A 144,179-nucleotide genomic window follows, 5' to 3' on the forward strand; every position below is an offset into this window, starting at 1 on the left:
GAAAACAGAAAAATTCTGTAAAGCAATTATCCTTCAATTGAAAAAAAAAAAAAAGAATACTAGAGTGGGTTGCCATTCCCTCCTCCAGGGGATCTTCCCAACCCAGGGACTGAACCCATGTCTCTTATATCTTCTGCACTGGCAGACAGATTCTTTCCTATTAGCACCACCTGGGAAGCCCCCTTCACAGAGTATGTTGCACCCATATCTATCAGAAACTCAATCAACTTTTCCCTCACTATCAGAGTTATCTGGGGCTTCTGTTGGGGCCCCATCAGAGGGTTCCTCTCTTTCTACCATATGAGAGGCTCCTGTCTTCCTTTTATTGTTTTCTTTCTTATTCCTTCAGTTCAGTTCAGTTCAGTGACTCAGTCATGTCCTACTCTTTGCGACCCTGTGGACTGCAGCATGCCAGCCCCCCACCCATCACCAACTCCTGGAGTTTATCCAAACTCATGTCCATTGAGTTGGTGATGCCATCCAACCATCTCATCCTCTGTCATCCCCTTCCCCTCCTGCCTTCAATCTTTCCCAGCATCAGGGTCTTTTCAAATGAGTCAGTTCTTCGCATCAGGTGGCCAAAGTATTGGAGTTTCAGCTTCAACATCAGTCCTTCCAATGAACACTCAGGATTGATCTCCTTTAAAATGGACTGGTGGGATCTCCTTGCAGTCCAAGGGACTCTTCAAGAGTCTTCTCCAACACCACAGTTCAAAAGCATCAATTATTCGGCACTCAGCTTTCTTTATAGTCCAACTGTCACATACATACATGACTACTGGAAAAGCCATAGCCGTGACTAGACAGACCTTTGTTGGCAGAGTAATGTCTCTGTTTTCTAATATGCTGTCTAGGTTGGTCATAACTTTTCTTCCAAGGAGTAAGGGTCTTTTAATTTCACAGCAGCAGTTACCATCTGCAGTGATTTTTGAGCCCCCCAAAATAAAATCAGCCACTGTTTCCACTGTTTCCCAATCTATTTGCCATGAAGTGATGGGACCAGATGCCATGATCTTAGTTTTCTGAATGTTGAGCTTTAAGCCCACTTTTTCACTCTCCTCTTTCACTTTCATCAAGAGGCTCTTTAGTTCTTCTTCCCTTTCTGCCATAAGGGTGGTGTCATCTGCATATCTGAGGTTATTGATATCCCTCCCAGGAATCTTGATTCCAGCTTGTGCTTCATCCAGCCCAGCGTTTCTCATGATGCACTCTGCATATAAGTTCAATAAGCAAGGTGACAATATATAGCCTTGACGTATTCCTTTTCCTATTTGGAACTAGTCTGTTGTTCCATGTCCAGTTCTACCTGTTGCTTCCTGACCTGCATACAGGTTTCTCAAGAGGCAGGTCAGTTGGTCTGGTAGTCCCATCTTTTTCAGAATTTTCTACAGTTTATCGAGATCCACACAGAGCCTAGGGCAATATCTTTTCCAAAGCCCTTCCTCCTCGCAGTAAGCACATTGCTCCTCCCCCAGTGGTATGGCTAACCTCTCTTCAGGTTACTCACCTTCTGGGAATTCAATGCTGCTGCCAGGAAAGTGGTGTTACTTCTTGATCATCTTGGTTCTGTCTTTGTTCCCCGCTGTTCAACACCTTAAAGGCAATGTCTACCAATTGAGAAGGGTTCATTCCAAATACAACATTTAACTTTTGTAATTTGCTTCTTATATCTGGGGTGCTTTCGCCAATGAAGGTCATATTTACCATCCTTATATTTTGAGGCGCCTCAGAGTCTGCATCCATGTAGTGCCTATAAGCTTGGTAAATTCTTTCTAGAAACCCTAAACATTTGTTTTTTTTTTTTTTTTTACTCTTTGGCCTACGTAATGCCAAAGAATGCTCAAACCACCTCACAATTGCATGCATCTCACATGCTAGTAAAGTAACGCTCAAAATTCTCCAAGCCAGGTTTCAGCAATTCGTGAACTGTGAACTTCCAGATGTTCAAGCTGGTTTTAGAAAGGGCAGAGGAACCAGAGATCAAATTGCCAACATCTGCTGGATCATCAAAAAAGCAAGAGAGTTCCAGAAAAATATCTATTTTTGCTTTATTGACTATGCCAAAGGCTTTGACTCTGTGGATCACAACAAACTGTGGAAAATTCTGAAAGAGATAGGAATACCAGACCACCTGACCTGCCTCTTGAGAAACCTATATGCAGGTCAGGAAGCAACAGTTATAACTGGGCATAGAACAGCAGACTGGTTCCAAATAGGAAAAGGAGTACGTCAAGGCTGTATATTGTCACCCTGCTTATTGAACTTATATGCAGAGTGCATCATGAGAAACGCTGGGCTGGATGAAGCACAAGCTGGAATCAAGATTCCTGGGAGGGATATCAATAACCTCAGATATGCAGATGACACCACCCTTATGGCAGAAAGGGAAGAAGAACTAAAGAGCCTCTTGATGAAAGTGAAAGAGGAGAGTGAAAAAGTGGGCTTAAAGCTCAACATTCAGAAAACTAAGATCATGGCATCTGGTCCCATCACTTCATGGCAAATAGATTGGGAAACAGTGGAAACAGTGGCTGATTTTATTTTGGGGGGCTCAAAAATCACTGCAGATGGTGACTGCAGCCATGAAGCTAAAAGACTCTTGCTCCTTGGAAGAAATGTTACGACCAACCTAGACAGCATATTAAAAAGCAGAGACATTACTTTGCCAACAAAGGTCCATCTAGTTAAGAATTGGTTTTTCCAGTAGTCATGTATGGATATGAAAGTTGGACTATAAAGAAAGCTGAAAATTGATGCTTTTGAACTGTGGTGTTGGAGAAGACTCTTGAGAGTCCCTTGGATTGCAAAGAGATCCAACCAGTCCATCCTAAAAGAGATCAGTCCTGGGTGTTCATTGGAAGGACTGATGTTGAAGCTGAAACTCCAATACTCTGGCCACCTGATGCAAAGTGCTGACTTGTTTGAAAAACCTCTGATGTTGGGGAAGATTGAGAGCCGAGGAGAAGGTTGAGATGGTTGGATGGCATCACCAACTCAATGGACATGAGTTTGGGTAAACTCCGGTAGTTGGTGATGGACAGGGAGGCCTGGCGTGCTGCAGTTCATGGGGTCGCAAAGAGTCGGACACGACTGAGTGACTGAACTGAGCTGAACTGAACTCCCTTCCAAAGACCTACTAAGATACACTTCCTATAATGCTTTAGGAGTGGCATATCTCCATTATTAGAATCCCAGCCAGGATCAGCAAGGGATTTGGGTTTTTTTTTAAAGTTTTTATTTATTTATTGACTGTGCTGAGTGTTCGTTGCTGTACATGGTTGTTATTACTGTTCTCTACTAGCAGTGAGTTAGGTTTACTCTCTAGTTGTGGTGTGCAGGCTTCTCATTGCATTGACTTCTCTTGTGGTGGAGCATGGGCTCTTAGGGCACGTGAGCTTCAGTAGTTGCAGCACATGGGCTCAGTAGCTGTGGCACACAGGCTTAGTTGCCCCACAGCATGAGGAATCTTCCTGGACCAGTGATTGAACCCGTGTCCTCTGCACTGGCAAGTGGATTCTTAACCACTAGACCACCAGGGAAGCCCAGAACTTCCAGATTTGCTTCTGGAGTTCCATCTGGATCTGCTAGATGAAGCTGGTGCTCTTTCTCTCTAGCCTTGTCAATGTCCACCCTCCTTTCAGTAAACATTATGCTCGTGAGAGTGTGAATGTCTGCCCAAGAGGGATGGTGAGTAACAAAGACAGAAGTGAAAAGTTAAGGCATGTAGAGGGGGTCCTCTCAATAAGCACAGTTTTTCCAATAAGCAAATGTTGAAGTTGAGAATGGGCTTCCCAGGTGGTGCTAGTGGTAAAGAACCTGTCTGTCAATGGAGGAGATAGAAGAGACACAGGTTTGATCCTTGGGTTGGGAAAATCCCCTGGAGAACATCATGGCAACCTGCTCCAGTATTCTTTCCTGGAAAATTCCATGGACAGAGGAGCCTAGCAGGCTATAGTCCATAGGATCGCAAAGAGTCAGACATGACTGAAGCAATTTAGCATGCACACACAAAGTTAAGAATGGCTTGTGCATCCATAGAAACTCAGCTGGTTGGCCATATGTATTAATTTAAGGCCTCCTATGAGATATCAGCACAAGGGAAATTGCCCTGCTCAGTGAGCCATTCAAAGGCCATTGCTCTTCTGATCCTAACATATATTGGGACAACACACTATTACAATAGAATATCATCTCTTTCTTAGTCACAAGCCCACAGCTATATTTTGCTCTTTTATTTAAGATATGCTCCCAAGGACTTTCCTTATGGACAGATGGAGCATTTTCCATATTTAAATTCAAAAGCAACAAAACACAAAAATCATAAGCATATACCAATATCAAAAGCACAGACAGATTCCATCATGAATAAACACAAAACGAAAGCAATGAAACAGTTCACAAATCAGGCAGAGTCCAGCAACAATTCCCCTCTCCAACAGGGTACCCCCAAACAAATGCAAAGCAAATTGGCTTTTCCCCCTAAGGAAAAGCCCAAACACCCTACTATATAGAGCCTGTCAACTCCCAAATGTCAATTCTTTTTTCCAACTGCCAAGTGCTGAGGCAGCTAGTTACACTTCAGGAAATTTTGAAGAGAAGATCCTCAGGAAAAGTGGTCTTAGCAGTTGTTAGGGCCTGACCCCAAAATTCCCCAATCAGAGGAGTAGGCCACAAGCAGCAAGGCTCCTGACTGACTTTGTTACAATTGTTACCAAGTCCAAGCTTGCTCTACTCACCACATAACAGGCAAATAAGTCAAGAGACAAGCTGTTGAGGCAAGAAATAGTGACTTTAACCTGAAAATTAGCAGGCTGAAAAGACGGTAGACTAGTGTCTCAAAAAATATCTGAAATGGGGTGGGGCAGGCATGACTTACATAGCAGGCCTGCTCAGCAGCCATTGGTCAGTGCTGACATGTGCTCCACCCATTCCCCCACCTCTGTATAAAAAAGCCTGAATTTGAACTGGGAGAAGATGGTTTGGGGGACAAGAACAAGCTTGGGCTTGGTAACACATCTTCACTCAGTCTGAATTCAGGCTTCTTTTAGACAGAGGATTGGGAGGAGTAGGAAGCCCACTGGTGATTCCAACCAATGGCTGAATGCGACTGCTCATGGTTGCTTGATAACAGCGTCTCCCTAACAGTTGCTCACTAACGGTCGCTCATTTGAGGGAGGGGCCCACTTCAGTGCCAACCAATGGCCAAGCAGGACTGCTACTGTTTGCTCACTAACAGCTGTGTGCCTGCTCTGCCCCTATTACATCATTGAAGACCATGCAGACTTCAAAAGATAATCATGGCATACTGCAAACAGCTCTATAAACAGATTTAGCAACAACTACAGTAAGTCCCCTACACGCAAACAAGTTCCATTCCGAGAGCATGTTTGTAAGTCCAATGTGTTAATAAGCCCAACAAATTTCGCCTATGTAACCTAACACAATAGGCTATATAGTACTCTACTGTAATAGGTTTATAATCCTTTTCATACAGGTAATATATAAACAACAAACACAAAAAATAAACATTTTTAATCTTACTATATAATCTTATTGTACCCTGAAAAGTACAGTAGTACAATACAACAGCTCGGACTTCTTAGCAGTGCCAGTTTCATCACCGTTGCTTTTACACTTGCTTCTGGACATCCTGGGCTTGGAATAAAGATGTTGTACTACTGTATTCTGTACACCACTGTACAATAAAGTACACAAAAGCCCAATTCCTTGTAGAGGATGTGTGTAGGTGATAATGTACACCAGACACATGAACTAACTTACATGTTTGGACATGCAAATACACATTTGCATCTTTGAAAGCTCACAACTTGAAGGTTCATATGTAGGGGACTCACTGTACTATAAAAGTACAAACTTACCACAACTCACACAATTGAAGTAGATAATCTGAATAGCCAAATAGCTATTAAGGAATATGAATTTATAATTAACCCTCAGACAGTTTCACTGGAGAATTCTAGCAAACATTTAAAAAATAATTAAAATCGATTCTACAAAATTTTTTCCAAAATGGAATAAGAGGAATGAATACTTCCCAACTAGTGAACTAGGAAACTAGTATTACCCTTGTACCAAAACCAGTTAAAGAGAGTACAAAAAAAGAAAGAAAACTATGGACCAATATTTCTCATGAATATAGATGCAAAAATTCTTAACAAAACAATGATAAATAGAATTCAGCAATATGTAGGAAGAACTATATATCATAAACAAGTAGGGCTAGTTCCAGAAATGCAAGGCTGATTCAATATTCAAAAACCAATTAAACTACATAATATACAAATTAACAGGCTATTGGGGAAAAAGTCACATAAATATATCAGAAATTTCCTAACAAAATAAATAGGTCCTCTTTGTGGATGACATGATCTTCTACTTAGAAAATCTCAAATAATATTAAAAAGCAATAATAACCCCCCCCTAGAACTAATAAGTTCAGCATACAAAATCAACCTACACTATCAACAAATACATGGACACTAAATTTGAAAATACAAAACCGTTTACAGTTACTTAAAAAGATATGCTTACATGCAAATGTAACATAACTCATACAAAACTTATATGCTGAAAACTACAAAACACAGATCAAAGAAATCTAAAGAGATCTTAAAAATGGAGGGACATACTATGTTCATGGATTGAAAACCCAATATGGAAAAGAAGTCAATTATTCCCAAATTGGAATACAAGTTCAGCAAATCATTGCAAAGTATCAGCAGGACTTTTTTGTAGGTTTAGAAAATATTGTTACAAAATGTATAAGGAAAGGCAAAGGAATTATGACAGTTAAAACAATGAAAAATAAGAATAAAGGGGGGAGGAATCAGTCTGATTATAGGGCTTATTATATAGCTATCATTAAGACTGTGTGGTTTTGGCAGAGAGATAAAGATACAGATCAAAGGAACAGAATAGAAAACCCAGAAATCACCCAAGTATAATGAAAGTGTTTTTTACAAAGGTGCAAAAGCAATTTAATATTGGAAGGATAGCCTTCTCAAGAAATGGTGATGCAGCAATTGGGCATTTATAGGCAAAGAATGAACCCTGACCCAATTCTCACACTTTATAATCAACTTGAAATGGATCATGAACTTTAATGTAAAATGCAAAACAATAAACCTTTCAAGAACAAACATACATGAGAAAATGTTTATGTTCTAGGGCTAGAAAAGAGTTGCTAAATTTTATGCCAAAATCCTGATAAATAAAAGGCAAAAATAATAAATTTATTTTCATCATAACCAAAAACTTTTTCAGTGTAAGAGATCTTTTAAAGAGGATGAGCATCTCTAGACAGGGAGAAAATATTTGCAAACTACATATCTGAAAAAAAAAATGATATAACCAGAGTATATAAAGAATACTTAAATCTCAATAGCTTGAAAAAAACCAAATCAGTTACAAAATGGGCAGAAGAGACTTTTGCTGAAGGGGATATATGGATAGCAAATTGACACATGAGAAGTTCAACATGATGAAACATTAGGGAAATGAAAATTAAGACCACAGTGAGATATCACTATATAACTATGATGATAGTGATTAAAACAAATATAGCAGCAGGAAGAGACCACGATGATGCAGTAGGGGGAAACTGCACTCACCTCCCCATGACCATATAAAGAATATCTCTACAATTCTCACTGAAAACAAACTAGAGACTCTCAGAAAGAGTCTCCTACAACCGAGGCTTCCACATGGAGTTGTGCAGGAAGGATCAGGTTGGGACTTGAGCTCCAAGCAGCAGACACGAAGAGGAGGGGGATTACATGGGCTTGGGGATCCTCCATGCGGAGTCAGTAGTTAGAACCACATATTGGGAACCTCAGGCCTGAGGGACAACACCCAGAAGATAATTCCCCTTCAGTTCAGTCAGTTCAGTTCAGTTGCTCAGTCGTGTCTGACTCTTTGCGACCCCATGAATCGCAGCACGCCAGGCCTCCCTGTCTGTCACAAACTCCCAGAGTTTACTCAAACTCATGCCCGTTGAGTCAGTGATGCCATCCAACCGTCTCATCCTCTGTCGTCCCCTTCTCCTCCTGCCCTCAATCTTTCCCAGCATCAGGGGCTTTTCAAATGAGTCAGCTCTTCACATCAGGTGGCCAAAGTATTGGAGTTTCAGCTTCAACATCAGTCCTTCCAATGAACACCCAGGACTGATTTCCTTTAGGATGGACTGGTTGGATCTCCTTGCAGTCCAAGGGACTCTCAAGAGTCTTCTCCAATACCACAGTTCAAAAGCATCAATTCTTCTGCGCTCAGCTTTCTTTATAGTCTAACTCTTACATCCATACATGACTACTGGAAAAACTATAGCCTTGACTAGATGGATCTTTGTTGACAAAGTGATGTCTCTGCTTTTTAATATGCTGTCTAGCTTGGCCATAACTTCCCTTCCCAGGAGTAAGTGTCTTTTAATTTCATGGCTGCAATCACCATCTGCAGTGTAACCCTGCTTGATTACTCCCAGGTAAAAGATTGAAACTACCCAGGGAATTAGAAAATACAAAAAGAATCAGTCAGAGCTGAAGAATACAATGACTAAGATGAAAAACAATAAAAGAATTAATAGTAGACTAGGTGATATAGAAAATGCATAAGAGACCTGGAATACAGGATAGTGGAAAACATCCAATCAGAACAGCAAGGTAAAAAAGAAATGTTTAAAATGAAAATAGGGTTTCCCCGATGGTCCAGTGATTAAGACTCTGCCTTGCAATACAGGGGACACTGGCTCGATTCCTGGTCTGAGAAGATTCCACTTGCCATGGGGCAACTAATTTGTTGCACTGCAACTACTGAGCCAGCATTCCAGAGACTTCTAGCCACAACTATTGAACCCACACCCTGCAACCACTGAAGCCCAGGCACCCCAGAGCCTGTGTTCTGCAACAAGAGAAGCCACCACAATGAGAAGCCCTTGCACTGCAGCTGGAGAATAGCCTCCACTCACCACAACTAGACAAAGAGCAACAAATAATTTTTTTTAATGAGAACAGCTTAAGAGGCTTCTAGGACATTACAGAGGTCCCAGAGGAGATTAGAGAAAGGGGTCAAACATTTATTTGATGAAATTATGGCTGAAAATTAACTGAACCTGGAAAAAAACACAAAACAGATACCCAGGTTTATGAAGCACAGAGAATCACAAACAAGATGTAATCAAGATAAAATATAATTAAAACAGCAAAAGTTAAAGATAGACAATTCTTAAGGCAACAAGAGAAAAACAATGAGTCACATACAAGGGAACTCCCATAAGCTTATCAGCTGATTTTTCTGCAGAAAATTTGCAGCAAGAAGGGAGTGGTAATTTTAAGTGCTGAAAGGGAAAAATCTACAGCCTAGAATACTCTACTGAGAAAGATTATAATTCAGAATTGAAGAGGAGGCAAAGAATTCCTCAGACAAGCAAAAACTAAAATAGTTTGTCAATATTAAACTGACCCTGGACTTTCCTGGTGGTTCAATGGTTAAGAATCCACCTTCCAATGCAGGGAACATGGATTTGAGCCCTGGCATAGGAAGATTCCACATGCCACTGGGCAACTAAGTCCAAGCGCCCTTGCTCTAGAGCCTGTGAGCTGCAACTGCTGGGCCCGTGTGCCACAAACTACTGAAGCCCACACGCCCTAGAGCTTGTGCTCTGCAACAAGAGAAGCCACCATGAGAAGCCTACACACCACAGTTAGAGAAAGTCTACACACAGCAGCCAAAATATATAAATAAATAATATTTTAAAAAAATTTTTAAATACTAAACTGACCCTAAAGGAAGTGTCAAAAAGGCTCTCTAAATGGAAATGAAAAGGCTACAAGATATACAATTTATAGGAAATGAAAAATTCCACTAGTAAAAGCAACTATATGATAAAGGCCATCACCCATTTAAACAAGTTAGTACAAAGATTAAAAAATAAAAATTGTAAAATCAACTATAACTGCAATAAACAGTCAAAGAATAAACATGAAGAAGTAAAATAAGACATTTAAAACACAAAATATTAGGAAGGGGATTTAAAAATGTAGATCTTTTAGAATGTGTTTGAATTTAAATGATTATCAGTTTAAAACAAGCAGATGTAGCCAACAAATATATACTCCATGGTAACTATGCATCAAAAATCTACAATAGATGCACAAAAACTAGAGATAGGAACACAAACATACCACTAAACAAAGTCATCAAACTACATAGAATAAATGAAAAGGAGAAGAAAAGAATGAAGAACTACAAAAACAGCTGGAAAACAAATAATAAAATGGCAATAAGTACACACTTATCAATAATCCCTTTAAATGTCAATTGACTAAATGCCCCAAGTAAAAGATGTAGCATGGCTGATCTAATTTAAGAAAAGAAGACCCAGTACTGGCACAAAAATAGACACAGAGATCGATGGAACAGAACAGAACCCAGAAATAAACCCACACACTTGTAGACAATTAATCTACAACAAAGGAGACAAGAATACACAATGGAGAAAAAGCAATCTCTTTGATAAGTGGTGCTGGGAAAACTGGACAGCTACATATAAAAAAAGGAAACCAGAACATTCTCTAACACCACATACAAAAATAAACTCAAATAAACTAAAGACCTAAATATAAGATTCAAAGCCACAAAATTCCTAGAAGAAAACATAGGCAGAAAACTCTTTGACATAAATAATAGCAATATATTTTTGGATCTATCTTCTAAAACAAAGGAAACAAAAGCAAAAATAAGTGGGATCTATTTCAAGTTAAAAAGCTTTTGCACAACAAAAGAAACCAGTGACAAAACAAAAAGACAACCTACAAAATGGAAGAAAATATTTCTTAATGATAGGACCAATAAGGGGTTAATATACAAAAGACATAAACAGCTCATACAATATACAATTCAACATCAAGAAAACAAACAACACAATTAAAAAATGGCCAGAAGACCTGAATATACATTTTTCCAAAGAAGACATACATACAGCCAACAGGCACATGAAAAGATGTTCAACATCACTAATCAGTAGAAAAATGCAAATCAAAACTGCAATGAGATATCATTTCACACCTGTCACAATGGTTACCATCAAAAAGAACACAACAAATGTTGTGGAGGATGTGGAGGAAAAAACGGGAACCCTCACATACTGCTGGTGGGAATGTTCATTGGTGCAGCCACTGTGGAAAATAGTATAGAGGTTCCTCAAGATATTAAAAAGAACTACAATATGACCCAGCAGTTCCACTCCTGGGTAAGTATTTTAAAAAGCAAAAATACTAAGATACATGCACCCCAACATTCATAGCAGCATATTTACAATTGCCAAGATATGAAAACAATTTAAATATCCATCAAGAAATTTTGTGCACATAAACACACACACAAAATGGATTATTAATAAAAAAAAGTAATGACATTTTCTGGGCTTCCCTGGTGATCCAGTGGTTAAGAACCCTTCTGCCAATGCCTAGGACACAGGTTTAATCCCTTATCTGGGAAGATTCCACAGGCTGTGGGACAACCAATCCTGTGCCTCACAGCTACTGAAGCCCACACACTCTAGAGCTCATGTGCCACAACTACTGAAGCCCACACACTCTAGAGCCTGTGCTCCACAACAAGAGAAGCCACCACAATAAGGAGCCTGTGGACCACAACTAGAGAGTAGCCTGCTCACCACAGCTAGAGAAAGGCTGCATGCAGCAATAAAGACCCAGGACAACCAAAAATAAATAAACAATTTTTTTAGAATTAAAAAAAAAAAAAATCTTGCCATTTGTAACAATATGGAAGGACTACAAGATAGGGGAAGGGAATTAAAAGGTACAAACTATTATGTATCAAATAAGCTACAAGGATATATTGTACAATGTAGGAAATATGTTGTTCAGTCGCTAAGTCATATCTGACTCTTTGTGACCCCATGGACTGCTGCATGTCAGGTTTCCCTGTCCTTAACTGTCTCCCAGAGTTTGCTCTAACTCATGTCCATTGAGTCAGTGATGCCATCCAACCATTTCATCCTCTGTCACCCCCTTCTCCTGCTACATTCAATCTTTTCCCAGCATCAGGGTCTTTTCCAATGAGTAGGAAATACAGCCAATATTTTATAACTATAAATGGAGTATAACTTTTAAAATTGTGAACTACTATGTTGTATACTTGTAACTTATATAATATTATGTATCAACTGTATCTCAGTTGAAAAGATCCATCTATATGCTGCTTACAAGATACTCACTTTAGAGGTAAAGACACATATATACTGCAGGTGAGGGAGATGGAAAAGATATTTCATGCAAATGAAAATGGCAAGAAAGCTAAGGTAGCAATACTCATATCAGACAAAGGAGACTTTAAAATACAACAAAAGACAAAGAAGGGCATTATATAATGATTGAAAGATCAATTTATATTATAAGAAGAGGACATAACATTCATTAACATATGTGCATCTAATCTAGGAGTACCTAAATATATAAAGCAAACATTAATAGACATGAAGGAAGAAATTGACAATAATTGAAATCCCCAATAATAATAGGGGACTTTAACACCCACTTAAATCAACGGACAGATCATCCAGACAGAAATCAATAAGGAAAAGGTGGTCTTAAATAACACATCAGATCAGTTGAACTTAATTGATATCTATAGAACATTCCATCCAAAACAGCAGAATACACATTCTTTTAAAATATACATGGAATATTCTCCAGGATAGATCATGTGCTAGGTCACAAAACAAGTCTTAATAAACTTAAAGGGATAAAGATTACTTTATGCAGCTTTTCCAACCACAAGGGAAACTGGATATCAATTACAGAAAGAAAAATGGGGAAAACACAAATATGTGGAGACTAAACAACATGTTACTTGAAAAAAAAAAGGATCAACAAGTAAATCAGAAAATACTTTGAGAAAAATGAAAATAAATCTTTCCAAAGTTTGCAGGAAGAAGCAAAAGCAGTTCTAAAGGGAAGTTTATAGTTATACACACTTATCTCAAAAAAACGTGTAAAATCTCAAATAACCTAACCTATCATCCAAAGAAATTAGAAAAAGAAGAAAAAACAAAGTCCCAAATCAGTAAAAGGGAGGAAATAATAAAATATCAGAGCATAAAAAATAATATAGAGGCCAAAAAATAATAGATAAGATCAACAAAACAAAGGGCTAGTCTTTTGAAAAGATAAACATAATCTTAGGCTCATTAAGGAAAAAAAGAAGACACGCCAGTCAGGATGGCTGCTATCCAAAAGTCTACAAGCAATAAATGCTGGAGAGGGTGTGGAGAAAAGGAAACCCTCTTATACTATTGGTGGGAATGCAAACTAGTACAGCCACTATGGAAAACAGTGTGGAGATTTCTTAAAAAACTGGAAATAGAACTGCCATATGACCCAGCAATCCCACTTCTGGGCATACACACTGAGGAAACCAGATCTGAAAGAGACACGTGCACCCCAATGTTCATCGCAGCACTGTTTATAATAGCCAGGACATGGAAGCAACCTAGATGCCCATCAGCGGACGAATGGATAAGGAAGCTGTGGTACATATACACCATGGAATATTACTCAGCCGTTAAAAAGAATTCATTTGAATCAGTTCTAATGAGATGGATGAAACTGGAGCCCATTATACAGAGTGAAGTAAGCCAGAAAGATAAAGAACATTACAGCATACTAACACATATATATAGAATTTAGAAAGATGGTTAACGATAACCCTATATGCAAAACAGAAAAAGAGACACAGAAGCACAGAACAGACTTTTGAACTCTGTGGGAGAAGGTGAGGGTGGGATGTTTCGAAAGAACAGCATGTATATTATCTATGGTGAAACAGATCACCAGCCCAGGTGGGATGCATGAGACAAGTGCTCGGGCCTGGTGCACTGGGAAGACTCAGAGGAATTGGGTGGAGAGGGAAGTGGGAGGGGGGATCGGGATGGGGAATACGTGTAACTCTACGGCTGATTCATATCAATGTATGACAAAACCCCCCCAAAAAAAATAAAAAAGAAAAAGGAAAAAAAGAAGAGAGTGCTGGCTTCAGCAGCACATATACTAAAACTGGAATGATATGGAGAAGATTAGCATGGCCCCTGTGCAAAATGATATACACATTTGGATGCATTCCAAACTTTAAAAAAGAGAAAGACAAGAAAAAAAAGGGAAGGGGACCCAAATAAACAAATAAAAAATGAAAGAGGAGAAATTATAATCAACATTACAGGGAATGAAAAAATGATAAATAGTCCAATGGTTAAGAATCCACCTTGCAATGCAGGAGAAATGGGTTCAACCCCTGGTCAAGGAACAAAGATCCCACATGCTACAGAGCAACTAAACCCATGTACCACAATTACTGAGTCCACATGCTCCAGAGCCCATGTGCTGCAACTAGAGAGCCTGCATGCTGCAACTACTGAAGCTCACGTACCATTACTAGAAAGTCCACAAACCACAGGGAAAGACCCTGCATGATGAAATAAAGACCCTGTGTGCTGCAACCAAGACCCAATGCAGCCAAACAGATTAAATAAATAAAAAGGATACTATAAACAATTATATGCCAACAAATTCAACAGCCTAGAAGAAATGGATAAATTTCCAGAAACATATGGTCTTCCAAAACTGAATTGGGAGAAATAGACAATCTGAACAGATCAAGCATTAGTAGTGAAACTGAATTAGCAAAAAACAAAAAGTTTAGTCACTCAGTTGTGTCTGACTTTTTGTGACCCCATGAGCTGGAGCCCACCAGGCTCCTCCATCCATGGGATTTTCCAGGCAAGAGTACTGTAGTGGGTTGCCATTTCCTTCTCCAAACAAAGCAAAATAAAACAAAAAAATTCCCAGCAAACAAAAATCCAGGACCAAAAGCCTTCACAGAATAAGTCTAACAAACATAATAAAAGCTAAAGCTTATCCTTCTCAAACTATTTAAAAAAAAAAAACTGAAGAGAAAGGAACACTCCCAAATGTATTCTATGATGCCACCATTACCCTGATACCAAAACCAGAAAAAGATACTACCAAAAAGAAAGAAAGGGAAATTACAGGCCAATACCTCTGATGTCTATAGACACAAGAATTCTCACTAAAATATTAATGAACCAAATTCAATAATATATTAAAAGGATCATATACCACAATCAGTGAAATTTATTCCAGGGATGCAAGACTAGTTTGATATCTGCAAATCAATCAAAGTGATCCATCACACTAATAAAAGGAGAGATTAAATCACATGATCATCTCAACAGATTTAAAGAGCATTTCAAAAACTTTGACATTCATTCATGATTTTAAAATAACCTCCCATCAAAGAGGGAGATTATATATGACAAAACCATAGCTAACATCATAGTTGATGTGAAAAGCTGAAAGCTTTTCCTTCAAAATTGGGAACAAGACAAAGAAACCCATTCTTGCCACTTCTATTTGACACAGTGTTAAAATTCCTAGCCAGCAATTAGACAAGAAAAGTAAATAAAAGGCATCCAGGTTGGAAGAGAAGTGACAGTAAAACTGTCACTATTTGCAGTAACATACTATATATAGAAAACCCTCAAGTCTGTAAGCCAAAAAACTATTAGAACTAATAAATGAATTCAGTAAAGTCTTGGGATAAAGGATTAATATATGGAAATGTTTTTCTATACACTAGTAATGAACTATCAAAAAGAGAAGGCAAGAAAACAATTTAAAATTGTATCACAAAGAATAAAATACCTAGAAATAAACTTAACCAGGAAGGTGAAATACCTATACTCTAAAAATTGTAAAACATTGATGAAGAAAATTGAAAATTATACCGAAAAAAAGGTAAAGATATCCTGTGTTCATGGGTTGGAAGAATTAATATTGTTAAAATAACCATACTACCCAAAGAAATCTGCATATTTAATGTAATACCTATCAAAATATCCATGATATTTTTCACAAAACTAAAATAATCTTAAAATTTCTATGGAACCAAAAAAGAGATCGAATAGCCAAAGCAATCGTGAGACAAAAGAACAAAGCAGGAGGTATCAAGCTTGCTGACTTCAGGATTTACTACAAAGCTATGGCCCCAAAAGAAATGAGAACTCATATTTACACAAAAACCTGTACACAGATGTTGATAGTAGCCTTATTCATAATAGCTCCAACCTAGGACAGAGGAGCCTGGTAGGCTGCAGTCCATCGGGTCACTACGAGTCAGACATGACTGAGCAACTTCACTTTCACTTTCACACATTGGAGAAGGAAATGGCAACCCACTCATGTGTTCTTGCCTTGAGAATCCCAGGGACGGGGGATCCTGGTGGGCTGCTGTCTATGGGGTCGCACAGGGTCAGACACGACTGAAGTGACTTAGCAGCAGGAGCAGCAGGCACAATTTAGATGCCCTTCAGTGGGTGAATGTTCACAGAAATTTGAGGACAGATGCTGCAGTTTAGACTCAGACTATTTGTGACTTTCCAGAGAATGAATATATGATTAGGGCAGAGTCAGGATGTATGCTGAGAGGCTCGGAAAGAAAAATGATGACACACTAGCAGAACAGAATAATTCAGTCTATAATTGGTAAATATTGAACTGCATCTATAAGGCCTTAAGGTTTCCAGATCTGCTTCAGTCCAAAACACTTAGGAAATACAGATTCAGTAGGGCAACCTCCTAGGCTTACCGAGCAGCATGCGTTTTTCCTTCTTTGGCAGAGATGAGCCTTGTCATCTGTTCCCCTACATTTAGAACAACCTGTGAATAATTTCGGAGAAGGAAATGGCAACCCACTCCAGTGTTCTTGCCTGGAGAATCCCAGGGACAGCAGAGCCTGGTGGGCTGCTGTCTATGGGGTCGCACAGAGTCGGACACAACTGAAGCGACTTGGCGGCGGCGGCGGTGAATAATTTCATGCGCAAAGTGACCCACTTTGTGGAACACAAGTTTTGTGTGTGGATTTATGGGTGTTTGTGTAAGATGTATGTGTATGTAATATGCCGTTTGCAATCCTCAGAAAGGTTGTTGTTGTTAAGTCACTAAGTTATGTTAAACTCTTTGAAACCCCATGGACAGCAGCACGTCAGGCTTCCCTGTCCTTCACTGTCTCCCAGAGTTTGTTTAAATTCATGTCATTGAGTCAATGATGCTATCTAACCATCTTATCCTCTGCTGCCCTCTTCTCCTCTTGCCTTCAGTCTTCCCCAGCAGTAGTGGCCACAGGACTGGAAAAGGTCAGTTTTCATTCCAATCCAAAGAAAGGCAATACCAACGAATGCTCAAACTACCACACAATTGCACTTACCTCACATGCTAGTAACATAATGCTCAAAATTCTCCAAGCCAGGCTTCAACAGTACGTGAACCTTGAACTTCCAACTGTTCAAGCTGGATTTAGAAAAGGCAGAGGAACCAGAGATCAAATTGCCAACATCCGCTGGATCATCAAAAAAGCAAGAGAGTTCCAGAAAAACATCTACTTCTGCTTTATTGACTATGCCAAAGCCTTTGACTGTGTAGACCACAACAAATACAGGAAAATTCTTAAAGAGATGGGAATACCAGACCACCTGACCTGCCTCTTGAGAAATCTGTATACAGGTCAGGAAGCAACAGTTAGAACTGGACATGGAACAACAGACTGGTTCCAAATAGGAAAAGGAGTATGTCAAGGCTGTCTATTGTCACCCTGCTTGTTTAACTTATATGCAGAGCACGTCGTGAGAAATGCTGGGCTGGATGAAGCACAAGCTGGAATCAAGACTGCCGGGAGAAATATCAGTAACCTCAGATATGCAGATGACACCACCCTTATGGCAGAAAGGGAAGAGCAACTAAAAAGCCTGTTGATGAAAGTGAAAGAGGAGAGTGAAAAAGTTGGCTTAAAGCTCAACATTCAGAAAACTAAGATCATGGCATCTGGTCCCATCACTTCATGGCAAATAGATGGGGAAACAGCAGAAACAGTGGCTGACTTTATTTTTGGGTGCTCCCAAATCACTGCAGATGGTAACTGAAGCCATGAAATTAAAAGACGCTTGATCCTTGGAAGAAAAGTTATGCTAGACAGCATAATAAAACACAGAGACATTACTTTGCCAACAAAGGTCCGTCTCGTCAAGGCTGTGGTTTTCCCAGTAGTCATGTATGGATGTGAGAGTTGGACTATAAAGAAAGTTGAGTGCCAAAGAATTGATGCTTTTGAACTGTGGTGTTGGAGAAGACTCTTGAGAGTCCCTTGGACTGCAAGGAGATCCAACCAGTCAATCCTAAAAGAAATAAATTATCCCTGAATATTCATTAGAAGGACAGATGTTGAAGCTGAAACGCCACTACTTTGGCCACCTGATGTGAAAAACTGACTCATTGGAAAAGACCCTGATGCTGGAAAAGATTGAAGGTGGGAGGAGAAGGGGAAGACAGAAGATGAGATGGCTGGATGGCATCACCGACTCAATGGACATACTCCAGGAGTTGGTATTGGACAGGGAGGCCTGGTGTGCTGCAGTCCATGGGGTCGCAGAGTCAGACATGACTGAGTGACTGAACTGAACTGAACTTCCCTAGCCTTAGGGTCTTTTCCAGTGAGTCGGCTCTTCGCATTAGGTGGCTAAATATTGGAGCTTCAGCTTCAGCATCAGTTCTTCCAATGAATAGTAAGGACCTCACCAAGTGAGCAAACAGCACCAGACTACATCAGAGACATGTTCCTCAAAATACCACAAGATGGCAGCACATGCACACAACATTTGAACTGCCTTCATCCAGAAAAGTGTAAATAAAAGTTTAGTCAGTCAAGTCTGACTCTGTGATCCCATTGGACTGTAGCCCACCAGGCTCCTCTGTCCACGGGATTTTCTAGGCAAGAGTACTGGAGTGGGTTGCCATTTCCTTCTCCAGAGGATCTTCCCAACCCATGGATCGAACCCAGGTCTCCCACATTGTAGGCAGATGCTTTACTGTCTGAGGCACCAGGGAAGTCATCCAGAGAACAGTGTAATTAAACTGTCCCCTGTTAATACCCCTGCCATCCTGGAAAACTCTACACTAAAGGTTTATGATGAACCTTTATGACATCCTTTATGGTATCCTTTTATGACAATGTGTTGCAAACACGAAGAAATTTAGGTAAATACATAGATCCAAGAGATGGCCAGAGGCACTTCCTTAGTGGTCCAGTGGTCAAGAATCTGCTTTCCAATGCAGGGAATGAGGGTTCAAGCCCTGGTCTGGAAACTAAGATCCCACATGCCATGGGGCAACTAAGCCCACATGGGTTTATGAGGGTGTCGATACTGGACAGGACATCTTTGAGATGTGACTGTGGGAACACACCACTGAGGAGACAAGATCAGTGATGGAGAGCTGGGAGGCCAGTGTGCTGGAAATGTTAATATTATCTACCAAGATATTGATCTTATCAAGGAATATGACTAGGCAGTGTCAGAGAAAGTTTCAGCGATTCAGGAAGTGAAACTTCAAGGAATAAACTCATCTACCCAGACTTTCCCTGGAAAAGGAAATGACAACCTACTCCAGTATTCTTGCCTGGAAAATTCCATGAGCAGAGGAGTCTGGCGGGGTCCTTGGGGTTGCAAAGAGTCAAACACAACTGAGTACACACACACACACCCAGAATTTGGTAGATCACTGTCACCGCAATGATGGTAGGAGAAACAATTCCTGGCGAGAAGGAGGGAGCATGTTCCAGGAAAGCAACAGTGAGTGGGGGAGGAAACAGCCCCTTCTCCCCACCTTCAGGTCCACAGAGGTACAAAAAGTTCAGAAAACATCCACAACTGAGAGAGCAGAGGGGAAAGGTGATCTAGCATGCCAGCTGCCAGGCACGTGTGGCCATGAGCACCTGAAATGTGACTGGTTGGCTGAGGAACTGGATCTTTACTTGAATTTAATTCCAATCAGGTTAAAAGCTGAAGCTATATAAAAATTTTTTCTGTTAATCACAGATCTATTGTTTTGGTAGGACGACATGTCACTTTAACTGTTGAAAATCCAAACTGAAATATGCTCTAAGTGCAAAATACACAGCATATTTCAAAGACAGTATTTAAGATAAGTTTAAATATATCAATATTTAAAATATTTTAAGTTTATTAATATTTTTATACTTTTGCATGATAAGTATATTACTAACAGGTAACATATATATGTTTTTGCATGTTGGATTTGTTTTGTTTGAGAAAATAAATTATCAAAATTAGTTTTGTCTGCTTCTTTCTACTTATTTTTTTTTTTAATTTTGTTTATTTGGCTGCACCAGGTTTTAGTTGCAGCATACAGGATCTTTGATCTTCACTGTGGCCTGTAGGATCTTGTTCCCTGACCAGGGATCAAACCCAGGCCCCCTGAGTTGGGAGTGCAAAGTCTTAGCCACTGGACAACCAGGGAAGCCCCTTTACTTATTTTAATGTGAATACTAAAAAACTTAGAATTACATGTATGGCTTACTTTACATTCCTATTGGGCAATGCCAGCTTAGGGAAAGATGATGAAAGAAGCTCCTAGAAAAGAAATAGGCACTTAGCTGACAACTGACCAAATGTTTCGAAAGGCACAGTAGAAAGGCCAGAAAGGGTCAGAGAGGCGGAAGCACGCTCATGATTGTGGGTGTCTTGGAACTGAGGGACCTCCAGAAAGTCCTGGGCCTCTTGTGGTGCCTGGAGAAAACACAGACAAATATAAAGAGCTGTCGTGATTTTCTCAAAGCAAGAACCAGTGGTGAAGCCATGACTGGAGGTAAGAAGATGAGCCATGTCTAGTTGGGAACCCTAACTCACTCTGCCAAAGGAGGCAGGGAAAACAACTCTTTTGAAGGAAACCTATTCTTCAAGGTATGAAAGTAAAGGAGGAGTCAGGGGTGACTCGAAGATTTGGCAACTGGAAGGATGGAGTTGCTTTTTATCAAAAAGGGAAGACTGGAAATCAAAGTTGGGGTGGTGGTGATGAACAGCATGGAATCACACCGGGACACACTAGGTTCAAAGATTCTCTTAGACTTCCAAGGAGAGATCCTGAAGAGGCGATTAGTTGTAGGAGTCTGCAGTTCACAGAAAAGTTGAGGCTAGAGATAATCTGAGAGTCTTCAACATCTAGATTGTATTTAAAGCTATGGAACATGAATTCTGAGACTTCCGTAGTGACGCAGCAGTAAAGAATCCACCTGCCAGTACAGGAGATGCAGGTTCGATCTCTGGGTTGGGAAGATCCCCTGGTGAAGGAAATGCTAACCCACTCCCGTTGGATTTCCAGCTGGGAAATCTCATGGACAGAGGAGCTTGGTGGACTACAGTCAATGGGGCCTCAAAGAGTCAGACATGACTTAGTAATTAAACAATGACAAAAACAACAATGTGAATTCTGAGGTCAAAAAATTCTAGATCATTACAGCTATTTCCCATTAGTTTGCTGAATAACTATGAAATAAATAACCCCTAATTCATTTTTTAGCTTATTTTTTCCCCTGATGTATCTTCCTATTGGTCTTTAACTCAATCATATATTACACTGAACACCTGCTGATAGGGGGTACAAGGGTCCAGAAGCCAGACTGGTGTTTCTACATTTCCTAACAAAGAGGACCTATTACCACTGACTCATTGAGAGCTTCCTAACTGCTGCTCACCACGCTTACAAGTTGCTCCTGCCTCATTGCAAATGTTTCCCTACATGCCTGAAATTTGTTAACAAAAAATTAAATGTTTGGTGAGAGTCTTTTGAACTGAACTAGCTATATCACCTCAACTGACGAAAAGTCATTCTCTTTGCATTAGGCCAACTGGTGAATAAGCAGTTCTCCTGTCCAGATCCTTAGAATAGAACTTTCTGCACAGTAGTTAAACAAGAGCATATAGTAGCGAAAGAGAGAGGGAGGAAGGAAGAGAAAAAAGTGGGGCAGGGGGAAGAGAAGGAAATTGCATCAGATAAATCTGTCTTTCCTTTTGTGGCTCCTTAGTTAGCTGAAACAAAACAAAAACTCTTAACTGTCACCATTTAACCCTGATTTGGTTTTGCACTCTACTTCCTTCTGGAAGCACCCCACCACCACCTGGCATCCCATCCCTCTTCCCACACAACTTGTACTACAGATGCCGCCCCTCATGGACATAACTGGGAAGGTATTTTAAAAGTGGCTTCCAAGTTGAAGAGAGAATTTAAAAAACCACAGAGGTCAGACTGCAAGCTTATCATTTCAATTACCAATTTGCTGAGGAACTGAAGCTTAAAATTAGTGGTGACAGAATCAGAACCAGAGCCCTTACTCCCTTTTCTGCCTTCTCTTTTAGCTTATTACAGACAATTAAAAACACATACAAAAGTATACAGAATTGTATAATGATTCCATACATACCCATCAAATTCCCTGGAGGCTCAGATGGTTAATAATCCACCTGCAATGTGGGAGATTCAGGTTTGATCTCTGAGTTGGGAAGATCCCCTGGAGAAGGGAATGGCCACGCACTCCAGTATTCTTACCTGGAGAATTCCATGGACAGAGGAGCCTCATCCATGGGGTCGCAAAGAGTCAGACATGACTGAGCAACTAACACTTTCACTTTCTTTCATCAACATTTTGCCAGTATATTGCTTTATTCATCCCCTCTTCTATTTGTACTGAATTGTCATAAATAAAATCCAAAATACAATGTCATTTCTCTTGTAACTACTCTAGCATGCCTCTCTAACTGATAAAAATAGTTTAAAAAAGAAAAACACATGCCATTAAACATTCAGTAAAGCTAACAATAGCTCCTTTAGTATCATCTAATACCTGTCCATATTCATTTCCCTGATTATTAAAGGTGTCTTTGTAGTTCAGTCATTGGAATCAGGATTTTGAAAATGCATACATTGCATTTGGTTGTATGTCTCTTAAGTCCCTTGAAGGATGTGGCAATCTTACTGCTCTTTGCGATTTAACGCCATTGATTTCTTCAGGAGAGTGGACCAATTAGCGTCCAGGATGTTCCTTGCTCTGAGTTTGGCTTTTGGCTTCCTGCGGGGTTGCCTGTGTTGCATGGTGCTCTCCTGTTACTTGTAGCCCCTGTACACGAGAAGTCAGGCCTAGAGCCTTACTCATGTTCAGATTCAACTTTCTAGGCATGAAAAATAGATAGGAGAGATTGTTCATTTGCTATGACTATCCATCAGAGGCATATCATACAGAGCTCCTGGCTGTTTCTGGTGATGCTGAAGCTGTTTACCAGGTCCAGGGGGTACTGGCCTGAACCCTCCATCATGAAGTTTCCTATCAGGGCTTCTCTGATGGCTCAGTGGTGAAGAATCCACCTGCCAATGTGCATTCCATCCCCAGTCCATGAGGATCTCGCATGCGGTGGAGCAAATAAGCCTGTGCAACACAACTATTGAACCTGTGCTCTAGAGCCCGGGAACCTCAACTGATGAAGCTCAGGCACTCTGGGGTTTGTACTCAGCAACAAGAGAAGCCACAGCAATGAGAAGTCCATGTACAGCAACTAGAGAGTAGCAAACACAGCAACAAAGACCCAGCACGGCCAAAATAACAAACAAATAAAATAAACCTTCCTATCAACTTTCACACTGTGGTTCTAGCATCACTCTGAAGATACATTCATTATTTCATTAATGCTTGTTGCTGTTGTTTGTTATTGCTGCTGCTGCTAAGTCACTTCAGTTATCTCCGACTCTGTGCAACCCCATAGACGGCAGCCCACCAGGCTCCCCTGTCCCTGGGATTCTCCAGGCAAGAACACTGGAGTGGGTTGCCATTTCCTTCTCCAATGGATGAAAGTGAAAAGTTAAAGTGAAGTCGCTCAGTCGTGTCCGACTCTTAGTGACCCCATGGACTGCAGCCTACCAGGCTCCTCTGTCCATGGGATTTTCTAGGCAAGAGTACTGGAGTGGGCTGCCATTGCCTTCTCCGGTTGTTTGTTATTGTTTGGGCGGCGCCCGAGAGGAGCTACCCCAAGCCCGAGGTCAGGGGTGGCGGCCGAGAGGAGCTACCCCACGTCCAAGGAGCAGCGGCTGCATGGGCGCAGGAGGGCCAAGAGGAGCTACTCCACGTTCAAGGTCAGGAGGAGCGGCCATGAGGAGATCCCCCTCGTCCAACGTAAGGAGCAGCGGCTGTGCTTTGCTGGAGCAGCAGTAAAGAGATACCCGACGTCCAAGGTAAGAGAAGCCTAAGTAAGACGGTAGGTGTTGCCAGAGGGCACCAAAGGGCAGGCACACTGAAACCATAATCACGGAAAACTAGCCAATCTGATCACACGGACCACAGCCTTGTCTAACTCAATGAAACCAAGCCTTGCCATGTGGGGCCACCCAAAACGGCCAGGTCATGGTGGAGAGGTCTGACAGAATGTGGTCCACTGGAGAAAGGAATGGCAAACCACTTCAGTATTCTTGCCTTGAGAATCCCATGAAGAGTATGAAAAGGCAAAAAGATAGGACACTGAAAGATGAACTCCCCAGGTCGGTAGGTGCCCAATATGCTACTGGAGATCAGTGGAGAAATAACTCCAGAAAGAATGAAAGGATGGAGCCAAAGCAAAAACAATACCCAGTTGTGGATGGGACTGGTGATAGAAGCAAGGTCCCATGCTGTAAAGAGCAATATTGCATAGGAACCTGGAATGTTAGGTCCATGAATCAAGGCAAATTGCAAGTGGTCAAACAGGAGATGGCAAGAATGGACATCGACATTCTAGGAATCAGCGAACTAAAATGGACTGGAATGGGTGAATTTAACTCAGATGACCATTATGTCTACTACTATGGGCAGGAATCCTTTAGAAGAAATGGAGTAGCCATGATGGTCAAAAAAAGAGTCCAAAATGCAGTACTTGGATGCAATCTCAAAAACGACAGAATGATCTCTGTTTGTTCCCAAGGCAAACCATTCAGTATCACAGTAATCCAAGCCTATGCCCCAACCAGTAACACTGAAGAAGCCGAAGTTGAACGATTCTATGAAGACCTACAAGACCTTTTAGAACTAACACCCAAAGAAGATGTCCTTTTCATTATAGGGGACTGGAATGCAAAAGTAGGAAGTCAAGAAACACCTGGAGTAACAGGCAAATTTGGCCTGAGAGTACGGAATGAAGCAGGGCAAAGGCTAATAGAGTTCTGCCAAGAGAACACGCTGGTCATAGCAAACACCCTCTTCCCATAACACAAGAGAAGACTCTACACATGGACATCACCAGATGGTCAACACTGAAATCAGATTGATTATATTCTTTGCAGCCAAAGATGGAGGAGCTCTATACAGTCAGCAAAAACAAGACCAGGAGCTGACTATGGCTCAGATCATGAACTCCTTATTGCAAAATTCAGACTTAAATTGAAGAGAGTAGGGAAAACCACTAGACCATTCAGTATGACCGAAATCAGATCCCTTATGATTATACAGTGGAAGTGAGAAAAGATTTAAGGGACTAGATCTGATAGACAGAGTGCCTGATGAACTATGGATGGAGGTTCGTGACATTGTACAGGAGACAGACATCAAGACCATCCCCATGGAAAAGAAATGCAAAAAAGCAAAATGGCTGTCTGAGGAGGCCTTACAAATAGCTGTGAAGAGAAGAGAAGTGAGAAGCAAAGGAGAAAAGGAAAGATATACCCATTTGAATGCAGAGTTCCAAAAAATAGCAAGGAGAGATAAGAAAGCCTTCCTCAGTGATCAATGCAGAGAAATAGAGGAAAACAACAGAATGGGAAAGACCAGAGATCTCTTCAAGAAAATTGGAGATACCAAGGGAACATTTCATGCAAAGATGGGCATAATAAAGGACAAAAATGGTATGGACCTAACAGAAGCAGAAGATATTAAGAAGAGGTGGCAAGAATACACAGAAGAACTGTACAAAAAAGATCTTCATGACCCAGATAATCACAATGGTGTGAGCACTCACCTAGAACCAGACATCCTAGAATGTGAAGTCAAGTAGGCCTTAGAAAGCATCACTATGAAAAAAGCTAGTGGAGGTGATAGATTTCCAGTTGAGCTATTTCAAATCCTGAAAGATGATGCTGTGAAAGTGCTGCACTCAATATGCCAGCGAATTTGGAAAACTCAGCAGTGCCACAGGACTGGAAAAGGTCAGTTTTCATTCCAATCCCAAAGAAAGCCCATGCCAAAGAATGTTCAAACTACCACACAATTGCACTCACCTCACATTCTAGTAAAGCAATGCTCAAAATTCTCCAAGCCAGGTTTCAGCAATATGTGAACCGTGAACTTCCAGATGTTCAAGCTGGTTTTAGAAAAGGCAAAGGAGCCAGAGATCAAATTGCCAGCATCTGCTGGATCATCGAAAAAGCAAGAGAGTTCCAGAAAAAACATCTATTACTGCTTTATTGACTATGCCAAAGCCTTTGACTCTGTGGATCACAAAAAACTGGAAAATTCTGAAAGAGATGGGAATACCAGATCACCTGACCTGCCTCTTGAGAAACCTATATGCAGGTCAGGAAGCAACAGTTAGAACTGGACATGGAACAACAGACTGGTTCCAAATAGGAAAAGGAGTACGTCAAGGCTGTATATTGTCACCCTGCTTGTTTAACTTATATGCAGAGTACATCATGAGAAACACTGGGCTGGAAGAAGCACAAGCTGGAATCAAGATTGCTGGGAGAAATATCAATAACCTCAGATATGCAGATGACACCACCCTTATGGCAGAAAGGGAAGAGGAACTAAAAAGCCTCTTGATGAAAGTGAAAGAGGAGAGTGAAAAAGTTGGCTTAAAGCTCAACATTCAGAAAACTAAGATCATGGCATCCAGTCCCATCACTTCATGGGAAATTGATGGGGAAACAATGGAAACAGTGGCTGACTTTATTTTTTTGGGCTCCAAAGTCACTGCAGATGGTGATTGCAGCCAAGAAATTAAAAGATGCTTACTCCTTGGAAGGAAAGTTATGACCAATGTAGATAGCATATTAAAAAGCAGAGACATTACTTTGCCAACAAAGGTCCATCTCGTCAAGGCTATGGTTTTTCCAGTGGTCATGTATGGATGTGAGAGTTGGACTGTGAAGAAAGTTGAGCGCCAAAAAATTGATGCTTTTGAACTGTGGTGTTGGAGAAGACTCTTGAGAGTCCCTTGGACTGCAAGGAGATCCAAACAGTCCATCCTAAAGGAGATCAGTCCTGGATGTTCACTGGAAGGACTGATAGTGAAGCTGAAACTCCAACACTTTGGCCACCTCATGCAAAGAGTTGACTCATTGGAAAAGACCCTGATGCTGGCAGGGGTTGGGGGCAGGAGGAGAAGGGGATGACGGAGGATGAGATGGCTGGATGACATCACTGACTTGATGGACATGAGTTTTGGTGAACTCCGGGAGTTGGTGATGGACAGGGAGGCCTGGCGTGCTGCAATTCATGGGGTCGCAAAGAGTCGGACATAACTGAGCGACTGAACTGAACTGAAGAGAGTCGCTAAGTCATGTCTGATTTTGTGACCCTATGGACTCTAGCGGATTGCCATTTCCTTTCCATCATTAATGCTTGCAAGATGGCAATTTTTCTAATTCTATCATTCCTTTTGCTTCTATTAGCTGAAATTCGTCTATAAAGGGAAATTTTTCTTTATTAACTACTTGGTTTTCCTGCTATGGGACTTCCCAGGTGGCACAGTGATAAAGAACCCACCTGGCAAGGCAGATGATGCAGGAAATGTAGGCTCCATCCCTGGGTTAGGAAGATCCCTTGGAATAGGAAATAGCAACCACTCCAGTAATCTTGCCTGGAAAATTCCATGGACAGAGGAAACTGGTGAACTATATAGTCCATGAGGTGGTAAAAAGTCAGACACAACTGTGCACATACCACTTTTCCTGCTATGTAGTTGATCTTATCAAGGATAAATGTTTGATTCTGTCCATTTATTTACCAATTGTCAAAGAACTACATTTTTCCCTGGTAAATTCTAGTGGTGACAAATGCAGGGCTTTTGTTCTTTCAGTTTTTTCTTGTATCATTATAATGTGTTTCAGTCTATTATCTGTTTTGGTGCTAAACTGTTCAATCTTAGGTGAGTGAAAGTCCCTTCAGGTTGGCTTTTGCGCTCTTTTACTTCTCTGATACCTTCCCTTTTTTAGGCATAATAAGATATCCCGTGCTCCTGTCCTTTAAGCCCTGCCCTACACCTGTTGAAATCTATTTTCTGCTGGTCCAATGGCAATCCACAGGCTTTCTTGATACTGCCTGTTTCTTAGGGCCTATCTGGGCCTTTCCTTTAGCTAACAGTTGTGGTCATGAGAATCTGCTTTTCACTTGGCAAGATACCTTGGAAAGTTTACTCTGTGGGTTTATATAACCTTTTCTTTATAAGGCCCCTGAAGCTCTTTGCATGCCCAGATCTCATGCTTTGCTTTTTGTTTTGTTTTTCCTCTTAACATCACTGCTTCATAGCCACATAGGCAGATACAGAGGAAAAGCAGGAGAAAGAAGAACATTCTGGAGGGCCAGGTTGGCCCTTGAAAGAATCCAGTTTTAATTCAAGCACTGCCTACCTCCTTCCTCTCCAATCACTGCTTCCCTTGGCCAGAGTGGATGGCTTGGCTGAGGCAACTTCTGGAATGGGCATTTGACATCCAACATCCAAAGAACAAATTCCCACTTGCTATTATCCACTTCTGATTCTTCCTCCATCTGTGAGGTCAGAGATAAAGTGGGACAGTTAGCAGTGAGTGGAGCTGCAGAAGCAGGGATAGACTGGAGCTCCAGGTGAGAGCAGGGGCCCAGAGCTCACTGCTGGGTGTGGTTTAGGGATATGGGGCATCAAGGAAGCTGGGGAAGAGGAGGGGAGGTAAAGTGGGGCAGAGTGAGACTCAAGGGTGGAGTGAAATTACCTGCTGTCCATACACCAGCTGGAAGTTCTGTTGAACACACGTTTTGTTGCTGTTGTTGTTGTTGTTCAGTGCTTTGTTTATTCAGCATGATGAAGTGGTTGTGAAACCATTTTGTTCTGAGATCGCTCAGGACTCAGATTACATCCATTCTCATTTGCATATCAAAATATCCACATCTCCAAATGGCACCAGCCCTCATGATCTCAGTTCAGTATAAGCAAGGGAGCCATGACGTGCCCACTAAAGGAAGGATGACAGGCTCAGCTTGAGAAGATGAGTAGGATGTAGACTTAGGCAGAGGCTGTAGGGCTGTGGCCCATGAGAGGGCAGCAGCCAGGACTGGGATATTCCAGTGGTGATTCACCACAGGGCTGGGTGACGCCACCAGACCATCTAGGAAGTCACTGGCCCCAGACTGATAAATTCTCTCCTCACTCCCTCTCACTGCTCACCCAGCTGTGGAAAGAAGCCCAGAGTTTGTCATGACACTATGGAAGAAGTTGGCTAGTTTATGAGGTCAGAACAGCACCAGTGGGTGTTTACAGCACTCATTAAATTTCAATGTTAGCTTTGAAGGTCATCTTGTTCAAAAGGGCAGCTGGGGGCTTTCCCTGAATGCCCAGTGGTTAAGAATCCTTCTTTCAATGCAGGGGACACGGGTTCGATCCCTGGTCAGGGAAATAAGATACCCTAAACTGTAGGGCAATTAAGCCCACGAGCCTAAACTAAGACCTGATGCAGCCAAATAAATAACTGTTAGGAAAAAAAAAAAAGGCAGTTGGTGAAGCATCCCATCTCATGAAGGGAAAAAGGCTCTCACTATCCCTGAGGCATCTCAACTTTACACTGTGATGATGGTCAAGGACCCTTAAAATATAGATGAGATGTGTTTAGTTTGTGTCACCTCCACCATACTAGGAACTCAGTAAAGGTTTGTGGAACAAATGAATGAATGCCTAAACAATGTATTCCTGGCAGAAGCAGGAGCTGAAGACAGTCCTCTGAGTATAAGCAGAAAGTGTCTAGACCTTTAAGTTTGTCCTCACTATCCCACCTCCCCTTCTTGTTTAAGGAGAATCCAAACGGAAGTGTTTCCCTCACCCACACGGTTTCTAACTGGCTACAGGTTAGACATAGGCCCTCAGGGAGTTCGGATAAAGTATCCATAGATGAAGAGACGCGCTCTGTCAGTTGCCTGATTCCCCAGGCTGCCTCCCCAGAGCTTGCCTAGTTTCTCACCAAGTGAGAAACACAGCCAGTGCTGGCAGGGGAATGGAGGGAGAGCTGCAACCTTCATACACTGAGGCAACATCCCAGCTCTCCTTGAGCAACAAAGACCAAGTACCAAGTGGCCCTTTTAAATGATGCTGAAAAGTCTACTGGAGCAGTGCAGTTATTCCTGAAATGTGAAATTCAGTGGAAATAGGCAGATTACAAGCAATACATACTATGTGAGCATACATATACATGCTTCTGTTCAGAGAAAGGCCTGAAATAGCCTAACCAGATCAGTGTCACCTCTCAGGGATTATTATGGCCTTTACTTTTATTTTGTACATTTTTGTTTATCTATATTCTAAATTTCCTTAATGAAGTTTCAGATTAAAAGACATTTTTAAAATTCATTTATTTTTTAATTGAAGGATAATTCCTTTACAGAATGTTGTTGTTTTCCGTCATTTTGAAGATAAGAAACAAAATGAGATTGTATCTCATAATATATCATTCATTCAACACTAACGGGTAGTTTTCTGAGAAGCCTGAGAGCCCTCACTCCATCACGCAGCCTTGCCAAGTTCTCTGGGGCCCACTCCAGGCATTCAGGCGCATGTGGGCCCTGACCTGACCCCTCTGACAGGGAACGGACATGAGGAGTTATACTTCGGTCATTTTTATTTATTTGTCCATGTATCACTTGGGGCCTAATGAGTGCTAGGCTCTGAATCAAGTGTTAGGGTTAAATTCTGTCTTGGTGAAGAGAAAGGTGTTAGGTACTGAATTGTGGCCCCCAAAACCACATGTTGAAGCCCTAGCCCTCAGTGTGATAGTATTTGGAGATGGGACCTTTGGGAAGTAATTAAGTTTGGATGAGGTCATGAGGGTGAGATGCCCACCATGATCGGATTGGTGCCCTTATAAGAAAAGCAGCTCATTCTGTCTCCAAGAGCACACATCCAGAAAAGGCTGAGGACCCAGAGAGAAGGTGGCCATCTGCAAGCCAGGAAGAGAGTCTTCACCAGGAACTGAGCATGCTGGCACTCTGATCTTGAATCTCCAGCCTCCAGAATTGTGCAAAATCAATTTTTATTATTTATGCCACCTCTGTTTGTGGTGTTTTGTCATGGCAGCCTGAACAGACTAAGACAAAGGGCACATAAATCAGAAGTATAAAGCAATGTCTTAAGTACTGTAGGTAGGGTGATGGACAGAAAGTTCTAGCCTGCTCTTCTGCTAGCTACTCAGTGCCCTGGAGCAGAGACATAGCTGGCCTGAAAGATCACGCCACATAGTACAGAGAAATCTGCCCAGAAGTTGGGTGGGTTTACAGATGGAAGGGGAGGGAACTTTGTGCTCAGGATCCCAGGCTAACCCAACAGACATGCATGCTTCTGGACTGTGGGCCATACTCAATCTGGGTTTCCTGTCACAGAGGGAAGAGAGGAGAGGAAGTCAAGAAACTTGTCCTTCCCTGGTATGGGGCCAAAGCTAGGCAAAGTGTTATTTGTTTCTCTTCTCTTTGGCATCATCTCAACCCTCCTCTAAATCCTGTATCCTGTATCTAAATGCTGTATAGAGGGCAGGATAAGACCCATGCATCCTGTATTCCAAAATTATCTGCCTGTACTCCTAGCCAATCAGAGCATCCACTCCCTCAACACTTGAATCAGAAATTAATCCACACTGAGATGTAAGTCACTGATTGGATCAAAATCTTACTAGAGCATTTCCCAGAATGAGTGTGTAGACAAGAAATTTTTTTTTAAGTTAGACATATTCCTTTATTACTAATTCTCCAGAGCTTTCAATATGCTCTTGGTCAGAATTTCTGACCTAACATGTCCCTAACTTTACCTAGAAAATCCTTTTTTTGTGTAACACCTCTTACATCTTCCTTTTGGTCCAGAATTCCATAGTAGGCACTATTGAAATTTTGTCCTGAAGATTTTGCATTTTAAAAATAGGCCTATGACACTAATTAACTGCTACTGAAATGTCTGACTGTGTAACAATGAGTTAAAGAACTTTCCTGGCTTGTGTGTAAGCAGGCAGGTCTATGTGATGATGACTCTGAATTCTCCACCTGACATCTTGCTCAGGCCCAGACCAATATATCCAGACGCTCATGGGACTTTCCTGTTGGGTGTTGCTCAGACACTTCAAACCAGACAGTCCCAAAGGGAAAATCAGTATATGCCCTCATGTCAGCACATGGCAGGATTATTCACCCAGTTACTCAAGACAGAAACCTAGGAGTCATGATGGACACCTCCCTTTCTGTCACACCATGCAGTCAAGGCCTTCAGCTTCCTCTGCTCACTGTCTTCCAGATCTGAAGCTCTCCTCTACCCACGTCACTCCCGCTAATGCTGGTGTTGAGAACTTCATTACTTCTCTCCTGATTGACCAGCAGTCTCTCCTCTGGACAATTGGAGTAATGATGGTACCTGCCTCACTGGGTGGCTATGAAGAATAAAACACTTAATAAACATAAAGCAAAAACAGGGCAGGCTTGTGTGGCAGCCAGGAGCTCGCTACATCCTCAGCAGTCAGCATAGCCCAGGTTGTCTAATGAAGCCCCTGCTTTCACCAAGTTCCCTGCTGCCCCTGCCTCAATCAAACAGTGTATGTGCAGTGATGGAGCCACTAATGTTCCACAGTCGTCCCTGCTTATCAGGAGTCTTGTTTAGCAGCCCTCCCAACTCTGCCTCAAGGGAAGGAAATGGGATTCCAAGAACTCTGGAATCTCACCTGCTCACTCCTCCTCTCTCTTTTTTCCCACATGTGGCTGGCTTGGAAGTGCTTCCTCTAACTTTTCTTTCTTGTTGGGATGGGATGTCCACTGCTGCTTCTTTTCCAGTGTCCCTGACTTGCCCCCTTGCCTAAGGCCATGTGGCAGAACAGTTGTCAGGGAATATCATTTATGAAGCAGAGAAAAATATCTGGTATTACAATTCCAAACTGCTGTCTAACAGACAAAATTTATATGTTTGAATTTTCTGTCACATGTGAACATCGTTTAAAAAAAAAAAAAAAACCTCAGAAGAAAAAAGAAAATCCAGGTAAACAAGCTTCTGAATTCATTGTGAAGTAATCATCTATAGAAAATTCTGTATTTTAAGCCTGCTTATTTGATGCTAGGGAATTAATGCATGCTTACTTCTTTTTGATCCAGTTGTTTTTTTGTGTTGTGAACCTGGGTTGCCTTAAATCCATCAAACAAACAGAAACAATGTTCGTGGCATTGGGCACCTCGGATATCTGACCAGACTGCTACTCTCAGTCCTTACCACAGGTGACCCAAAGTATGTACTGACTGAGCAGGGCCTGGCCCACATCCAACACTAGTCCTCAGCATGGCACGGGATCTGATATGGCACAGAGCTGGAAAGATGTGTGTGGAACACTGGAGAAATGCAACCAGCTCTTTTCTGCCCTACAAAAGACAATGGTACTTGCTCAGATGCACAGAACCTTCATTTCCTGGAATTGGCTTCCAGAAAGACAGACAATGGCCTCCAGCTAGTTCAGTAGGAGCCAGTGGAGACAGACACAGCTGCTCTGGACAGTGCTGAGTGGCCACTCTCTCTAGCATCAAAGACAACAGAGACCACCTTGGCTCAGAGAAGCAGGTTTGACTCAGTGACGGTCAGCAGCCATGACGTCGGACATTAATTCAATGAATAAGAGAAGGTAAAGCACTAAGAGATAAGAAAGAGACAAAGACAGATGTTTTCCTCCATACCTCTAGAATTACTGGTGTTCTGGTAACTGACATCAGCAAAGACTGAAAAAGAATGCATTACCAGATAGAAGGAGGCAGTCCCCAGTTTTTATCCTTGAATAAGTATATTCAAAATTTTTGGAAAAGGGCAGGAAAAAAGCTGGTCTGAGCCATTCAGAGCCCCCAAGAACAGTTACTGAGGCCATGGGGAACTCCTCTATCAGAATGTAGGACTTAGACTTCTCAGAGGCTCACTCATAACCCACTTTTCCCAGGATAAATTGTTGGCTACTGCTACTACCAAGCCATTTAAAAGATAGCAGTGCACTCAGAATGTTTAAATAATGATCAGAAGTGTCAGAGTCCCTACGTAACCATTAAAAATGAAGTTGTAAAATGTAGAGTGGCATGGACATTTTAAATTCTATATATGTATATTTTAAACTATTTATTTTGAAATAATTAAAATTTCCGAGGACTTTGCAAAGAAAATAGAGAATTCCCTCATACCTTTCACCTAGTTTCCCCCAATGATTATGTCTTAAGTAATTCTTGTATAAGTATCAAAATCAGGAAATTAACATTGATACAATGTGTGCGTATAGTTCAGTGCATCACATATTTAGATTCATGTAACCACCACTGAAGTAAAGATAAAGAACCAGGGGACTTCCCTAGTGGTCCAGTGGCTAAGACTCTGCGTTCCCAAAGCAGGGGGCCCAGGTGCAATCCCTGGTCAGGGAACTAGATCCCACATGCTGCAACTAAGAGTTTACACACTGCCACCTAAGATCGCACAGCGATCAGTGAAGATTGAAGATGCCAAGTGCCACATATAAGACCCAGTGAGCAAAAAAAATTTAAAAGTTACATTCAAAAAAAATTTTTTTAAGATAAAGAACCACTACATCACTGTGAAGATCTCCCATTATTCCTTTTGTTATTGTTTAGCCACAAAGTTATGTCCGACTCTTGTGACTTCATGGGCTCTAGCCAGTCTCCTCTGTTCATGGGATTTCCCAGGCAAAAATACTGGAATGGGTTACCATTTCCTTCTTCAGGGAATCTTCCCAACCCAGGGATTGAACCCACGTCTCCTGCATTGGCAGGCTGATTCTTTACCACTGAGCCACCTGCGAAGCCCCCCATTATCCCTACTACCTGACAACCACTGATCTGCTTTCCACCTTTCTAATTTTATTATTTCTTTTTCTTTTTTTTTTAAATTAGTTGGAGGCTAATTACTTCACAACATTTCAGTGGGTTTTGTCATACATTGATATGAATCAGCCGTAGAGTTACATGTATTCCCCATCCCGACCCCCCCCCCCCAACCTCCCTCTCCACCCAATTCCTCTGAGTCTTCCCAGTGCACCAGGCCCAAGCACTTGTCTCATGCATCCCACCTGGGCTGGTGATCTGTTTCACCATAGATAATATACATGCTGTTCTTTCGAAACATCCCACCCTCACCTTCTCCCACAGAGTTCAAAAGTCTGTTCTGTGCTTCTGTGTCTCTTTTTCTGTTTTGCATATAGGGTTATCGTTACCATCTTTCTAAATTCCATATATATGTGTTAGTATGCTGTAATGTTCTTTATCTTTCTGGCTTACTTCACTCTGTATAATGGGCTCCAGTTTCATCCATCTCATTAGAACTGATTCAAATGAATTCTTTTTAACGGCTGAGTAATATTCCATGGTGTATATGTACCACAGCTTCCTTATCCATTCGTCTGCTGACAGGCATCTAGGTTGCTTCCCTACGTAACCATTAAAAATGAAGTTGTAAAATGGCTATTATAAACAGTGCTGCGATGAACATTGGGGTGCACGTGTCTCTTTCAGATCTGGTTTCCTCAGTGTGTATGCCCAGAAGTGGTATTGCTGGGTCATATGGCAGTTCTATTTCCAGGTTTTTAAGAAATCTCCACACTGTTTTCCATAGTGGCTGTACTAGTTTGCATTCCCACCAACAGTGTAAGAGGGTTCCCTTTTCTCCACACCCTCTCCAGCACTTATTGCTTGTAGGCTTTTGGATAGCAGCCATCCTGACTGGCGTGAGATGGTACCTCATTGTGGTTTTGATTTGCATTTCTCTGATAATGAGTGATGTTGAGCATCTTTTCATGTGTTTGTTAGCCACCTATGTCTTCCTTGGAGAAATGTCTGTTTAGTTCTTTGGCCCATTTTTTGATTGGGTCATTTATTTTTCTGGAATTGAGCTTCAGGAGTTGCTTGTATATTTTTGAGATTAATCCTTTGTCTGTTTCTTCATTTGCTATTATTTTCTCCCAATCTGAGGGCTGTCTTTTCACCTTACTTATAGTTTCCTTTGTAGTGCAAAAGCTTTTAAGTTTCATTAGGTCCCATTTGTTTATTTTTGCTTTTATTTCCAATATTCTGGAATGTGGGTCATAGAGGATCCTGCTGTGATTTATGTCGGAGAGTGTTTTGCCTAGGTTCTCCTCTAGGAGTTTTATAGTTTCTGGTCTTACATTTAGATCTTTAATCCATTTTGAGTTTATTTTTGTGTATGGTGTTAGAAAGTGTTCTAGTTTCATTCTTTTACAAGTGATTGACCAGTTTTCCCAGTACCACTTGTTAAAGAGGTTGTCTTTTTTCCATTGTATATCCTTGCCTCCTTTGTCAAAGATAAGGTGTCCATAGGTTCGTGGGTTTATCTCTGGGCTTTCTATTCTGTTCCATTGATCTATATTTCTGTCTTTGTGCCAGTACCATACTGTCTTGATGACTGTGGCTTTGTAGTAGAGTCTGAAGTCAGGCAGGTTGATTCCTCCAGTTCCATTCTTCTTTCTCAAGATTACTTTGGCTATTCAAGGTTTTTTGTATTTCCATACAAATTGTGAAATTATTTGTTCTAGTTCTGTGAAAAATACTGTTGGTAGTTTGATAGGGATTGCATTGAATCTATAGATTGCTTTGGGTAGAATAGCCATTTTGACAATATTGATTCTTCCATTCCATGAACACGGTATATTTCTCCATCTGTTTGTGTCCTCTTTGATTTCTTTCATCAGTGTTTTATAGTTTTCTATGTATAGGTCTTTTGTTTCTTTAGGTAGATATACTCCTAAGTATTTTATTCTTTTTGTTGCAATGGTGAATGGTATTGTTTTCTTAATTTCTCTTTCTGTTTTTTCATTGTTAGTATATAGGAATGCAAGGGATTTCTGTGTGTTAATTTTATATCCTGCAACTTTACTATATTCATTGATTAGCTCTAGTAATTTTCTGGTAGAGTCTTTAGGGTTTTCTATGTAGAGGATCATGTCATCTGCAAACAGCGAGAGTTTCACTTCTTCTTGAGAGTGGGCACCCTTGTCTTGTTCCTGATTTCAGGGGAAATGCTTTCAATTTTTCACCATTGAGGGTGTTGCTTGCTGTGGTTTTGTCATATATAGCTTTTATTATGTTGAGGTATGTTCCTTCTATTCCTGCTTTCTGGAGAGTTTTAATCATAAATGGGTGTTGAATTTTGTCAAAGGCTTTCTCTGCATCTATTGAGATAATCATATGGTTTTTATCTTTCAATTTGTTAATGTGGTGTATTACATTGATTGATTTGTGGATATTAAAGAATCCTTGCATTCCTGGGATAAAGCCCACTTGGTCATAGTGTATGATTTTTTTAATATGTTGTTGGATTCTGTTTGCTAGAATTTTGTTAAGGATTTTTGCATCTATGTTCATCAGTGATATTGGCCCGTAGTTTTCTTTTTTTGTGGCATCTTTGTCTGGTTTTGGAATTGGGGTGATGGTGGCCTCATAGAATGAGTTTGGAAGTTTACCTTCTTCTGCAATTTTCTCGAAGAGTTTGAGTAAGATAGGTATTAGCTCTTCTCTAAATTTTTGGTATAATTCAGCTGTGAAGCCATCTGGTCCTGGGCTTTTGTTTGCTGGAAGAATTTTTTAATTACAGTTTCAATTTCCTTGCTTGTGATGGGTCTGTTAAGATCTTCTATTTCTTCCTGGTTCAGTTTTGGAAAGTTATACTTTTCTAAGAATTTGTCCATTTCATCCAAGTTGTCCATTTTATTGGCATAGACCTGCTGGTAGTAGTCTCTTATGATCCTTTGTATTTCAGTGTTGTCTGTTGTGATCTCTCCATTTTCATTTCTAATTTTGTTAATTTGGTTCTTCTCCCTTTGTTTCTTAATGAGTCTTGCTAATGGTTTGTCAATTTTGTTTATTTTTTCAAAAAACCAGCTTTTAGCTTTGTTGATTTTTGCTATGGTCTCTTTAGTTTCTTTTGCATTTATTTCTGCCCTGATTTTTAAGATTTCTTTCCTTCTACTAACCCTGGGGCTCTTCATTTCTTCCTTCTCTAATTGCTTTAGGTGTAGAGTTAGGTTATTTATTTGGCTTTTTTCTTGTTTCTTGAGGTAAGCCTGTAATGCTATGAACCTTCCCCTTAGCACTGCTTTTACAGTGTCCCATAGGTTTTGGGTTGTTGTGTTTTCATTTTCATTCATTTCTATACATATTTTGATTTCTTTTTTGATTTCTTCTATGATTTGTTGGTTATTCAGAAGCATGTTATTTAGCCTCCATATGTTTGAATTTTTAACAATTTTTTTTTCCTGTAATTGAGATCTAATCTTACTGCACTGTGGTCAGAAAAGATGACTGGAATGATTTCAATTTTTTTGAATTTTCCAAGACCAGATTTATGGCCCAGGATGTGATCTATTCTGGAGAAGGTTCCGTGTGCACTTGAGAAAAAGGTGAAGTTGATTGTTTTGGGGTGAAATGTCCTATAGATATCAATTAGGTCTAGCTGGTCCATTGTGTCATTTAAGGTTTGTGTTTCCTTGTTAATTTTCTGTTTAGTTGATCTATCCATAGTTGTGAGTGGGGTATTAAAGTCTCCCACTATTATTGTGTTACTATTAATTTCCTCTTTCATACTCGTTAGCATTTGCTGTACATATTGCGGTGCTCCTATGTTGGGTGCATATATATTTATAATTGTTATATCTTCTTGGATTGATCCTTTGATCATTATGTAGTGTCCTTCTTTGTCTCTTTTCACATCCTTTATTTGAAAGTCTATTTTATCTGATATGAGTATTGCGACTCCTGCTTTCTTTTGGTCTCCGTTTGAGTGAAATATTTTTTTCCAGCCCTTCACTTTTAGTCTGTATGTGTCTCTTGTTTTGAGGTGGGTCTCTTGTAGACAGCATATATAGGGGTCTTGTTTTTGTATCCATTCAGCCAATCTTTGTCTTTTGGTTGGGGCATTCAACCCATTTACATTTAAGGTAATTATTGATAGGTGTGATCCCGTTGCCATTTACTTTGTTGTTTTGGGTTCACGTTTATACAACCTTTCTGCATTTCCTGTCTAGAGAAGATACTTTAGCATTTGCTGAAGAGCTGGTTTGGCGGTGCTGAATTCTCTCAGCTTTTGCTTGTCTGTAAAGCTTTTGAATTCTCCTTCATATCTGAATGAGATCCTTGCTGGGTACAGTAATCTAAGTTGTAGGTTATTCTCTTTCATTACTTTCAGTATGTCCTGCCATTCCCTTCTGGCCTGGAGGGTTTCTATTATCAATCAGCTGTTATCCTTATGGGAATCCCTTTGTGTGTTATTTGTTGTTTCTCCCTTGCTGCTTTTAGTATTTGTTCTTTGTGTTTGATCTTTGTTAATTTGATTAATATGTGTCTTGGGGTGTTTTGCCTTGGGTTTATCCTGTTTGGGACTCTCTGGGTTTCTTGGACTTCGGTGGCTATTTCCTTCCCCATTTTAGGGAAGTTTTCAGCTATTATCTCCTTGAGTATTTTCTCATGGCCTTTCTTTTTGTCTTCTTCTTCTGGGACTCCTATGATTCGAATGTTGGGGCATTTCACATTGTCCCAGAGGTCCCTGAGGTTGTCCTAATTTCTTTTGGTTCTTTTTCCTTTTTTCCTCTCTGCTTCATTTATTTCTACCATTTTATCTTCTACCTCACTTATCATATCTTCTGCCTCAGTTATTCTACTCTTGGTTCCCTCCAGAGTGTTTTTGATCTCATTCATTGCATTATTCATTTTTAATTGACTCTTTTTTATTTCTTCTAGGTCTTTATTAAACATTTCTTGCATCTTTTCAATCTTTGTCTCCAGGCTATTTATCTGTAACTCCATTTCGTTTTCAAGATTTTGGATCATTTTTATTATCATTATTCTAAATTATTTTTCAGGTAGATTCCCTATCTCCTCCTCTTTTGTTTGACTTGGTGGGCATTTTTCATGTTCCTTTACCTGTTGGGTATTTCTCTGCCTTTTCATTTTGTTTAGATTGCTGTGTCTGGAGTGGGCTTTCTGTATTTTGGAGGTCTGTGGTTCCTTTTTATTGTGGAGGTTTTACCCAGTGGGTGGGGTTGGATGATTGGCTTGTCAAGGTTTCCTGGTTAGGGAAGCTTGCGTCGGTGTTCTGGTGCATGGAACTTGATTTCTTCTCTCTGGAGAGCAATGGAGTGCCCAGTAATGAGTTTTGAGATGGGTCTATGTGTTAGGTGTGACCTTGGGCAGCCTGTATGTTGACGTTCAGGACTATGTTCCTGCGTTGCTGGAGAATTTGCGTGGTATGTCTTGCTCTAAAACTTATTGGCTCTTGGGTGGTGATTGGCTTCAGTGTAGGTATGGAGGCTTTTGGACGGTCTCTTTTACTTAAAGTTCCATGTAGTCAGGAGTTTTCTGGTGTTCTCAGGTTTTGGCCTTAAGTCTCCTGCCTCTGGATTTCAGTTTTATTCTTCCAGTAGTCTCAGGACTTCTCCAACTATACAGCATTGATAATAAAACTTCTAGGTTAATGGCGAAAAGATTCTCCCCCATTAGGGACACCCAGAGAGGTTCACAGAGTTACAAGAAGAAGAGGAGAGGGAGGAGGGAGATAGAGATGAGCAGGAGGAGAAAAAAGGGGACTCAAGAGGAGAGAGACAGATCTACGCAGTTGTCTATTCCCAGAGTGTTCTCCGTAGCCCAGACACCCACAAAGATTCACAGAAGTGGATTGGGAAGAGAAGGGGAAAGGAGGAAATAGAGGTGTTCTGAGGTAGAAAACAGAGAGTCAAGATTGGGAGAGAATAATCAACACACTCCTGAATAAAAATGGGAACTGAACATTGGATTCTTAAATGTTCACAATTTATATCATATACTGAAAAACAAAAATTAAAAACCTAGAGTAGAGGTTAGACTCTTAAAAATACTATATTAAAAACAAAAACCAAAACACACAAAAAAATTTTAGAAATATATATGAAGTTTGATTTAAAAATAGGGCTTCTCATCTTTTTTTTTTGTAAGGTTATAGTGTAATGAAAATGAAAATTAAGGAGTAGTAGAGGAGTAATAGAGGACTTTAAAAAGAGATAAGAGAAAAAGAAAAATAGAAAATAGAAGAGAAAAAGAAAAAAAAAGAAAATTTTTCCTAATTAAAAAACTAGTAAAAATCTATGAAAATGAAAGTTAAGGAGTACTGGGGGAGTAATAGGGAATTATAAAAGAAAATAAAAGAGAAAAAAGAAAAAAAAATTTTTTCTTACTTAAAAAAAAAAAAAATATATATATATATATATATACATATCTAGGAATTTCTCTGGAGCTGTTGTGGTCAGTGTGGGTTCGGCTCAGTTTCAGATAGCTCCTCGTTCCAGCTTACGCTTCTCAATATCTACAGGCCCCTTCTGGTGTAGTCGGTGTTTTCTACAGGGATTTTAATCTGTTGCACTGGTCCCTTCTGAAGCGGTTCCCTTTGTTTATTTGGCTTCTGTTTGCCGGTCTCTTCAGAGCCTCATTTACGCCCTGACACAGGCGGGCGGAGGTGGTCTCTTATTCAGGTTGCTAGTTCCGTCGCGCTGCAGGGAGGGGCTGGCGCTGCTTTCTCCGTCAGCGCTGCTCGGGCTCCCGGCTGCTCTATATGGAGCGTCTCTGCGCTGCGCGCGGTTCCACCCTTCGGGTGTTCCACAAAAGCGCGGAATAAAAAGCTGTGCCTGCTTTTTGTGCCTTCCCCGTCAGAGCGGTTCAGGCAGCCAGGGGCTTGACCGGCGCACTCTCCCCGGGTGCGGCGCACCTACTCCCTTACTTGGTCCCAGTCTCAGTTTCCGCCAGCGCCAGTCGGGTCCGTGCGCCTTCTGCCCTCCGCATCCCCAGCCCCAGTCCCCGCCCACGCCGGTCAGGTGCCTGCGCCCTGTCTCGCCGCAACCCTCCCAGCAGATGTCGACCATCCAGAATCTCAGGAGGTCTTTGATTAGAAACTGGAGGCCTGTTTGCAGTGTGGTAGAGGATGCAGTCCCTGGGGCCGAGCCTGCCCCTTTCCCCTCCCTGCTGCCTCCTGCCTCCACCGGGGCTGGGCCAGCCCGCAGCCTGCGAGCTCTTCTCTGGACTTTCTCGGTCCCTTTGTTCTGCGAATGGCCGGCAGGGTGTTCGGGCTGGTTAATTTTCTCTCTCTCTTTTGCTGTCCCACAGTTTAAGTTGGTAACTCACAAAAGCTCCCTCCGATTGTCTTCAGGGCACTCAGGCCGGGTCCTTACCCTAAGCAATGCCACCTGCTCCTCTCCGTTCTGCCCCCACTTGGTGGCCGATGCGGGTGTCTGGGGTACTTTTCTGCTGGGAGTTGCTTTTAGGCTTGTAATCTGTGGGTTTTATTTACTGTTCCCCTCCCAGTCAGGTTGCCCTCCGAGATTCAAACACTTCCCCCAGACCCGCCAGTGTGAGGGTTTCCTGGTGTCTGGAAACTTCCTCTATTAAGACTCCCTTCCGGGATGGATCTCTGTCCTTAGCTCTTTTGTCTCTCTTTTTATCTTTTATATTTTGTCCTACCTCCTTTCGAAGACAATGGGTTGCTTTTCTGGGCGCCTGAGGACCTCAGCTAGCGATCAGAAGTTGTTTTGTGAAGTTTGCTCTGCGTTCAGTTATTCTTTTGATGAATTTGTAGGAGAGAAAGTGGTCTCCCCGTCCTATTCCTCCGCCATCTTGGCTCCTCGGATCTAATTTTATTATTTCAAGAATGTACTGTCTGTTTGCGCAGTCATGTCCAGCTCTTTGCAACTCCATGGACTGGGGCCTACCAGACTCCTCTGTCCATAGGATTTCCTAGGCCAGAATACTGGAGTGGGTTGCTATTTCCTTCTCCAGGGGATCTACCTAACCCAGGAATAGAACCTAGTTCTCCCACATTGCAGGCAGATTCTTTATCATCTGAGCCACCAGGGAAGCCCAGATGGAATCATACAGTATATGACCTCTTGACACTGGTTTTTTCACTCAGCATAATGCCCCCATGATCCATCCAAACTGTTATTTGGGCCAATAGTAGATTCTTTTTTATTACTTAATAGTTTTCCATAGTATAACTGTATCACAGATTGTCCAACAATTCACCTATTGAGGAGCATTTTGATTGTTTCCAGTTTGGGGCTGTTACAAATAAAGCTGTTGGAAACAATTGTGTATAGGTTTCTGTGTGGACAAAAGTTTACATTTCTCTAGGTTAAAACCTCAGGAGTGCATACCTGGGTCATATGTTAAGTATACATTTCATTTTAAAAACACTGCCTAACTATTTTCTAAAGTAGATGTACCATTTAATGTAAAACTAACTTTGTATTAATTTTCCCACCAGTATGAGAAATCTACTTTCTCCATGCCCCCACCAGCACTTGGTAATGCACAACTTTGTATTGTGGCTATTCTAATAGATTGTAGCTAGTCTAATAGATTTGTATTGTAGCTGTTCTGATTTGTAATGAGAGTGTAGTGATATATCATGTTACTTTGCATTTCCTTAATGGCTAGTGATGTTGAATATCTTTTCAAGTATTTATTTAATGCCTATATATACTCTTCAGTGTAAATGTCTCTTCATGTCTTTTGACTGTTTTCTAATTGAATTTTATTTACTGTTGAGTTTTGAGAGTCCTTTGCCAGATATATGGTTTGCAAATATCATCTCCCAGTCTGTAATCTCTCTTTTCATACTCTTAACAGGGTCTTTACAGAGCAATAGTTATTCATTTTGATAAAATCCTGCTTAGCAATTAAAAATACCTAAAGATTTTCTGAGAACTAATTTTTTTAAGCCCCTAAGATCGAAGATTTTTTTCAATGGTATCTTTCAAAAGATCTAGAATTTTGCATTTCAACCCATAATCCATCTTGAGTTACTTTTTGCATAAGATATGAAATTCCAGTTCAGTTCAGTCACTCAGTAGTGTCCCACTCTTTCCGACCCCATGAACCACAGCACACCAGGCCTCCCCATCCGTAACCAACTCCCAGAGTTTACTCAAACTCATGCTAATTGAGTCAGTGATGCCATCCAACCATCTCATCTTCTGTCGTCCCCTTCTCCTCCTGCCTTCAATCTTTCCCAGAATCAGGGGCTTTTCAAATGAGTCAGCTCTGCGCATCAGGTGGCCAAAGTATTGGAGTTTCATCTTCAACATCAGTCCTTCCAATGAACACCCAGGACTGATCTCCTTTAGGATGGACTGGTTGGATCTCCTTGCAGTCCAAAGGGTTCTCAAGAGTCTTCTCCAATACCACAGTTCGAAAGCATCAATTCTTTGACACTCAGCTTTCTTTATAGTCCAACTCTCACATTCATACATGACCACTGGAAAACCATAGCCTTGACGAGATGGACCTTTGTTGGCAAAGTAATGTCTCTGCTTTTTAATATGCTGTCTAGGTTGGTCGTAACTTTTCTTCCAAGGAGTAAGCGTCTTTTAATTTCATGGCTATAATCACCATCCGCAGTGATATTGGAGCCCCCCCCCCCCCCAAATAAAATCAGCCACTGTTACCCCATCTATCTGCCATGAAGTGATGGGATCGGATGCCATGATCTTAGTTTTCTGAATGTTGAGCTTTAAGCCAACTTTTTCACTCTCCTCTTTCACTTTCATCAAGAGGCTCTTTAGTTCTTCTTCACTTTCTGCCATAAGGGTGGTGTCATCTGCATATCTGAGGTTATTGATATTTCTCCCGGCAATCTTGATTCCAGCTTGTGCTTCCTCCAGCCCAGCATTTCTCATGATGTACTCTGCATATAAGTTAAACAAGCAGCCTTGACGTACTCCTGTTCCTATTTGGAACCAGTCTGTTGTTCCATGTCCAGTTCTAACTGTTGCTTCCTGACCTACATACAGGTTTCTCAAGAGGCAGGTCAGGTGGTCTGGTATTCCCATCTCTTTCAGAATTTTCCTGTATTTGTTGTGATCCACAGAGTCAAAGGCTTTGGCATAGTCAATAAAGCAGAAATAGATGTTTTTCTGGAACTCTCTTGCTTTTTCAATGATCCAGCGGATGTTGGCAATTTAAGTGAAAGTTCTGCTTTTTTTTTTTTTTTTGCAAATGGATGTCCAATTGTTCCTGCATCATTTGTTGAAAAGACATTTCTCCATTGATTTGCTTTTACACCCATGTCAAAAATCAGTCAGCTGTATGTACTTCTGTAGATTTTCTACTGTTCCACTGATATATGTGTCTACCCTTTCACAGTACCATACAGAATCAATTCTTAAAACTACATTAAGTTTTGAACTCAGTGTTTCCTCCCACTTCATTCTTTTTCAAAACTGTTCTTACTCTAGGTCCTTTGCCTTTCCATATAAATTTTAGAATAATGTGTATATCTACAAAATGTTTTGCTGAAAGAGTACAATATGAATTGCATTAAAACTGTATAGCAGTGTGGGGTAAATCACCTTTTTGTTGTATTTGCACCTAGCACTTGTAAATGGCTTGTTGTAGTTCAGTCGCTAAGTTGTGTCTGACTCTTTGCAACTCCATGTGAATGACTCTGTATTTTAAAGTTTGGTGTCCATTTGTACATTGCTAGTATACAGAAATATACAGAATATATAGTTTTTATATACTGATTAAAAAATTGCTTTTGATTTTTTTATGTTGATCCTCTGACCTTGCTGAATCACTAGCTCTCATTGTAGATTTCTTGCTCAGTCACTAGCTCTCATAGTTTGTTTGTAGTTTTTCTATGTAGATTAATATCCTGTAATCTGCAAATAGGGATACTTTTATTTCTTCCTTTCCAATCTGTACACATTTTCCTTTTTAAATCTATTGCACTAGAAGAACTTCCAGTACTACACTGAATAGCATTGGATAGTGGACATCGTTGTCCTGTTCCCAGTGTTGCAGAAAAGTATTCAATATTTCACCATGATTTCAGATGTAGGTTTTTTGTAGATATTCTTTATCAGCTTGAAGAAGTTATCCTCTATTCCTTTTCTTTTGAGAGTTTTCATCAGAAATAGGTGTTGAATTCTGTCAAAAGCTTTTTCCACATCCATTGATATCTTCATGTTATTTTTCTAAGTTAGCCTGTTAATATGGTGAATTACAGTTTAACTTTCAAATATTATATCAGTTTTTCATCCCTAAAACAAATTCCATTTGTTCCTGTTATACAATGTTATTATATATTGCTGAATTCTGTTTGCTAACATTTCAAAAGAATTTTTGCATCTACATCCATAAGGAATGTTGGTCTACAGTTTTCTTTTCTTGCTTTTTGTTTTAAAAATTATTATTATTATTATTATTATTGGTATTCTTCATTTGGTTTTGGTTCCAGAGTAATAACTAACAACTAGCTTCCAAGAATGAGATGGGAAAGGCTCCCTTCTCTTCTATTTTCTAGAAGAGGTTTTGTAAAAGTTGGTCCTAATTCTTATTTAAACATTTAGTAGAACTCTCCATTGGAAACATCTGAGCCTGAAGACTTCTTTTTATTTTGGTTGCTTTGGGTCTTTGTTGCAGCACACAGGATTCTCCATTATGGTGCACAGGCTTCTCTTGTTGCAGAGCATGGGCTCTCTAGTTGCCCCATGGCACTTGGGGCATGCCATGTGGGATGTTAGTTCCTTGCCCAGGGACTGAACCCTGGTCCCCCGCATTGGAAGGTGGATTATTAACCACTGGACCACCAGGGAAGTTCTGGAGATTTATTTTTCAGGTTTTAAAATTTAATTTCCTTAATAATTATAGGGTTGTTCAATATATGCTTCATTTTGGGTGTTTTAATGGCTTGCGTCTTCCAAGAAATTGGCCCATTTCGTGTAAGTTGTTGATTTGATGTGTAGTTTTTCATAATATTGCCTGATTATCCTTTTGATGTCTGTTAACAGGACCTGCTTTCTTCCTGATAATAATTTTCCTTTTTTTATTTTTTGCCAATCTTGCTAGAGGTCTGTCAGAATTATTGATCTTTAAAAATAGGAGCTTTTTATGTCATTAATTTTTCTCTATTCTGTCTCCAAATCTACTCATTTATAATCTTATTTTTTTCCTTCTTTCTGCTTCCTTTAGGTTTATTTTGATCTTTCCTTTCTAATTTCTTGAGATGCAAACTTAGGTTATTGGTTTGAGATATTTCCTCTTTTCTAACATATGCATTTGGGTGCTATAAATTTCCTTCTTAGCCCTGGTTTAGTTGTATCCCACAAATTTTGGAATGTCACCTACATCCTGTTGGTCTTGTTCTATCAGTTTTTGAGAGGCTATTGTAATCTTCAACTATGCTTGTGTAGATTTCTTCTTTCAGTTCTAGCAGTTTTTGCTTCACCTATTTTATGGCTTTGTTTTTTGTTTTGGGGGGAGTTTTGGAGATATACACCTTTAAACTGCTGTTTTCTTGGTGAACTGACACTTTTTTCATTATGAAATGTCCCTCTCTGTCTCTGGTAACTTTTGCTCTAACGTCTACCTTATTTGATATTAATAGCTGTACTTGTCTTGATTTTTTTTTTTTTTTGCATGCCATATTTTTCCCATTCTTTTACTTTCAGTCTACCTTTATCACTGTACTTGAGTTTCTTGTCAATAGCATGTTCACTCTATGAATCTTTTAACTGGTACATTTAGACAAGTTAATTTTAACGTAATTACTGATGTTAAGGCTTAAATGTGCTATTTTTTTTTTCTACTGGTTCTGATGTTTTGTTTTCTTTTCCCTGACATCCTGTGGGTTAATTAGACATTTTTTACAATTGCATTTTTACTTGCTTATAGTATTTTGAGTTTATTTCCTTGTGTAGCATTTTGAGTGTTTACTCCAACTTTTATATATATAATTTATCAAAGTCTGGATTTCCTTGGTGATCCAGTGTTAAAAATCCACAAGTCAATGCAGGGACATGGGTTTGATTCTCAGTCCAGGAAGATTCCACATGCTGCTGGGCAACTGAGCATGTGCACCGCCAGTACTGAGCCCACAAGCCTAGAGTCTATGTATGCAACAGAAGACAGTGCAACAAGGAACCTGTGCCCCACACAGAGTAGCCCCTGCTCACCAGAACTAGGGAAAGCCCACACAAAGCATCAAAGACCCAGCACAGCCACACACACAAAAAAACTTATCGAAGCCTATTGGTGCCATTTTACCAGTTTGAGTATAGAAACATCTCCATTTGCATGCTTTTCCCTCTCCCCAAAACTCCCCCTACATACACTGAGAACCACATTAGGCAGTATTATAATTTTTGCTGTAAGCGTCAAACATAATTTAGAAGATTCAATAGGATAAGGAAATTCTATTACATTTGCCTGCATTTTTCCTATTACCAAGTTTTTTTTTTCCTTCCTAACATTTTCCCCAACCTTTCCTCTTACCATTTTCTCTTTAGAGAACTCCATTTTAGCTATTCCTTCAGTGTAGGTTCACTGGCAACAAATTCTTAGTTTTCCTTTATCCTTGTTTCCCTCTTCACATCTAGGAGTATTATTTCTGCAGGATATAAAACTCTGGGTTGTCGGTACTTTCCTTTCAGCACTTGAAAAATATCAGGTCCTTCTAGTCTCCATGGTTTCTGAAGAGAAATGTGCTGTTTGAATTTTTTTCCCCAGTAGGTAATGGACCATCTAATTGTTTTCAAGTTTGTCATTAACTTTCAGAAGTTTGCTTACAATGTCTTGGTGTGGATTTTATTGGGTTTGATTGTGGTTTGCTCAGCTTAAATCTCTAAGTTTACAAGTTAGTTTTCCCCCCAAATTTGGGGAATTTACAACCATTTTTTCAGCCCCACCCTCTTTTTCCTCTTCTTCAGGGACTCTGATGATGTTTTTTGTTTTAATCCCATGTGTTTCTGAGGTCATGCTCATTCTTTTTTTATCAGTCTACTTTCTATTTAGATTGGGTAATTTTTATTTTATCTTTAAGTTCTCTGATTCTACCCTCTGTCCTATTCTGCTGTTGAGCCCATTGACTTTTTTTTTTTTTTTCATTTATTTTTATTAGTTGGAGGCTAATTACTTTAGTGGTTTTTGCCATACACTGACATGAATCAGCCATGGATTTACATGTGTCCCCCATCCTGATTCCCCCCACCCTCCTCCCTCCCCATCCCATCCCTCTGGGCCGTCCCAGTGCACCAGCCCTGAGCACTTGTCTCATGCATCCAACCTGGGCTGGCGATCTGTTTCACACTTGATAATATACATGTTTCAATGCTATTCTCTCAGATCAACCCACCCTCACCTTCTCCCAGAGTCCAAAAGTCTGTTCTGTACATCTGTGTCTCTTTTTCTGTCCTGCATATAGGGTTATCATTACTGTCTTTTTAAATTCCATATATATGCATGAGTATACTGTATTGGTGTTTATCTTTCTGGCTTACTTCACTCTGTATAATGGGCTCCAGTTTCATCCACCTTGTTAGAACTGATTCAAATGTATTCTTTTTAATGGCTGAGTAATATTCCATGGTGTATATGTACCGTGGCTTTCTTATCCATTCGTCTGCTGATGGGCATCTAGGTTGCTTCCATGTCCTGGCTATTATAAACAGTGCTGCGATGAACACTGGGGTACACGTGTCTCTTTCAGATCTGGTTTCCTCAGTGTGTATGCCCAGGAGTGGGATTGCTGGGTCATGTGGCAGTTCTATTTCCAGTTTTTTAATCTCCACACTGTTCTCCATAGTGACTGTACTAGTTTGCATTCTTACCAACAGTGTAAGAGGGTTCCCTTTTCTCCACACCCTCTCCAGCATCTATTGCTTGTAGACTTTTGGATAGCAGCCATTCTGACTGGCATGTAGTGGTACCTCATTTTGGTTTTGATTTGCATTTCTCTGATAATGAGTGATGTTGAGCATCTTTTCATGTGTTTGTTAGCCATCTGTATTTCTTCTTTGGAGAAATGTCTGTTTAGTTCTTTGGCCCATCTTTTGATTGGGTTATTTAAATTTGTTCATTCTGAAACTTTTGTGTGGTTCATTATATCTTGTTTCTTTGCTGAGGCCACTTTTCCATTTGTTTCCATTTGTTCCATGTTTCTAATTGCTTGCCAAAGCATCTGCTGACATCTGCTTTAAAATCCTTGTCAGATTATATTATGTGTCATCTGTATTGTCTTTTCTCACATGGTTTGAGATCTTCCTGGTTCTTGGTATGACAAGTGGTTTTGATTGAAACCTGGACGTTTTTGGTATTATAAGACTCTTACTAAATTTTACTTAAATCTTTTTTTTTAACGGGTCCCCTCTGCCACAGCATTGCCTCATTACTGCCAGGTAGAAGGTTCCTGTTGACACCTGAGGACAGGAAGGGCTGGGAGTTCAGACTTTACCCTAGACCTCCTCTGACACCACAGGGTGAGAAGCACCTGTTACTAAGGATGAAGTCTAGGCTCCTTGTGCAGTCTCCACTGACACTGTCGTGCAGGCCATCTCTTTGCCACTGTGCAGTGGTAAAAACCGTAATTCTTCTTTGAGTACCCTGTTTCCATCCCAGAAAGCAAGGAGGTTGGAGTCCAGGTTCCTCACTAGACCTTCTCTGACACCATCCTGGCAGAGGGTTGAAGTACTAAGTTTAAGCCTCCTGGGGTGGAATCTAGGCCATCCCTTTGGCCTTAACTGATGAGGGTGAGAATACAATTGCAATCTTTCATGAGATATTTGATTAGAATAGAGAAGTTACTGTCTAAAGGATTTCTGACTTAAGCTGCCCTTTTCCTGGTCCTTTGGGTGAACAGAGCAGGATTTTACTGGGTTTTGGTGTCTTGTTATTTCATTTTTGCCTACATCTTCTGGTGTTTCCTGGTAGCCAACTTCACCAAAATTGTCTTAGATAAGGAAAATAAGAAAACCCAGAGATTCACTTATTTCCATGATTCCTGAAGTCCACTGCTAAATCTGTCTTCTCTCCATCTGTCTTCTTATGCTTGTTTTGCATATAATTGTTCATATGATGTCAGGGGTTTTAGTTGTATTGGGAAGTACAAGAGGCAGAGGGGAGAAAAGTTGGTACCCTGGGCAAAAGTGTACATACTCTGTGATTGCTTTGTTGTTCAGTCACCAAGTCGTGTCCCAACTCTTTGTGACCCCATGGACTGCAGCATGCCAGGCTTCTGTCCTCCACTATCTCCTGGAGTTTTCTCAAATTCATGTCATTGAGTTGATAATTTTACCTAACCATTTCAACTTCTGCTACCCCATTCTCCTTTTGTCTTCAATCTTTTCCAGCATCAGGTTCTTTTCCAATGAACCAGCTCTTAACCATCACATGACACAAATCTGTGAAGTATCTGCTTATTGAGAACATTGCAGCATCAGCTTCAGTCCTTCCAATTAATATTCAGGGTTATTTCCTTTAAAATTGACTGGTTTGATCTCCTCACAGTCCCATAGACTCTCTTAAGAGTCTTCTCCAGTAGCAGAATCCAAAGGCATCAGTTCTCCAGCACTCAGTCTTCTTTATGGCTCAACATATGTACATGACTACTGGAAAAAATCATAGTTTGGACTACATGGACCTTGGTCAGCAAAAAGTATTGTCTTTGCTTAATATGCTGTGATTTGGACCATACATTGTTGGACAGTGTATGGTCCATACAGTGTTGGACAGAACACTGAAGGAAGTGAGATGGGAGCAGGTCTGGTGAAAGGAAGGAAAAATCTTTCTAGAGGTGTGTTAAATGTGAGATGCCCATTATTTTATCTCCAACTGGAGATGCAAATTGACAACTGGATATATGAATCTGGGACTTAGAGAGGTCTGGGCTACAGAGAAATACATTTGAAGTCATGGGATAATATGGAACTGTTATGAAGGTTTGGTTTCTTTCCCATGGAATTATGTAAGTAATTATGTAAATTAAGTAATTATGTAAATAATTCCCATGGAATTATTTGGTTCTGCAAGTAAGTTTCAGAAGTTCATTCATCCCATATGTATTTGTTTTCTGAGGGAAGAGGCAGAGGTATGTTTGGATCAATTTAGTAGGAGTACACAATTTCCATTCATTGCCAAGTGATGTCCAACTCTTTTGCAACCCCATGGACTGTTGATGGAATTTCTCAGGCAAGAATACTGGAGTTGGTTGCCATTTCCTTTTCTAGAGCTTCCCAACCCAAGGGTCAAACCTCCATCTCCTGCATTGCCAGGCAGATTCCTTACCGCTGAGCCATCAGTGGTTTATTATTTCTATACTAACATTACTTTCTTCATTATTTAAAAATTCATCTCACCTTCACGTCCTTTTCCTTAAAAATCATCAATAAACTTTTATCTCCTACAAGGATGCAAGGCCTCTGACATCCCTAAATCCTTTTCCATTGTTGAGATGGCTCCATGATCCTCTGAACATACTACTACTTTGGCCTTACAAAGTAAGGCCATACTGAACATACTGAACATACTCTGACATCCCTAAATCCTTCTCCATTGTTGGGATGGCTCCATGATCCTCTCTGAACATACTACTTTGGCCATACTTACAAAGGCTGTGCCCCAAACTGACCGCCACCCCATTCTGCAAGGGCTTGAGAGCCTCATGAAAACTTTGTTCCAATCCATGAGCTCTCCTCCAATACATACTTGTGGATCTTAACCATATGCTTACTTTTTAAACACTTCAAATCCATTTCTCCATATATACCCACTAAGAGATTATTTTGATAAACTTCCACTCATGAACACCAAATAATACATTACTTCTAGAATGTATACTTTCTTTCTACCCCAAAAGTACATGATCCAAACCTAAAACAGAGTAAAGCACTTGTATCCAAATCTAAATGAATAGAACTCCACTGTCTAACCTAGAGTACCAAGCCAGTGATAATGTGTGTGTGCGTGTGTGTGCGCGTGCGCACGTGGGGTAGGGGGAGGAATGCAGTCAGGGTATGGAGAGTCAAGGAACAAAGGATAATGATGGTCCCTCAAGACTCATGAACACTGGCCCCACAGGTCATGCAAGTCCTACCCAAGGCAGTACCTGATTCAGCCACCCACTGCAGGATATAGGTATACTGCCCTAGAAAGGGACAGGCCTGGGAGAAAACTACCTTATCTGCCACTCATTCCCACGACTGTCCTCATTCAGCATGGAGGAAAAAATTAGTTATGGTAACCCCTAAACTAAGTGACCCCAAGAAACTGGGGATGGAGTGAGAACTCCATGTTTAAACATGCCAACATACATGCACATGTGAGCACACACACTCCAGACAACATGGCTGCACACCATACAAAAACATATGTATACTGTGAAACAATCTGAGTTAGGAAACTAGGATTGTAGTCTCCACCATTTATTTATCTAGTTCATATCTAAGTATAGAACACTATGGTAGTGCTAGAAATGCAAAGAAGTCCTTGCCCTTAGGGGGCTTACAATCTTATAAGGGAAATAGAACAGGCACATAAAAAGTGGGACTACAAGAAAGCATATGCTAACAAATGCCACAAAAATTCAGAGGGCAGCACTGTTCAAGAACACGGGGCTAGGAGTCACAAAGTCCAGTTCTAGTCCCAACCCAGTAAGTCAGTTAACCTGTCTGGGTTTACTACCCCAGTTGCAAAATAGTGAGATTTAGAGGCTCTCTGTACTTGTTTGCATCATGATTCTGATCAAAAGCAGAGGAATGGTTTTTGAGAAGGTGGCACCTGAGCTGAATGCAGAAGGAAGTCAAGGAAAGTGGTGCTGAGGTAGGCCTAAGCATGGGCTTCAGAGGGAGAAGAAAGACAAATGTCACAAGGAGCAACGGGAGTGAGGTAAACAGGTGGCGGTGGCAGCCCTCCGGCACCACTGACACAGGAATGAACTGTGCTCCTCATATTTACAGTCAGTTACAGTACATAATCCCAGATAATGGAAAAATCAAAGAACAATGGCAGCATTTTATCAAACATTTCACTCGATTTCCAAAAAATATAAAATAATTTAACATTACACTTCTACATTTAAAACTGACATTAATAAACTATTCCAACTGCCAAAATGTAAACCAATTCACTGCCAAAATGTAAACCGACTCAAAGTTTACATTCTTAGTAAATTAAATCTCTTAACTCAAAAGTACATTTGATACAAATTATATTATCCTCAAAATTCCAACACTTCTTTTCTACTATGTTCCCATGCACTGTGGAAATAAAAATTTGTCAAACAAGGTCCCTACCCTTAAAAGCCTGCAGTGTGGTGAGGCAAAATTAACTGTGTCTACCAAGAATGTACCATGATGAATGACATGATAAAGGAATGAACATTCAGCCATGGAGTAAAAAAAAGTGGATTCATCCCTTCCTAAGTTTTGGCAAGGGTGCAGCAGAGAGGTCGATGAAGGGCTCAAGGAGAAATGAGTGTGAGCAGGGAGAAACTATCAGGGGCAGAAAAGGCTTCCAGGCAAGGCACATGATTAGAGACAGGGTGCAGTGTAGGAATACGGCATGGCCAGGGCCTAATACAGGCACAGTGTAGCTAGAGCAGAGTGTATGGGGCAACAGCTAGTGATATGGAAGCCAGGACTTAGTCCTATAAAAAGGGAAGCTACTGCTTGCTATGAGTTAATCATCTACTAACGCTGGTGTTTATAAGATCAGAGACAGGAGAAAGTGAGCAGTGAGGTTCTGTCCTTGTCATAAGCAGTGGCTGTAAACTCTACTCAGCAAATTACAGGAAACTGACCCCTACATCACTTCCTTTCCTGTTCCTCTTCTTTCCATTCATGATCTGCAAGTCTTCAAAATGGAGCTGGAACTAAAAAGGCACAGGGGAGGAGCAAACAAACAGGACTAGAAATACACATTTGGCTAATCAAGTTATCATAAAGTAATGGTAACTGTATTATACCAGGTCTGTAGATCAAAAAAAGTAATTCTTTTTCAGAAGTTTTCTAAAAGTGCCTAATTCACACCAAGTTAATTTCCACATAAAGTGTTACAAAATCTCTTTCAACATGACAAAAGTATATAAAATCCCTGCAGAAAACTCCATTTCCTAAACTATTTTCCATTAAGTATCAGTGTTACAAACACAGTACCATAGGATTTTAAAGCCTATCTTCACACAATTAAGATCTGACCAAAACCACATTACTCCACTTAAAAAAGTAAAGATACAACATAGAACCTAAGGTTTAGGTTCTCAGCTACTACCAAATCATATCAGTAATGAATAAACTGCCTACATGCAGTAAAAGCTCTATGCAAATAAGCCATCCTTTCAGGGTAGACACTAAATTCCAATATTTCATAATAATAATAAAAGACCAATTCTGCAAAAGTAACATCTTGAAATTTTATAATGAAGACAATAAATCTGTGTATTTAACATTCACTCATAAGTTAGTTATACCAAAACAATCTGCTTCTAATGAAAGATACCTTTGTATAATCATAATAATATGCATACACATTTTGTAGAATCATCTACATTTCTAAATAAATTACAAGCATGATATTCATTAACCAATAAAGAATACCAATAAGAATTTAGGACATTTATTTTTTGCACAGGGTTTTATCTACTGTACAACACACACATACACGAAACAAATCCACAAAGCAATGGTGTGTAATAGGTAGTGAGAGACACACTTAAGCATATTTAACATGCCTACAGACAACTTTTTTTTCCTTTTTTTTTTTTTTAAGCAACAAAGTATTTTTTCAGTCCTTGACACCTTTTCATACTCACCTAGCACCACAGATGCAAGGACTTACAGTAAACGTGTACAGTCTCATGCTTAAAACAGAAAGCATGCATTCAATAGAATTTATACATCATCTATTGTATGAAGTCTGCAATTCATACTTGTAATATTTTGTACAATAAGTTACCCTGCAGCTTTTTGGAATTTTAATATTTATGCAAAGTAACTTCTGAAAGATTTATGAAATAAATTTTCAAGGATCACCTTTAGGCTATTTACACAGGTACTGGTTTGGTTAAATGGGAAAATGGCAGCAGCCTCAAAGTTCATACTGAATGAAAATGGTGTGCATGTCAATTCATGTGAAAAATACACATACACACAGATGGCACAAAGGTTTGTGCAGTTGGAATCACCAGTGCAAATACATGCATTTGAGGTACTTATTTTTCCCATGGTCAGGTATAATTATGCATAGTCATGTTCTTCTGAGTGCTAAATGTATTTCCAACCTGATCAAATAAAAAGCTGTAGTAAGTGTAAATATGAGATATTTATATAGTTAATTCCAAAATCCTGTGTTTAACATTATACATTTACATATTTAGTTTAAAATATTTACCAACCAATAAATATTCTCATTGTAAAGAGATTGACTGGTAATTATACCTGGCCAAGTGATTTAAATAGCATACTTGAAATTCTAGCAAGAACTGTAATGAAATAGAAAATACTTCATTATTGCTTCATTGGACTGAAAACCTAAAAGGCATAGATAAACAGTGCTTAGTGATGAAAAGTGAATACCCAGAATAGCGGTGCATGCCCCAAATGGTCTCCACCCAGTAAACACTAAGCACTCTCCACATTGTCAATGCCATTGGCATCCACATGAATGTCAGGCTCCCCACACAAAGATGAGGGAACAAAGCGGCTAACAGTGGGACACAAACAGCTCTTAAGCTCTGGTAATTCTTGCTTCAGGCGTTCCAACTGCTCCACTTGGAATATATTTGGCTGTTCAGGCATCCAATCATATATCCTATGATGAGACAAACACAAAACATAACATAGGTAATTTTATGGCTTACTTAGGATCTGACAACCTACAGAATGCCTAGAATACCTATACTACAAAGTCGTAATTTTTTCTTTAAAAGATATAAGCATCAGTTGTATTTAAAAATATTTCTCTTCTTCCAGTCTACTTACTACCTTTTTGCAACCCTGAAGCAAAAGAGCTGATTATAAACTGAATCAGAAAATGAAATTTGTAGCTTACTAGTGATTCTTCAAGTATCTTTTCTCCAAGTTAATCAATCAGCAATGCCTTATCTGACAGACGGGAAGTTACTACAAGGTAGAGTTGGAATTGGGCTTCCCTGGTGGCTCAGATGGTAAAGCGTCTGCCTGTAGTTCAGGAGACCACGGTCGATCCCTGGGTTGGGAAGATCCCCTGGAGAAGGAAGTTGCAACCCACTCTAGGACTCCTGCCTGGAAAATTCCATGGACTGAGGAGGAGCCTGGTAGGTTACAGTCCACAGAGTTGGAATTCATGCCCGGTTCTGACTTCAAAGCACAAAAGATCAAGATGAAAAGGACTGCTCAGGACTTCCCTGGCAGTTCTATAGTTAAGAACCCACATTTCCACTGCAGGGTACATGGGTTCCAGCCCTGGTTGGGGAACTAAGATCCACATGCCACACGATGCAGCCAAAACATTAAAATTTAAAAAAAAAAAAAAAAAAGGATTACTCACCAGTGTGAAACTTATGCTAAAGCTATGTAGTACTAACAGATGTACCTAGAGTTGAGAGCCCCAAGTGTCAATGACAGTACTAGCATTGCCCACCAGCACAGCAAGGAAGGCCTTTCACTGTTTAAATATAAAAAACCAGACAATTTACGCGAGGCACTAACTCTTTATGACATCAAGCCACTCAGCAGTACTCAGACTCTTTGCAACACCATGGACTGTAGCCTGCCAGGCTCCTCTGTCCATGGGATTTTCCAGGCAAGAATACAGTCCTCCAGGGGATATTCCCAACCCAGGGACCGAACCCAAATCTCCTGTGTCTTGCATTGGCAGGTGGATTCTCTACCACTGAGCCACCTGGGAAGCTACTATGACATCAGAATAGGGAAAATTTTCTTAAACAAGATTTTTCAAGTATTGATTTTATTAAATATTTCACTATTCTAACACAAAGACTTAATTAAAGGCATATATAAAATAATGAAAAGTGACCTCTGGATCAAGGTATCAGACTGAATAGAAGCATCTAAGTTCACTCCCTATATCCTGTTAGAAATAAAATAAGGGTATTGAGAGAAAATTCACTGAATATGAGAAAAACCAAAGAGACAGAGCAACAAAATTTTGGAAGCTGGAAAACAGATGGATAAGTAATAAAGTACTTCAGTTAGCAGAATAGAAAAGTCCAAACCACAAGCTAGTAGTTGAAAAAATGAAAAGGGAGAGTTAAAAGTAGCCCAAACTCCTCAACCACCTCAACATTCTCCAATGGTAGAATAAATTGTGGTAGAATCATACAGCCATGAAGAGAAACAAATTATAACATGCAACAAATGGGTTGACTTTAAGAATGTAACAAGTAGGGAAAGAGTACAAATAAAGTTTAAAGTCATGAAAAACTAAATGTTATATTGTCTAGCAATAAAAATAAGAATTTAAATTTTAAGAGAATAATCTGATAATCAGTTATATCTGAGGGAGGAGGTAAGGGAACAGAATTAGAGAGGGGCACACAAGGGAGTTCATATCTAATAATAATGTTCTTTAAATGTGGGTTCTGTTACTGAATTCTTTTAAATCATTTGAGCAGGCACAGTATACAAAGCAGAAACATTGCTCAATTTAGTGTATGAGGTGAGTATTATCCTCATGTCAAAATAAGACAATTACCTGATAAAGGTAAATTAAAGGCCATCTCACTCATTACTACAAATGCAGAAATTCCAAATATCAGCAAATTAAGCATAGCAGCTTGTATAAGATAATAAACCACAAAACCATGATTAAATCTAAAATCTGTGTTAATGCCTTTGTAAAAACAGAACTGGTTTTTGATAAATTAAAACACATCACAATTTTCCCCCATCTAAAATGAAACAAAGGCTCTGAATCATTTAAATCTTCAATATGTTTAAATTTGATAATGAAAAAATAATAGCAATAAACACCTTAAATACCATAAGAAACAGTTAGGGAAAAAAAAAAAACTTACACAGGGACTCAGGGACAATGAAAGAGATGGAAAGATTGCTAGGTTTTTCTTGGTTTCACCTCATTGCTTGCAGGATCTTAGTTGCCCAACCAGGAACTGAACCTAAGCCATTGGCAATGAAAGCACTAACTCCTAACCACAGAGAGCAAGGTAATTCCCGGGACTGTTAAGTTTTTATTATTAAACTATTTGAAGTACGTACACACACACACACACCCACACACAGAGAAGACATATACGTAGTTTTCATATATATAAGTATGGTTGATTATATATATACATGTAATACTTTGACTAAAATTTTTAAAAAAAGAAGAAAAAACTTCCAAGAACAATAAAAATTGACTCTAACCCAGTCCATATCTCACCTCTCATTGGGCCCAAGCAGAAGCCCAGTGCTGGGCCGCCTCAACATCCTCCACACACACACCCTCAACACAGTCCTGCCCTGGTGCCTGCTCCCACCTCTGCCTAAAATGCAAAATCTGTCAGAGCAAATTTAACCACCACCACCCAGGCTCAAATCTATCCCTTGCTTCCTCTTTAAAATTATTTTTGTTGACCCTGTGCCAGAAAGCACTCACTTTCTTTTGGCCTTATATATGATATATATAAATCACACAGTATCTTCCTGTTTTCCTTGCAAGGTCAGTGTTTGGCTACAACCAAGTAGGGCCCTTCAGATGAAGGATCTGACTAAAATTTCTACATTCTACAATAGCTATACATGGTATAATCTCACAATATACTTTTCTTACCTGAAAATGTTTGCAATCATTCCTTCCTCCTCCTCAAAGAAACATTCCCTCAAAATTTGCTAAATAAAGCACTTCTATCATATTGCAATTTAAAAATTTTAATTTTCTTTTAATTAGAAATGTCTAATAGAAAGAATCATGAATCATGCAGCTTAAAGACATATTAACCAAATACTTTAAAAGGCAGGCATTATCTGGGTTGTAGTTTTAGACAAGACTAATTCAGACAAAATAGCGGGGGTGGGGAAAGCTTTATTAAACAAGCGATAAAACTTTATAGAACAAACAGTAATTTGAACTAAATCCAGGGACTGTATTTTTTTAAAGCAGGTCTGCTAACAAATTTTATCACTTACTTGATGTTGTTCAAGTATTAGTAAGCCCACTAAACCCCCTCAGCAGAGTAAACCTTCTAACTCCAGATTTCTTTACACTAAGCAACCTTTTCATCTCTCAGATATCTCAGACTTACATTTTAAACAACCAGCGTATTTATTTAAAAACAAATTATTTAAGCTATTGTATTGTTCAAAAATCTGACAATACCAAAGTGAACAAAACAGGCAAAGCGTTACCCTCATGGAGGGAAAGGACTGACTTAGAGATAAATATTTAGGGATGTACAAAGTATGAAAAGCCACAGAACTGGATGAGACCACCAAGAAAGTTGGTGCAGACAGAGAAGGGGCTTAGGGCAAACAGCCACCTCCACCTGCAAGATGAGTCAATATATCTAGGTTAGCGCCCAATCATCTGAATTCTTAACAAACTTCCCAAGTGACTGTGGTATACTCCAAAGTTTGAAAAAATTTCACTGACAAATAAATGTTAAGATAATTTTACTACTTTTCTTCTTCTAACAATCCATGAAAATTTTTCATAAAAAACAAATACCTATCATAAATTAGACCATTAACTCCAAATTCCTTTAATTTCTTTCTGTTTTCAGGATCGTTGGTATCATCACCCCAGCAGAATATGACCAGTCCCTTAGCTTTTGCCTCTTGAATATAGGACGGATTTCTGAGTAGGTCTTCAGTATGTGCATTTATCCCCTAAAAGATGAAAAATAAGTTACTCATGAAAAAGTAACTTATTAACTACAAATTCTAAATGGTCATACTCTATATTAGTATTCTGTAAAGCAGAATGGACAGGGAAAGAAAATGTTAGAATTTTTTCTTACAATTTAATAAATCAAACCAGTTTATAAATGTAACCATTTTAGATGATTCATAAAACCCACTCAGAACACTAAACTACAAAACATACTTAACCAAGGCCTGCAAGAAAATTTTTGTCGTGGTGGTCACTTAACTGCTTTTCAGTCTGTAATTTAATATTCTCATTTTACGTACAGCTATCTGCTCATTACACATAGGTTAAAACTAACCACTCAGATGTTAAATTAATATATAATTTTACTTACTATTACTCTAAAACATGTTTCAAAAAATAAATATTAAAAAAAATTCAAGCATAGCTTACCAGTAGATTTTCAAATTGTGCAAAGCTCATTGCAATGGGGGTTGTCCGAGATCTGAGGTCCATGAGTTCAGGGTAAATATCAGATTTCCCCTGAGTCAAAAATAATATGGGATATTTGTTCTGCTTTTGCCGAACCCTAAAAAAAGACAATTTAAAAAATATTTTTCACTGGACAGATAACCATAACATATTGCTTTTAAATTTGAGAAAATACTAAAAATATAAAGAAAAAAAATTAAAGGCATACTCGTTACAGAGGTATAACAAACATTAACATATATTGCCTTTAAGTAAAAAAAAAAAAGAAAAGAAAAAATTAAATTATTCTATACAAGAATTAAAATGCTCTCAGAAATGGGCAAAAAGAAAGCCCCTGAGGGATTACAATTCAGTAAGGAGGATTTTATATGCCTGTAAAATGAAACACAGGGTGTGAGGTGTTCCAACCCAGTGGTGTACAAGGCATCTCAGTAGAGAATATATAAAACGCAATACAGAAGACAAATCAAGGGTGAAGTCTGACAACTTCCTTACTGTAGTAATTCTACTTGAAATCCTAGCTATAGTCTAAGTATATAGGAGAAAAAACCTGAACTACTCACATTGTGCAAATATCTGCATCAAATGAAGAAAATACTATTCTCCTCTTCCCAGAATTTTCTAAGACAGTTTTTAAAATTATATCCAAAAACAGATTCATGTCAAAATATGTTGATAAGTTACCATCCCACATTCCATCCTATGGAAGAAAAGGAAAACAAAAGTCATTAAATACCCTAGAATCACAGTACTAAGAAAAATTCTTGAGAATGGTCCAACTAGTATTTTACAGATAAGAAAAGCAAAGCCCTATGTCAATTATTATAATTAGGTATAGACACTTACATACAAAGTGGTTATAACATCATTTGACTTTTGATTTAATAAAGTTTAACAAAATAAAAGCTAAAATTCTGGAAATCTGAAATCTACTGTGACTTTAAAATATATTTATATAATCTTCATATACTGTAAGTAGACAAAAAGACTCCATTTTATTTGTTAACTCACTAGCCAAGAATCCCTGGTAATTAAGAATTACCAGTTAAAAATCTCATTCTTGAGTCTTAGGCATATTAAGTACCCACAAAAAATAATTTTCTAAATATAGCTAAAATACTAAGAGCCCTGTTGATACCCAAATACTAAAAATTTAAAATATTAGTCATTACAGTTATTCTAAAAGCTCTGAAAAGTAAAAATCAAGTACTAAGAAAAACATGTTAGCCAGGACCAGCTTATCATAAACAGTGATGTAAAAGACATGCTTTGAGGACAGTTTTGATTAATCTGACCAAAAGAAATACCAGGATTGCCTGGATTAACTACTTCCAATGTCCCCCACCCCAACCAGTGCTCTTAGCATGCAGCCCCATCTGATACATCCAAGACTTAATTATCTTTCTGGAGTAGAACACTACCAGGCTCCACAAAGTCAAGGTTTTTTTTCACCACTTAAGCACAGAAAATGTCTGGCCCATAGCAGCTTTTCAATAAATAATTCTTTATTGAACAAAAGAATGACTAAATTTTAGATACGTGTGCAGAAATCTCTTTTCCTAATTAATTACTACTAGCTATTGCCACTTAACAGAAAACTGCTTAGGCAATTATTTAAGGTATTGAGATGGGGGTAAAAAAACAAAAACTAATCAGTTGCAAAGTTCTGACTGGTTAGATTTCTCACTGTTCCTTTTACAAGTCCCAGAAATTGTCCATATTACTGTGTGCATGAGGCATGTAAATTGGAATTTCTACTATAATGTAATCATAACTGGGCTTCGTCATAACTGATAGCTCAGTTGGAAAGAATCTGCCTCCAAGGCAGAAGATTCCAGTTCGATTCCTGGGTCAGGAAGATCCACTGGAGACGGGATAGGCTACCCACTCCAGTATTCTTGGGCTTCCCTGTAGCTCAGCTGGTAAAGAATCCGCCTGCAATCCAGGAGACCTGGGTTCAGTCCCGGGGCTAGGAAGATCCCCTGGAGATGGGAAAGGCTACCCACTCCGTAACTACTTTTAAGAACTCAAATAAGTAAGTGTAAATTATGCTTTATTTATCTAACAAGCACTGTGCCTGCTGGCAGAAGCCATAAGATTTCAGTTTCACTTATTCAACTAAAACAAAGAGACAAGAATCAATGCATTTAAAGAAATGAGAGGGAGGAAAGAAGAATGGGTCACATAGAGAACAGCTTACCCTTTGTTGGCAGATCCATTTAATTTCTATGTTAAAGCCTACATCTTCTGGCAAAGATTCTAAAACCTAGAGTTGCGTTTGTTGATGGTAAATTGTTTCATTTTTGGTGAGATGAATGGTAGAATAAGAAGGAAAAAAAGAAAAACAAATTACAAAAAGCAATCTGTAAGAAAATATATCACTAGTAAGGATAAAGTGCTTTGTGCTGTTGGTAAAAACCACTATCTTTCTTATACTCAAATGGAAAACCTGGTTGATGATTAAATTAAACTGAATAAGAAAGTCAAAACAAATTAAATAGCAGAGACAGCGGTCTTTAGCATGTGATAATTAATTACTACTAACCATAGAGATGATCCTAACCTAAAATCCTTTTCACCGTTACTAAACAACTAAAGTGAGCCCTATTAACAGACAAGCAGCCTCATGAATTTAAAAAAAGACATCTGTCATATTTTTTGAATCGCATCCAGGCATGTCAATCTACTGAGATATAGTTATACAAAAAAACCCATAATTTCTAGCTTGTTTTGAAGGTGGTGATACTTAACTTGTACCACAGTGATAACTCCCTGGAAAGATGTTATCTCCAAAGTTAAAGAGGCTCATAAATAAAAAAATCTTTATCTATATAAATAACAGAGTATCAATTTATCTCAATTATCCAGACACTATGCAGTAATACCACTTGGCCAGCATAACTAGAAAATATAATCTAAAATATCAAGCTTGAGACTTCCCTGGTGGTCCAGTGGTTAAGAATCCGCCTTCCACTGCAGGGGATGTGGGTTCGATCGCTGGTCAGGAAACTAACTTCCCACATGCCATGGAGCAACTAGAGAACTACTGAGCCTGCAAGCTCTACAGTTATTAGAGAAGCCTGCACACCTCAATGAAATGCCCCTGTGGTACAATTTGAGAAAATCCATGGGCTGCAATGAAGACCCAGCACAGCCAAATTAAAAAAAAAAAAAAAATGAAGCTTGTTTATTAACCTACAAGCAGCTTGTTTGTTTATTCAAATACCAATTTGCTTTGTCAAATACTCAAGCATGCTAAAGCAGAAAATGAATTTAGAACAATTTATTTCAAAGTTTAGAAACCACTTAATATGGATAGTATATATGGTCTTTAATTATAATAGCAAGTAAAAGAATGCTAACAGAAAAAGAATATAGCCTGGAATTCTGGTGACCTTGGATATAGCCGTGGTCTCCATTAACCTGCTGCATGAAAAGTATAATACCTAAAACAAGCTGTACTCAAGCTCCTGTGGGGTTTTTTACTTTGTTCTCTCATATGTTTAAGCCTTACTTAATATATCTGCCATATTTTTATTGGACTAATGCACAATCAGAAAAGTAAGGACAACCCTTTAATACACAATTTTTAAAAAATCTATTTTTCTGTTCTATGAAATCATTTCCAGAAATGAAATTTCTAAGAACCAAATTATTTCAGAATTATGGACTAGAAGGAATGACTTAGCGAGGCTTCATAAATATCTGAAAAATTATTCAAACCATGACCTAAAGGCACTAGGACAATGACTATTATAGGAGTTCTCTTGTAGCATCCTTGTTAGAGGGTAAATAATCATGATAAACTGGTATTACCTATTTTTTGCCTAAGAAAAATACTGTAGCTGACACACCACCAGAAAGACAGTGGAGAAGAGGAAAAATTAGGAAATGGAACCAACAAGAACAAAAGGAGATTCGGCATGATCAAAGAGGGTATTTGACCTGCCTGTCAAGGGAATTCCTCTATGAATTGTGTCTAGTTTTAAATCTTCATGCCAGTTTTTGTTACACTTTTTCAGAGTGAATTCTTGAAATTTGTATCTCACTTTAAGTAACCAGGGTACCTATATTCTTTGGTTGGAGAATTTCTCTCTAAAAGCTAAAGACCAGCCTTAAATTTTGTAAAAATGCCTCTCCCATCATCACACTTCCCCCTGCACCCCCTTTTCTATGTCCTTTCCTCTCTGTTTATATATAGAAATATGTGAATTTCCTTTTCTTACCAAACTAATCCAATGAGGTAGGAAATTTATTCATCTGAGCAATTCAGTTTCTCATTTAAAAAAAAGGTGCACAAATACACAAGACTGTATCTTCTCTAAAAAGCATCAAACATTAGTTTACATTACACAGCCTTTTTAGTGGCCATTTAAAAGACCAAAATAAATTATTCAGATATGAAAGAATTAATGATAGCATTACCCTAAGTTTATCTAAAGAACTTACCATCTTAAGAGAAGGAAATGGCTGATTTTCAGAAAAGGAATTTTCTTCTTCAACCATAGATTCTGAAATTTTAAGTAATAAAAACTCAGTAGATTAATGACACTTTACCACTAAGACCTTCCCCTAAATTCTTAACGAAGTAGCCATGAGATCCTTTCACATATAGTATTTTTGAAGGCTCTTGTATTTAGTAATTTTAACCAATAAAACCCCCATTTTCAAAATAAGCATCCTTTATGAAGACCACTTTACAACATTTAATAGGAACATCTAAGTTTATGACCTCAACAGTGATTATTTTCTTATAAAAATTATAGTTAAAAAAAGAAGTTACAAGCAATTATTTTTTATATCTTAATGAGATTAAGGGCTATGTAATCTTGCTAATACTTCTACTTGAAATATCAACTTAAAAATTAAGAGATTCTACAACTACCATTGTCTTTGTTAGCATTATCATTTAATTCAAAATCAATTATGTCAAGGTACACAGAATTTTTTCCTAGAGAAAAAATTTTTGTATCAAGATTTAAACCTCCCAACTAACAAAAAGCAAAACAAAACCAACAAGTAACTAATCCTGTGCAATACAAATTCAAAAACTAAGTCATATAAAATTTTCCAGTAAAATAAGTTAAAAGTAAATTCATTTTACTATTAATAGTTATGAAACATTTACAAACTTGCAAAGTCATATTTATGTTCCAGGGATATCTCTGGAGTTTGTGGTACCTCACAATGTCTTTATAAAGGCATTACAACTATCCTGTTATCCTAATTGCAGACAAACATTTAATGAATACCTACTATAACCACTTATAAATTTTTCAGGGAATAAAAAAATATTTTCACATCCTTGAGAAGTTTACATTCTGGTGGAAGAGATAAGACATGTTCAAAAATAAAGGGTTAAAAAAGGACATATTGAGACTAAGATGAATGCCATTCACTATTAAGTTCTATGGGGGCAGAAAGCAAAGTGGAATTACAAAGGGATTTTATAATCCTTTGAGGAAAGTGAAGCACAGAATGGTTAAACACAAAGATGGGGGTCATGGCTGGTAAATGCTAGAGCTAGTTTCAAACACCTATATAGGGCTAGATTCTATATTTGATACACTCTTATACTCTGTAATGCTTAAGAATGTGTGGAAAGATTGGTAGGTACAAAATAATAAAGATTTTTGATCATCAAGCTAAGAAAACTCGTAAAATAAAAAATCATGCTTTCTGTACATATGACATATGCATATGACAAGTATCATATGTAAAGCCTTCACATCTATAACCTTACATTTATATAACTGAGTATTATATTAAGGTTACAAAGAGTACATTAAAATGGATAAGAAAATTCATTATGCTAATCATGAAATGAAAACAATGTTTTCATATTGGTACATACCTTTCAGATCTTTAGATTTCAGTGCAGTCACGTGAGTGAGCTGGAAAACACACACATACAAAATGCAATCATTAAAAATAGGCCTTAGTTTATGAAGATATGGTTAACAGAACTATAGTTTGAAAAGCTAGCAAGTTAGAAAAAACTTATAAAATGTAGAATTAGTATTTTAATAAGAATAAGCACTTATCAGTGTATATATTTTATATTTACACACATACACAAAAGATCATGATCAAATAACCAAGAGGAGAATATATAAATCAATAGGTGAGGAAAGCGTTTACACTCAAACAAGCATTTATTTAAGATATCTAATGAGAAAAGGAAGGATCACCATGTAAAATTATATGGCATCAAAAAAATAGAGAAGGATCTTAGTAGCATAAGTATAAAACTCAACAACAGCATAGAAGATCAAGTATGAAATAAAAAGAGCTAAAGCAGACTAGAGACAACCTAAGATTATAGCTAGTCCCCATGGCCTATAAAGACTTATAGCCCAGTCTCCTTCATGAAAGCAAAAACCGATGGGATCCACGGAAACTGTTAAAGACGACAGATGGATGAGCACAAACTCATTCTTCCTAATAGAACAGAAAACCAAAGCATAAACTCTACACATGCTGTATATATAGTCATCCCCACAGGCAAAGAGAACATTAGCATATACAGACAAGTACAAATAGTACTAAAACTAAATGATAAATGTAAAACCAGAAAGATTAACATTTCACACTATTATTACCTTTAACAACTGGAGTTGGTCAAATGTTAATTCTTTCACTGGAATTTCAAATAATTCAACTGGATCAGCATCAAATTTCTAAAGAGAAGAAAAATGGGCCATAAATTATTACTGAATATTTACTCTAGACAGTCCCTGTGTCTCAATTTACTGATAAGAATAACTGTTTGGTGGCCACAGTGAGCCCATGAAGGGGAGCTCTTTCTACCTAACACCACCTTCCAGCTCTTAAAATTCTGGCTTATTTGTTTTTAATGTAGATAAAACATTTTTTTTTTTTTTTAGTGAAGAAAAAGACAGCTGGGAAGAAGCTGCAGCACTGAAGACACACTGAGAACCAAGCCATACATCAGTAATTTCTCCTGTTTCCTGCCAGGCTGTATACATTTATTTGACATATATCCATGCTACATGACTAGGAAATCAACAGGCAAGCATGATCCAAGTATGGATTAGTTTCTGTCAAGTTTCTAAACATTTCAAAACCTTTTAAACTTAAGTTTGGTTAAAAACAGCCACAGAAATCAACTGTCATGAAAAAATTGATTACCTCTAAGGAGTAATATTTAATAAGAACTGTATAATAGGTGTTTTCACAATAAGCAAATCTGTTTCATTAGATTTTAATAAATCAAAAGTCACACTATTCAGGCACTTCTATCTTAAGGAAATGAGTTAATGTACCACCAGTAAATCATCAATCCAACAAATAAATTAAAATCCAGTGTATGTCTATTTATTTTCACACCAAGTACATATAGTATGAGTCTATGTACATTTTTCTGGAAGGATACAAAAGAAACTACTACGTAGAGAAGAGAGTACGACCAAGGAGAAAAAGGAAGATTTACTTTTCATTTCATAATCTTTTTACTTTTTAAAATTTTTATTTATTATTTTTGGCTGCACTGGGTCCTCATTGCTACACCCAGGTTTTCTCTAGTTGTGGCAAGTGCAGGCTTTCTTATGGTGCAGGCTTCTCACTGCTGTGGCTTCTTATGGAAGAGCAGAGGCTCTAGGAGCACAGGCTTCATAGTTGTGGCCAGTGGGCTCAGTAGCTGTGGCAAGTGGGTTTAGTTGCCCCATAGTATGTGGAATCTTCCCAGACCAGGGATTGAACACTAATCCCCTGCACTAGCAGGCAGAAATTCTTAACCACTGGACCACCAGTGAAGACCCATTTCATAATCTTCTGAACTACTGATAATTTTATAAATGAACATAAATTGGTTTTATAAGGAAAATACCAACTTAAAAATGAATACTAAAAAAAAAACCAATTCACTGTTTTCATTCTGCAATTAACTCAATCAGGTTCAATATAAGAACAATCAAAGTCTGGTAAAAATGAGGAATCAGTTTATACTCTTCAACTAACCCTCATGGATTTTAAGAAATTACAGCTAGAGTCACTAATCTCAATCTTGGTTAGTGAGTTCCTTCACCATTCCATCCGTTTTTTTATTTCACTTTCCATTAACACTTCCCCCACAGCAAAAACAACCTGCCCCAAATCTAAGTAATTCTACTTCTTTCATCTAAATAGGTGCATCTTGGGAATTCCCTGGCGATCCAGTGGTTAGTACTCAGCACTCTCACTGCTGAGGGACTGGGTTCAACCCTTAGTCAGGGAAGCAAGAGTCCCCGAGCCACACAGCATGGTGCCCCCCCCCCCAAATAACTTAAATAGGTGCATCTCCTTCCTTCTCCTAATACCATTTCACAAAAAGGAAAGGATCCTTTTCTATAAATGAAAATAATCCAAACCCATATGACTGATTATAACAGAATCTACCAGCAGGCAGAGTCAGGTGCCTTGTCACAGATTTACACCACATTATGCAGCATCTGGTACGTGGTAGAAAAGCAAACTATTTATCGTAAAGTACAGTTAATTTACAACGCTGTATCAGCTTCAGGTGTACAGCAGAGTGACTCAGTTACACACACACACACATATATATACACACACACACAAACATATATATATATATATATAAATATCTAGTCTTTTCCATTACAGGTTATTATAAGATATTGAATTAAGATAATGTTCCCTGTGATATACAGTAGGACCATGTTGTTTATCTATTTTATATATTGCAGTTTGTATCTGCTAATCTCAAACTCCAAATTTATATGAAACAATCCCTTTCCCCCTTTGGTAACCATAATTTTGTTTTCCAAGTCTCTATTTTATAAGTAAGTTCATTTGTATTATATTTTAGATTCCACATAAGTGTCTTTCATTTTCTGACTTACTTCACTTAGTATGATAATCTCTAGGTCCATTCATGTCACTCTAAGTGCCACTATTTTATTCTTTTTTTATGACTGAGTAGTATTCCATTGTACATGTATATATCTTAACACATTTATCTGTTGATGGACATTCAGGATGCTGCCATGTGTGAGATACTCTAAATAGTGCTGCAATGAACATTAAGGTGTGTGTATTTTTTCAAATGATAATTTCCTCTGGAAATCCCAAGAGTGGTATTGCAGGATCACATAGACTCACTTCATTACTTCATTTTTTGAGGAAACTCCATGCTGTTCTCCATTGTGGCTGCACCAATTTATCCCCACCAACAGTGCAGGAGGGTTCCTTTTTCTCCATACCGTCTCTCCAGCATTTATTATTTCTCAACTTTCTGATAATGGCCATTCTGAGCAGTAAGAGGTGGTACCTCACTAAAGCTTGGATCTGCATTTCTTTAACAGTAATATTGAGTATCTTTTCAGGTGCCTGTTAGCCACCTGTATGTCTTCTTTGGAGACAAGTATATTCAGGTCTTCAGCCCATTTTTTGATTTTTTTTTTTTATATTGAATTATAGGAGCTGTTTGTATATTTTGGAAATTAATCCATTGTCAGTAGCATCATTTGCAAATATTTTCTCCCAGTCAGTAGGTTGTCTTTGTGCTGTCTGTGGTTTTCTTTGTTGTGCAAAAGCTTCAGAGTTTAATTAGATCCCCTTTGTTTTTTATTTGCATTATTCTAGGAGACAGATCCAAAAAAATATTGCTGCAATTTATATCAAAGAGTTTTCTGTTTCCTCTAAGCTTTATACTGTCCAGTCTTACATTTAGGTTTTTAATCTACTTGGAGGGTTTTTGTTTTTTTAAAATAATATTATTTATTTTTGGCTGTGCAGGGTCTTTGCTGCTGCATGGGCTTTTCTCTAGTTCAGTAAGAGACGGCTTCTCTTGATGCAGAGCGTGAATCAAGGGCACAAAGACTTCAGTTCAGTAGTTGTGGCTTCCAGGCTCTAGAGCATAGACTCAATAGATGGTAGCACATGGGCTTAGCTGCTCTGAAGCAAGTGGGATCTTCCTGGATCAGGGATCAAACCTGTGTCTCCCACAGTGGCAGATGGATTCTTCACCACTGAGTCACAGGGAAGCCCTGAGTTTATTCTTCTATATGGTGTTAGAGAATGCTCTAACTTCATTCTTTTCCATGTAGTTCTCCAGTTTTCTCAGTCTTAATTTCAGATCAACTCAATTGAAAACGATACCCATCACAGTTTTAAGGAAAGTGCCAGGAGACGTGGGTTCCATCCCTGGGTCAGGAAGATCCCCCGGAGGAGGGCATGGCCACCCAGTCCAGTATTCTTGCCTGGAGAATCCCATGGACAGAGAAGCCTGGCAGGCTACAGTCCAAGGGGTTGTAGAGTCAGACATGACTCAAGCAACTGAGCACACACACATCAGTATCTGCTGGGGATTGGTTCCAGGACCCCTCATGGATACCAAACCTACAGATGCTCAAGTCTCTTATGTATAATGGCATGTGTATATAAAACTTGCTAGTTTTTAAACTTTTGTCTCTTATAGTTAAACTCTTATAGTTAAAGAGTTAAAGGATTTTCTACATACCTTTTTCATAGTCAAACAACAAGTCAGATCATGATACACCACAGGCACAAAGTCTTTTGAAAGATGTACATCAAATTCTACAAAGGCTGCACCCTGAGAGGAAAAAACAATTAAAAAATATTATCTAGCCCACAATACATCTAAAACTCTAAGAACATAACAAATTTATTGTTCACTGTAAAAGTATAGACCTATACACACAAAAACTTCCTCATGAATTATTTAATGCTATACTTCAAGCTTTTTCTAAAAGGTAATATTTTAAAACAATTATAAGTTCTTTTTTGTAACAGCACAACAATTTCTCCTGGCAAATTTGGGTACTGATCCCACTCAAACACACTCCAGGGCCTTTCTGTGGCAGTGGACAGCCTCCACCAGTGTCACCTCTGCTACTGCTATTAGCATAAATGGAGCCTATGAGGAGTCTGGGGCATGGCTACCTCCCCCATCTTGCTGCCCCCTGGTACACCTCAGTTCGACAGTCAAGCCTCAAAGGTGAGGTGGGAACAAGAAAAGCTGCAAGCTCTTAGCTCTGCTACTTGGTGCATTTGAACAACACACTTTACAGCCTTTCTTAATAAAACCTCAATAATCAGATTAAAGAGGAAACTACAACTTCTACTGAAAAGAGAAGACAGAAATGGATAACAAGAATGATATATACACCAAATTTCCTAATAGAAGCCTAAACAGAAGAAATATGTACACCAGTTAGACTTAAGTCAGATCCATCATGACTTATGAATTAATCCAAATAAAGGCTAAAAACATAAACTGACATACAAATGTGTGCGATCACTAAAAGAAAACCAGCTGGGATCAAAGGATACAAGGTCTGAGGGTGTCCATGGCCCAGAGAAGTGCTATGTAAGAACTGATGGACATGTTTCCATCCCTTACCCTAGCTTTAGTCAAGAAAGATGCTTAACTTATCAGTACATATGGATCATAGGCTAGAACCAAAGGAGCCTGCTTCCTCTGTAACTTCTGAAGCAGGAAATAAGCCTAGCTCCTTCCACTGTCAACAAGAAAATAACACAAATCATTTTTACCAAAGAGAAAAAAACCCCTATACCCCCTAAAGAGTTAAAACAATTATACATAAAGTATAGCTTTCCAGTTTTAAAGTTTAATTTTACATGATCACCATCCTTGAGGAAGATAAATTTACTAAGGGATAAAATCTGATCTCAAAATTCATGTGTAAGGGACTTTCCTGGTGGTCCAGTTATTAAGACTCCCCATTTCAGTGCAGGGGGCCCGGGTTCAAGCCCCAGCCAAGAAACTAAGATACCACATGCAGTGTAACGTGGCCAAAAATTAAAAAGGAAAAAAAAAAGAAAAAATTCATGTGTGAGGATGTTTTAAGAAATAAGCCAATAATAACTGAAACCTCTTCAAGAATGTCTTTAACATGAAACCAAACCAGCCTTTCATAACTAACGTAAGACATTCTATAATGTGATCCCTAAGAGTAAAAAGAGTTTCAACAGAAAAGGGCTCAATAGAATCTTCCCTCAAAAAGCAGACACCCTGAAAGCTCTATCTATTAGGGATCTTCATGTGTTCACAGTTAATAAAATCATGTTTAGATTACTTAACTATAAGGAACTGAAACTGGTTACAAATAATGACCTACAGCACAGCATACTTGTATATTTAACATCCTTTCAACACAAAATTATCAACTAAACATTTTTAAACATTAAAATAAATAATTATGATAAATTAAAATGTCAAGTGAACTGTGAACTTCCAGATGTTCAAGCTGGTTTTAGAAAAGGCAGAGGAACCAGAGATCAAATTGCCAACATCCGCTGGATCATCGAAAAAGCAAGAGAGTTCCAAAAAAACATCTATTTCTGCTTTATTGACTATACCAAAGCCTTTGACTCTGTGGATTACAATAAACTGTGGAAAATTCTGAAAGAGATGGGAATACCAGATCACCTGACCTGCCTCTTGCGAAACCTGTACGAAGGTCAGGAAGCAACAGTTAGAACTAGACAACAGACTGGTTCCAAATAGGAAGAGGAGTCACGTCAAGGCTATATATTGTCACCCTGCTTATTTAACTCAAATGCAGAGTACATCATGAGAAATGCTGGGCTGGAAGAAGCACAAGCTGAAATCAAGATTGCTGGGAGAAATATCAATAACCTCAGATATGCAGATGACACCACCCTATGGCAGAAAAGTGAAGAGGAACTAAAAAGCCTCTAGATGAAAGTGAAAGAGGAGAGTGAAAAAGTTAGCTTAAAGCTCAACATTAAGAAAACTAGGATCATAGCATCTGGTCCCATCACTGCATGGGAATTAGATGGGGAAACAGTGGAAACAGTGTCAGACTTTATCTTTGGGCGCTCCAAGATCACTGTGGATGGTGGTTGCAGCCATGAAATTAAAAGACGCTTACTCCTTGGAAGGAAGGTTATGACCAACCTAGATAGCATATTAAAAAGCAGAGACATTACTTTGCCAACAAAGGTCCGTCTCGTCAAGGCTATGGTTTTTCCAGTGGTCATGTATGGGTGTGAGAGTTGACTGTAAAGAAAGCTAAGCACCAAAAAATTGATGCTTTTGAACTGTGGTGTTGGAGAAGTACTCTTGAGAGTCCCTTGGACTGCAAGGAGATCCAACTAGTCCATCCTAAAGGAGATCAGTCCTGGGTGTTCACTGGAAGAACTGATGCTGAAGCTGAAACTCCAACACTTTGGCCACCTCATACAAAAAGTTGACTCATTGGAAAAGACCCTGATGCTGGGAGGGATTGGGGGCAGGAGGAGACGGGAACGACAAAAGATGAGATGGCTGGATAGCATCATCGACTCTATGGACATGAGTTTGAGTAAACTCCAGGAGTTGGTGATGGACAGGGAGGCCTGGTGTGCTGTGATTCATGGGGTCGCAAAGAGTCAGACACAACTGAGTGACTGAACTGAACTGAAGATGTCAAGAAATACAAAATGCATCATTATTTTATACACCACTAAGAGGGAGAAAAAACAATGCCAACCAAACCATGACAAGTTAAGACAGCTGTAAATCCTATCCCAATTTTAGAGACCTTAAAATATGGGAAAAAGTACGTCTTAGAATAGTTGTTTGCTTCATATAAGTGATAAAATTAAAATCTAACAAATAGTTTATTTGCTGAACTATTTTTAAAAAGGCAAAGTTTAAGGCATGTATGTGGAGGACAATGGGAAAAAACTGAAATATAATTAGAGTTTCTCAGTTTTTTTCAGAACATGAAGCTTAACTTGAGGTACAGTAGAAGGTGAGGGAGGAGGAAACACACAGGCTCTTGATTTAAAATGTCAAACTTCAGGTACTGAAAAAACTAAAAGCTAAAAAAAAAACCACTAACTGAATAACGATATAAGAAAAGTTAAGAAATTCAACATAATCAGGTTAGAATCAGGATGGTATACAGTGTGTGTATATATATATATATATCTCCATATATATATGGAGTTTTATATATATAAGTATTATATATATACATAATATATATAAGGAGTTTTATACACACACACAGTACTATAAAAAGTTAAGAAGTTCAACATAATCAGGTTGGTATACAGGAGGCAAACTGACATACTAAGTGTCTTTCTTTGTGACCCCCACCAGGCTCCTCTCTCCACAGAATTCTCCAGGCAAGAATACTGGGAGTGGGTAGCCATTCCCTTCTCCAGGGGATCTTCCCAATTCAGGGTTTGAACCTGGGTCTCCTGAAATTCCAGGCAGATTCTTTACCATCTGAGCCACCAGGGAAGCCCAAGTGTTACACAAAATCACTATCAAATCCTTCTGTAAGCATTATTTACAGAGTATCTAAATGAGCATAGTAATTCAATTGATGAAATGCAATGTTTCATGGGGAACATTTTTGCATGTGTCAAACACTTAAAACATTATCTCAAAAAAAAGGGGGGGATACTTAAAAATTAAACAAATGGGACCGAATTAAACTCAAAAACCTTCTGACAGCAAAGCAAACCATCAAAAAGACAAGCTACTGAATAGGAGGAAATATTTCCAAGAGATATGACTAATAAGAGTTGATCTAACATATAAAAATTTACAACTCAGCATCAAAAAAAAACAAACCCAAAACTATCCAATTATTTAAAATGTTAGAAGAACTGAATAAACATTTTTCCAAAGTGGAAATGAAGATGACCAACAGATACAGGAAATGTTATAACACTCAGCATGAGGGAAATGCAAATCAAAACCACAAAGAACTGGACTTCCTGGTGGTCCAGTGGTTAAGAATCCACCTACCAATGCAGGGGACATGGGATCAAACTCTGATCTGCGAGACAAATAAGCCTGTGCACCACAACTACTAAGCCTTTGTGCCACAACTACTGAAACTCGCATGCCTTAGAGCTCCTGCTCTGCAGTAAGAGTAGCCACCACTTGCCGCAACTAGAGAAGCCCTTGCAGAGCAACAAAGATCCAAGCACAGCCGAAAAGAAATATAAAACAAAAAAACCAATGAGTTATCACCTCACTATCATCAAAAGAATGGCTATCATCAAAAAGAACAGAAATAAATGCTGGCAAGCATGTAAAAGGAGCCCTCCTACACTGCTAGTGGGAAAGTAAACTGGTATTGACACTGTGAAAAAGTTATGAAGGTTTTTCAAAAAGCTAAAAAGAGAACTACTATATGACCCACCAATTCCACTCTTAGATACATAGCTGAAAAATACTAATTTGAAAACATATATCTCTTCAATGTTCATAGTAGCATTATTTACAACTGCCAAGATATAAAGAAACTGAAGTGAATGGATAAAGATGTGGTGTCTGTATGTACACACACACACAGCTCAGCTGTGTGTACTTCTCAGCCATAAAAGAGTGAAATTTTGCTATCTATAACAACATGGATGGACTTGGAGGGTATTATGCTAAGTGAACTAAGTCAGACAGAGAAAGACTATACTATATGACATCACTTGCATGGAACAGTGGTTACCAGTGGAGAGAGGGAAGGCAAGAGGGGCAATAAAGGCATAGGGGATTAAGTGGTACAGACTATTAGGTTTAAAATAAGCTACAAGGATACAACACAGGGAATATAGCAAACATTTTACAATAACTATAAATGGAGCATAATCTTTAAAAATTGTGAATCATTATACTGTGTATCTGTAATTTATATAATATATATCAACCATACTACAAATCACCTAATTAACATTTAAGAGGATGATTAGGATTCCATTGCTTTAATTCCAATCTGTACCATGAAATGAAATTAAAATGCCTAGAAATATTTTATCTTCACTGAGAAATATATTTAGAAAAAGCAGAAATATTCTCCCTTTTACCCTATTAATGTAAATGGAGGGAGAAGGCTGCCCTGACCTACAACTCTCTACTTTTCTACCTGTGGACCACCAGTCCAAAGTTGTTTAAAGAGAGGTTCACTTACATGACTAGCAGCATTTCTTAAAGAAGCAATAGTATTTTCTTGAACTTTAGCAAGCCTGAAAGAAAATAAATATATAGAAATATAGTTATCATTAATAAAGAAAAGACAAATTTAGTAAAGTTTAGTAAACTATATTTTCAATAATGGTCTCAGTACTTATTCTCTATTTTGAGGCTAACTTTACCATCCCCAAAATAAGACTGACCATTACTTGGTTGGTGTGTGCATTCCTTAAATCAAGCTCTAATAATCATAGGTATTTACAAGCCAATTTAAAGCCCAATTACCAAATTACATTTAAATCCAGGGTAATAATTAAAAGGATCCTTTGACATTTAGTTGGTTAAACCTTATCATCAAGCATAAGCTACCAAATGCTGCTGCTAAGTCACTTCAGTCATGTCCGACTCTGTGCAACCCCAAAGACAGCAGCCCACCAGGCTTCCCCGTCCCTGGGAGTCTCCAGGCAAGAACAATGGAGTGGGTTGCCATTTCCTTCTCCAATGCATGAAAGTGAAAAGTGAAAGTGAAGTCGCTCAGTCGTGTCCGACCCTCCACGACCCCATGGACTACAGCCTACCCGGCTCCTCCGTCCATGGGATTCACAAGGCAAGAGTACTGGAGTGGGTTGCCATTGCGTTCTCCTACCAAATGCTAGTACTACTCAAATATTCAACCTACTGAGCAGTTGTTGTAGAATTCCCTGCACCTCGATGTCCAACATCCAATGGTATTCTTGGTTTCCAATACTTGGAAAATGAAGATTTCATGTCACAACTGTATCCTGGTAATGGCTTAATAATTATATAGTCAACTTTCAAAGGAAAAAAGGGGGAAGGGGAAAAGAAAGACAATTAAAAGTCTACGATGAACTCAATTACACTTAAATATCACTCAAACCAGCTTTATCAATTGATCAAACAAAGAGAAATCAAGTCAATGTCCATTCAAAGTAAAGCTTCCAGCAAATTGCTGTTGTTCAGTCATATCCAACTCTTTCGCGACCCCATGGACCACCAACCCCCAGGATCCTCTGTCCATGGGATTTCCCAGGCAATAATACTAGAGTGGGTTGACATTTCCTTCTCCAGGGGATCTTCTCAACCCAGGGATCGAACCCGTGTTTCCTGCTTGGCAGACAGATTCTTTACCAATGAGCAACCAGGGAATGTATTTGTTAATATTCTGAAACAACTTATTAATTTAATTCTTTACCATTCTCAAAAGCACAATTTGAAACTAATTAGAATCCTAACTTAACCTTTGCTTATTTATAAAGGGCCACCATGCTTGTCTAAGCTCACCTCTTACTTTGCCTATTGTTTTCCTGGAATTTCTGCTCATGATGGGAAGAGTAAGGATTCCAGCACTCTTCCCACTCTCTGCAATGGTGGACGATAAGAGACATGCTGTACCCACATGTCCAGGAAAAGCATCACCCTGAACTACATGTTCACTGAGATCTTCCTGAAAAATAAGGATAAGAATAACCCAGATTCTTATAATTCAATATTCTCCATTAAAAGATCAAAAAAGACACCCTTAAAACCAACTTGGAATCTATAGAAGAAAATCAATAAGAAATACAACCAAATTTATATTCAGGTAATTTAGATTGCTTTGTTGTAACAACTAACATATATTCTTTTAGTATGCAAAGATATTTAATACACAGTATATTTATGATTTTATGTTCATCAATCATAACTTTTGATTTGCATTTCTGATCCTCTAACATATATTATGCAAGCATAAAGCATCAACTGAATGTTTCTAAGTACTTTTACATTCAAAGACTAAGATATACCTGTTGTTGTTGTTTAGTTGCTAAGTTGTAATCAACTCTTGCAAACCCATGGACTAAAGCCCACCAGGCTCCTCTGACCATTGGATTTCCTGGCAAGAATACTGGAGTGGGTTGCCATTTCTTTCTCCCAAGGATCTTTCTGACCCAGGGGTTAAACCTGCGTCTCCTGCTTGGCAGGCAGATTCGTTAACACTGAGCACTAGGGAAGCCCAAGATATACCTGTAATTATTCTCCTTGTGGCTCAGCTGGTGAAGAATCTGCCTGCAATGAGGGAGACCTAGGTTTGATTCCTGGGCTGGGAAGATCCCCTGGAGAAGGGAAAGGCTACCCACTCCAGTATTCTGGCCTGGAGAATTCCATGGACTATATCATGGGGTCACAAAGAGTCAAACACAACTGAGCGACTTTCACTTTTAATGTATATTTTGTTCTTTACAAATGCATCTACACAGATGACACAGAGGGATAGTAACCTCTAGGACACTGAATACTTGATATTATATAGTGTGTTTTATCCACCTAGTCTCTGAATAAATTAGTATTTCCAAAACTGCTAACCAAATGAAAGAAAAGTCAGGCTGTTCAAGAGATAATAGGTAGGTACCAAAAGAACAAGGAAATGTTCAACCAAAACTTCATATTTTTAAAATAAATGTCTCACAGATCTTATTAATTAGGCAAGATAACTTTATATTATAAAGCTATAAGAATTACTCAGGTTCTAATCCATCCTGAATTTTGCTATTTTCAGAAACAGTGGCTAGGTGCTACTGTTGGGGAAGGTTTATTCCCCACCCTCAAAGAGTCAAACTCTAATCTAGTGTAAATGTGAGTGGAAATATCAAAGAGCCAGGACCTTAGGGGAGGACCCAGTTTTATTTGTGAGGAGCAGCTGAACAGCCCAAAAGCCAAGATAAGCATCACAAACAGCTCTAGAAAGTTGTCAGCACAGAGTCTGAATAACTTGGCACAATTTTCACAGCAACTATCTTTTCTTACATATTTATAATATCAAGTAAAGTTGGAAAAATGAGTTCACTATTACAATGGATTCTTATAAAATGCTTAAATAAACAAAACTTCAGTCATGAAGAAGGCTCAATCATGCTTGTTACATCAGCCTGCCTATTAAGTAACAGCCTCTATTCTTCAAAGTGCCTTTGGATACATTCATTTATGTTTAAAATACACACAGACATCAAGACATCTGGTCTTAATTTGAATGCAATTCTGAAGTTCTCAATTATATTCTTAATAATATGAGTCTGCCAACTCTAAGTTTTTTAAAATCTGCTAACATGTACAGACGAGTAAACATCTAAAAAGTTGTATGAATCATACGTTTACATAAATTAAGACTACAATAAAAATCAAAACATATGTAAAAATAAACTCATGTCTACATTGTCTCTCACCCTCTTCAGTGAAATATACTCACCTCAAAAAAATCAAATATTAGTTCTAGGTTATCTGGTTCCATTGTCTGTATACTATACTCTGTCCAACGGTCAGGCTGTAAGCCATACCCACACTCCGGCTGTGAATGTCTACACTTGAATTCATTGTCGCTTATTAAGGATATCTCCAGGCTATTTGACATTTTGTGAAGAACAGTGGGAGATACTCTATCATCGTCATCTTCCTCCAGACCCTCTAATGTCAGCTTTACCCTAAATGAAAGGAAAAAATGATGAAATGCAAAAAGTGAAGAAAGAAAATCCATATATACGCTACCTAAACAGTAAATTTAAAAGTGTTCCCTTTATATGCTAAACCCTCAAATAACAAAAGAACTGTACATACTACAGGTTAAGGCATTAGTTATATTTTATAAAATAGTGGTGTTTTTATCTCCACACATTTTTGCCAAGTATTAAAATGAGATAAATGCTCATTATGCCTAAGCCTATTTCCATTAATTCTTTGGGTTTTTTAAAGTGAATCTAAAGAGGCATTTACTATTATCCATTTATAACTGGCTATCTCAATTTCTTATGAGAAGTTTCACAAATATATATATAACAAGTACAATTTTGAACCATATTCTGTCAATGTGCATTAAAAGACTGTCAGGCAGGGACTTCCCCAGTGGCCCAGTGGTTAAGAATCCACGTACCAATGCATGGTTTGTAGGTTGGATCCCTAGTTGGAGAACTAAGATCCCACATGCCGCAGAGCAATTAAACCCACACCACAACTACTGAGCCCACGTGCCTTAGAACCTGAGCACCACAACTAGAGAAAAGCCCTCATGCTTGAACTAGAAAAGACCACATGCCACAAGGAGATCCTGAATTCTGTTAACTAAAACCTGATGCAGCCAAATAAACATAAAAAAAAAAAGAGCCTATTAAGAGTTGGAGGTCGTAAATTTTTGTTGTTGTTGTTATGCTGCAAAAAGCTTTATTGTTTCCATTTGGTCTGAGGCTTGAGAGAGGACTCCAGCATGTTAAAAGCTGCCTAGTGGCTGCAGAGAGGGGCTTCAGGCAGCCCTGATGTTAGGTGGGTTCTTCAAAGGACACTCGTCTCCAGAAGCTCCTAGTCGTGCTTGGGGGTGAGCCTCTGGAAGAGAAACTCGCCCAACCCAGCCTGGGGACCAGCCAGCCTGTGGAGGTTGGTCAGGTGGTCACCCATCTTCTTGATGAGTTTCACTTCCTCATCTAGGAAGTGGTTCTCCAGGAAATCACAGATGTGGAAGTCTCCATGGGCAGAAGCCAGGTCATGCAGATCCAACAGGGCTTGATTCAGGTTCTTCTCTACAAGAAGGGTGGCTTCCATAGAGTCCTGGGTTTTACCCCACTCATTTTGAGATGGCTTCTGCATGTCCAGGAAGAGGGCGCGGCCGCCACGCTGATTTTGCAGTTTCAAGAGACACTCCATGCCCTCGCGCTTCTCCTTGGCCAATTCACGAAAAAAGTGACCCGCACCCTCCAGAGCCACATCATCGCGGTCGAAATAGAAGCCCAGAGAGAGGTAGGTGTAGGAGGCCCGCAGTTGCATGTTAACCAGGTGGTTGATGGCGGCCTCCACCTCAGTAGAATAATTCTGACGAATCTGGGAGCTCATGATTGGTCGGTAATAAGGAGTTAAAAAATGGGGGCTGGTCCCGGTGATTGCAGACTGCTGAGTGACTGATTCCAGAAGTTGCGACTGGAAAAAAGGTTGGAGGGTAGTTGGAGGCTGGAACAAGGGGCATCCCTGGGTCTGTTCCGCCCAAGCACTGTTGAACCAAGAGACAGATCTGCGTGGCTAACGAGCACACTTCCAGGTCGTAAAATTTTAAATTTCCCCTACTTCTCCTCACTACAGTGAGACCAGGTACTTTGTGAACAGATTATTAAAGAAAACCATGGTATTAATGGTATTAAAAGTATGGTATATACATTTGTATGTATGCATGGCTTTTATGTATTTACATATATGTACTTTTTAATGAAACAAAGGAACAAAACAAGAAGCCAAGAGTCATAACTCCCACAGCAGTGAAAATAAAAGCCACTGGGTCACAAAGACTAATTTACTCCAAATGAGAAGCAATCAGCTGCAGAGAACACTTGTAATGCCAATAAGTTAACTCAATGCTAGACTATTTCTTGCACCAACTGGAATGTACATAGATCAAATAAGTTTAATACCAATGATGTAGGAGCAATGTTATTGTATAAAATGCAGTTGAGCTAGGAAAGCTTTTCATTCTAGATTTAAATGTGATCCACTTAATAATACAAGTAATAGAACTACATTAGTGAGGCCTGTTCTCTCTTAATGACCTGCTGCCTCCAACAACTGTGCAGACTTATCTTACAGGCACATATTCCAAGGTATCCCAGAGGGGACATGATTATTCAATTAGTAATAATGTGCCATAGTCATACTGTAAAATCAAAAGTAGCACCACTTTGATAATCCAAACAAAAAAGATTCTTTCTTCTCTCCAAACTCTTAGGAATAGTTCTGAACAACTGATTTTGCTGGTGAGCCTGAAGGAACAAACATTCTCTACCAGGACATACAAAAAACGACCACAAATGGACTGTGATGAATTGGCAAGAAGGCATGGAAATTAAATATGACTATTCTCCGGACTTCCTGGTGGTCCAGTGGTTAAGACTCCAAGATCCCAACATAGGCAACAGGGGTTTGATCCCTGGTCAGGAAACTAGGATGCTGCATGCTGTGACCAAAAAAAAAAAAAGCTAGTTTACAAATAGCAGTGTGCAACTACCTACCTCTCTTCCCCAAAAAAACCAAATTTAAAGGGATCAGTGAAAGAACTTAGTTCATTTATATTAAAGGTTTTCTTCAAGTACCTATATAAATGTTATCAGTTCAGTTCACTCACTCAGTTGTGTCTGACTCTTTGCAACCCCATGGACTGCAGCACGCCAGGCTTCCTTGTCCATCACCAACTCCCGGAGCTTGCTCAAACTCATGTACATTGAGTCGGTGATGCCATTCAACCATCTCATCTTCTGTCGTGCACTCTTCCTCCCACCTCAATCTTTCCCAGCATCAAGGTCTTTTCCAAGGAGTCAGTTCTTTGTATCAGGTGGCCAAAGTACTGGAGATTCAGCTTCAGCATCAGTCCTTCCAATGAATATTCTAGACTGATTTCCTTTAGGATTCACTGGTTGGATCGCCTTGCAGTCCAAGAGACTCTCAAGAGTCTTCTCCAACACCACAGTTCAAAAGCATCAATTCTTTGGTGCTCAGCCTTCTTTATGGTCCAACTCTCACATCCATACATGATTACTGGATTACTAGCTTTGACTAGACAGACCTTTGTTGACAAAATAATGTCTATACCTTTTCGTACACTGTCTAGGTTAGTCATAGCTTTTCTTCCAAGGAGCAAGCGTCTTTTAAATTCATGGTTGCAGTCACCATCTGCAATGATTTTGGAGTGCAAAAAATAAAGTCTCTCACTGTTTCCATTGTTTCTCCATCTAGTTGCCATGACGTGATGGGACCAGATGCCATGATCTTCATTTTCTGAATGTTGAGTTTAAGCCAGCTTTTTCACTCTTCTTTCACTTTCATCAAGAGGCTCTTTAGTTCTTCTTTGCTTTCTGCCAGAAGGGTAGTGTCATTTGCATATCTGAGGTTACTGATATTTCTCCCGGCCATCTTGATTCCAGCTTGTGCTTCAACAAGGCTTGCATTTTGCATGATGTACTCTGCATATAGGCTAAATAAGCAGGGTGACAATATATAGCCTTGACATACTCCTTTCCCAATTTGGAACCAGTCTGTTGTTCCATATCTACCTATAACTGTTGCTTCTTGACTTGCATACAGATACAGGTATGCATATAGGACCTGCATACAGGAGGCAGGTAAGGTGGTCTGGTATTCCTATCTCTTCAACAATTTTCCACAGTTTGTTGTGATCCACACAGTCAAAGGCTTTGGCATAGTCAATAAAGCAGAAGTAGACGTTTTTCTAGAACCCTCTTGCTTTTTCTATGATCCAACAAATGTTGGCAATTTGATCTCTTGATTCCTCTGCCTTTTCTAAATCCAGCTTGAACATCTGGAAATTCACAGTTCACGTACTGTTGAAGCCTAGCTTGGAGAATTTTGAGCATTACCTTGCTGGCGCATGAGATGAGTGCAATTGTGTGGCTGTTTGAACATTCCTTGGCATTGCCTTTCTTTGGAATTTGAATGAATATATAAATGTTATAGTCTATCATAAAGTAACACTGCTTTCCAAGTTCTGGTGGAATCAAGTGAAAGAGAAACTTGTATTTAAAATGTGGTGGTGAGATTTGCTTGTTAGATTACTGCTTTTGGCTTGTGGAAATCGCTAAGTAAGCAGTGCTGAAGGCAAGTCCAACTCAGAGTCTCCCAGAGAGCCCGAACAGCTGCAGAAGCTCTTCATCAAGAGTGAGCTTTGAAACAACCGAGGAGAGTCTGAGAAGCCATTCTGAGCACTGGGGAATGCTCACAGACATTGTGGTACAATGTCTGTGTACAAATACCAAGTGCTCTAGAGGCATAGGTTTGTCATGTAAGTCACATCGGAAGAGGCAGATGCGGCCATGAATGCAAGACCACACAAGATGGATGGAAGAGTTGTGGAACCAAAGAGGGTTCTATCAAGAGAAGATTCTCAAACTGCTCACTTAAATGTGAAAAAGATTTTTATTGGTAGCATTAAAGGAGACACTGAAGAACATCATCTAAGAGATTAATTTGAACAGTATGGGAAAAATGAAGTGATCGAAATCATGAATCACTGAGGCAGTGGCAAAAAGAGCGGCTTTGCTTTTGTAACCTCTGATGACCATGACTCTGTAGGTAAGACTGCTGTTCAGAAATACCATACTGTGAATGGTGACAACTGTGAAGTAAGAAAAGCCCTATCTAAGCAAGAGATAGCTAGTGCTTCATCCAGCCAAAGAGGTAAAAGTAGTTCTGGAAACTTTGGTGGTAATCAACAAAGTTGTTGTGGTGAGGATGACAACTCTGTTTGTGGAGGAAACTTCAGGTGGCTTTGGTGATAGCCATTGGCGGTGGTGGATATGGTGGCCGTGAGGATGGCTATGGATTTGATAATAATGGAAATAATTTTGGAGGTGGCAGAAGCTACAATTATTTTGGCAATTACAACATCAGTCTTCAAATTCTGGACTCATGAAAGGATGAAACTTTTGGAGGGAGAAGTTCTGGCTCATATGGTACTGAAGGCCAATACGTTGCCAAACCAAAAAAGCAAGGTGACTCTGGTGGTTCCAGCAGCAGCAGTAGCTATGGCAGTGGCAGATGGTTTTAATTACTGCCAGGAAACAAAGCTTAGCAAGAGAGGAGAGCCAGAGAAGTGACAGGGAAGCCACAGGTTGTAACGGAGTTGTGAACTCAGCCAAGCACAGTGGTGGAAGGGCCCAGCAGCTATGAAGAAAGATGCTTTAGACAATACTCATCTGTATGGGTAAAAAACTTGAGGACTGTATTTGTGACTAATTGTGTAATAGGTTATTCAAGTTTGTTCTGTGTAAAGCATTCCAGGAGAGAGTTTTAAAGCAGACTTTCTTTTGCACCCATGCTGTTGATTGCTACATTTAACAGTCTGATCATGACACTGAATAAATGTGTCTTTAAAAATAAATGTGATTTAAACATTTTAAATCATGTCAATCAAGTGTTTTATTTAAAATGCAAACACTGTTGCTAAGCTTTTAAAATAGTCATGATAAATTTGCAGATAAATTATTTTCTAGCAAATGAAGGCTTAACCTATCAATACTATGAATTTTGGGGAAAGAGACTGTCAAAATAAACATCAATTGCTAGCTATGCACAATTATTTCAGTAAGAATCAGTTAATTTGTAGTGTCCAAATAAGTATGGTTATAAAAATATTCCAATTTAAGCCTAAGCAACACAGTAATATATACAAACACTCAACTTCTATATAAACAAGTAAAGCATAGGACTCAGTATGCATAAGCAAGCCAATCAGAACACAATTGATTATCTATTAATTTTTTTGGCTGCATCACAGTATGCAGGATCTTAGTTCACCAACCAAGGATGGAACCACATCCCTTACAGTGGAAACGAGAAGTCCTACCATCATTATTTCAAGGTCATAAAACAAAGACACTTTATAGCTATAACACAACTTATATGCTTCTTTTAACATGTAAATAAAATATCTAATTATGACTATCTGGTTAGAAAATCTTTGCAATCAAACTGACTAAGCAGATCAGTTACGTGGCCCAATTATCTAGGTTTCTCAGAAGCAAAGCAGAGGCCTAAAAAAGCTAATGAACAGAGACAAGGTACACCCAAAACACTTTACGCACTCTCAGAACAGGCCAATGGAAAGGGTTGAGAAGTGTCACCCACCCTTTCCCATATGTATTTTATGACCAGGATAAATAATATTTTCAGCAGTTACTGTAAAGCATTTATGGATTTAAAAACTGCAACATTATTAATTTTATCATGAAAATAGATATTAACTATTATTACTAACTACTTTAGTTACTGAAAAATGACCCTTTCAACCCAGTCCTGACATTTTGTTAGAAAAAAACTGCATTACATAGCATACTTAGAATTCTCGGTCCCAAATTTAAAAAAATTCAAATGATAAGGCTGCCTGGCTTCCTAAGAAATCAGTTCATTCAAAGATATACATGGTGACATTATAAAAATTTAAGTTACTATTTGCTTATTTATACAAAGCTTGACATCTATTTCTTAAATTAAGATTAAAATTACACTAATCTGGAACTGCTATGGTAACTGCGACCTTTCCTTAATGAAACGGTTTTTTGTTTTTAAGACACAGGAAAATTTAGGACACTGAAGTGTATTTCCAATGACCATTTTTCTGTTTATGCCATTCTCCCCTCATTTAACACAAAATCATTTCATCACATCAATTTCAAAACAAATACTTATTGCTACACTAAGACATTTCAAATGGTAGGAACTACAAAGACATGTCAGCCTAGAAATCACTTACGTAAGGTTAAAAAAAAAAAAGATGTTGTGGTTTCACACTTGGAGATTAAGACTAACGTAAGTACATTTAACTGTAGTAATCTTCATGAAAGGAAACAAATTCACTTTTACAAGACCCTGTTGTTTGTTAGAATACAAGTATGCTATTTCCTCAGTTGATACACTTAAAGCCTATAACCAGATGGATCAGAAATCTACAGCAATGATTAAAATAAATAAGTCAAGTAACAAATACACATGGTCCTACCTAAATCTAGATTTTTTAAATTTTTTCTTGGTTATTGAGACGGGAGGTTTTTCGGAATAATGCAAACGTAATCTGATTTCGGTCTGACATGTAAGCCATCCAGAATCCAGAGTCTCAATACCATCTAGAAAAAGTATGAAGAACACTAATTAATATACACATTTTAAAAAACAATCCAATAACTACAAGACACATTGACAGTTCCAGTTCACATTCACAGTTTGATACACTCAGGTTAACTATCACTGGTATTTCTCTTCAAAGCAAATATACAAGTAGTCTTAAATTTGTCATTAAAAGAAAACTTTTATATGAAGTATATACATATGAAGGGCGAAAAAACTAAATGAACATTAAGAACTAAACAAACTAAATTAAAATACTCTTATTGAATATATTATCAAAGTAATACAAATCTATCTCAGAAAAAATACATATCCCAAGAAGGCTTATAACCTAGCAGTTGTTCCACTGGTGACCATGGTTACATTTCCAAAGTGTCACATGAGATACTCAGCTGAAAACTAGTTATTCCACTAGTGCTGGCAGTGGAGATACCAGGAGGTAAGAATCAAACAAACTAAATGTACTGGGAGATGCTAGGGGCAGGGAAGAGGTGGTTGCCACCCAGAGGGTAGCCGAGGCCTAACAGGCAAAGGGGTTTGGAACAGAGCCTGACATACACCAAGTACTGAAGAAATATTTGTGGAAAGATTTTAGCGAGTAACAATACCCACCCATTTCTGGAGCTGTTTGTCTCCTGAGCCATGGCATAGTTCATGACTCCAACGAGATGAAGCCCTGAGCCTTTGGAGTGGGAGCACTGACTCTTCCAAGACCCTAGACTACCAGAGAACTAACCCTAGGGAGTACCAAATAGTGAGAACTAACACAAAAGAAACTACCTGAATACAAGACCCACTATCCCCCAACCACCAGTAGCATCCTGTATAGGACACCTCATTTAAACAACAAATAAAACAAAAATGCAAACCCAATCATCAGCAGACAGGAGTACCACCTCACTCAGCCTTTCCCATCAGAAGAAAAACAAACAAAAATTCAGCACAAATCTCATCCTATACGAAGGTCACACAAACCACCAGACCAACCTTAAGAGGGCAGAAACCAAAAGGAAGAAAGAAGTCAACCTTCTTCAAGGAAAGAATTCAACTTTCCTTGAAGCCTGAGAAAAGGAGACCTCAAACACAAAGTACTTAGCCTCCAACTAATAAAAATAAATGAAAAAAAAAAATTACCAAAAAAAAAAAAAAAAAATGAAAAGGTAGAGAAATAATGCACAAATGAAGGAACAAACTAGAAATACAGAAGTCCAAATAAATGAAGAGGAAACAGGCAAACTACCTGAAAAAGAATTCAGAATAATGATAATAAAGATGATCAAAAATCTTGAAAGTTAAATGGAGAAAATGCAACAATCAATAAATAAAGACCTAGAAGAATTAAACAATAAACATACAGAGACAAACACAATTACTGAAATTAAAAATACTCTAGAAGGAATCAATATCTGAATATCTGAAGCAGAAGGAAAAATCAGTGAGCTGGAAGATAAAATGGCAGAAATATCTTCTGAAGAGCAGAATAGAGTAAAAAGAATGAAAAGAGCTGAGGACAGTCTCAGAGACCTCTGGGACCATATCGAATGCACCAACATTCCAATTACAGGGGTCCCAGAAGAGAAAAAGAAAGGGTATGAGAAAATTTTTGAAGAGATTATAGATGAAAATTTCCCCAACATGGAAAAGGAAATAGTCAATCAAGTCCAAGAGGCACAAAGAGTCCCAGACAGGATAAACCCAAGGAGAAACACCAGGACAGTAACAAAAACTAAACACAAAGAAAGAATATTAAAAGCAGCAAGGGAGAGGCAACAAGTAACATACAAGGGAAACCCCATACATTTAATAGCTTATCTTTCAGCAGAAACTCTGCAGGCCAGAAGAGAATGGCAGGATATATTTAAAGTACTGAAAGGGAAAAATCTACAACTAAGATTACTGTACCCGGCAAGGATCTCATTCAAAATTGACGGAGAAATGAAAAGCTTTTCAGACAGCAAAAGTTAAGAGAATTCAGTACAACCAAACCAACTTTACAACAAATGTTAAATGGACTTATATAGTCAGGAAATACAACAGAAGAAAAGAGATCTACAAAATCAACCCCAAACAATTAAGAAAATGACAATAGGAACATACATATCAATAATTAATTTAAATGTAAATGGATTAAATGCTCCAACCAAAAGACGACAGGCTGAATGGACACAAAAAGAAGACATATATATGCTGTCTACAAGAAACCCACTTCAGACCTCAAGACACATATAGACTGAAACTGAGAGGATGGAAAAATATATTTCATGCAAATGGGAAGCAAAAGAAGGCTGGAGTAGCAATCCTCATATCAGACAAAATATACCTTAAAATAAGATTACAAGAGATAAGGAAGGACACTAATAACGATTAAGGGATCAATCCAAAAGGAAGACATAAGAATTGTTAAGTAACTATGCATCCAACATAGAAACACCTCAATACATAAGAGAAACACTAACAGACATGGAAGGAGAAATTGACAGTAACACAATAACAGTAGGACACTTTAACACCCCACTCACACCAATGGACAGATCATCAAAACAGAAATTAATAAGGAAACACAGTCTTAAATGATACATTTGATGAGATGGATCTCATTGATATCTTCAGGACATTCCATCCAAATGCAGAAGAATACACCTTCTTCTCAAGTGCACATGGAACATTACCCAGGACAGACCACATCTTGGGTCATAAATCAAACCTCAGTAAATTTAAGAAAACTGAAATCATATCAAGCATCTTCTCAGACCACAACACTATGAGACTAGATATCAATTTCAAGAAAAACTGTAAAAAAACAGATTTGACATAGACACATGGAGATTAAACAATACATTTCTAAATAACAACAGGTTACTGAAGAAAACAAAAGGGAAATCAAAAAAATTTCTAGAAACAAGTGACAATGAAAACACAACTCAAAAATGTATGGGATGCAGCAAAAGCAGTTCTAAGAGGGAAGTTTATAGCAATACAATCCTACCTCAAGAAACAAGAAAAACAGTGAATAGACAACCTAACTTTACACCTAAAACAACTAGGAAAAGAAGAAGAAAGAAACCCCCAAATTAGTAGAAGGAAATAAATCATAAAATTTGAGCAGAAATAAATGAAAAAGAAATGAAAGAAACAATAGTAAAGATTAATAAAACTAAAAGCTGGTTCTTTGAGAAGATAAATAAAACTGACAAACCTTTAGCCAGACTCATCAAGAAAAAAGAGAGAAGAATCAAATCAACAAAATTAGAAATGAAAAAGGAGAGGTCACAACAGACAATGCAGAAATACAAAGGATTCTAAGAGACTATTTTGAACAACCATATGGCAATAAAACAGATAACCTGGTAGAAATGGACGGATTCTTACAAAAGTTCAATCTTCCAAGACTGAACCAGGAAGAAATAGAAATTGTGAACAATCCAATTTTAAGCACTGAAATTGAAGCTGTGATAAAAAATCTCCCAAAAAACAAAAGCCCAGGACCAGATGGCTTCACAGGAGAATTCTATCAAACATTTAAGAGAAGAGCTAATGCCTATCCTTCTAAAAATCTTTCAAAAAATTGCAGAGGAAGGAACACTTCCAAACTCATTCTATGAGGCCACCATTACCCTGATACCAAAATCAGACAAAGACAACACACAAAAAAGAAAACTACAGGCCAATATCACTGATGAACATAGATGCAAAAATCTTCAACAAAGTGTTAGCAAACAGAATTCAGCAACACATCAAAAAGCTCATACACCATGATCAAGTTAGGTTTATTCCAGGGATGCAAGGATTCTTCAATGTAAGCAAATCAATCAATGTGATACCCCACATTAACAAATTGAAAGTTAAAACTATATAATCATCCCAATAGATGCAGAAAAAGCCTTTGACAAAATTCAGCACCTATTTATGATTAAAACTCTTCATAAAACAGGCATAGAAGGAACCTACCTCAACACAGTAAAGGCCATATATGATAAGCCTACAGCAAACATTATTCTCAATGGTGAAAAACTGAAAGCATTCCCCCTAAGATCAGGAACAAGACAAGGGTGTCTATTTTCACCACTATTATTCAATGTAGTTTTGGAAGTCCTAGCTACAGCAATCAAAGAAAAAAAAATGAAAGGAATCCTGATCGGAAAAGAAAAAGTAAAGCTCTCACTGTTTGCAGATGACATGACACTGTACATAGAAAACCCTAAAGATAGTACCAGAAAATTACTAGAGCTAATCAGTGAATTTAGCAAAGTTGCAGGATACAAAATCAATATACAGAAATCACTTGCATTTTTATATACTAACAATGAAAAAAATCAGAAAGAGCGATTAAGGAATCAATTCCATTCACCATTACAACAAAGAGAATTAAATATCCAGGAATAAATTTACCTAAGGAGACAAAAGAACTGTACAAAGAAAATTATAAGACACTAATGAAAGAAATCAAAGATGACATAAACAGATGGAAAGATATTCCATGTTCCTGGGTAGGAAGAATCAATATTGTGAAAATGAGTATACTACCAAATGCAATTATGGATTTAATGCGATCCCTGTCAAATTATCAATGGCATTTTCCACAGAACTAGAACAAAAAATTTCACAATTCACATGGAAACACAAAAGACCCCAAATAGCCAAAGCAGTCTTGACAAAGAAGAATGGAGCTGGAACAATTAACCTTCCTGACTTCAGGTTATACTACAAAGCTACAGGCATCAGAACAGTATGGTGCTGGTACGAAAACAGAAATATAGACCAATGGAACAAGATAGAAAGCCCAGAAATAAACCCATGCACCTGTGGGTACCTTATTTTTGACAAAGGAGGCAAGAATATACAATGGGGCAAAGACAACCTCTTCAATAAACGGTATTGGGAAAACTGGACAGCTACATGTAAAAGAATGGAATTAGAACACTTCCTAACACCATACACAAAGATAAACTAAAAATGGATTAAAGACCTAAATGTAAGACCAGAAACTATAAAACTCTTTTTTTTTTTTTTTAAATTCATTTATTTGGCTGCACCAGGTCTTAGTTGCAGCATGTGGGATCTAGTTCCCTGACCAGGGATCAAACCTGGGCCCCCTGCATTGGGAGCTCAGAGTCTTAACCACTGGGCCAGCAGGGAAGTCCCTATAAAACTCTTAAGAGGAAAACATAGGCAGAACCCTCGATGACATAAATCAAACCAAGATTCTCTATGACCCACCTCCTAGAGTAATGGAAATAGAAACAAAAGTAAACAAGTGGGACATGATTAAAATTAAAAGCTCTTGCACAGCAAAGGAAATTATAAGCAAGGTGAAAAGACAAGCCTCAGAATCGGGGAAAATAGTAGCAAATGAAACAACTGACAAAGGATTAATTTTCAAAATATACAAGCAGCCCATATAACTCAATACCAGAAAAACAAACTACCCAATCAAAGAGTGGGAAAAAGACCTAAACAGACATTTCTCCAAAGAAGACATACAGATGGCTAACAAACACATGAAAAGATGCTCAATATCACTCATTATTAGAGAAATGGAAATCAAAATTACAATGAGATATCACCTCACACCGGTCAGGACAACCATCATCAAAAAGTCTACAAACAATAAATGCTGGAGAGGGTGTGGAGAAAAGGGAACACTCTTGCACTGTTGGTGGGAATGTAAATTGATCCAGCCCCTATGGAAGACGGTACGGAGATTCCCTTAAAAACTAGGAATAAAACTACCATAGGACTCAGCAATCCCACTTCTAGGCATATACCCTGGGGAAACCAAAATTGAAAGAGACACATGTATTCCATTGTTCACTGCAGCACTATTTACAGTAGCTAGAACATGGAAGCAACCTAGATGTCCATCGACAGATGAATGGATAAAGAAGTTGTGGAACACATACACAATGGAATATTACTTAGCCATAAAAATGAATGCATCTGAGTCAGTTCTAATGAGGTGGATGAATCTAGAACCTATTATACAGAGTGAAGTGAGTCGGAAAGATACAGATAAATATAGTATTCTAACACATATATACGGAATCTAGAAAAATCGTACTAAAGGATTTATTTACAGGGCAGCAATGGAGAAACACACAGAGAACAGACTTATGGACATGGGGAGAGGGGAGGAGAGGATGAGATGTAGGGAAGGAGTAACACAGAAACCTCCATGATCGTATGTAAAATAGATAGCCAATGGGAATTTCTATATGACTTGGGAAACTCAAAAAGGGGCTCTGTATCAACCTAGACGGATGGGATGGGAGGGAGGTTCAAAAGGGAGGGGATATATGTGTATCTATGGCTGATTCATGTTGGGATTTGACAGAAAACAGCAAAATTCTGTAAAGCAATTATCCTTCAATGAAAAATAAATTTTTTTTAAAGTGAAAAAAAAAATAAATGTATTATCCACCTACATAGTCTGTCATTGATAAACTGCATGATTGTGATAACACTGCTAGCACTGTTTAATTTGAAGCTTCTTACTAACAAAAGTAATAACATTGCCATAAATACCAGGGAGCTGTCAACTGTTTTTTGGACCTAAGTTTTCCATCAATAGGATTTAAAAAAAAAAAAAAAAATCAAGGAAATTTTCTCCTTAGGTCTGATCTCCTAACTATCAAAATTTTATACATAAAGAGAAACCACTACCATCTCAAGTGTTAGACTACTTTATGATGCAATATAAATAATCCCAAACAAAATCAAGAAAATAAGTTAAATTACTGTCCAAACACTGCAAAAGCCTATACATCTGTAAAGTAGATAAACATATGTACCTAGTAAAACCACAATCAATACACTCACGCCCAGACTTCCCTGCAGAGAAGGCAATGGCACCCCACTCCAGTACTCTTGCCTGGAAAATCTCATGGATGGAGGAGCCTGGTAGGCTGCAGTCCATGGGGTCACTAAGAGTCCGATATGACTGAGCGACTTTACTTTCACTTTTCACTTTCATGCACTGGAGAAGGAAATGGCAACCCACTCCAGTATTCTTGCCTGGAGAATCCCAGGGACAGAGGAGCCTAGTGGGCTGCCGTCTATGGGGTCGCACAGAGTCAGACTGAAGCTACTTAGCAGCAGCAGCAGCAGCAGACTTCCCTGATGGCTCAGTGGAACTACTCAGCCCACCAGCCTAGAGACTGTACTCCACTGTACTCCACTGTAAATTGTTTACTCAGCCAGAATGACTAGAACATTCTCCTTAATCTGGACTTTAGTATAAATGCACATACAAACAATGCAAAAATGTAGCTTATGAGTAATAGTTCACATATAAAGGTTTAGAACAATTAATATTCTCAAACACAGTAGTGTTAAGTGATGATATAGTAACCATTAAGTATAATACTTTTAATTCTATTAATTCATACACCTAAAGTTACCAGCCAAATAAAAATCAAAAAGACGACATTATAAAGCATAAGAATTATACTGGAGAGAACTCCTTGGTGGTCCAATGGTTAGGACTCTGCACTTCCACTGCAGAGGACACAGGTTTGATCCCCCAGATTGAGGAACTAAGATTCCACAAGCAGCATGGTAATGCAGTAGATCCTGGTGATCCAGTGGATTAAGAGTCCACCTGCCAATGTAGGGGACACAGGTTTCACCCCTGGTCCAGGAAGATTCTACACGCCACAGACAACTAAAACTCATGCACCACAACTAATGAGTCCCTGAGCTGCAACTACTGAAGCCCTTGTGCCTAGACCCTGTTCTCTGCAACAAGAGTAGCTACTGTAATGAGAAACCCACATATTGCAACTCCAACTCATCCTAACAAGACAAAGATCCAGTACAACCAAAACCAAATAGATAAATAATCTAAAAAAAAATCATACTCCTATGTCTCTGTGCTGTTTCTAATGAAATGTTATGTAAGATCTCAACCATGTGAATGAAGATTTTTGAAAACTCAGTCTCACTTACTGTGGATTCCAAATTGTCCATCGTCAATAATAATTTCACTTTCTAAAATTGAAGGAAAATAGAAAACTTAGTTAAAATTCATGATGTACATACTGAATTAACAACTGAGAAATTACCCACCTTAAGGATTTTTTAAAAAATTAAAAATATAAAAGCATCCCAAAGTGAATAAGCATATTTATTGTAGCCCTCAATAAAGAAACCCTTTTTAAGGAGGCTATCAGACAGTAATAGTTCTTACATTCATGGTGATTATTCACAATGTTACAAGGAAGAGAAAAGAAAACTCCTCAGAGAGGTGCTCCAGACTAGAGGCACTGGGACAAATGTTTATACCAACCAATGTACGAGACTGACAAGATGCTGGACAACAATATTGCCTGGTTTTTTTCAAACCAAAGGTATTGGCACAATTAAAATGCTTATTCTCACATAGTGCCTATTCTGATCTTAACTAAAATATAATGCTCCTCAAACCCCAACCATTCTCTACAGCCAGCTAAAAGCTTTTCAAACAGCATAAACTTACCTGTATACATAGAGCTGTGAGGAACTACCAAAAGGTAAGTGCTCCCTTCCAAAAGAAATGTTAACTAAATGAGAAAAACTGTTAATCCCCACCCTCTAAGTAAAATACTGATTATCTTCCCTGCTACTTCATTCCCCAGTTTACTTTAAACATAAATCTGAAGTAGTTGTCAAAGTAAGTGTGATAGTTTCCAGTAAAAATTCTCTGGTATATTTCACACAGCTCTTAAGTTCAGAAGTTATACTTCCCAAAAGCTTAAAATAAAATTATTAAAAAGACCAGAAACAAAATCATCCTACCTCTCAAAGAAAATTTTTTAATTGCAAGATGCTTCAAAATGCATTTTTAAAATATTCAATTCCTAATAATTTCCAACCTCAGTATAATTCTAAAGTACATTATCATAACAATTCTAAATATAATATCAGAAATGTATTAAAACATGCAAAAAGAAAATCCAACAGAGGATAGAACAAGATATTTGTTTAAAGAGATGTGTCCTTGATGCAGGGTAAAGCAGAATCACTCATTATTTTCTAATCTAAGCTAGTAACTAACAAGCCATTTATTATCTTTAAATTATAATTTTCTCTAGAAACTAAAAGATTTCTCAGCACTAATTTATACATGAAACCAAGCGGGTAATTTAATGTATGTGAAAAGAATTTCAAATTTCAATTTCAGTATGGAAAAGGAAATTCAAAAATACTTGTATGAAGAGAAATGCCACTGTTAGGCATACAAAAACTAAATAACATTTAAACAAACAAAAAAAAATTATCTGAATAGCAACTTTAACATAGCCAGCAGGGTATTGGGGGAAAATGTCTGCTACGACCAGGAAATTTGAATTCATTCATACAAGTTTATTCAAATATTCACTAGTTTAAAAAAACACACACACACAATAAATAAAATAACATACTACTCAAAGTTAAAAGAATCACTGTTTTGTGTTAGTTCTTTCCTTGAATGTTCTCTAAGTTCTCTGAGCAAGTAATCAAAGCCACAGACAGATGCTCAGTTAAGAAAAATGCTATTTTACAAACTTTTCTAACTACTCCAAATGGAAATATATATTCCATAAAGTCATCTAATCCAAGAAATTAAAAATAACTAGGCAAAGGTTTCTAATTAAGTTTATGAAGAAAGGCAATTAAGAACTGCTTAGTTTTGAAAGTAAGACACTAAGTGAAACTTGTAGTATTGACAATGCATTTACCTTAAACTTTAAAATAAATACTTATTAAATCCCACTAAGCCAATGTGCAGCATATTAGTAACTTTATGCATATGCCTCAAACAGATGCAGTTAATGCCCATACCTAAAGGGGTTATTGATCGTGGTTGTAGATGAGTCTCCCACTTGTGAACTATGACTTGACATGGACCACCGATAGTCTGCAATTTAAAAGTTAAACGTCTGCAATAATTTTTTGTATCTTATTTTCTACCCATGATGTCATTAGATGTTTGTGGCCTAAGTCTTATACTAAGCATGAAACCAAGAGATTCACCCTGTTAATATCAATATTATATGCCCCAAATAAGAAATGTAACAGGTCACAAAATATGATGAATGCTGGAAGAAAATGAGGGTGAGGCAGTAAACAAAGAAAAATGAGATGAACTGGCACATAAAACCGTTCTAAACCCATTCTTTAATCTGCCTACAATACTCAGTTTAATCTTTAACTGATACTCTGTTCTGAGTTAAATTAACAGCAAATATACATTATGTTCCATATGTTGGCAGTCAATGTGATTACTGGAAGAAGTATCTCGTCTGAAGTAACTCTTCAAGGGTTTGGAAAAAGCTGAAACTCTCCGGTAGAAATAAACAGTAAGAACAAATACTGCAAGATCAATTATCGCAAGTATGCAAGGAACTAGAAGGCATCATAAAGTTCATTTCATGTATTTAAAAACAGGTAAGTAGGTAACAGGAAAAATATCAGATCCTCATATCAAAGTAACCAGTGCTTTTAAGGAGCACAAGAAGCCCTTTCCTTCAGGAAAGGAAACATGCATGGGTTAAATCTGAAGAACAAGTTTAATTAAATGGGAGTAGGCATCCAGTTTTACTCTTCATGCCTTGAAGTTTATAAATTCATACAGTGTGAAAAATTATAATACTTGTCTTCTGTTATCAAGTTGTCTTACTAAAAACAAAGTGAAAGTAAAAGTGTTAGTTGCCCAGTCATGTCTGACTCTTGCCAACCCCATGGACTGTAGCCTACCAGGCTCCTCTGTACCTGGGATTTCCCAAGGAAGAAGACTGGAGTGGGTAACCAATCCCTTCCCCAGGGCATCTTCTCAATCCAGGGATCGAACCCAGGTATCCTATACATTGCAGGCTGTTTCTTTACCATCTGAGCCACCGAAAGTCCAGCCTTATGTATTGTTGATAATGTCTACAGCAATTTAAAACCTAAAATAAACTACCTCAAAGAGCCTTTGAGTGTTCCTAAGGAACTAAAGTATGAAGTGCTTCCTAATTTTCATTAAAAAAAAAAACAACAAAAAAAAAACCTTGACTAATTAAACGTATATCCCAAAAACAATCCTTTACATATTTTAAAAGCAAAATTTCAAACTATAACCTAACAAGGTACTTTTTCCTCCTGAAAAAGAAATTTAATAAAATACAAAAAAGCAGAAAGAAAACAAAATCACCCATTATCACATCACTTACAATCACTATCAATATTTTCACATATTCAAACTCTTTTCTAGGTATGTACTATACATACTCTAAGTCTGGAACATGTACATCTCTCCCTGTAGTACATCTGCAGATGGCATTAAATACTCTTTATAACTTTTTCTAGGATTTCATTATTGATGTAATAAATGTGCCAAATGATAGTAAGTATGTAACAAGTTAGGCAAGAGAGAATTCTCCTACTTAAAATATCCAGAGGCTAAAACCTTATTTAAAACTTGCAAACTTTCAAAGTTTGAAAACTAACATTGCATAAGATATACATTCAATTCCTTAATCCTGGGACAATTCAGGAACTCATTTTCTCCGGCTAAATGCATCCTTGTTTTAAGTGTTCACTTGTGAATTGATAATAAACTGTGCAGACATTTTTTAAAAATGTAATGTGAAAGTGTTCATCTTAAAATACAGTGAATTATGTTTAAAAATGAGGAATATTTGATCCTGCATCTGTTAGGTATTTTTTACTAAAACTTTTTGCTGTCATTTTTCTGTATTTTCACAGATATAACTTTATAATTTCAAAAGATGCATATATATATTAAAAATAGGAATGTTTCTTTGCAATAACGGGGAACCAGAACTAACTAACCTATTCCCTTCTTCCAAACCCCCATGTCCTCTGCAGCCACCTCAAAAAAAAATCCTCTTTGCTACAAAAATGGTATAGATCCATATTGTTACAAAAGTTACTAATGAAATGTGACCTGAAAGGGTGCCATGAATGTAACAGTAAATACCAGCCGGCATTAAAAGTGAGAAGAGAGTCTGTTTTTTTTTTTAATTCTGGTATCAGGGGAATTTCACAAAGTGTTGACTGCAGTATCTATAATCATTTAAGAATAACCCTATGGATTAAACATTTGAAAGTGAACATATTTTAGTGATTAAGTTTAAAAACCTCACCCCTGTCTGTTTTAGTAACAAACCCTCTGATCATAGCATAAAGCAAACTAGGCTTGAACAGAATGGAGTTTTGAGGAGCAGTCCAAAGGGCCAATTCAATAGATGGCTTGTAAGTGAGTCTACTAGCATTCACACTAAAAATTCATGATTGGTACATAAAATGTTACAGTACTGACAAATGAACCAAATCTTAAAACACACTGAATTTCCAAAATTGTAATGCCTACTTTATTAAACTTCAGAAGGTAATCTTAAATTTTAGCTTACTTTTTTTTTTTTACTAATATTTTTTAAAACAAAAAATTTAATACTTGGGCACTGGGAAATTAAAGATCTCGGTAACAATTCCAAAACATGCAGTGCTTCTAAATACTCTAAATGTAATAAGTCACTCTTCAAGATCTTAGAAAAAACAAGAGTTCCATTCCATAAAAGACTATCAAAATGTTAAGTGTTTCAGAGTGAAACGCAAGGTGGCTCTCTGGAGAAAAAAAGTAACTATTAGCCCAAGACAGTATTCTAATAACAGTACTGTTACAGTTATTCCACATCTTATTTTTATTATTATTATTGAAAGTCACTTAGTCGTGTCCGACTCTTTGCAACCCCATGGACTATACAGTCCATAGATTTCATTTCTCCAGGCCAGAATACTGGAGTGGGTAGCCTTTCCCTTTTCCAGGGGATCTTCCTGACCCAGGAATCGAACCAGGGTCTCCTACATTGCCAGTGCATTCTTTAACAACTGAGTTATCAGGGAAGCCCATCTTAGTATGTATTAAATCAGATGATTGCTGGAACACTTTTCAAAATGGATGTTAACAAAAATACCAAAAAAAAAAGTTTCCAGAAAAATATCATATTGACTGCTTTCTTAAAGTTATTGATTGACATCATTCAGCTACATCAAGCACTGAGAAACAAGAAAGATTATATAACATATAGAGTGCAGTTTTTGCTTTTAACAAACCACCAAGCAAAATTATCACTATCATGTAATATTACTGCTTTCAACTATCATAAAAACTGTTAAGTGTAAATTTTAGAAATTTCACTGTTTTCTTTCTACAATTTTGAAACAAATGCCCATGTGAAAGGAGCTCACACCTGAAGTCAATTTCCCTGCAACTGGTAATTCCCCCATTCCCCACCCACAGTGAAGACTGCTACCATGTCCTGCCTGCCAAGGTTTGCACACAGTCGGGTGTTGCTCCAAGATTTGTTTCATACATGCAAGCTTCCCCATCCATTAAACTATTGATGTCTCCATAAAAAAGAAAAGAAAAAGAAAGCGACTCTGAAGAATTTTTAATCTATGTCAGAGGCCAGATACATAATTATTTAAAAATCACTATTTTTAATAAGACCAGTAAGAAACAACTGTGCCTATCAGATGATTGATTCTTCTATTAAAAGATTTAAACAAAAACCAAGGGAGATTAACCACAAGATAAAAGAATTTGTAATGAATCTAATTATGAGTGAATGTTAACACCTGTAAAAATTAAAAGTAGATGTTATTGTAAAATAAAGAGCTGCTTCACTGAAATGAATGAAAAATTTCAAAGACAATATAATCTCAGTATGAGACAATCCCTAATTCCAGCCACAAATAAAAAGGGGTGAACATGGATTTAAAAATGTTTAAGTTACATGTTAATTCAAAAATTATCTTTGGTGAAGATGTGAAAATAATGGGTTATCTGCAGACTGACAGCAATGTTTCCATTCCAAGAATATCTACTATTTTTGTGTGTTATGTTTAAATAAAATATATCTGTTACCTGTAAAATTATTTTAAAATTCAATTATTAATACCTTATTCTAATTCTACAAAGTATAAGAATATGAAAAATTAGGAGAAAAAGGACCTCAAGACTCTTCTAAACTAAGAGGAATATGCCAGAAAGAGCAAATTATGAAGAGAAACTATGAATGGTAAAATGTTCTATAGAAAAGTTTTAGCAATGAAAGGAACCTAAAAAATCTACAGTTCAAACCCTTCATTTTATAGATGAGGAAGCTGAATTCTGAAGGTCAAGTGACAACATTACAAGATTTTTGGCTTAGGTTCTACAACTGCCAAGATAGACTACCAAAAACTTTTGACTCAGTAAAATTAACCTTATTACCCATTTCAGTTTTTCAATGCTTTTATAATTATTTTTCTTTCCAATCATTCTTTACATTCATAAAATATATACTCTAATGCTTTACATCATTTCACAATTTTAGATTCCTCGCACATTGTTTCTATCATTGCACAATTGAGACAAAGTTTCTATTTAAAATCATTATTCATTTAAAAAGCGCCACCAACTTTAAAAAGAAAAGCGTCACTTTAAGCTGGCATGTGGGGGAAAAAAATCTCTAGCCATATGCATGGAATTTATTATGTGGCTATTTACTCTATTCCATGAAAAACATACTTACCATGGCAGCCCCTGCATCACACGGTACATGTGTACACGATACAGAGCACCTACTTAAAGAAACACACTCACCAACACATACTGTAAACTTTTGCAAGTATTACAAGGGGAAAAACTTGTTTCTTACTGTAAACAGAATTCTTGCCAATTTTTTGAAAAGACATTTTGGATTGATTTGCTGCTTTTGGTTACATCTTCAATGAAAAGAGAAAATAGATTGGCTTAATTTGACCTGTGTTGCCAACAGTCTTACTTTAGGAAACTATGCCCAAAGGATTCATTATGATTTTTCTTGTCCATATGCCCCCTTAAGTAAAATTTAGTTAATTTCACATGTTACAGATTTCATATACTAGGATCCTCAAATAAGCTTAGTCACGAGAGCTATGATCAACATTCTATGCACAAATGTTCACTGTATACTAAAGAATTCTGCCACAATGCACAACCCCTCAGCCAAATAAATGATCTTTTCCCAAGCCATTAAAGTGAGACTATTGTCAAGATAAGCCAACATAATGATCAACTATAATGTAATTTAATTTTAATTACTATGTATATTCACAATATATTTTTGGAATAAGAAACGTAATAGGTGCAAAAGACAGCTGAAGTGGGTTTGTCAGTTTGTTTTTTTTTTATAATGGTGGCTAAAGAGACTGAGGAAACAGTGGCTGCTTGCATTTTTTTTTCTCACATGTAATAGTATTCAAGGACCCCACAGGGAAATACATTTTTAAAAAGATCTAATCCACTTTCTGCTTCCTAGACTCCCGCTTAAGCTCTTTTTCACATGCAGCCCAATGTGTGCTCAGATAAAAATCTGAAAGAAAAGAATCCTTTCAGCAAGCAACTATCTTTAAAATAAGAATTTATTTTCTTTTCTAAACATGAAAATGATCCCAAAATAATAAGCCATTGTGAGCAAGCAGATTGAGAGCTAATTGACACTCCAAAGCCTTTAGAAAAGATCCTGATTTATCAACAGCATCACTGAAAAAAATCTATAAAGAATGACTTCAGTTTTGATAGCAGTTAATGCAGCCACTAAGAGCTGGCTGCAGTGAAATAATTTTTAAAACAGTTACTTAAGAGTTGGCTATATACTCCTCTAAATATATTTTACCACAGACAAATTAAAAACATGAAACAAACAGAAAAACCCTTACTACTGGTTACTAACTAGTTTACAAAAGTTATAGAAAATGCACACCTATCAAGAACATTTATCATTAAAACCAATTTCATGATAAGAATATTGCAGAACATACTTACTATTAGTCTTTAAAAAATTCCACTGCACACACTGTCTGCCTCTGAAGTGGCTATTTCCTTTCTTTTGGGTACTGAAACATTATTAATCTAGAGTTCTTTTTTCCTTATTTGATCAAAACAAACTCATTTTACTTTTAATGTTTCCAAACTTAAGTTATTTGCTTTTGAAAGAAGTGTTCTAAAGAAACTGGAAACTAGATAAAGAAAACATACCTTTGGTTCTAAAAAGCACCCTTTGAAATAGCGGTACTGAACTGATACTCCTCTACTGAGTACAATGGTTGCTTTCCATAACATGCTGTGAGAAAAAAAGAAAGCAGCAGCATCAGTATCAAACTAAAATGCAAGACTTCATTAATTCATAAAATCCTTCAAGTAAGATGTGTAATCAATACCATTTAGCCTACAAAAATTTTTACTTGAGGCCTGATATCAATTGGGAACTGGGAACATAATACCATGCCAGGCCCCAGGGAGCTCCTGGACACAAGACCTTTGTGTCCCCCATTTCTTTGATTAATAGGAAACAACCTTCATTCAGTCTCCATGACCTTCCCTGAGTTACAATGGGCAGATTCCAGCAGTTCTTAATTAGGGAACAGAGGGGATGCAAGACCACGGAGAAAGGAACAGTTAAGAGCAGCCTAGTCGCAAGGTCCTATTTCCCTATTAAGGATGCATACAACAGTTATCTTTGAGCTATTTTACAGATACTGAAATCCCCTCCAGGTGGGAGAAGTTAATGGCATGCAGCCCACAAGCATGAAGACCCCAAACCCGTTAGACCTGAAGGTTGATGAAGTTGACTCCCATTTATCTCACCCATCAGAAGAAATGTCCACCGAGTTGATCATGCCTTCTTTAGGCAATTACTATAATACTTTTGACTATCTTTCCCAATTTGGGACACATATGTACCACAGTTTCCTTATCCATTCGTCTGCTGATGGGCATCTAGGTTGCTTCCATGTCCTGGCTATTATAAACAGTGCTGCGATGAACATTGGGGTGCACGTGTCTCTTTCAGATCTGGTTTCCCCGGTGTGTATGCCCAGAAGTAGTATTGCTGGGTCAGGGACACATAGTTTTGAGGGGATTAGACCACTGTGGCCTGCTTTGCTTAGCAAAGCAATAAAGCTGTCCCTTTCTACTTTAACCAAAACTCTGTCTCCAAGATTCATTTTGGCACTGATGTACAGAGAAGATGAGCTTTAGGCATCAAACATAGTGATGAGTAAGGCAGAAAAAGTCGTATCTTCAAGGGAACTGCTTGCTTACATGAGTAGACAAACAAACATAGGAAGGACTAGCTGATCTTTCTGACGGGACAAATTTTGGAGGGAGACCTCAACAAGAGCTGTCTGAGCTGAGACCTAAACAGTGAGTCATACAAAGGAACCAGAAATATTCCATACAAAAAAAGGCAAGAAGCACTGCAGACTTCTGAATCTCTTCACTTTTCACTTAGCTAGTGATCTTACATGGCTGCTAAGAGGCTTTGAGGCTAAGGTCACTGACTTAACCGCCTGTTTCCACTGTCTCTTATTCTCCTGCCCAGCCTCTAGCTATTACCCCCTAGTCAAGCAGAGTCTGTGTCTTACTTGTTTGTAAGTAAGTCTTAAAACTTAATGTCTTCCTTTGAACTATGCTATTCTAACATATTCTAAACGCTATTTCTAAAGTATGGACTCAACAGTGAAAGAATTCACTACAATTCAAGATTATAAGTCATTCTTTTTTTTTTTTTTTTTGGTTTTTCCAGTAGTCAGCTAGTGATGTGATTTATTTTTTTTTCTTTTTTTCTTTATTAGTTGTAGGCTAATTACTTCACAACATTTCAGTGGGTTTTGTCATACATTGACATGAATCAGCCATGGAGTTACATGGAGTGACATGTAGAAGTCATTCTTAACCTCAAATCATAGACCAATAGCATTTAAAGTGTGGTCTCAGGACCATCATATCACCTGGGAGCTTGTAGAAATGCAAAATCTCAGAATACATCTAGAACTATTGAATTGGAAACTCCGGGGGAGGGCCCAAGCACTCGGTAATTTAACAAGCCTCCAGGCTCTGATGATGAACACTTGAGTTTGAGAGCCCATATCATAGGTCATTACTCAAACATTAATTCAGCATGAATAGTTCAGTGACTATAAACAGGAGCTCCGAGTGTTCTTCCATGACACCAGATGGTTAGCACTGCTCCCCACCTGGCTCTGCCAAGACAGACTTAAGGCATTACCCTTACTCTGACTCAATTCTGGTCTCTAACAAATATCCACAACCAGCTGTCACCCCTGGTCTCCAGCTACAACTATCAGATTAACCTGGCAATAATGAAATACATGTGTCTTGGCTCCACCTCGGGAGACTGGTTTCATAGGTGTGGGGTGAAGCCTGGTCACATGGAGCTCGATACACTGGATGCACACGGTTGGCTGAGAAGCACTGCTGCACAGCAAGGGCAGAGCGAATGCTCAGCACATGTGCCCTGACGACTTCTCCCTGACAAGCCTCAGAATCCTCTTCAACACAGGGCTCTGACAGATTCTACCAACTCTGGGGTGAAACTTAGCTCCCATCTCTGCTACCAAAATTATGGCAACTGTCCAGTATTATTTCATACATAGAATCAACCAGATTAAGTGAAACTTGCCCTAAATGTGCACAGTAGAATATGAAGCTTTAAAAATGTGTTGGGATCCCTCTCCCGTGCACTGTTTATCCATCTTCCAGGAGTAGGGCCTAAGCATATGTACTTTTTTAAAAAAGCCTCTTTTAAAAAAAGTGCTTTAAATCATCTAAAGTCCTTTTTAAATAATTTTTTTTAAGTGGTTTCAGGACTTTCCTGGGTCTAGTGGTTAAGAATTTGCCTGCCAATGCAGGAGACATGGGTTCAGTCCCTGGTCCTGGAAGATTCCAAATTCCAGGGAGCAACTAAGCCCATGCACAACAATGGCACCCACGCGCTACAATTACTGAAGCCCTCAGGCCCTAGCGCCCTGCTTCACAACAAGAGAAGGCACTGCAATGAGAAGACAGATAATGGGCAGCTTAAGAATTCAGAGCGGAGAGAGGTAAACAAGTTCGAAAGGACATGAGGTTTCACCTCAGACAAGAGTGATGGATCCACAAATCAAGGAAAAAATAGCCACTTGAAGAGAATAAACATTTCATTTGTCTGTGATCCCAATATCATTTGTCAACAGAATTTAACTTAACGGAAGAGAACTGGCTGAGAAAATGTGTCACACAAATGACACAGAAAATGGTATTCTATGTGTTTGTTTTCTTTTCCTAAGCTAACATTATGGTCTTGTTCTACTTTCCCTGTTATTTCCCTGTGCTCCTCAAACTATCTGCTGTGAAGGACCAGTTTCTGTTTGTTTGTGTTACCCTACCAATACTTCTGGTCCACAACACATCCAGTTCAGTAAGTCCATTACATGTATCGGTGTCCTAGCAATGTCAAACTGCCGTTAAGCATTTCAAAACACTTGCTCTCAATTTGTGCATTTCTCACATCATGCACTAATAAAAAATGTTTTTTGTCTAACACTGGGTCTAAAGGCCACAGTTTTAGTAGAACTGCTTAATAATCATCTAATCTGATGTTTCTCCCTGGGGGCACTGCATGTATTTGTACACTACTTACAATCTCATCTCTCCTTCACCCCCACACATACATCTTGACAATCAGTAACACTTCAAAAGATCTGCAAGAGAAGGATTACCACTGTTGACATCGCTGATTCTATCCTAACCTCTTAACCATGTAGATGAGGGAACTGAGGCTTAAGAAATACAGAAATCTGCCTCAAATCACTGTTAACTACAGAACTGAAACTGGCACCCAGGCCCTTCTTTCTCCACTCCAATGCACCAACACACCCATGCTAAGTTTAGTGCTGTAATTAATGTCAGTAGTGAACTCATTTCATTAGCTAAAAATTCTAATGATGTGTTCCACTCTCTGCTTTTAATAGTATACATGTCTCAAGAAAATTATTTCTTATGCTAAAGCAAAAATTAGGTCTTTTAAAAAGACTATGTAACAAGAAGCCAAAGACAATGTCTTAAAAAGATTTTTAAAATAAGAAACAATATAAGCCTGTTTAGAAATATGATATTAGTACCAAAAGATGCAGCTAACAGCCAAGACCTGAAACTATTTGAGAGGTCAAAACTGAGAAACAAAGGAACTTGTTTTTCACAGCAAAGTTTGTAAAATGACTTTACTCTCTATGCATATGTGATAAGTTTGCTAAAAATTAAAAGAAAAATACACCAAGATACCTTAAAAAAAAAAAAACAAGTTTATAATCTGAATGTCACAATTATTTGGTACTATGACATGTCCATGCTTACCTTTCACCTGTTTCATTCTCTGGAAGAAGAGCCACAGCTTTTTGAGGATTCCAGTTTCCCAAAGCATCACAGCTTCCACATATTGCAAAAACCTCTCCTAAAAAAACATAATGGGTTAAGTAGGAACATCTCATTTTGTTTTAGGACGTTGCACTGGTTTAACAGGCTACAGAGTCCCCTTTAACAGAGATGAAAGGGATTCACTGGAGAAATGGGTTTAAACCCAGGTAGCACACACACTAGCCCCTGTGGTTTTTTTTTTTTTTTTTGGGGGGGGGGGTGTTTTCTGTTTTGATTACACCTGCATTATTAACCTGACCCACCTCTACAGAACCAAAGGCAGAGAAAAAGAAGGTTGTACAGGGACAGAATTTTCTTCATTTTTCAATTACTTACTGAGCCAATAATGAGCACCAAGAAGACAAAGTGATCAAACCATTGTCCTTGTCTTCAAGGCAGCTTCCAACTTAAATGGGCAAACACTAAAGACATATAAGTATCTTAGAGAAATAATAATTGATATTTTCCAGGAACTCAAACAGTGGCTATCAAGAAGTTAAAGATCAAGAAAATTATCAATGGGACATGAGCAATGTAGCCATCACTTAAAAAAAAAAAAAACCCTCAATACAAGACTAGTGAAAAATCTAGTATTCCTTACTAAAAAAAAAAAAAAAAAAGACTATCACACTTCATCTGAACACTTCTCAACACACAAACCAACATCACCTATATTTGCTGATTTCACACATTTAGGAAAAGTCTACAAATTCTTGAATGTAAGTATGCAGAAGTCTTTAACTTATGTATCAACACATTCTGAATTATTATAATTAAAATCCATGAAGAAAAAGACAATGAACTGAGCCCAAATGAACAAAACTTCAGGACAAACTCCTTCATACTCTGTATAGCCTGGCTTCCAAGCTTTGGACACTATTCTAGTAAGACTGAAGCTATACTTGGCTTTAGCGACCTGCATGAGCATTTTGTATACTTGGACTGTCTAAAACTTAACTAAAATCACAAGTGTGATAGTCATTCAGAAGTTTTCAGGGTTCTAAATACATGTCTATAAAGGCATATGGTGGTTATACATAAAGATTTCATGTTAAAATATTCACCAATCCTTAATCAGATTTTTTTTTTTGCAATTAACTTAGGTTATCACTACCTTTTCTGATTTAAAGAAAGATAAACACTTTTGTTAAATACAAGGCACAAATGTTTATTCTCAAGATCACATATGCTGCTATGCATATGTATAGCATATGAGATGGTTCCTAGCTCAAAGTATAGATTACCGTAAAATCACTGACTCAGGCCTGTTATACTTCTTTTATAAAGGAGCGTCTCATCAAACTTTTTCATAGACTCAGTTATTTCCTATTCCCACACAAAACAGTAGCTACTCTCTGCTCTGGAAAGAACATGTATCAAACATGGAAAAAAGTGAAACTTGGACAAACTTGGTTACTTTCCTTCTATATAAAAGCTCCCCATTTTACCAATACCCTCCTACAATGTTACTCTTTCTGTTGATTGCCTTTGAATATGGCTTCTATGAGGGGGAAAAAAGGGAAACTTTTTACTAGAATAGACCACTTTCTTTCATTGGCTTTCATTTATCAAGAGACTTGAATGCTAACTAAAGGAATTTCAAACAGTACTGCCACACACTCTTTTTAACTTGTTCCCTCTAACTTCACCCCTCTCTGCACTCACTCCACATTTAGCAGAGAATACTTCCTCGTTGCTTTGGGGAGGAAATTAAGGTAACACAATATTTAGGTGGAAGGTGAGAGTCCTTCTTGTCCCTCCACCTCCTTTCCTCCCACTTAGATTCACCTACATTCACATCTACCACTATCTTCCCTCTAGTCCTTCAGGAATTACACCTTGTCAAGCTGACTCCTCTAGAGCCAATTCTGCGGTCATCCTATTTGTCTGACATGGTCAGCCCCTTCTAGCTTAAACTGCCTATGAACAAAAGTCAATAAAAGATACAGGTCTGCAGTCTTCTCTCCACAAAGGAGGTTACACACTAGATAAGAGGTGAGTACTGGACCCAAGGGACCAGCAATCTTCAACCTGCAGAATCTTGCCCAGAGGTGGAGCTGTATAAGATCATCTTGGCTAAGAACGTGTGTTAGACAAATACACACTATCAGGTGCTATAATAGCTACTGGATCAAAGATGCTTGATATATAGAATGAGTTAGTTAAGAGGTGGTGGGAAGGGGCACAGATCTAAACAAAGGAAACAATTTGAGAAAGCCCCAAAGGAGAAAAGGAATGCAACAAATTTGAGGACTGGCCAGAATAACCAGAGTGCATTAAACAAGGAAGTATATAACCCAGGCATGATACTGTATTTTTCGGTTGTTCATTTTTTGGGCTACACTATGCAGGCATGTAGGATCTTAGTTCCCTGACCAGGGATTGAAAAAGAATAGAATTCATGCCCTCTGCAATGGAAGCCAGGAAGGAGTCTTAACCACTGTACTACCAGGGAAGTCCCAAGGTGTGATTGCTCTGACGTGCTACCTTACACTAAAATTATTTCACACTGCTTTAGTAGACAGCAAAAAATACAATGAAGTTTTAAAAAATAGATGTACAAGTAAGGAACAAATTTATCTTAGCCAAATATTTAACCAACTTTTCACACTAGAAACATTTCCATCATTTTCATGCAACTTAAAAATCTCTCTCACTGCTGAGGGCCCAAGTTCAATCCCTTGTCAGGGAACAACTAAGATCCCACAAGCTGTGGGTGTGACCAAAAAAAACATGGCTCAAATATCTTTATCCTATGCAAAATTCACAGCTTTCCTGGAAAATATGAGAATAAGACATTATTTGAGACAGCTTTTTGTTTTTCTCCTTGAGCTTACTATGTTCCAAGCACATTTCCGTTATCAGGCATGCCCTGAAGATACTTTCATCTAAAAATTAGAAAGATATTTAAAAAATAAATAAAAATTAGGTCTACTCTAGTAACAACTCTATATTTAAGATAATCCAGATAAGAAAAATGTAATTTTTTTAAATGTTTAAAAGTAAAGCTTTACAATACCTGGTAAAAGAGTTCCTCTTATTTCAAAGGTAACCTGAGAAGGTGTCATTCTGATGGATTTATTTTAGGATGTCGTGCTATAAAGAAAAAGATGATGTCATTTATAGTATATCTAGATAACTACCACCAAGAAATAAGCTAAAAAGCACAAAACAAAAATGAAGATTTCAGAGACTTTATATTGAGAAAGATTGAATTATTTGGGAATCACCTGGCAAGTCTTAGGGCCTAATGTTACAAACCTATTCTGTAAGAATGCATGGACCAGAAAAAACTTCAAAACAAGTGTGTCCAAGCTTTTTTTTTTAGAATTCAAGACTATCTTGTCACACAGTTACTCCTCTAATAAGCAGCTGTTTTGAACTCCACCTATCTTTCCTGACCAGGCTCATGTTTACAGTGGAGGGAAATATACACACACACAATTACAGACAGAAAAAAGCTTGGCTCAAGAATATTTTTACTTTAATTAAGAAAGTTCCAATTTTAATAACAAGAAAACAACCAAAGAACTTAAGTACCATCCACTGAAACAAACTGGTTATGTTTTGTAACAAGTTTGAGAATCTGCTTCTAAATGATCAATGGCTTAAAAAAGACAAAACCCATTCCCCCACAAATCACTTTTCGAGTTTCTCTTTATTAACTATAGGGCCATCATTACTACAGTCCTGCAGTCTCAACTCTGCAATCTATTACCAAACCCTGTAGATATGAATTTATCTTACATACATGCCTTTCTAAGTTTAAACTTCTTTAAAAACTCAAGCCTCCTACTTATATTTTGTCTTCCAATCGCTTTCCAACAATACATTTTTATGTCAATTAGAATGTTTCTTGCATCCCTGGCTTCGAATCGCTTCCATTATTTTACAGAAATCTAAACCCCTAAGCTCTTGGTGTCCTTTACTCCTTTAGCCACATCTTCATTCCAGCTTGCTTTCAATTTCTTTGCTGTTTTTCCCAGCCTAACCAACTTATTCACCTTACCATCTTTTTATTTAAGTACTTAAGACATTTTTAAAGATTTTAATGTACATCAATTCTCACGCAGTTTTTAGAATTTAAATACAGAAAGAACACATACTCCACACAAAAGGCCACATCATATTGTACATAACCTATCCCAACACCTCCAATAAAACTTTTGTACCCTCAATCCATCAATGTTCCTAAAAGAACTCCACTGTCTTTATGTCATTTCCATTAATTTTCCAGCTTAAATATTGCTTATTTGCATTTACACATTTTATTCCAAAAAAATCCTGAAGTACCTTTCTCAGCTATGCATTCTTCCATTTTTGCTATGCTCCGTTCCCCTCCCTATGAACACGTGCACAACTCCACAATGGTCATTTAATGAACACTAACTCCGGGAGTTTGTGGTGGACAGGGAGGCCTGACGTGCTGCGACTCATGGGGTCGCAAGGAGTCGGACACGACTGAGCGACTGAACTGAACACCCACAGTTAACCACACTTTCAAGTCAAAGCAGATAGATCTAAAGCAGCAGTTGCCACTGGAAGCAATTTTGTCCTCTAAGGGTATCTGGCAATGTCAGGAGACATTTCTGGTTGCCACAACTGTGGGTGATGCTCCTGGCATCTAGTGGTAAAAGCTGGGAGTGCTGCTCAACACCATATAATGCATAGAACAGCTCTCCACAAATAATTATCCAGCTCCAAGTATCAAGAGGGCTAAGGATGAGGAATCTCTAATAACTAACCCTAGGGGGGGCTGCAATGAAAATCAAGAGTCACTATGCATCATCTCACTTACATCAATTATAAAATGTAAATATAGTAAATAATCAAGTGAAGTGAAAGTCGCTTAGTCGTGTCGGACTCTTGGCGACAACACAGACTAGCCCGTCAGGCGCCTCTGTCCATGGAATTCTCCAGGCTAGGAGTGGGTAGCTGTTCCCTTCTCCAGGGGATCCTCCCAACCCAGGGATCGAATCCAGGTCTCCCACATTGCAGGCAGGTTCTTTACCATCTAAGCCACCAGGAAGACCATCAGTCAACGTGGTTTCACGTCATTTGGCTCAAGAAATCCCTATTTAGTAACTCCATTCAGTAAGAAAACCCAAGATTCCACACTGGAGGGGAAAAAAGCCTGTCCTTGATCAAACCACATATGCTAATCTACTTTCTATGTCTAAGAGTAAACCTGATCTATTTAAAACATATATTAATACATCCAGTTTGAGCACAGCCAAATAATGTTTTAAATCTAAAATGAGTTTTAGATTGTTACCCGCCATTTAACCTATATAACCCAAATAACCTTCATTCGATACGAATCTGAGTATAACCCTAAGAATAGAACGATTTCCTTTCCTAATAAATAAATGATTCATTGAAGCACTGCAATCTACTTTTAATTTATCTATCTTACATTTATCTACATCAATCATATCAAGCAGAAACCTTAAGGCTATCTAAAAAACTAGGCTTTTTAAGTTACTGAATTGAGACAAAGCAAAAAGCTCTATCATCCAGCAAACTGCTGAATAACCAACCTCAGCATATAACCTGAACTTTCACCCAATGCTTACTGCCACAATGACTAAGAACAATCTCATGTATATAATTAAAAATTGGTACTTGATTATTTGTTGATCAATTTTAAGTAACTGTTTTAACCAATTTTAGGGAAACAGATGTAATTATTCCTATGTATTAAAATCAACACCTAGTAAAAAAATCTCTGAATTTCTACTGCATTAAATTTTATGAAAAGGGAATTAGCTGATTACAGCTGAGCCTCTCATTATTAAGGTTGCTTGTAAGAGTGGCTATAGTAACTTGTCTGGAAACAGCTGCAGTTTACATTATGTACTATATACCAAAGCTGCATACACAAGCACAAAATTAACCCCACCCCTCCAAAAAAAACCTCACCGGGTGTGAACAAAGCATCATCTCCAACGTGGATTGCCAAAAAAGTCATATAATCTGTTTAAGTTCCACTCCCCGCCATGCCCAAATTTAAGGCCATTCCAAACAAAAGCCTGCAGAGCTGCTCCTACAGCAGTTTACTTGATGGTGGACAGAGGCCAAAATTCTGGCGCAGGACTGAAGTGTACCATTTTGGCACCCTGCTACCACCAAAGTAAAATATTGTTTTGTTATGGAACAAAAAATTTACACAACCAAAATTTCCTCTTCTTCCAAACATGCAAAGGAAATCTAAACTTGAACAGGGACAGGTCTTCTAGATACATACAACAAGAATAAGATGGAAAATGCTAGTCATTTTATATACATGAGCTGACTGAATATGTAATTTAACTAATTCACCTATACCCTCAAGTACAAAACATGCTTCCTGAGATATGTTTTTGCTTTGGTTTTAAACATAACCTCCATTTTTTGCTTTCTGAAGGTTAAGTATTAAACAGCATTCTCATCTGAGACTTTGAGTTGCGTTTAACACTATTTTAACACTTTTTTAAGGACTCGAATAATTTGCAAAATGACACTGTAATTTACATTTTAAAAATACTTCAAAAATACTAGTTTTTGAAAATACTTCAAAAATACTTCAAAAAAACTAGTAAAACAAAGTTTTACTTTATTCTTTTTATCAAATAAACTATTCTAACATATTCCTTTACTGGCTTGCCAGCTTAGGGAACAAAAGAGAGATTTAAACAAACAGGGGTACAATTTAGAACTAAACTGAAGTCACAGGTATTTTCAGCAAAATTGTATTTTTTTCCTAGCCAAAAAGACGTATTTCACTGTTTCCCTTCAAATATTTTTTCAAAGAAAAAAGCTGTTTCCAATTCTCTAGGCTCCAACAGCTTTGCCTCCTCAGTGCATATTAGAAAGCAATATATGAAATGCCTATACTTTCCGGAGCTAACTTCTGCTCATCCTGGTGAAGGATCATTATGATCCCCCTCTAGTCCAACCCCAGTATACTGAGTTAATACTTTAATCAAGTGTACATAGACATGATGGGTTTTTATTAAGAAAGCAGTTCTGAAGATTTCATTAAGCCAGTAAACTCATTAATCATCTTTCTACACAATGCCAGAAAACCATTCCAAATTTTTTTCATTACGTCTAGATATTATTTTCATATATATATATATATATTTTTCCCCCCTGGTTAAGTTATACACAAAGACTTGATTCATCAACTTACTTTTGTACATATCAAATTTTACTCACTCTGCCACTGAAATATCCTTTGTGGTTACTATTTCAGTCGAACTTTCCCTGGTGGCTCAGAGGTTAAAGTGTCTGCCTGCAACGCGGGAGACGCAGGTTCGATCCCTGGATCGGCAAGATCCCCTGAAGAAGGAAATGGCAACCCACTCCAGTATTCTTGCCTGGAGAATCCCACGGACGGAGGAGCCTGGTGGGCTACAGTCCACAGGGTCGCAAAGAGTCGGACACGACTGAGCGATTTCACTTCCTAATCTCATCTTGTCTAGAGTATCAGTTCTCGCTAGTGATGTGAAGAACGGACCGAACCATGTGCAGTTTTACCTGTTTGTTTTACCTTATGTTACTTACTTGTACCCAGAAAGTTAGGCGTTGGAAAAAGGACTGATGGCTTGTATTTATTTCTGTTAAGCCACAACTATCAGAAATGTAGCAAGGTGGGGCGGGGAGGGGAGAAGGGGCCGGGAGGGGAGTAGTGGATAGAAATTGAGCAGAAATAGGAAGGGCAAAAGAAAAGTATGAAGAAAACATCAAGCCCAAACATCCAACCAGTTCCTCTATGTGTTACATCAGACTAGACCGCTGTCTCAATGGTGAAAGATCTCCACACTTCGTGACTGAATTCATGATTCATGCCTGATTTCCTTTATATCCGGGCGAGGGGGAAAGAGGTGGGGGGGGGGGGGGGGGTCGATGAGCTAGGTTTTCTACCACAAGGTAATCTTTAGAGCTTGGAAAAAGTAGAGCTTTAGAAAAAGGGGCAGCTGTCTTAAAATTGTATCAAGGGCACTGATGTCTATTACTAGAACCTTTTCCTAAAAAAGTAAGGCACTTCGGTTTCTTGGAATAACTGAATTATACACGCACGCCCTAGACTACTTGGATAAGCAATTTCAGAAAAGCAGCAGTTGTCAAAACACTACGAATTACTTATGGATGAAGTCAGAGACTGGCGGTGAGCGAGTTCTGCTGCATTTACGTTTCTTCGTTCCCTAAATGGTTCTTCCAATACTTACGTTGTCTATGCATTCTGGTATTACCGAAAACGCTACAGAATTTTCATACGGGAACTAAGCACTAGGCAGCACAGCGTAATCGCGGCAGCAAACGATAAATACAATAAACATGTGTAACCCACCGATTTACAGGAGCAAACCGCCAGGCCGCTGTTCCCCGACCGGTTGCCCGTCTAGGGTGGGGGATCCTGCCCACAACTCGCCCCCCGCCCCGCCGCGTAGCCCTGACAGCTCGGCCGCCACGTGAGCTAGCGCCACGGCCCCCGCACCGAGCGCCCAGCCCGCCCGGCCTCCCACCTCACCTGCTGGGTCCACGGGTCAGCGCCACCACCGACGCCGCGCCCGACAGTCAGTGTCGCAGGCCGAGGTGCCGGGTGCCGGCCGTCAGCACCTCGCCAGCGCTCCCTCAGGCAGCCCGCAGCGGCACCAAGCTACAGGAAGCGGCTCCGCTCAAACCGGTTTCAGCTGCTCCAGACCAAACCGCCAGGCCACCTCGCGGGGCGGGGCCTGAGGAGCGGCGAGGCGGAGCCTGACGTCACGCCCGGCGCCCTCCGGGCCAATGGATGGCCGCACGTTGGGGGCCGCACGTTGGGGGCGGGCCCGCGCGACTCTGGTAAGGGCAGGCTTCAGTAACTGAGGACTCCTGGGCATTCCAGGGGTTCCCCGCGTGGGCTTTTTCGGCTGACCGGGACCGGCGGCAGAGGCCTGGCCTGGGTTCTTAGACACCTACCTTGGTCCCCTAAGCCGTCCTAGAACAAACTAGAATGAAAAGGTGGAGCTGAGATCCTGAATTGCGTCTTCTGTCCCATTGGAAAGCGAGGGAGATTAACAAGCCTAACATTCTGTGGAAACTATTTCGTTACAAAATGAAAAGCGCACTTAACCAAATCTTTAGGGTTAAGGAGAGTTGAGAGACCTAAGATTGTTGAGAGTTTATACTGTCCTTATGCAAAGGATGGGGTTCATACTGGCAGTATCACCTGGTGGTTATTATCACAGTTGCCCTCTGGAGATCCTGTCAGACCTGCCTATTCCAATTGTTTTTAAGGGCTTCCCAGGTGCAATCATAAAGAATTCTGCCTGCCGATGCAGAAGACGGCAAGAAAAGGGGTTCGATGCCTGAGTTGGGAAGATCCCCTGGAGAAGGAAATGACAACTCACTCCAGAATTGTCTGGGAAATCTCATAGACGGAGGAGCCTCGCATTTTTACAGTACATGGTATCTGCAAAAGAGTGAGACACAGTTTAGCGACTCAGGAACAACAACGTCAATCGGCATGAATTGCGTGTAACAAGACCCAGGTTATTCATATGTAAAATAAAGCTTGAAGCTAGAAACATCTCTGCAAAAGCCGTAGTCATTTTTTTGGGGGGTGGGGGGTGGGGGGAAGAACCTTACCAAGAAGAAGAAGAAAAAAAAAAAAAGGTAAGGTTTACTCTCTCCTTTGATGGTTCCAGAAAAATTAATCAGCCAACTTAAACTGTTGCTTTCCAGTCTTCAAAGTTAACTGCTGGTTTACCCGTAATAAAAAATTGTTATCAGATTTCATTTAAAACTAGTGAGATTCCAACTCGAAAATTTCATAATTCTATTGCAATATGATAATGTATTTGTAATTATGTTTAAAATTGAGTAAGATGAAAAATATCTTAAGATGTGGAAAAAGGACTCAAGAGCTAGCTTGAGCTGCAAATTGGTTAAAGAAAAAAAGAAAGTGAAGTCGCTCAGTCGTATCCAACTGTTAGGGACCCCGTGGACGGTAGCCTACCAGGCTCCTCTCTCCATGGGATTACTGCAGGCAAGAAAAATGCAGCGGGTTACCATTTCCTTCTCCAGGGAATCTTCCCAACCCAGGGATCGAACCTGGGTCTTTCACATTGCAGGCAGATGCTTTAACCTCTGAGCCACCAGGGAAGCATATTGGTTAGAATGGTCCTATTAAAAAGGCATTTGAGTTAGAGGTGCTCTAGCTCTTAGACAGCTCCTAGTTTTATAAGTCGGATTTTATAGATAGATATATTTGTTAATAAAATAAAATTTTATATATCGGGTGACTGCATTTGATATTTGATCTTGGATTAGCTCCCAGAGCATTTCTGACTGTTGTCTAGTCAGTTAATAAATAATTTTTAAGTGCCTGCTTAGTGCAAGACACAAGATGCAATGATTTCTTGATGTCACTAGTTTTAGTCACAATTTTCTTAAGGAATTAAAATTTCCTCCTAATTATGTACTATTAATCCGCTAAAGTCCGCTGTTAACATTTCCTAATACCTTAGAGTTTATTTCATTCCTCTGCTGTTAGTCATACTTCAGTGATGAATTTCTTTCATATGTTTGCTTTTTTTTAAATGTTTATACTAGATCTTTTTTTTTTTTTTACTGTAATCACTATTTAATCAAGCTATTACTTGCCTAATGTTTATAGTTCAAGTTGATGGGTCGAAACCACGCTCTTTCCCTAAGTCCTATTGAAATCATAGAAGAATTACACATATTTGAAAATCACCATCAGTGGGCCAGAAATTGAGGAATTTCTAGAAGATTCAAAACAAGCCAGCAGCATTGGATAATTGAAAAACTGAGAACAGAGAAACATGGACCTGCAAAGGGAAAGAAGGGACTCCTGGAGCTGCCACTTTACACAGCCTTGCTTGAAAACTCTTATATAATAATTCAAAATATTTTAGATTATATCATGTATGCCTTGTTATGATTGCTATATTAGAGTAAAATATAAACAATACATTCCTTCCTCCTACTTCTGTGGAATGTTATAACTTTTGCAAGAAATGTTTAATGAGATTAACTTGGATCTTACCTCATTTAAAATATTTAATGTTATCTTATTTGATTAAATAATGAAACATATTAACTCGTTCATCCAAAATCAGCTGCGTGATCTCTCTTTGTCTTTCATGTATTAACAATGGTAGTAGCATTGGTGGAAAATCTTCTAGCCTTAGGTCCCAGACTTGAACTTAAATCCTACTCCTCACTATCTGTGATTGAATATAAATCTTTGGAAAATTTTTTAATTGATGAACTTAAATATATTTATTTATTTGTTTGCTCTGGGTCTTAGCTGTGGTACTAGGGATCTTCAGTTGCATCATGGGGGTGGAATCTGGTTCCCTAAGGGGGGATTGAACCCAGGCCTCCTGCACTGGGAGTGCAGAGTCTTAGCCACTGGGCCACCAGGGAGATGTCCTCAAATTGATGAATTATGAGGCTTTCTTTCTGGACAAAACGATTAAGCCCATTTCCTTTCTTACTTAAATTTTGTAGAGGTGTTGCAGGAAGGAACCCAATTCTGACTCCATGTTGGAAACTATTTTTTTTTTACTTCCTTTTATTATTATAATCATACTCAATTGCTTGCTTGGAGGACCCTGCCCCTCTGCTTGACTGTAAACTAAAGTGACTTTGTTCAGCTCCTGGACAGATAAGTTTGTCCCTGCTCACCTGTGAATAGAAGAAACACACCCCTTCTAAAGGCTGGCCACTCCCTTGGAGATGTTTTGCAAGACTGAAGACCCTTCCACTTTATCTCCCCCACTGCATTTCCCTCTCTATTCTGCCTTTTGACTTTAGTTCCTCGTTGCTTCTTTCTCTCCAGTCTATAAGAGAACCTGGCACCCAGACCCACATAAATTGGTTATTTTGAGGCTCTGGCTTGCCACCTTCTTGATCTGCTGGCTCCCCATTTAAAATCTCTTCCTTACCTCAATCAGGGCTTCCCTGGTAGCTCAGACGGTAAAGCATCTACCTACAATGCAGGAGACTTGGGTTTGATCCCTGGGTCAGAAAGATTCCCTGGTGAAGGGAATGGCAACCCACTCCAGGATTCTTGCCTGGAGAATCCCATGGATGGAGGAGCCTGTTAGGCTATAGTCCACAGGGTCACAAAGACTGTGGACACGACTGAGCAACTTCATTTTCTTTACCTCAACACCTCGACTCTTGGATTCATTGGCCTGTCATGTGGCAAGTCGAGTGAGCCTGGACTCGGTAATAGAGGTAGAAGTAAGTTGTTGCTAGTTTCATGGTTTTGTTTTTGTTTTTGTTTTTTTATTAGTTGGAGGCTAATTACTTCACAACATTTCAGTGGCTTTTGTCATACATTGATATGAATCAGCCATGGAGTTACACGTATTCCCCATCCCGATCCCCCCTCCCACCTCCCTCTCCACCCGATTCCTCTGGGTCTTCCCGGTGCACCAGGCCTGAGCACTTGTCTCATGCATCCCACCTGGGCTGGTGATCTCTTTCACCATAGATAATATACATGCTGTTCTTTTGAAACATCCCACCCTCACCTTCTCCCACAGAGTTCAAAAGTCTGTTCTGTGCTTCTGTGTCTCTTTTTCTGTTTTGCATATAGGGTTGTCGTTACCATCTTTCTAAATTCCATATATATGTGTTAGTATGCTGTAATGTTCTTTATCTTTCTGGCTTACTTCACTCTGTATAAGGGGCTCTAGTTTCATCCATCTCATTAGAACTGATTCAAATGAATTCTTTTTAATGGCTGAGTAATATTCCATGGTGTTTCATGGCTATTTTATTGAAATTACCTTTGTTAGGTTCAGGGTTTTTTTAATTAATTTTTAGCTGTGCTGGGTTTTCTCTAATTGCAGGGGGTGGGTAGCATGGAGACCTACTCTTCTTTAAGGTGTGCAAGCTTCTCACTGCAGTGGCTTCTCTTGTTGCAGAACATGGGCTCTAGTTGCACAGGTTCAGTATTCGTGGTGCAGGGTCTTAGTTGACCCTCAGCATGTGGCATCTTCCCAAATCAGGAATCAAACCCTTCTTAACCACTGAACCACCAGAGAAATCCCGGGTTCAGGTTTTTCATATAAATTTTACTATAAAAAAAAAAGTTTTATGTTGATACCAGTATTTTTTTAACCAACTATAGCATCTACTTTTGTGGCCACTATTTTACCAAGTCTAATTTTGCAAGCCTTTATTTTTATCACAAAGTGTTGATTCCTCCAACAATGGACTTCCCTGATGGCTCAGACTATAAAGAATCTGCCAGCAATGCAGGAGACCCAGGTTTGATCCCTGGGTTGGGAAGATCACTGGAGAAGGGAATGGCTACCCACTCCAGTATTCTTGCCTCTAGAGTTCTGTGGACAAAGGAGCTGGTTCAATCCATGAGGTTGCAGAGTCAGATGGGATTGCAAAAAGTCACACTCATGAGCAACTAATGTACTCCTATACACCTTTGGTAATTTTAACTAATCAGCTTTGTTTTATGCTGAGTCTTATCCCAGAAATATTCATTATTATGTGGATAAAAGATCATTTGGGAACTTCCCTGATGGTCCAGTAGTTAAGACAGGGGACACAGGTTCAATCCCTGGTCAGGGAACTAAGATCCCACATGCCTTGGAGCAACTAACTTCACACACTGAAACTACTGAAGTCCACACTCCAGAGACCGTTCGCCACAACTAGAGAGAGTCCATGCACCACAACAAAAGATCCACATGATGCAATGAAGATCCTTTGCACAACGACTAAGACTTCACCTGCATGTGTGCCTGCTAAGTTGCTTCCTACTTCCGATTTGATGCGACAGTGTGAACTGAAGCCTGCCAGGCTCCTCTGTCCATGGGATTTTCCAGGCAAGAATACTGGAGTAGGTTGCCATGCCCTTCTCCAGGGGACCTTTGACATAGCCTAATTAATTAATTAATTTTTTAAGAAGAGTGATCATTCATACTTACCCCTTGATCAACCCGTGTAAATATTTTGAATATCTCCTGAGATATTTCACAATCTCTGTACTGTCAGAATCTTTTACAGATTCAGAAGGCTATCAATTTCGTGTTTCATTCACCTCACAGGTAGCCCTGTCCCTCAAGGTTAAGGGCCGTGCCTTTCATTCTGTCTGCATGAGTCCATGAGCAATTCCCAAGTTATAGAAGCCCCTACTAATTCTTTAGCAGTGGCCACAGGACTGGTAAAGGTCAGTTTTCATTCCAACCCCAAAGAAAGGCAATGCCAAAGAATGTTCAAACTGCCACACAATTGCACTCATCTCATACTCTAGGAAAACAATGCTTAAAATTCTCCAAGCAAGGCTTCAACAGTACGTGAACCATGAACTTACAGATGTTCAAGCTGGATTTAGAGAAGGCAGAGGAACCAGAAATCAAATTGCCAACATCCATTGGATCATTGGAAAAGCAACAGAGTTCCAGAAAAACATCTACTTCTGCTTTATTGACTACACCAAACCCTTTGACTGTGTGGATCACAACAAACTGTGGAAAATTCTTCAAGAGATGGGAATACCAGACCACCTTACCTGCTTTCTGAGACATCTGTATGCAGATCAAAAAGCAATAGTTAGAACTGGACATGGAACAACAGACTGTTTCCAAATTGCACAAGGGATATGTCAAGGCTATATATTGTCACCCTGCTTATTTAACTTATATGCAGAGTACATCATGCGAAATGCCAGACTGGATGAAGCACAAGCTGGAATCAAGATTGCCGGGAGAAATATCAATAACCTCAGATATGCAGATGACACCACCCTTATGGCAGAAATCGAAGAAGAACTAAAGAACCTCTTGATGAAAGTGAAAGAGGAGAGTGAAAAAGTTGGCTTAAAACTCAACATTGAGAAAGCTAAGATCATGGCATCTGGTCCCATCACTTCATGGCAAATAGGTGAGGAAACAGTGGGAACAGTGAGAGACTTTATTTTCTTGGGCTCCAAAACCACCGCAGATGGTGACTGCAACCATGAAATTAAAAGACGCTTGCTCCTTGAAAGAAAAGCTAAGACCAACCTAGACAGCATATTAAAAGACAGACATTACTTTGCCAACAAAGGTTCATCCAGTCAAAGCTATGGTTTTTCCAGTAGTCATGTATGGATGTGAGAGTTGGACCATAAAGAAGGCTGAGCACAGAAGAATTGATGCTTTTGAACTGTGGTGTTGAAGACGCTTCCCTTGGACTGCAAGGAGATCCAACCAGTCCATCCTAAAGGAAATCAGTCCTGAATATTCATTGGAAAGACTGATGCCAAAGCTCCAATACTTTGGCCACCTGATAGAAAGAACTGACTCATTGGAAACCACCTTGAAGTTGGGAAAGATTGAAGGCAGGAGGAGAAGGGGATGACAGAGGATGAGTTGGTTGGATAGCATCACCGACTCAATGAATATGAGTTTGAGGAAGCTTCAGGAGTTGGTGATGGATAGGGAAGCCTGGCGTGCTGTAGTCCATGGAGTCGCAAAGACTTGGACATGACTGAGCAACTGAACTGAACTGACTAATTCTTCATAAAAGTGACACAATTGCTGAAGTTTGTTCTTGCTGTTAATTTTTTTTCATATAAAGATCAATTCTATATGGAGGAAACCAAGGGAACTGCTGATTTCCAAAATTTTTTAAGTGCTGCAAATGTGAACCTTTAAACCAATTTCAAATTGGCTGCTGCTTTTCTGGTCCATGCTTTCCAAGCTCTCAGTTGTACCATCATATCGAAATGTCTGTAGCACCTAAGGTTCAGAAGGTTAGCTCAAAATATCTTTGACCTGTTTCTTCATCAGTGAAGTGGAAATTTAAATACCATAGGTTATTTCAAATGAAGCTGGAGAAGGCACCCAGCCTCTGACACAGTACCTGTTGCTACCTAATGACTATGTCCCTCCTGAAAGTGAAGTTGCTTAGCCCATGTCCCACTCTTCGAGACCCCATGGACTGTAGCCTACCAGGCTTCTCCGCCCATGGGATTTTCCAGGCAAGAGTACTGGAGTGGGTTGCCATTTCCTTCTCCATGGGATCTTCTCGACCCAGGGATCAAAGCCGGATCTCCCACACTATAGGCAGACACTTTACCTTCCCCCCTAGACCTTCCCTATACCTCAACTCCATGAAAGAACTACCAATTTCAACATACCTAAGAAGCTGATTGTAAGACAATACTAAGAATCAAAAAGTGCTGCCCTTTAAAATATGCCATAACATCTTCTTATATTTTGTTTCATTTTATTTAATGAAAGTGTTCTTTTATATCTATTTAGACACAAATTTTATTATATATCATTATTGTGCATATATGCATGAAAAGGAAAATATAAGTAAAATAAATTGCTTACTTCAGTTCAGTCGCTCAGTCGTGTCTTTACGAATCAGTCCATGGAGTCTTTGTGCTGTCATGGACTGCAGCATGCCAGGCTTCCCTATCCATCACTAACTCCCAGAGCTTCCTCAAACTCATATCCATTGAGTTGGTGATGCCATCCAACCATCTCATCCTCTGTCATCCCCTTTACCTCCTGCCTTCAATCTTTCCCAACTTCAGGGTCTTTTCCAAGGAGTCGGTTCTTCGCATCAGGTGGCCAAAGTATTGAAGCTTCAGCTTCAGCATCAGTCCTTCCAATGAACATTCAGGACTGATTTCTTTTAGGATGGACTGGTTGGATCTCCTTGCAGTCCAAGGGACTCTCAAGAGTCTTCTGCAACACTGCAGTTCAAAAGCATCAATTCCTCGATGCTCAGCTTTCTTTATAGTCCAACTCTCACATCCATACATGACTACTGGAAAAACCATAGCTTCGACTAGACGGACCTTTGTTGGCAAAGTAATGTCTGTCTTTTAATATGCTGTCTAGGTTGGTCTTAGCTTTTCTTTCAAGGAGCAAGCGTCTTTTAATTTCATGGTTACAGTCACCATCTGCGGTGGTTTTGGAGCCCAAGAAAATAAAGTCTCTCACTGTTCCCACTGTTTCCTCACCTATTTGCCATGAAGTGATGGGACCAGATGCCATGATCTTAGCTTTCTCAATGTTGAGTTTTAAGCCAACTTTTTCACTCTCCTCTTTCACTTTCATCAAGAGGTTCTTTAGTTCTTTGCTTTCTGCTGTAAGGGTGGTATCATCTGGGTATCTGAGGCTATTGATATTTCTCCTGGTATTCCTGAAGCATCTTCACATTTATAGTTCAACCATAAATTTTGTAATTTAATTTGTAATGCCCTAGTTTTCAAAACAATATTATCCAATAACATTAGTGACAACATTTTTTTTAAAGTGCTCAAATATGATCATCAGGACCTAAGTCACTGATACCAATGGCCAAGTTTTGATGCCATTGCTGGTTTTGAGTCTAAGGGAAGCTATCAACAAAGGTCTACAGATAATAGTCTGGATTCCTACTCCATCTTCAAAGGTCTTCAGGGAAAACAACGACATTCAAGTGTGTCTAGAGGACAAATATGTCAGGGCTGCTCCTCCCTGGCCATCAGTGATTTCAGAGGTTAAATTTTTCAAAAGGGACAGTAGAATTGGTGGAATAAGGTAATGCCCAGCCTAATTCACAGAATTGTGGAAATTATGCTAATAGTTTTGGTAGAGTACCATTACCCATTTAATTTCCCTATCACATTTTAAATGTATATAACCAAAAAGGGAGCGCTTCAAAAAAAAAAAATGTTTTAAGTAAATGGAAGAATTATTTAGAAAGCTTTGTCAGTTGCTATATAGAGTCTCTTCCACAAAAAGGGAGAATAGAATAACAATTTTCTCATTTTGGTGAAACTGGATACAATGAAGCAGAACAATTAAATTATAGGCAGAGGACATAACATTTTTCCAATGAAGACCTACAGATTGGCCAACCTGAAAAGATGCTCCACGTCACTAATCATCAGGGAAATGCAAAACCACAATAAGCTATCGCATCATGCCTGTCAGAATGGCTATTATCAAAAAGACAAGAGACTAGAAGTCTTGGCTATGATGTGGAAAACGGGAAACTTGTGCATTCCTTGGTGGGAATGTAAATTAGTGGAAAACAGTATCGAGGTGCCTCAAAAATTAAAAATAGAACTACCATATGATCCAGCAATTCCACTTCTAGGTATTCACCTGAAGAAAACAAAAATACTAATTCAAAAAGATAAATGCACTCCTATGTTCACAAAAATGTATGTAATTGTCAAATCACTATGTATTACACCTAAACTAACACTATATTTCCATTTTTCTCATACACAAAATTTTTTCAGAAAATACTGAACATTTTGTCTTCAGTCAGTTCCACTTATTACTATTTTCTTGTCTTTCCAAATGCCTCTGAGTCTTGTGCATTTTGCATTACAATGGATCCCCCAAAAGAGTTCCCTTTACTGCTCAAACTGTTCCACAGTTGATGGGCTATCATTTTACCATTTTAGTGAAAATATTGATTGTTCACAAAATGAGCTGCTGTTTCAGGGCATATCCTTACTCTGAACAGCAACAAAAAACAACCACTATCAGCCCTGCTACCACACACAAGGGCCAAAAACCCAGCTGCTCAATCCAGACTGGTGCCAGGCCAAAGAATGCTGGAGCCAGAGTCAGGAAGGCAAAGGTTTTTGGCACTGGTGGTGCATCTATTATGTGAATGATTTAGATGGGCAGATTAGCAGCAATAACCCTTCTCTCTGTTCTACTCTTGTTTTGCACCGTACCTCTGTTATTTTACTTAAAAATGAAAACAAGACTGAGAACTAACACTTTATTGCTTTTATTTATTGTATCCTTGTTTTGCACCCCTGTAATCCAGTCTTTTTCTCTCTAGATTTATTTAACTATCAGAATCTGCCTGCCAATGCAGGAGACCCAAGAGATGAGGATTCGTCTCTGGGTTGGGAAGATCCTCTAGAGGAGGAAATGACAACCCACTCTGGTGTTTTTGCCTGGAAACTTCTACGGACAGAGGAGCCTGGCCACCTACAGTCCATGGGGCCACAAAGAGCCGGACATGACTGAGTGACTGAGCACACAGGCATTTTTTAAAAAAAACTGATTAAATGACCTTTATTTAATACAAGTATTATATCTATGATTAATGGTTAGAAGACTCAGTTATAGTGTGTGTAGTCAACCAAAGCCCATCAGAAATGGAAATTGTCTCCCAAGTTATTTCATTACCCAGCCAACTATAGAAGTGAGCATTAGTAACCACAACTAATTAGTTCGTTTTAGAGATGTTTATTTTACTGGACTTGGAGAGAGGTTTCCTGTAGGCAGTTATTACAGAAAAGTTCTTTAGGAAATGACATCCTAGGCTGATAAAACTTATTAAAATCAGTGATTACTTTTTAGGTCTCAGATTTCAAATCATAGACTAATTGAAACTGAGCAAGACCCTGTGGGGCCCTCCCAGGTACAAATCCTTCCACATTGCCTTTTCTCCTTTGCAGGAAACAGGCTTTACTTGGCCTCCTTGGCGTTCCTTAATTTCCAAAGGGCAGATAAAAACAGTTGCTAATCAGAAAAGGGAAAAAAGTGAAAGTTAGTCACTCAGACGTGTCCAACTCTTTGTGACCCCATGGACTGTAGCTCACCAGGCTCCTCTGTCCATGGAATTCTCCAGGCAAGAATTCTCGAGTGGGTTGCCATTTCCTTCTCCAGGGGATCTTCCCAACCCAGCAATCAAACCCAGGTCACATGCATTGTGACAGACTATTTACTGACTGAGCCACCAGGGAAGCCTTAAGCAACCAGAAAAGGGAGGGAATGCAGAAAAAAAGGAGGGGCAGTCAAAGAAACAATAGTGTAGGCAAGGGGCAGAATCCTGGTTCCTCCTCAAGGGGTATACATTACAATATATCTTTGAGCTCTTTTGCAGGAACTAAGGCCCCCACCCACCTTAAGAATCGCCTGCAATGCAGGAGTCTGCCAGCAATGCAGGAGACCAGGGTTCGATTCCTGGGTCCCGAAGTCCCTGGAGAAGGAAATGGCTACCCACTCCAGTATTCTTGCCTGGAAAATCCCACGGACAGAGGAACCTGGCAAGCTACAGTCCATGGGGTCGTATGACTTAGCGACTAAACCACCACTGAGGGCCCCACCCAGGTGGAGGATGGGAACTTCAGGCTGAGCTCAAGATTCCTGGAACCACACCCTGTTACCTCACCACCAACCAATCAGAAGAAAGTCTGCACACAGTGTGTGATAAGAAAGACTCTTGACACCTTCCCCCAAATAATTAACTTCCTCTTTATCCCTTTAAAAAATTTTCATGGTCGACCAAAAACTTCAGAATTGGTTCTTGGACATAAATTTGCTTTCACCACAGGTTGCCAGCCCCCTGAATAAAGCAAGCTTTACTTTCCAACTAACACTCGTCTATTGACAAGGTGTTTCTTGCATATTTCTTGCAAACAAGAGTTTCTTGCATCTTTCAAGCAGCAAACAGCCTAATTTGAGTTCAGTAACATGGCCAAAGCAGGCACCCACTACCTTGGGCAAACAGCCAAATTCTTTTTGTAGGAGACTAAAATTCATCTTGGAAATTTTAAGAAATTCAGAGACCTAAGAATTCTGTAATAGCCAGAAATTTCTGTTTGTTTTCAAAATAGAGAAGCCTTCCTCTTTGTTTGCTTCATGTAAGGTTGGTGGGTGAAGGAGGAGGAAGGGGGAAGGCAAAGAAAGCAAAAGGGTAGATTTATTCTCATAGTCTACCTCTCAGGATTAAATTTCACCACCACCTCCATGGCTCTCCACGATTAGTGAATCCTACCTACCTCTAAAGCTTTGTCTGTGACCCAAGCCACTCCCTTCCTTCCAAAGGATTTAGGCCTACATCAGCCTAGAACTTTGCCATCTTAAGTGTGGTCCTTGAGCCAGCAGCATTGGTATTCCAGTCCTGCCAGACCTGGAATCTGCATTTTAATAAGATTACTAGGTATTCAAAGTTGAACACAAAGGTTGAGATCTGCTCCAAGGGACTCTTCTCCTCTGCTTGTCCTCACCCCACCCACTTGAACCACTGTAAAATTAGCTCCAAGAAGTCATCAAATTATCTGTACTTATCTTGGAAGCCTTTCCTTACAACCCTTTTCTTTCTTCCTGCTTTTTTCTTAGAGTTTGTGTGTGTGTGTGTGTGTGTGTGTGTGTGTGTGTTTGTGTTGAGGGGGTGGGTGTGATAAAAATTTACATGGGTAAATTTTGCATAGACAATATCAACTGCATCTTTATTGGTATTGGTTTTTGGTTTTAGTCTCCCCAGTCCCAACTAATTTGTGAAAGTGAAAGTCACTCAGTCATGTCCATGTCCAACTCTTTGCAACCCCTTGGATTTCTCCAGGCCAGAATACTGGAGTGGGTAGCCTTTCCCTTCACCAGGGAATCTTCCCAACCCAAGGATCAAACCCAGGTCTCCCACATTGCAGGCGGATTCTTTACCAGCTAAGCCACAAGGGAGACCCAAGAACACTGGAGGGGCAAGTAATTTGTAAACTGCTTGAATTTACTGAATCTTATGTTATTCTATTTTGAAGCCCAGTGTCTATAGCTATGCCTATCAGATGTACTTGATAAGTTCTGTTGCCTGAGGGAATAAATAATTGACCTCTAAAGCCCATGATTTCTTGTAATTAATCTCAGCTACCAGAAGGGCCATCTAATCTTTAGAGAAGTTTGGAGTGATTTCAGAACCACAAACTTTAATCTCACATGACTATTTTTTAAAATATGTATTTATTTATTTATTTGGCTGTGCTAGGTCTTCGTTGCCGCGCCTATGCTTTCTCTAGTTGTGGCAAGAGGCGGCTACTCTCTAGTTGTGGTGCATGGGCTTCTCATTGCGGTGGCTTCTGTTATTGCAGAGCATGTGTCCTAGGCGCTGGGGTTTCGATGTCCCTCGGCATATGGAATCTGCCTGGACCAGGGATCAAACCCATGTCCCCTGAATTGGCAGGCAGATTCTTAAGCACTGGACCACCAGGGAAGTCCAAAGTTTGTTTAATTTTTTACTGTACTCCATGGCATGTGGGACCTTAGTTCCCCCACTGGGAATTGAACCCATGCTCCCTGCTTTGGAAGGTGGAGTCTTAACCACTGGACCACTGGGGAAGTCCCTCACATGAATATTTGAATTTGGCACAGGGCTGAGCACAATTATTCTAAAAGATGCAACATCTCCTCATCCTGTTTCTAGTCCAAAGATACTACCCTGAGCCAAAAGGAAGTGGTGGTGGTGTTTTAGTTGCTAAGTCATGTCCGACTCTTGCAACCGCATGGACTGTAGCCTGCCAGGCTCCTCTGTCCATGAGATTCTCCAGGCAAGAATATTGGAGTGGGTTGCCATTTCCTTTTCCAGCGGATCTTCCTGACCCAGGAATCGAACCCAGGTCTCCTGCATTGCAGGCCGATTCTTTACCAACTGAACTATGAGGAAAGCCCTAAGGAAGATGTCTGCCATCTAATTATGCCACCACAGGCTTATGCTCTGTGTAATCCTTTGGTCTACAGACAAACATGATCTCTTCCTGCTCAGATCCCAGAATGGCCCTCTTTGATTTCAGAGCCAAAACTTTTCTAGCAGCCAACAGAGCAATTCATTCCACCGTATCTCTAGTTCTACGACCTTCATCCTCCTGGGTTTCCAACAGTCTTTAACAAAGAGAAACCATAGGAACTTATCAGTAATAGAAGTAAGAATTTATAGCACCCAGTTTTGGAAGGATGTGAAAAAACAAATAATCTGGCACATTATTGTTAAGGATATTCATTGATAGCTCTCTTTTGGAGAGTATTTGAATCATAGCTATGAAACATTTGTGTGCATAGCTTTCAACCCAGAATTTATATTTTTTAGAAAGGTATACTTACAGGCATATGAAAATATACTAAGAACTAAGAAAAAAGTAGAGACAATACAAACATTTGGCAGTGGTTACATAAATGATGCTCATTTATCTACAGAAGAAATAGTCACTTAAAGAAGAATTTAATTACTCCTTATGTACCTGCTTAAAAAAATGTCCACAGTCTATTACTAAGTAAAAAACAGTGATAGAGTTTTTAGTATGATCCTACTTTTTAATAAAAGTATTTCTTGATATGTATGTATTTATAGAAATATATGTTAATATACTACTTTTAAAATGCTCAGTAAATACACAAAAAAGTAGTGGAAACATGAAGTTGTGTCTTTTTTGTGTTTTTCTTAGCTTTTCAAATATTCTATGTGAATATGTATTAATTTTTAATCATGCTCGAAAACAATAGAAAAAGCATATACAAGCAAGCTAAACTACAAGCTCATCTTCTAATTACTGAATTATGGCAACAAATTGTGGTAACAAATGAAACAAAAATGAAAGGGTTGTTTGTTTTTTGGTCACTCTGCAAAGCTTCTGGAATCTTACTTCCCAACCAGGGATCAAACCTGCCCCCTCAGCAGTGAGAACACAGAGTCCTAACCACCAGACTCCCAGGGAATTCCCAATAAAGTTGTTTTGAAGGAAAAAAAAATTTGTGAAATTTTCAGGGCAAAGAAGTGTCATGTCTTGGATTTCACTGGTAGTCCAAAAGTTCAGTTCAGTTCAGTTGCTCAGTTGTGTCCAACTCTTTGAGATCCCATGAATTGCAACACGTCAGGCCTCCCGGTCCATCACCAACTCCCCAGAATTTACCCAAACTCATGTCCATTGAGTCAGTGATGCCATCCAACCATCTCATCTTCTGTTGTCCCCTTCTCCTCCTGCCTTCAATATTTCCCAGCATCAGGGTCTTTTCAAATGAGTCAGCTGTTTGCATCAGGTGGCCAAAGTATTAAAGTTTCAGCTTCAACATTAGTCCTTCCAATGAACACTCAGGACTGATCTCCTTCTGGATGGACTGGTTGGATCTCCTTGCAATCCAAGGGACTCTCAAAAGTCTTCTCCAACACCACAGTTCAAAAGCATCAAGATGCAGTAATTCCACTACAGGAGGCTCAAGCTCAGTCTCTGGTTGGAAAAGTCCTACATGCTGCCTCGGTGTGATTAAAAAAAAAAGGTATCACTTTTTGTTTCCACTGAAATCAGCTGAAAATCCTCTGTCAAATCAGGTGGAGAGCTGTGATCTACTGAAAAATAGCACACAGCCCCCTGTACCCCACCCCCACACCCAGAGGAGAAGCTCCACTACCCCTTACAGGGAACTCTAAGTAATGACTTGGAAGAAACACACTAGCTCTCCCTAACTGTGAATTTGTCTGACTCAGTTCTCTCCCCATCTTTCTTGCAGCATTCACCAAGGGTATAATTTAGAGCTACCACATGTACTCATGGATGTTCTAGCCATGGTTATTATATGCTCTGGACCTTGGCTTCATCTTCTTTCTTAGGACTCCCACTCTAGAGAGAACATGATATCATACTCAGAGGGACAATGATTGCTTCTGCTCTAATTTATTTTTAAAAGTAATTTGCATACTTTGGTATGTAACCTAAGCTTCCATCATGATCCAAACAAAATTGCACTCAACAATTGCTCAAATGTTTTATCATTGGAAAAGTATTTTATGCTTGGATTGCCCTTCATAAATCTTATAAACCAGAACTAAAATCCTGCACCAGGATTGTTAGCAGTTAAAAGTATTTTAAATTTTCTTCCTTTCTGCATATTGGTATTTTTTTAATGTTTCACACTGAATATTTATTGCATTTGAAATAGAGAATGACTGCACAGCAGGCAATGTGCTAAGAAGTTTCCATGCCTTATCTTAGTAAATCCTCCCAACTGTGTTTGAGGTACTATTATTAACACATATTGTCGGAAAGGAAATAAAAGCCATTAAGTTAAATAACTTGCCTAATTCAGCTCCACTACCTGGTTTTATACAAACCACTCATACTCTTAGGCTTTCAATTTTATAGCCTATAAAACTAAGATAGTATCTACCTCATCAAGTGTAAGAATTTTAAAAGAATGTCAACTGTGAATGAGTGCTTATGTGAAACACCTGGTATAAAGAAAACAAATTCTTTGAAGTTCTCTAACAATGTCAAGTACAACTATTAAACTCTTAAGAAGTCCTGTGCAGGAGCCAGCTACATGTGGGTGGTACCCATCTCCCAACTTCAAGTTCATTGTCTTCACGTTGGTGACTTGAAATCAGCCATGAGGTAGTCTGAAACCAGTAAATGCTGCAGATCAGGGCTTTCCCCGAGGAGGACTGGTTGTCGGATATTTACCAGCACACCACAGCTCCCAGATTAAAATATAACAGATTTACTGAACTAGCTCAAATTCAGTTTTATTTATTGATGTAGGGAGAATGATTCATAACTTGGATCTGCATGTTATGAGGCCTATTTTCCCAGCTGCAGTGTGAAGGAATTCCAAGAATGGCAAAAACCCCCTAGAAAATGATTTTTCCATTTCAGCTATTTCAATCTGATTAGGGAAACACAATATGCCAGACACATCGTTGGGTTTTTGTTGTTGTTGTTGTTAATCTCTGCCCTGCTTATTACTGCCATACAGGGCTCAGACAAATAACTTTGTGAATAGCCAAATTTGTTTGGCATACTAGTGTCTTGGAGTAGCTAACTCATTAAGCGGTGTTTATTCTTCTGTGGAACCATATCTTGTAAGAATGGCTGGCATGGAGAAGTTGAGATATTTTGTCAAAATAAGGCAGTATTGGTCAACACTATTTCAGTGGTTCATGTTTGGCCCCAGAAAGCTTCCCTTTCCTCCATGATAAAATAATGAGACTACTTCATTATGGCTGAAGAAATGCAAAACTTTCCTTTGGACTTCATTGTGCCCTAATGAAACTCAAGCTTCAACTTAAGGGGATACAGAGGGTAAGTCCTGCTTCCCCCTCAGTGTCGTCAAGTCACTGGCCACATCCACTGACCTTTCTCCCACGGGTCCTGCCAGCTTTCCTGTATCAGACACGTAGGTCAAAGTGTCCCACTCACAGCTACCCAGTCTGGGAGGCAAAGTTTGGCTGGCCTCTGACTAGACTAGGGTTCGGCTCCTGATCGGAGGGAAGCTAATTAGCTTCTCTCAGCAACTTCAGCTAGGATACCACATGTTTCCTAAGACTCATGTAGCAAAGTACAAATTTAGTGACTTAAAACAAAAGAAATTTATTCTGTCACAGTTCTGGAGGCCAAGGTGCCAGCAGAACCATGCTGTCTCTAAAGGCACCAGGAGAGAATCTGTTCCATACTTTTTTCTTAACTTCTGGTGTTGCCAGCAATCCTTACCCTTCTTTAACTTGTATAGATGCATTACTTTACTCCAATCTCTGCTGCCATCATTATACAGCATTTCCCCTGTGTATCTGTCTTTACATTCTCTTTCCTCTGTGTGTATCTATCTCTGTGCTTCTTATACTCTTCCAAAGACATCAGCCATATTGGATTACCTACCCTACTGACCTTATTTTAACTTGGTTGTATCTGCAAACCCCTATTTCCAAATAAGGTCATGTTCAGAGATACACGGGTTGAACTTGAACGTATCTTTCTGTGGGACAGATCCCACAACAGATACTGAGAAGAAAGTCCTCAGTGAATGCTCTATTGGTCAGGGGTTTGTAAATAATCAGGCCAAGTCCAAGATGAGTCAACAGGGAAAGGCAATGGGAAAAGGAAGGCACAGGCAGAACAGATGTAAAAAGGAAAACAAAAAAAAGAAAGATGGGCAATGTGGTCTCCACTGCATCCCTTCCATGAACTCAATCATTCCCTCCTTTGATTTCATTCACTTGAGAGACTTTTTCTAAACTGTAAACCATCAGAACCTTGATGAGAGATTGCCCCAAAGTCCATGTGAATTGGTTGATGATCCCTGAAGACATATTTACAGCCTCAAGAAAATTGAGAAATACAAAGGAAATGTCATAAGTTCTTCACGAAGCCAAGTTTATCCCATAAAAAGATATCCTATAATAAATGACATTTATTTCTATTTTTAAAGGTTAAAATATCCTTTGAAACAATAGGAGTTTGTTTCATTTTATAATGTTCTATTTGGGACAAAATTAAAAACCAGCAATCCTATATCTAGACTCAGAATTTTTAAAAATTTACTTTGTTGGATCAAAGTTTTCTAGAAGTCTTGAAAGCACTGACCTAAAGCACACTGAAGCCCGTGATGTTCACACACAATATCCACAAGCTTTGCTGAGTAGGAGATTCAATTCCTTTCTTCTGATGAATTCTATGTAAGCCATTTTCCCCCTCAAAGTCTCTTTGGATACAAATTTTCACCAGGCTGAGTTACTTCAGGCTCTCTTGCAGTAAGTATGGGGCTCATGACAATTCTTTGTTGCTTGGAAACTGCGCTCATCTGTAAAGGGGGATATTCAGCAGCCAGCTCTATGCTAAGAGGCCAGCCTCCCTGGCCAACAACAGTGTCAGCTTGGAATGGTCAGATTTTTCTTTCCTGTTGTTTCTCTAAGACAAAACATTGTATGCAAATAGCCTATTTGCAAGGTGATCTCAGAAAGTATTGTGAGGGAGAGGAAGGGGACTGGGAAGGGGGAAAACCCAAAAGAATAAAGTAAGTAATATGTAAGTCAGTGGTTTGATGGTAAATGTTTAACAGTTGGCTCTCCAAAAAACAATTCTGATTTGTCCCATTTGCCAGTTTCCATGGTACAAATACTCTCACCATGGCCATTTTTCAGCTACCTGCGTGGCATCACTAACTGTTGAATTGGGAAGAGATGCACAACTGAGGACATTATAAAACATTTATACCATATAAATATAATAGTTCAGAATATGTCACCCCAAAATATGCCACTTTGACATATTGATTATTTTGAAATAAATGTACGTGAAAAAGTGATGTAAGGAGGACATTCTGACCCTCCTATGTCCCCCTAAAAGCAAGAGATGAATTTTCCATGTGAAACACCCCTTCCCTGTATCCGGAGTTGAGATGGTATCCTTGTCAGCCAAGACAGGGAATTTAGGACTGAGAGGCTATATTAAAATTTTTTTTTATTTCCCCACCAATTTACTACCCCAAACCCAAGCTCCTTTGTGTTTTCTGCAACAAAGAGAGAACATCTCAAACTCACGGGTGAGAACTATAACCTCACATTCTTCACCTCTCTTCCAAGACCCAGCCTCAGCTCCTTTACCGATTAACGCTCCAGGTAGGCTGAGTTATTTGTTATTTGGCTTTGTGAATATGCATATGTGTATGTGAGTTAAAGGTCTCTATTTTCCTAGCATATATTCTATAGATGAAAGAGGAGAAAGAGGGTGAGAGTATAGAGTGTAGGGGGGAGAGAGAAAGAGGGAAGAGGAGAAGAGGGAGGAGGAAGAAAAGAAGGAAGTGGAGGAGAAGAAGATGGAGGAGAAAGAGGTGGTGGAGGAAGAAGAGGAAGAGATGGAGAGAGCAGAAGAGAAGTGGATAGAAAGGAGTGAGAGAGGTGATATGGGTCACTTGCATAATTTACAGAAATCGAATATAATTATGGAATTCCCTAGTATCCAGGATCTAGAGCAGGGTTTCTCAAATTTTAACTTACCCTGAATCACCAGGGGATCTTGTTAAAGTACAGGTTCTAATTCAGCAGGTCTGGGGTCTGAAATTCTGAATTTCTAACAAGCTTTCACAGCGGACTGATGCTTCCATCTCTTCAAGTAAGCAAGTACTCTTTTAAAATATATTTATTTATTTATTTTTAGCTGCTTTGGGTCTTCATTGCAGTGTTGTCCCTTGTTGTGGAACATGGGCTCTAGGTACATGGGCCTCCGCAGTTGTGATGCATAGGCTTAGTTGCTCTGCAGTACGTGGGATTTTCCCTGACCAGTAATTGAACCCACGTCCCCTTCACTGGCAGGTGGACCCTGAACCACTGGATCACCATGGAAGTCCCGAGACACAAGTAGTCTTTAATCAGGAAGGCTCACCACAGTCTGGACCTGGTAGATCAATGCTCAAGGAGCACATCATTTTGTAGGCCTTTGGTATCTGTGGTCCATCTCTCACCTGATGTTCTTGGGTTAGTTCATATATTCTCAGGAGTTCCAGATGATGGAACACTAACCAAACTTGAAGGCAATACCAAGACAAGTCATCAAAAATTATGTGTACCAAAAATTGTAGTGAAAGTGTTAGTTTACTGTTAGTCAGTCATGTCTGACTATTTGCGACCCCATGGACTGTAACCTCTGTCCATGGAATTCTCCAGGCAAGAATACTGGAGTAGGTAGTTATTCCCTTCTCCAGGGGATTTTCCCAACCCAGGGGTCAAAGCTGGGTCTCCCGCATTGCAGGCAGATTCATCTTTTAAACAAAAGAAACAGTCACTGCATATGACCTGGTGCTGCAATTCTAGGTTTACATTTCATCCCTATAGGCAGAGGCTAACTGATAATCCACACCCCACTGTTGTACACTCTCTTTCATAATGACTCATGAAAGCAAACAAAAAGTGAGAAAATATTTACACATAAAGTAAATAACAAATATCAGGACTGTATTCAATATCTTTAGTTCAAATTTCATTTACCTTTTCCCACATTACATTTATGGAGAACTTAGATAAATCACCAAACTTCTTATGTTATTTCTAGAGCTAGTAAGCAGAAAAAAATAATATTTACAACACACTGAAGATGTTGGAAGCAACATCTCTTGTGTGCACTCTCTCCTCCCTCCTCCATAAAATTCTTTTTTGGTGTGTTAAAGCTGGACGCAGAAGTCACAAATTCAGAGATAAATTCTATAAATTTCCCAAGGCAAGTAGAAATTAGGGTAAACTAAATTGTACCATGTCATTTTCACCTAACAAACCTATGATATGAGCTTTCAGATTCCATACAAGTTGATTATTTGGGGGAAATGTCTCAGTAGCTAAAAAGGATAACTACTTGCATTAAATATGTGTAATCAAAGCACTAGTTTGCTTCCCAGTGTTCATGGCGGCATTACTTACACTAACTAAGATACGGAAGCAATCTAAGTTCTCAATAATAATCTCATGATGATGAATGAAGAAGATGTGGTATACATATATACACACAAAATGGGATACTACTTAGCCATAAAAAGAATGAAATTTTACTATTTGCAACAACATCAATAGACCTGAAGGGCACTGTGCTTAGTAAAATAAGTCAAGACAGAAAGAGACAAATACTGTCTGTGATCACTTACTTATATGTAGAATCTAAAATATAGAATAAATGAGTGAATATAACAAAACAGAAACAGACTCACAGATGTAGAGAATGAACTAGTGGATACTGGTAGAGAGATGGATGATGAGGTGCAAGAATGGGGTAGAGGGTTAAAAGGTACAAACTATATAAAACAAATTAGCTACAAGGATATATTGTATGGCACAGGGAATATAGCCAATAGTTAGTGATAACTTAAAATAGAGTAAAATCTATAAATGTATTGAATTTCTATATTATATACCTGAAACTAATATAATATGGTAAATCAACTTTAATAAAAAAGAAAACAAAAGATTATATATATGGTAAAAAAAAATGTATAATCACAACAGAATTTAAACAATTGCAATGTGATATATGAAACAATGTTACTCATCAAACAAATGAAAAGATAAAAGATGAAGGTTTATTTGAACACTTAGCTTATAACTGTTATGATTCTTTTTAATTAATGAGGATATTTACCTCCCAAAGATGCTTATCTGCTTTGTGCTTATTGCCCCTCATGTGGTTCAGAGCAGGGCACTCTAGAATATACCATTATTGTATGGATTATTTCAAGCTGCAGACAATCAAGGCCCAACAGACTCAAGAAGAGCTTTATACCGTCCCTTAATTGTGTAAAATAATTTATATAGAGAGCCTGTACCAGGAAGAGTGTTATTATCAACTTTTTTTTTCATCATGAAGACTTAACTGAAGAGTGAAGATGGCAGAGTGGGAAGACCCTGAGCTTCCTTCCTTCCATGAGCGCACCAAAATTATAACTATTTATAGAGCAATTATTGATAAGGAAGGCCAGAAGACTAACAGAAAAGATTTTCTAAAACTAAAGATTTAAAGAAGGAACCACAGTGAGACAGATAGGAGGGGCAGAGACACTGTATCGTCAAGACCCATAACCCTAGGTGGGTGACTCACTAATAGAGAGCTAATTATAACTGCAGAGGTTCTCTCCTATAAGTGAGGGGTCCAAGCCCCACATCAGGCCTGGGGGTTCTGCACAGGGAAGACAAGCCCCCAAAACCTTGGCTCTGAAGGTCAGCAGGGCCTACTTTTAGAAGAACCGGAGGGTTATGGGCAATTGAGACCCCATCCTAAAGGCACACACAAAATCTCACACACTTTGAGACCCAGGGCAGAAGCAGTAACTTGAAAGGACCCAGGTCAGACCCACTTGCTTATCTTGGAATGCCTGCCTCCTGGAGAGGCAGGAGACGACTGGAACTCACACGGCAGACATAGACTCTGGCAGCAGCAACTGCGGGAACTCTTTCTACCACAAGGACCTGGTGCTGACAAGCACCATTTTGGAGCCCTCCCTCTAGCTTATTAGGATCTGGACCCAGCCCTGCCCTCCAGCTTGTCAGCCAGCACCAGTATGCCTCAAGTCAAACAGCTAGCCAGACAGGTACACAGTACTACCCAAGGCAGGTGAGCTCCATTAAGACCCTCAGAAGACCATAGCCACCTCAGGACCTGACCCTGTGTACCAGAGGGCCCAGGACCCAGCCCCACATACCAGTCCTCAGACACTATCCTTGGGACTCCCCCAGGACCCTGCAGCCAGCCATTGAGACCCTGTCTCATGAACCACTTGGCTGATACCAACGCCTGGACACCCAGGACCCTATAGCCAGAGATCCCAGGACCTAGCTCCACTCACCAGTGGACCAGAACTAGCCCTTGAACCAGTACCACCCATTAGCGGGCATGCATCAGCCCCAGGACTGCCTGCGCCCTGGCCCCACCCTCCACTAGGCAAACACATAAACCTCAGGATACTTAGGGCCCAACAGTCAGACATGCTGGGACCCAACTTTATCCACCAGTGGGCCAGAACTAACCTTGAGACCAGGCTTATACACCAGTGAGCTGGCACCGACCCCAGGCTTCCCTGAGCATCTGCCCTGACCACTAGAAAGCTGGTACCAGCTCCAGAACTCCTAAGCCCGGAGGCAGAGAATCTAGAACCTAGCTCTGCTCACAGTAGGCTGGGACTGCCCAAGGACCCATCCACACTCACCATGAAAACAACAGTCCCACAGCCAGCCCTATCAGGACCTACCCTACCCACTAGCATGCCAACTGGGAAACCTTGGACCTCTCAGTCAGGGTCCCCAGGAGCCAGCCCCACCATTAGCAGGGTGAGACCATATCCAGGGACCCCACTGCACAACCACCCACCTCAAAGCCTGGCTCTGCACACCAGTGAGCCAGCACCAGACACCTTCCTTCCCTAAGGCTCTGCAGCCAGCTGCCTCATAACCCAGCCCTGACCACCAGTGGCTGGCAGCCCCCACACAAGGCAGAACCTGGCAACCATCAGACCAAGGGCCAGTCACACTTCCAGGCCACCCACAGTAGTATGCACACCACAACAGAAGGACCTATGCTGCCTACATAAGCGGCAACCCTAGAACATATAGCTCTAGGGACTAGAGGGGGTTGTTCATAGGATGTCTCCAAGGTTTGGAAACATAATCAAGCTTCCAAATATGTAGAAATAAAATCAGCAAATGAGGCAGAATGAGGCAAGAAAGGAATATGATCCAAATGAAGGAACAAGATAAAACCCAAGAAGAAGAGCTAAGGGAAATGGAGATAATCAACCAGTAAAGAGTTCAAAGTAATTGTTTTAAAGTTGCTCAAAGAACTTGGAAGAAGATTGGATAAACAGAGTGAGAATTTAGTAGTTTTTAACTAATAGTTAGAAAATATAAAGAAGATCCAGACAGTGATGAAAAATACAGTACCGGAAATAAAATATACATTGGAAAAAATCAAGAGTAGAGTTGATGATACGGAGAAATAGATCAGTGAGCTGGAAGACAGAGTAGTGGAAACCACTCAAGCTGAAAAAAGAAATAAGGACTATTTAAGAGACCCCTGGGATAATATCAAGCACACTAATATTCACATTATAGGAGTTCCAGAAGGAGAAGTCCTTTTTAGTCCCAGACCCCTACTTCCTTCTCCTTAGCTCATGACATATAAGAAGGTCTCTTATATTTGGGCTCCCCATGTACAAAGTTAAATTAAATCTATTTTTCTCCTCCTAATCTCTCTTTTATTCCAAGGAGATGTCTCAGCCAAGAACCTAGAAGGGTTTAAAATTATTTTTCCTTCCTAACACCTTCCTCACACCGTAAAAATCTACCTGTTTCAATTTCACAATGCCACTCTTTTCAATAGCAAAAGGATTAAAAGCTACTAACAAAATATATAAGGAAGAGACTTACTGGTCACTTTAAACATCAAAAAACAAAGTTTTCCAGTTGATTGTGAGATTCACAAAATTTCATACACGTTTTATGTGTGATTATAGAATTACAGATATTACTTTATCTAAAATCTTATTTCAAGGTATGTAGAAAATAATATTTGTCTTTTACCTTTTTACTGAAGTGAAAGCCAATATTCCCTACCCCTAAGCCCTTGGTGTTTATGGTAGTGTATTCACATTTGATTGTTTCTGCTCCAAATCTTTTCTGAGTTTCTGGATATTCAGTGAGATTAAAAACTCAGCTCCGAAGGCATCTGTGGTATCTATTTTATGCCCAATCAACATAGTCATGGGATAAAAATCTTGGGCTTGTTCTGCATTTACTTTTCTCATTTACTTTTTGTTTTGTGAAATTTTGTCTACTGACCAGATAGGATGGGTTCAGGCTTGCTTTATTCCTTTGGGAGTGGTTGTTGTGGAGTTTGTAAATCGCCAACACTGAGCTGCTTGTACAGAAACACCAGACAGTGAATCTCACATTTTGATGTCCAAGTAGAACATCCTCAAAATATAGGGTGGTACAAGTCAAGTGAAAGTGTTAGTTGCTCAGTCATGTTTGACCCTTTGTGACTCCATGTATTGTAGCCCCCCAAACAGATTTTATTTTATTGGGCTCCAAAATCACTGAGAATAGTGACTGCAGCCATGAAATTAAAAGACCCTTGCTTCTTGGAAGAAAAGTTATGACAAACCTAGACAGTATATTAAAAAAGCAGAAACATCACTTTGCTGACACGTTCCATATAGTCAAAGCTATGGATTTTCCAGTAGTCATGTATGGCTGTGAGAACTGGACCATAAAGAAGGCTGAGCATCAAATAATTGATGCTTTTGAATTGTGGTACTGGAGAAGACTCTAAAGAGTCCCTTGGACTGCAAGGAAATCAAACCAGTCAATCCTAAAAGAAATCAGCCCTGAATATTCATTGAAAGGACTACTGCTGAAGCTGAAGTGCCAATATTTTGGCCACCTGATGCAAAGAACCAACTCTCTGGAAAAGATGCTGATGCTGAAAAAGACTGTGGGCAGCAGGAGAAGGGGGCAGCAGAGAGTGAGATGGTTGAATAGCTTCACTGATTCAATGAAGGAGTTTGAGCAAACTCCAGGAGATAGTGAAGGACAGGGAAGTCTGGAGAGCTGCCCTCCAGCTGGTCACAGAGTCAGACACAATGTAGCAAGTGAACAACAATAACAAGTCAGTTCTATGTGCTGCATGGTAAGTTGCTTCAGTCCTGTAGGATTCTTTGTGACCCCATGGACTGTAGCCTGCCAGGCTCCTCTGTCCATGGGATTCTCCAGGCAAGAATACTGGAGTGGGTTGCATTTCCTCCTCCAGGGGATCTTCCTTACCCAGGGATCGAACCTGTATCTCTTAGGTCTTCTGCACTGGCAGGAGTGTTCTTTACCACTAGCACCACTATGGACTCTATCAATAGCAAGTCCCTGCGTGTCCTGATAATTGTTGTCCAACTCTCACACCCATACATGACTACTGGAAAAACCATAGCTTTGACTATAAGGACCTTTGCTGGCAAAGTGATGTCTCTGCTTTTTAATATGCCGTCTAGGTTTGTCATAGCTTTTCTTCCAAGAAGCAAGTGTCTTAATTTCGTGGCTGCAGTCACCATCCACAGTGATTTTGGAGCCCAAGAAAATAAAACCTGTTACTATTTGCATTTTTTCCTCATCTATTTGCCATGAAGTGATGGGAATGGATGCCATGATCTTTGTTTTTTTCATGTTGAGTTTTAAGCCAGGTTTTTCACTCTTCTCTTTCACCTTCATCATCATCTTTGCTTTCTGCCATAAGGGTGGTGTTATCTGCATATCTGAGGTTATTGATATTTCTCCAGGGAATCTTGATTCCAGCTTGAGCTTCATCCAGCCTGGCATTTTGCATGATGTACTCTGCATAGAAGTTAAATAAGAAGGGCGACAACATATAGCCTTGTTATACTCCTTTCCTAATTTTGAACTAGTCTGTATTTCTGTGTCCGGTTCTAACTGTTGCTTCTTGACCTGCATACAGGTTTCTCAGAAGGCAGGTAAGGTGGTCTGGTATTCTCATCTCTTTGAGGATTTTTCACAGTTTGTTGTGATCCACACACTCAAAGATTATTCCTGACTGTCCAATAGAAACTATCCTTTCAATAAGCCTAAGTACACTTAGATCCAAAACTCCTCTAACCTCTCAGATGCTATCTTGTCGCCAGCCAGAGGCCATGTCAAATGCTCAAACTGACGAAAAGTCATCCTGTCTTTCCCTACCTCCCTGAAGAATAAGTATTTTCATTATCAAATGGTATACTTAACATCCTAGTCTGAAGCACTTGCCATTAAAGGCCTTCACTAAAGTCAAGAGCTACCTCAAGGTTGAGGAGGTTAACCTGAACAAGAAGTCAACAGACCAACAATAATGATGGAAAGCACTTTTTAGTTGTCTTGAAAGCTTTCAGCATTCTGCTTCACGATCAAGAAAAATAGTTAGTTAGTTAAGTTGTTCAGTCATGTCCGACTCTTTGTGACCCTGTGTACTATAGCCCACCAGGCTCCTCCATCCATGGGATTCTCCAGGCAAGAATACTGGAGTGGGTTGCCATTTCCTTCTCCAGGGGA

At 39.0% G+C, this 144,179-nt stretch overlaps 2 protein-coding genes and 1 non-coding gene across 5 annotated transcripts; 1 reads left to right on the forward strand and 2 right to left on the reverse strand.

Moving 5' to 3' along the window:
• Window positions 1-14,060: 14,060 nt before the first annotated feature.
• On the forward strand, window positions 14,061-14,165 carry LOC133045313 (U6 spliceosomal RNA). Its single transcript, XR_009690192.1, has one exon. It is a non-coding gene; the product is annotated as a U6 spliceosomal RNA (small nuclear RNA).
• Window positions 14,166-53,353: 39,188 nt separating this feature from the next.
• Window positions 53,354-116,785, reverse strand: GPCPD1 (glycerophosphocholine phosphodiesterase 1). 3 transcript variants are annotated; one of them, XM_061126638.1, is made up of 21 exons: window positions 116,620-116,785; window positions 115,305-115,427; window positions 111,124-111,200; window positions 108,045-108,141; window positions 103,887-103,971; window positions 97,661-97,736; window positions 95,807-95,848; window positions 87,738-87,861; window positions 80,448-80,679; window positions 78,506-78,668; window positions 77,883-78,015; window positions 77,202-77,256; window positions 71,747-71,839; window positions 67,866-67,943; window positions 67,118-67,157; window positions 65,713-65,774; window positions 63,464-63,529; window positions 61,827-61,963; window positions 61,225-61,360; window positions 60,631-60,791; window positions 53,354-56,772 (listed from the first exon to the last, which is right to left on the reverse strand). In XM_061126638.1, the coding sequence occupies exons 3-21, from the start codon at window positions 111,170-111,172 to the stop codon at window positions 56,583-56,585; spliced, it is 2,019 nt and encodes a 672-aa protein (XP_060982621.1). In that variant the 5' UTR covers window positions 111,173-111,200; window positions 115,305-115,427; window positions 116,620-116,785; the 3' UTR covers window positions 53,354-56,582. The 3 variants fall into 3 exon arrangements, with proteins under 3 accessions (XP_060982621.1, XP_060982620.1, XP_060982622.1); XM_061126637.1 differs by lacking the exon at window positions 115,305-115,427; XM_061126639.1 differs by lacking the exons at window positions 111,124-111,200; window positions 115,305-115,427 and having other exon boundaries at window positions 116,620-116,784.
• LOC133044844 (ferritin light chain-like) lies at window positions 81,294-87,702 on the reverse strand. The gene has a single exon (XM_061126640.1). It carries the CDS (start codon window positions 82,073-82,075, stop codon window positions 81,548-81,550), a length of 528 nt encoding a protein of 175 aa, XP_060982623.1. The 5' UTR covers window positions 82,076-87,702; the 3' UTR covers window positions 81,294-81,547.
• Window positions 116,786-144,179: the final 27,394 nt, after the last annotated feature.

This window comes from Dama dama, chromosome 23 (genome assembly GCF_033118175.1).
Source record: "Dama dama isolate Ldn47 chromosome 23, ASM3311817v1, whole genome shotgun sequence".
NCBI classification, from domain to species: domain Eukaryota; kingdom Metazoa; phylum Chordata; class Mammalia; order Artiodactyla; family Cervidae; genus Dama; species Dama dama.

Coding starts and splice junctions, on each gene's coding strand:
- LOC133044844 (XM_061126640.1), bottom strand. CDS start 82,075: ATGAGCTCCCAGATTCGTCAGAATTATTCTACTGAGGTGGAGGCCGCC.
- GPCPD1 (XM_061126637.1), bottom strand. CDS start 111,172: ATGACACCTTCTCAGGTTACCTTTGAAATAAGAGGAACTCTTTTACCA. Junction 103,972..108,044: donor GAGAATGAAACAGGTGAAAG/GTAAGCATGGAC, acceptor TTTTTCTCACAG/CATGTTATGGAAAGCAACCA. Junction 63,530..65,712: donor CATTTCCTTCTCTTAAGATG/GTAAGTTCTTTA, acceptor ACGCAACTCTAG/GTTTTAGAATCTTTGCCAGA.